The following is a 135,211-nucleotide window of genomic DNA, read 5'->3' as shown; positions in this document are numbered from 1 at the left end:
CCGTCGGCGACTGTCTCCCGTCGACATTTGGAGCTTCCTCTTTTTCGTTGATTATTACCATGCAATAATATTCTAAATTATTTTATCGTATAATTCTTCTTAAGATAACTGACTCTTGAGAAGAATTAAACGATAATTTTCAAATAACAAATATGATTGGCACGTGCAGGCCTTGGCACTTGTTGTCGGCGCGTCGGTTGTGTATATAGTAAACAAAGCCGTGCGAAGGTCGCCGCCGCTATCACTCGCGCGACGACGCTCGAACGAGCAGGCAGTATCATCGTATTGCTTTTCCTCTATGATTTATTTATTCATGAATGTCGATCCGGTCGATGACTTCATATTTACGATTAATATACATATATTCCGCACACACACATCGCGACAGCAGTTTGCTAAAGCAAATATTTCGCGCGACTTAAATCCATTAAAAGCGAAAAACGAAACGAGAGATACAACGATCTAAGAATTATGAATTACCGTTCCGCTGTAATAAGTTCAGTTATGATCATTTCTGAAGCGAGAATATCGGCACCTGCACGCGTGCTCTCGCGAGAGTCCGCGCGCCTTTGCACGCGTCCCGGCATATTTTCGTGTCCGCCCGGTCTTTTTACAGGCGCTTTTATGTGTGATCCTATTAGTATAGCTACGTAAAAGAGCATGCCTTGCAAAGATCACATATAGCATTATATCAACGTAATGATATTTCTATTGTAGAAAAATAAATCATATATATACGGTGTCGTGCGGTTTTTAGAGTTCCGCTTTTATCGTTATTCAACATATATCATGCAACAGTATTTTGAAATTGTTTTATGGTTGAATCCCTTTGAAGAAAATAATGCCTTGCATACGAGTTATATGGAACAGAAAAATATTCGTGAACATCAATTAATATATGTAGGTTAATAATCATCTTGCGACGGAGTCGCTAACGGACGAGTTTTTATTTTAGGGCTACGTTCCACATTCAATGCTTTTCGCGCTCACGGAATCATTTTATCCCTGTTGTTTATTAAATGTTCAAACAAGGACAAATGATTCACCTAACTGCTGCCACGTCTGTGAACTTAAAGAACGGAGCATTACTCCAAAAACACATGAAGCCAATGAAACAGCTCCGCCATCGAGAGGCAATACTTTCTCTCTCTCTGACTGAGTTCCGTAAAACGCGTGATATGCACGACGTATCATTTTATCTTTGTTTACCTACAATGTTTACATCGTGCGCATCACGCGCTTTACGGAACTCAGCCTCTCTCTTTCTCCTCTCTCTCTCTCTCTCTGTCTCTCTCTCCCCCCCTCCCCCTGCCTCTCTCATTACTCATATTGCTTTTCAAAATAACTGCAGGTCAAACTGCCTCCCCATACGAGGCTTCAGTTGATCCCTCCTCGCCCATATGGTGAACTCATGCTCCGTCCTTTATGTCCAGGTGTTCATTAAATGTCCATTCCCTTCGTTCTACCAGACTTCCACCTGGCTCAACGATCTTCGTTATGCGCCTTTTCGATGACGTAGCGAAACCGCGCGGCATCTGTCCACGTCAGATTGCACGGCCTCGCACGCCACACGCGCGGTTTTCCTGTGGACGTGACTCGCCGACGGCGCGGCCCGCTCGAAACCTCGTGGCAGTCGATGAGGGAAACGTTCACGCAGATGACAAGCTACCTGGACATTTCCTAGCGTAAACAAGGTATACACTCGTAGACCGCACGAGATCTCGCCGAGATTGCGCGGAGCGGAAGCCGAGAACGATATTCCACAGGCGAGCCTGCAACGATTAACGTATGTTTTGTTTTCCTTTTTTCGAACAGTGCAACGAAGATGCATTGGACACTGTGCGCGTTGATAATCGGGTCGTTCGGCTGCAAATACATCCTCGGCCAGGCGCAAAGGGTGGCGCCGGGCGTACCGCCTCAGCATTATCAGCAGGTAACCGATCGCGTTTTTTTCCCCCAACATCTCGGCGAAACATATGGTCCAGCGGTGATGCTTCCCGGCATCGCGTGACGTGGAACTCGTGGAGGTCGATTTAAAGCGAGGCGTGATGCCGATGCAATTCCGTTCGATTCCCGACGTTGCGCGAGGAAGGATCTTTTACATTTGATCGCGTTTTATCTTATTGGTAAACAAGCATTAAAGTTCGTTATTGCCGTTCGCATTTGACATTCGGGCATCAAGCTTCAAAATATAAAGTGGAATTGTATCGACATAAAGCATCTGACTTTAAAGCATTTAGCATGGTTTACAAACAGCTGTTATAATGACACTCCGATGTAGATTGTAATATAATTATATATTTATTTGTCTGTTTCAGCCTCAGGTACCCCAACATGCGCAGCATGTGCCGCAGCAGCAGGTAAATTTGTACTTTAATTATCTCATTATTTATGTTCAGCTGCAATTTACTTTCCACTTGTAATTCATGTTTGGCTATGGTCGGCTCTTTTCTCAGTCTATAAGTTAGGTTATGTTTGGCTTTTTTCTCAGTCTATGTAAGGCTCAAATGTTCATTTGATTAATCTCTGGCTTAATAAAATTCTGCTCAAGTATCAAGTACCAGTACAGCAACAAGTCCCCGTTCAGCAAGTACCGATGCAACAGCAAGTACCCATGCAGCAGCAGGTACCTGTGCAGCAGCAGGTACCCATGCAGCAGCAGGTACCGGTGCAACAACAAGTACCAGTACAACATGCTGGTCACCAACCCCACGGGCATGGTCATAATGGGCCACCTCAGTTACTTAACACTGCCAACATAGCGCATGAAAAAGAGTAAGTGTTATATGGATATGGAGTATATCTGTATAAAAATTTAATTTTGTTTTCAAGTTTTGCTTGTCATATATACAGCCTTGGCCGTAACTATAAAGCACCCCCACAAATAAACGTAAATGCTCTATATTCAACGAAAAATTAATTTAAAAATATTTATATTCATTTTTATTACAATTTTATTTTGTTAGCCCTCCTATTGACTTCTATTACCGCCTTTTCCAAGAAAATATAGATGCTTTATACTTTTGGCTGACTATATCAAGACTGTATATAAAAAATATATATAAGGATTGTAATATATATATATATATCATGACAGTTTTTCTTTCTTTCTAGACACATTGCCGAGCATGCTGACGTTCCGATAGACACCAGCAAGATGACAGATCAGGAGCTGCAGTTTCACTACTTCAAAATGCACGACGCAGATAACAACAATAAGTTAGATGGTTGTGAGCTGATCAAATCTCTCATACATTGGCATGGTACATACGAATTAAATTCATCATTTCTCTCTCTCTCTCTCTCTCTCTCTCTCTCATTGTATTTTTTTCTCATGAACTGTGAATTTTTAATATGCTTTCGTTATGTCCGTAGAACAAGGTAGCTCGGAATCTGGTGCGCAAGGCGAGAATAAATTGTTCAAGGATGAGGAATTAGTGCAATTGATAGACCCGATACTCAGCATGGACGACAGTAATAATGACGGTTATATCGATTACCCGGAGTTTATTCGTGCCCAACAAAACGCCGCAGCTAATGTACGCACGTAGTGGTGAATCAAAATCTGGTATGAACCGCAACTAAAAGGAATTTTGCAAAGTCGAAGGAACATAATGCAGGGAATGTTAGAGTTTCATTAAGGTTTCACGATGCATTATCGATTCATCATTTGTTCCATATGTACATGATGAGACCGAATCGGTATTTGTGATAGTCCATCCTTTATTGACTAATTATGAGTTACAAATAAGAAAAAAAAAGAACATTGATGAATATGGAAAAGAGAGGGAACTTTTTTTTATATTAATGTTATACACGTATAGACAATACATAATTTGAAAAATTGTATAATTGAAAATAGTATAGTACAATTAATGAAATAATTGAGGAGTATAAAATTCCTCTTAATTGTTTACGTTCGACGAGATTAATTTTTACAATGGAAGTGTTTATTGCGCGTCATAATTTTCTATCGTTGAATTTTTTTATAATGATACACCAGAAGACTATTTTTTGAACGAGAATATTTTATAGAATATCTCGGAATATCTTTGTTAATAAATAAAATGGGTTAGTTTATCAATTTCTTATCATTGTTGAACATGAAATAATTGTAAAGTAAGTTTACAAAAAAAAAATGTATTAAGATAATAAATGTTTCGTTTTCTAGTAAATATTTCTGAGTAAATACTGATAAGGCATAAAGGTTTTCATGTAATAATAATAATGTATATACATACCTTTTATCTAACATATGTATCAATTAAAAAATTGTTTATAATTCTATTAATTTATACTACATTCCGAAGCTCTTTTGCAAGATTTTATCAAAAAAGGTAATATAGATAAATATGTGTACATAGAAAAATAAGTAATATATAACAATAATTCAATTTATTGATTTTTACATTTCTCTATATCAAAATGCTATCGATAATCACAGAAACACTTGCAATTTTATTTAACGTTGAATAAGTATGCATGGTATAAGAAGGGTTCTACCTCTAGAGAGTGACATAAATCTGTTGACAGGGATCTCGATCATTTGCCCATGAAAATACGTGGTACGAAAATACATGAGATAAATACATTAAAATGACTAGCTTGCGGACTAGACTTGTTAAATTTATATAAGCAACTCGCGCGCGCGTATTCGCTTATAAATACATTCCGTTAACCAAATAATCGGCGTCGTGCGCGAAAGGTCCGTGCCCGCATCTTCCACGCCGTTTTACCACTCGCAAACGGCAAACGATCAAAGCGGCCGTGATCGCGGTCGCGATAAGTCCCAGTGACAACGACACCACGGCACCTTTGGGCCTTAAAACGTCATTTTCAATTATTTGAAGATGCTCCGCAATAACGTCAGTTCTGTCGTGTGTCTTCGGGGGCTCTTCGATTACAATCACCGTTTTACGATCTGAAAGATGTGAATCTCGTTGTGATAAGAAAGAAATGAATGCATTGTACAAGATGTTAAAAAAGGATCCAAGAAAGATGATCCTAAAAAATTAAAAGAACCTTGTAGCACTTGTATGAGGAGCCATACATATGTACACGTCAACAAAATTAATTATCCTATAATCCTTAATAATTATCCTATATCCTTTACTCGCAAATAAAAGATCCATATGTTACAATTATCGAAAACAGATTATATATATCTTTGAATTCTTCTCAATATTTTATTTATACAAGTGTTTAACTGCGTGTTTACCTTTCGACTCTTTTTCACGGTTATGTTTGATAACCTCACTCGCTGTTAAAGTTGGTCTTTCAGTAATTTGTTTACTCGTCTTTACATGCGTCAAGTATGTATTGGTTTTTTCTTCCTTCTTTACAGGCTCTTTATTCTCATTTATCAACTCACTTTTATGCTCCTCCGAGGTCTACCAATAAAATCAATTATTCGCGCATGATTTTTTCGAAATTCTGTAATAATTCTGATTGCCGAGAGCGACGTATGTACTTACATCGCAAGCGGCCGTCGTCGTAATTATTGCAAGATTTTCCACATCATTGGCCTGTTGCTTATGTTCAGAATTCGGTGCGACAGACGGTGCAAATTGTACGGGGTTCTCGTGCCAAACTGGCACTTTATTTGACGATGGAAAATGCGGAGAATACGAATGCTTGGAATCCATATACGGCCCTCTAAACATGAAATTATAAATCAATCAAAAAATAAAATCTACTTGTTAATTTAATATAGTAATTAAACATAATTAAAAAAGAAGAATGCAATACCTGTCCGCCTCGTTGTTTCCTATGACGCTCGAGCCTTTGTGATTGAATATGTGCGGTTGTTCTGTGAAAAAAACATACATATTCACAATATATAAATTAACACAATCCAAACGACAAACACGTGTGTGTGTGGCGGAAAGATAATTATATTTCACGTACGTTCGTAGGGGTTTATATGCTGTTCGCGAATAGGATTAACGGGAGCGTAGGGATCCTTGTTTTGCTCGTACAAGGGCTGGTATTCCCACTGGTATCCCGACGACGATCCGTAATTCTTGGGCATCTGCATCTGCGGCTGCACCTCCACCGGTTGGCCGGGATACAGAATACTTTGCGAATGCGACTGCGGCAGAATCTGATGGGCCAGATTCGATATGTCCCAGGTCTTGGGATTGATCTCCGGCCCGGGATAGAACGGGGGCAGGAGTTTGCGCTGGTCGACTATCTGCTGATATCGCAGCATATCGGCGGGCGGACGTGGCATCTGTATTATCGGGGGGACCGTCGGTTTCTCCGTGGGGCACACGAGATCCGCCGCCTCGTCGGAGCCGTCCGCGCACTGCGGGATACCGTCGCAAACGTTGTATATGGCTATGCAGTCTCCGGACGAACGACACTCGTACTGATTTCTGCTGCAAGCTGCGTGTCATCAACGAGAGAGATAATATTAGTATTTACGTCAATTTCTCGATGAAATTCTTCACGACCGATCTATAACTCATCGCCAGACATTCGTTAACAAGCGTACCTGGCTTGACCGGTGCTGCTGGCGTAGTCACTGTCACTTTTGCCACCTGCGTGACCACAGCCTTGACAGGCGTTTCCGTGAATCCGTAATCCGACGTGATCTCGTTGCTTTTCCTGAGGCGTAAAAAAACTTATAATTAGTCGCGAAATCGATAAGGAACAATAGAGGAAGGAAGGTAACTGAAGGTATATAAATACCTAAGGGATTTTAACTCGTGCTCCTGCTGAGATATCCTGACTTCCTCCTCCACCTGCACATTCTGTATGGGATAGCTCGTGCGCACGGCGCTGGTATAATTGGCGTGCCTCGTAAACTTGCACTTGAAGTCGTGCAGCGGGCCGCACTGGAAGAGGTAGCAGCTGCTCGGTTTCTGCAAAAACGACGACGGCCGGATGAAAAATCGATAAATCTTCATCTCGTCATTTATGTGTATCGCGCATTTTGTCGGTTTCTGGCAAAAATCAAAAATCGGAGCGAACGAGTCGAACGTAAGAGGGGAGAGTGACAGAGGCGTAAACGGAGCTTTTCTCCAGGAGGCGAAGATTGTTGACAACCCGTAATGAAATGTAAAAGAAGCGTAAAACGTTTTCTTCTACACGTGTCTCACTCTCCCCTTGGTACATTCGACTCACGCTCCAGTCTTTATCTTCATCACGGTACGATCACGCGCGGTACTAATACCTTCTCCTCGAAGATGAACACGTCGCAGCGCTCGGTCTCGCAGCAGTACTTGAGGCAGTCCAGTCTGGAGTCGACGTCCAGCACGGTCAGGAACTTGGCGCCCATCTCGCGCGAGTCCTGGGTCCTGATGATCTTGTCCTTGTGGATGTCGAAGCTCTCGAGGCACATCTGATAGTCGCTCGTGCCGCCGTGCCTCTTCTCGCTCGCGCGGATCGGCGCGTTCGGCGCGTCGCCGTGCGCGCGGTGGAGGATCACGGCGACGAGGATCAAGGGAACGACCCGCCGCGCCCCGTCCAACATCGTTCCCGCTTGTGCATCACTGTGCATCACAGCGCACTGGAGTGTGTGACTGGAGCCTGGTGGAGCCACGTCCAACTCCTCGTCCAAGTTGCGCGCGCTGTCGCGCCCGTATCGCGATCGATAGCCGAATCTTATATAGGTCTCTTGTAGTATGTTGCTCAAACGGCGAACTCGTGCCCTTTTTCGAGCCCTTCACGAGCGAAATGAATGTCCACAACGGAACGTCGCGGAAACGCGTAGCCCTTGTCTCACCTCTTTTTCCCCCTTTTCCTCCTCTCTTTCCCTTATTAAATTTTAACATTGCGTAATAGCCTCGATTTAATTAAACCTCTTCACTCGCGCGCGAGGTTATAGTTTAAGGTTACCGAAGTCGTGCATGCGTATTAATTAATTCGCGTCTCATGCCGATCGCATATATGTCACAGCGAGATTTCGAACTACGATAATATATTAGCGATCGTGTTGGAAATATCCATATTACTGGCAGCGATGTAATTTTTATCGAGATCTAGATAATTGCAGAAATGACGTATATAATATAACTTTTCTAATAAATTCAAAATGTAAATGAAGGAATCGTAGTTGCGGATGATAAACTCGATATTATTAGAGTATAGACTATGCGTAGAGTACAAATGTGAATTAGAGTTAGATATTGAAATTCGTCGACCTGCACTGTCTCCCGTCGGCGTTTGGAGCTAATTCGCTCTTTCTCGTTGATTATCATTATTATTGAAACAATGTTCTAAATCATTTTATCGTTTAATTCTTCTTAATTAAGAGTCAGTTAATGTTAAGAAGAATTATATAATAAAATAATTAGAATTTTAGTTGAATGGTAATAACAGAGAGAAGCATGAGAGCGGCCGTTTTTCGCGACACCGGTAAAAGTTTTGATCTCCCCGTACATTAGCGCTAATTGCTTCCACTTTTGAGATGGAACTACGAACACAGCCATTGTCATTGGCTGTGTACGTATAATAATCAATAATAAATAATAATAATAATCAATAATAATAAATTTTCATTTCAATAATCATCTCTGGTAATAATCAACGAAAAAGAGGAAGCACCATGCCGACGGGAGACAGTCGCCGACGGGAGGCGTGATTTCTCGAAAAATGCGTTTATACAGTAACAATTTCACGCATCCTTTAATGCGAAGCATGCTTTCTCGAGAAGACCTTATTAATAAAATATTCTAGAACATTATTATTACATAATAATTAACAAACGATTTTCAGTGTTTATTATGTTTTATCGTAAGAAATTAAGTTGCCGCGCCTTATGTAATTATATATAATCAATAGATATTATAATAAATTAAATTTGGAGTAATTTTAATGTTACATTATAATTAAATAATAGTTTAAATTTAATTACGCATCTGTGGAGATGCATAAAGGATCATAAATATTATTAAAAGTACATATTGAGATGAGAGGTTAAGCAAAAACCGGCTTTCGCAGCGTCAGAAACTTCGTTTAAATCAAATAAAGTATCAGGAGCGCACGTTAACAAGTAAGTGGCAGAGGTATTCGGGGCGGAGGCGCTTCCCTTTCCACATCGACGCAGCGATGGCCGCCAGCGCGCCATGGAAGGGGAGCCGCGCGGGTCCTACCCCCACCCACGCGTATATGCTGCTTTTGCGCCAAGAGGCGGGGCCTACGCGCCGAGTGATGAGAGTGGGAGTAGTCTTAGCTATGCTTTGGGATACTGCCTGCGACCTCTTCGCTCAACGTGTTCTCCGCGTATCGGCGGGATCAGTTTTCGAGCCTCTATCGAGGCGCGCTGGCTAGGATTAGTAGAATTCCGTGCGACCTCTTCGCTCGACGTGTTCTCCGCGTATCGACGGGAGTTTTTCAGCCCCTATATCGAGGCGCGCTGGTTAGTATTAGTAGAATTCCGTGCGACCTCTTTGCTTAACGTGTTCTCCGCGTATCGGCGGGAGTTTTCGAGCCTCTGACGAGCGCGCTGGCTAGACTTCCCCTTCCACATCACGCATGCTGCTTTTGAGCCAAGAGGCGGGGCCTACGCGCCGAGTGATGAGAGTGGGAGTAGTCTTGGCTATGCTTTGGGATACTGCCTGCGACCTCTTCGCTCAACGTGTTCTCCGCGTATCGGCGGGAATTTTTCAGCCCCTATATCAAGGCGCGCTGGCTAGGATTAGTAGGAGTCCGTGCGACCTCTTCGCTCAACGTGTTCTCCGTGTATCGGCGAGAGTTTTCGAGCCTCTGACGAGGCGCGCTGGTTAGGCACGTGGACATGGTTCGTGTCCGTGCTAATCGTGCATTTATATGCCACATTCTTCACCTACAATTTGTAGATGTAGTACAGACATGAGTTGGAATGTCATTTCATCAGCAACATCGCAAAATAAACGTGATCTATTTATTCACGATTAGCACGGATACGAACTACGTCTACGTCTCGTGCTATGATTTGATCGACAGTGTTATAAGATAGACGTGAAAACGTGGACGTGGGGTGCTAGTGTCCGGGGGAGATCGCCGGTCCCACCCAAAAAGCCGGCGTGGCCGCTCTCACGTTTCTCTCTGGAAATAGCATACATTTTATAGAAAAATCTAAATTATTACGCGTGTCGCGACCGTATAATGTCAGTCAATAAGGTCGATCGCTCTCTCTGTGGACGTGCCTTTAATAATCGAACGTTCGCGACGCGACAGATGGCGATAGGCGCGGGTGGGGAGCTCCGTGACAGCGGCGCGCGAGGGGCACGCACGCCGTACAACGGAATGATTTCGTGACACCGGACCGGAGCGGACGCACGCAAAAAGAGCGGAGTACGCAACGTGAAGTAAACGCGACGCGGGTTGCAACGGTAATCATCGAGAAGTCAATCCGGGGGGCGGGGCAGCGGAATAAATTCGTTCCGGCGCGAGAGAGGAGCGGCGTCTTCTACGTCCACGTGCGGCTATACGGCTCGTCCTCGCGCCGCGGGCCTCGCCGTATAGGTTAAGGGTTGCAGGCAGGCGCGCACACGAGATCGGAGGGAATAATAGCCGGAATCGGAGGACAAAGAGGGCAGAGAGAGTGCGTGCTCCAATATATATCGGATCCCTCGTTATCTACACGCGGAACAGCGTATCCGCGCGAACGGACAAGTCGAGTGACCGAGGACGGAGCCAACGGCGGTGGAGCGAAAGAGTTGAGGTTAGAGGCGTTTTTTTTTTTACTTTCACGGCAAAAACATCGTCAAAACAACGAGACTTGAGATTTTAAGAAACCCGACCGATCATAGTTGATTATTCGAATCTCACGTTTAGACGAATAATCGATTACGACTGGTCGAGTCTTCTTAAATCTCATTGTCTCAAGTCTCGTTGTAGGCGACGCTCGTAGAACGACGTCGCCGAGGGCCGCGCGAATCCGTACCGGAAGGTTCGCGAGTCCGCCGGCGCGTCTGATTTACAATTACTCGCGATTTAACCCTGTCAATTATCATTCAGGCTGTCAGGTCGCTTCGTGACGAGGGAGAGAAGAGACGTTGGCATTTTTTTTCGTCGCGAGAGGAAAGGGTGAATTTTGACGCGCGGAAGGGCACCGCGAAGGTCTCCGATCGACGTCGCCCACCGCCCGGTGGACGCGCGCGCGCGCGCGCGCGCGAAAAGGCGGATAGGTATTTACGGAGCACCCTGTATAACGCGGCGATAACAATTCCGTGGCGCGGGCGAGGACAAAGGCGCGCTTTCCGTGCGGCAGAAATAGCGCGAAATCGGGGGTTCGCGCTGCTTTCGAGAAGAAGAAGAAGAATCACCCTCGTTACTAACTTACTTAAAGAACGAAAAAAAAAAAAAAACTTAAATGCCGTATTGCCTTATCGTTTTGCGTTGTCGCGATAATAACAAACGTACCCGATGTTGCGCACGTCTCTTTGTGTGTATGTGTGTGTGTGTGTGTGTGTGTGTGTGTCGACGTTTATAGTGAAAAAAATAAACTCGTAAGAGGGATAGATAAAGAGATAAGAAAAGAGATAGGGATTAAGCAGAAGAGGAGCGAACTCGACGTATTGCGGCGAGAACTTTATACGCGAGCATTCGACACGTGTATAAAACTCTAACAATCGGAATCGTGCGTTTGAATTCGATGAGCCCCCTCCCCCGTCCTTCCCCTCCCCTCCCCTCCACCCCACCCCCTCCGTTATCCCTTGCTGGTGAGAGAAGAGAGAAGATAAAGAGATAAGAGGAATTATCGCCCTTTTTTTTCCGATTTCTCTCGCGTCGGGACGGCCTTCAGGTTGCGATGACGAAACGATAGACTTGTTCTTCGTAACGCGTTGCCTCGTCTCTCCTCTCTCTCGCCTACGTCCGTTTTTTAAGCGCGGAAAGTTTTAATGCACAGAGTAGGAGGATAGACCTTGCGCTAAGCTATCGCGCTAACAAAACACGCGATAACGCGAAGGTGTTGTTTTCACGTGTTTATTATTTGAGATATATAACGAGATGATACACCGCTTAGCGGAATGTGTGTGTATGTATAGACCTGGCCTCCGATACACGATCGAGCCTCTACAAGAGTCGCGGGGACTTTGTTTTTAATTTACAGAGATAATCGCCGCCGTTAATTATGACGACCATAGACTCGGACGATGATATCGAGAAGCTGCCGCATATACAATGGGACAACACGGCGGCTACCGGGCCAGCTGATTGTATGTTCCCCGGCGAACTGACACCGTTGAAATGCCAAATAGCCGGTCATCCCTTCAACGGCGAAAGGCAGACTATCGGTAAGGGCGATTCGGTAGGACGTACTTGAATGAAAGTTATAACGGTAACTTGAAACTCAAAATTTGTAAAGTTTGTACAGTATTATATATATATAGCAGAGATACACTTGTGTCAAATTTATACGTATATCTTTATTTATTTTATTAAAAGTATTAAAAATATAATATTTTTAATGTTCAACATTTAATTATTTCTTCTGAATTAATACTGTAAATACTTCATTTCTAATTGATATTTATATGAATACTTAATAATAATAGATAGAAATATTAGAAATATAAATTTTAAACTTAAGTTTTCTGTTCTTGAGATTAAGATTAAAATTGGGTCTTTTGTTTAGAAACTTAAAGTTTGTTTAAAATTTTAAATATACTTTCATTTTTTATAGAAATAAACGTGTAAAATGCATTTAAAAATTATAAATTTGCTGAAATTACTGAACTATTATACATGCTCAAAATATGTACCAATTGTCAAGGTCAACTTACATGTGTTTCAACATGTTATTTTCATTTTGAAAAATAAAAAGAAGTAGTAAGAGAGAAAGTAATGCTTTTCCTATTTGATTTGTAAAACAAGAACGAAAATATTATTTTATATCGAATTGAATACAATCGTGAAATCAATGTTTATCGATAACGTATAAACGTTTGTGTGTTGAATAGCATCGTGAAAGATTGTTTCTCTGATTACAGGCATGCTGATTTGCAGACGGACTGGCTGCATATTGAAACCGGCGACTAAAGTGATCCTTGGGGAAAGAGAAATTGCATTCTACGAGAACTTGAAGAATTCTCATGATCCCGTTGCAATGGAATTAAAAAAATTCGTTCCACGTTATTATGGCACAACAGAACTGCGTGTCTTTAATAACCGTAAGGATTTTCTTGACAGTCCGCAAATGTGATACAATGACTTTGTAAATAAACTGTGATATAAGACCTAATTCTTCTAAAAACTTTCACGTGCGCGCGTACATGTGTATATATACATACATATTTGTATATTTATATAACTTATATACACGCATTATCTGTAATCTTAATTGTGTAATATAAGAATTAATTTTATCAGAGCGTGAGAGATGTGAATATAATATTATTTGAATGGCTAATTTATTCTCTTCTTAATCTAGACATCTTTTTTTCATTAAACCGTTTTGTCCGATAACAGGTACGAAATTCCTCATGCTTAGGAATATTACAAAGGGCATGGCCGAGCCATGTGTGATAGATATCAAGATCGGTTTTCGTACGTGGGACCCTTTGGCCACGCCAGAGAAGAGGAAAACGGAAGAACTCAAGTATGCCGAATCGAAGCGTACTTACGGTTTTTGTATAACAGGTTATCAAGTATATTCTGTCTTATCTGGACGATTAAGGAAATATGACAGAGATTATGGCAAGCAACTCGGTGTCAGTGGCGTCGCGGAAGGTATCTGCTTTAGAGTTTTAGAAGACATACGAAGTCGATAAGAAAGAAAAAAAGAATTATTCGGTACAAATCCGAAATTTATGAATATTAAAAGTCTATTTCAGGATAGGATAGCGAGTTTACTTAAATAACCGGGAAATAGCCTGCTTACAGATTCGAATGTGGTTAAGGCTATAAGACTTTTTCATTGGTGATCGATTGCAAATCGAAATTAGTATACCTTCCAATTTTGATATTAATAAATAAAGTTTTAACTTTTGTTGATGGACACTATTATCCGTTGTATCTTTACAAGAAATATATCTTTTTTAGGAATTAGAAATACAATCGGTATATTATTCTATTTAAAAAAAATATATATATATCGACGTAATTCAGATAATATTACCACCAAGCGATAATAATTTCATATCGACGTTCTAGGATTAATAAGAAAATTAATTTTGTTAGCTCGAGCACGTGAAAAAAAAAGATCTTTATGATGTGTCCTACAATCTAGCTAATAAGACTTTGTTAAGCTTTTGATTTTTCAAAACCGCGTTAATACTCTTCTTCTTGTCTTCACGCAGCACTGGAAGATTTCTTGAACATAATACCTGGAAAGCCAGTCTGCAAGCAGTTGGTCTCCGAAATCTTGACGTACCTGTACAAAATCGAGCAGCTCTTCAACATGCAGCAGAAATACTGCTTCTATTCCAGCTCACTTCTGGTCGCCTACGACGCCCAACACCTACGGCAGCATTGTCCGTTGAAAGATGGTAGTTCGGTCTCAGCGCCGAAATTCGACAAAGAAACGATACGCGAGACAGTTCCCCCCGTAACAGTACCTGAAGTGCACCAGTATTCATCCGAAACGAACGATTCGACGTTTAGTTCGAGAATGAAGAAGAGCGAAAGCGAGCCTGCGCCGTGCGAGCAGATACCTAATCAGAGCGGATCTTGCAATTCAAATGCCAATACGGACCGGTTGCGTAGGACGAGCCCGAGCCAATTCTCACTCTCGTGCGCAAACGATGGTACGGGGGTGGACGACGAAGACACGGAGAACACGTGGGTGAGAGTGAAGATGATCGACTTCACGCACGTCTTCCCGGGGGAGAATAACGATCTGGATCGAAACTACCGGGATGGCATCCACATGCTGATTCGACTCTTAAATCTGATAAAGAAGAGCGATTGCGTACATTAGATACTCCTTATTGAAGAATGTATTACTTGTGACGATGTTCCCGGAAGTGAACGGAGACGATTAGAGAAGATATAATTCAAGACAAGGCGACACAGATGTGGCGATGTGTCATCCACGTTTATCGGACCCCAGATATCGGGACGACACATCGGATGAGCATGATAAATCGATAAAGCGACAAGATCTCTGATCAGCAATCGTCAGAGAGGACACACTGCTCATCGTAGAAAGCTATCGCGATTAGCTCTTTGGAGAAAAGGAAATACTGATAGAAATGTAAAAGAAACATTTCGTATTGGCCGGAAAACTGCAATTGGAAAATTTTAACGGATTTTCTCTCAAAATCCGTCTGAATTTCAGGGTAGTAATTACTCAATATACAGTGCAGTACCGTGAGCCAGAACTCTTCCGCGTGATGATTTAAAAGATACAATGAGAGAAGCAGCCTAATCGGCCGATTAATTCTGAAACGGATTCCAAAAAAAAAATGTCTTCTCTAGGATAAAGTAATTAAGACTTTTATACTTTGCCAAAAGGATTGTAATGCGATGTACAGAATATCTAAGAATTTCGTACATTCGACCCATCGCGGTTGCTGTGTAGAAGATTTTACAAATTTAGAACTGGGCACAACAAGGGAAACAAGGGGGACGCCTCATTCTAAATGTCCGGCCACCGTTCGAGTGGTGGACTTTCATATTACGAGACGACAATAAAGTCGCACTTTGTAAAACACACACACACACACACACACACACACGCATGCCAGTACTGCGCGAGAAGTTCTTTAATGATACCATTATTAATTCTGCCATGTTACATATATTTATGTTACACGCATTACGTGATAAAAAGTGCAGATTGTAATTGTAACAGCAGCAATAAAACATTTACGATGTAAAGCGGGACGCGAGTATTTATTAATTTGAACATTCTATTAATATTCACAGATAGTAACGATGTGGAGTCTGCGGCGAAGCTCTTAGATATTATAAAATTAAAAAACATCAATGATATAATTCTTCAGCATCAATAAATGTAAATCTGATATAATTGGGGTCATACGATTAGTTTCCAAGGATCTCCGGTGATTATACTTTCATGATTTTATCATAAAATACTCACCGTCTCTCTCTCTCTTAATGACTATAAAATAACTGATTACCTTATCCGGCGACGGTTTTGTCGTTATTAATTATTTCTTTACAGCTGCTCTTTTTGTTCTCCGACTTGTCGCTGACGCAATAACAGGTAGACTCGTTGTCGTATAATATTTTATTCGCCATTCATTCGTAAACAGTTTTTACAGATCGTCAACGATCGGCGGGCGCGCCGTTGCGACGTGATCAACCGCGATAATAATTAATAATAATAATTTGCTTAATCTCTCGTATAACACTTATAGTAATACGCGCGCGCGTGCCTCTGTCGCACGCCTGACGTGTATGTATGTGTGTGCGTGTGTATAAATGTTTTATATCTCTTAGAATGCGCATACACACACACACACATACACGAGTGTACGCGCACCACACGCATGCATACACACACGCACACACACGTATATACATATATAGAATTGTTCATCTCGATCGCGCATTCGTTCTCTTCTCCGCTACGCCGTCCTTTAATTACGCTCGCTTCGCTAACGCTTTCTCGTTTCAATTTCGATAAGTGCTTTAATCGAGAGCTGATCGGAACACCATTTGGGATGGCACGCTGCACCATCTCGCTCGTCTAATAACTGGGTCGGCACTCTGGCTTCTTTGGAATTAAGTTGTTCAGCTTGAATTCCATTCCTATAGCTTTCGTTTCAGTTTCTCCCCCCCCCCTCTCCTCCCACCATATAGTTAGGGGCGACAAAGAGGCGATTAAAATTATCGAATTTTTACAGAAGCGGAATCGTAGGGATTTAGAATCCCGGAGAGACGCGAAGCTGCAAGCAGCTCTCTCCGTTACGAATCGCGACGGAAATCGCCGTTGAAAAATCAATCGAACGCACGACGGGATTATTTGCATTATGAAGCGCAATTTATAGTCGGGCGGCGACCGACCGTAATCAATTAAACAAATTATAATGTTCAATCGCGTGCCGGCATTCGCGAACAGTCGCCGCTCGTGTTTTCGCTGTTTTTCAGCTTCCTCCTCGCTTTCCCACCGGGGAGAGGACCCCTCGTTGATTATTAGTCGCGCTTAATTAAAACCGGGAACCGCGAGAACAACAACACGGGATAATAATATAAGTAGCCCTATATCACATAGTAAACGCAGGCGCAACAATAAATATTGCGATAAAAACGCATTAAATAGCTAAACGTGTGACGCAATAGTTTCGTAAGAAACCACGCGGTCTTGTTAGTTGTGTGTGTGTGTGTATGTGTGTAAGTGAGTGTGTGTGTGTGTGTGTGTACGATAAAATACGCATCATGCTAGGCTAATAATTGTTATACAGCGTAGTCGAAACATCTCTCTCTCTCTCATTCACACACACACACACACACACACACACATTCTCCCGCTCTCTAGGTATAATTACAAAGCGATTCGATCGAGAACGACGGCGACGTCGTTCGTAACGTTTCCGTCCGTCGCTATACGTATTCCCGCGTGTAATTCGGGCCAGACGAAGGAAACCGTGGTGAGAAGACAGATCGCTTCGCTACGAGGCAAATGGCAATAACAAACGAGGGATGCGACACGTCGCTCGACGAAAAATTCCCCTCCCCCCCTGCTGCCCACGCATTGATCATCCCCCAGCCCACCCCCTTTGCCGAGAACGTTCGCATCCTCGCCCGCGACAACGCGCTTCCCTTACTTACAATAATTAGTCTCGCTGCAAGATTACAGACTAACGATTAATTCGCCCATGATTACTTCAGTTTGCTTTTTATTAGCTGCTACTTTCATTTAGGTCGATATATTTAACGTATATAACTATTATATATATATATATATATATACATACACAGCAGGCATTCTTTCTTGTTATAGGTATTTACAGGTCGATCGACGCACCTTTTCTTTCTTCTACTCCCTATCTCTCATTCTCCCTCGCGTTTTCTTAGTTAGCGCATCTGCTTACTTTTCCTCCCCCTTGGTTTTTCCCTTTCCCCGCGAACCACTTTCGCGAATTTCCGCGCGGCGAAGGGGCGGGCCGTCCGTTATTAAATTAGTCATTAAATTAAAGTCGTTCCATCCCACCGACACGCCACGCGCCTTCAGTCTTATAAATTCCAATTACCTGCGGCTAATGGCACCGACAAAATTTTTCTAGGCGCCGGTGATGCCTTAATTAACTTCGCAACTCTATAAACTCGTCAACAATATAATTTTTATCGTATAACGAAATAATCGGCAATAATTCTAAAGCCCGGCTAACGGCTGTGTAATGGAGCTTGCGATTTGGAGATTAGCATTCAACCAATTAGACCGAAACAAATTAAAATTATCCAATTGGAGGGGGTCAAGCTCTAATCTCCAGATCGCAGTCCTTCAATCTCGTCAATGCGTAATTTAATACGGGCATAACGGCGCACGGAAATAATTGAGAGCGTTAATCGCGTAATGCACTGTCGTGTATCCGCCGCGACAGATCGACAGCACCCGTACGACGGGAGATCGGCGTCACGCGAAACGGATATCAGGGACGATCGGACGAGGTCGAAGACACACGGTCGGCATTGACGACGACGGACAAGGACGAGGAGTCGCGAGCGCGTGCACGATCTCGACTTCGCCGTCTAAATTCGCCCGACAAAAGGCCGGCTACGAAATTGAAGAATTACGACGGTAAGCCCGAACAATTGCCCGCCTGGCCCACGCTGAATTAGGCCGTCCTCGCCCGCCCGCCCGCGCGCGCAGGCCGGATTTCGATCTTATTAGCGTGTCTGAAAGGAAGGACCTCGGGCGGACAATGGCGCGTCCGATTGCCGAGAATGAATCGGACCTGTATTCGCGCGCGCGGACCGCCGCGTTGTTCATCGATTCAATGGATCGGCTAAGTGACCCAATTGCGAACGCTATACTTTAAAAGCGGATTCGTATTTTTGATAATTATGGACAGCTTGATGATGACGACCGTCGAGTATCCTCTTGCAAGAAGAGGATCTGAATCCCTTTCGCGCCGCGCAGTTTCCGCCTTATTTTTAGAGTCCGAAGAGAATAATATCCAATCGAGTTCGCGCGGAAGGATAATACAGATGGCAAAGTCGCGCGAAACCTTATCGCTGCCAACGTAATACTTCGCAGAGTCCCGGGAAGCGATGGATTAATAACTTACGAAGGGGAAGAGGGGGGGGGGGGAGATTGAAATAGAAAATGTGTTGACTATCTCGCGGATCTCTCTCTCAGAGAGAGAGATCCGCGGTCGCGCGAATCGTCGTACTAAAATTACCTAAAGCACATTTTACTCTTAATTTCGAACACACCCCGGGCCCCGCTCCTTCGCCCGCTGCTTCGCGCGCTCGGCGTGTTATCCTAACAGCGTGAAGTAAATGTTTACAAAACTGCTCGATATCTTCGGTGAGCTCGCGCTAAAACGTTAGAGGCGAGTATACGTACGGCGGATTAAAATTACAAAAGGAGAAGAAGGCTCTCTCTCTCGTTTCTTTTGCACTTTCTTACACACACACATACACACACACATACGCATCGCGTGCTAGAAATATACGTATAGCGAAAAAGCGCACCCGATTCCGCACCCCCTTATTCGGGGTGGGTGACCGCCGTGTCCCGGCTGCTCCTCCTCTCTCGTCGACGAGGAGCGACGACGCGACGCTACGGCCAGGGATATTCAGAAAGGCACTCGGCACCCCTCCACAAAGATCCGGAAATCAAATGTACAAAAAACGAATACGGCGTCGCCGAAGCGTCGCGAGTCGCGCGGCCACCCGCGCGTTCGGGAAAAGCGACGCGCGGCTCTCTCTCTTTCTCAAGTTGTCACTTCCAGCTTTACATCTACTTTCTTACGGTTCAACGCGAAGTCGATCGGGACGATATGGTGGGACGCGAGATGGGTACGCGACACCGCGCCACTTTTCGCTCGGAAAAGTCGAGAGAATCAAGAGAGAATTAATTTCTCTAATTGTATATCACTCAGTAAGAATAAATCCCTTTTTTCGATCGTCGTGTAACATTATTTAGGACAATTGAGCTCTAGTTAAAGTCGTCGATATTATGTGAGATCGCCGTTCACCGCGTAACATATTATACGAGTATAAAAATAACCATCGATTTTAAATGATATTATAATTAATGTGAATAACTGTGTGGAAAATGTCACGGTGTTGCAATTATCTCGGAGCTCTAAACCGTCGTTGATTGACCTAAAAAGCAAATCGCCGAGATTCGAGTGTAATGCCTCGTCGCGAGAACGTCAGCTTTTCGGGAATTTCCATCACGTGGAAACGATCCGCCTTTGCGTTTCCCTTCGACGAGTTAACGTGCGGGGTCTTGCGCGCGAAAGCGACGCGCGATAACGTCGTTTAATCTTAATCAGATACAGCTCGTGTTATTATTATCGAATCGTCTCAAATCCCTCAAATCAGAGGGGAGATCGACATAGATCTCAGCCGTAAGTCATGGAACACTTTGGGTGCTCAAAAAAGCAACATCGAAGATTCGACATCGGTACTCATGCGAATCGCGACCGTGGATCAGAGACGATGATGTCAACTTGAAACTGGCACCGAATTAATCTCGAAAAAAAATATATAAAAAAGTATGTACACGCAAGGCGTCACAAATGCTTACCCATCTGAACTTGCGGGATGCCGATCCATATATATATATATATATATATATGTATTATGTATATGTATATACAATATATAGTATATAAGTATATATGCATATATATGCATATATATAGGCATTAGTGACGCCTTTGTGTACATAAAAATTCGCAAAAGAAGAATGGCGAGATACGCGATGAGATATCTCAAATTAGAAATTCATACAAATGTCAAAGTATACAAATAAATAAAGATAAATTTAGCGTCTCGTTGTGATTACGCGATGCGGATATTGACGACCAAAAGTCGCGATAACACGGTCCGCGCTCTTGTTAATTGCGATTAATTCGTGCGTTAAAATTGTTCGTCAATGAGAGGAGAGATGGCTGATTCGATTTGGCACATTGTTTACACTTACAGTTAGCCAACATCATTGACGAGATTGCGAAAGTACGCATGACTCATTTCAATGACGGGGAAAAAAAAATTGTCACCGTGCGCGTTTAAGTATTGATCGAGCCTATTATATCAGCGCTGAATATTAATAGACTCCTTTTGAGGACACCTCTGCGTGTATGCAGGACGATATTAAATTCTGCGCCGCAACCTTTCGATGGGTTTAATATTGCTTATTGTCACGACACGTCAATCAATACGTTTCTAGATTGTCGCTATATACGTCGCGAGGCAAGATCTACAAAAAGTCTGTACTCTGTTGATTCAGTTTTCATTGCGAGCTAGAAATTACGTCGCGAGTCACGACTGAAAAATTCCATTCTCTCCAGCTCGCGATCGGCAATAAGATTAAAAAAGAAAATGTAAAGAAAGTGCATATAATTAATAACAAGATTTAATTTAATGCGATTAAAACGAGAGAAAAATGCATAACAGAAAAAAAAATGCATTAATAAAAAATAAAAAAAAAAATAAGAACGTATATTCCGGCGAATACGTCGTATCGGGTGATCCACGATCTCGAGACTGGTCGACACGAATGGCAAACTGGCATGCTTTACGTATTTTAGAATTCACGGCGATATCGCGATCCAATCTACTCGAGGACGCTTCGGCGGCAGCGGCAGAGAGCGAATTTCGAGAGCGTTTTTTCCTCTCTTTCTTCGATTTCGGCAAACTTGTCGCGCCGCGTTTAAGAAGGCCCCTTTTTCTACGAAGGTAAATGTGAAGGATTAATCACAGATGATACACGTACAAGCGCGCGCGGAGGGAAAACACGTAGCACGCTGTAGATACAGCACCCCGGAGATCTCGTTTTTCGTACCGAGTAGCGTGAAGCCGCAGCCGTCCCGAGTAAATCAGCTCTCGTATAGGTACAACTGACGTTGGCAGTTAACTTTCATATATAAGTGGTTATATCATATGATGTATCACATATGATAGATATATATATATGTATACATGTCATATCTTACATATACATATATATGTCATATACACATGTTGCATCCTTGCGTCAAAAGTGACACAATTAAAAAAAATTAAGTTTCCCCTTTTTGACGAGTGATAGGATAATATTACACTTAATTCATTCATATAGGAGTAATAATAACTCGAAAATTATCTTTTTTTTTTTTTAGTTGTTTCACGTTTGAAGCAAGGGTGCGATATCTGTGTAATATATATCACATATACATGTGTATATATAAATCTCTCTATATATATATATGGCATGCGTTATCGTCGACGGGTGATTACGTGGCCTCCCCTCGTTGCTTTCAATAATAATCTGCAGCGCACATCGACGTCCGCCGCAGATGAGGCCGACGTCGCCGGGCGAAATAGACATTTTTTCCTGCTTTATAAAAAAAAAAGAAAAAAACGAACGGGCACGCGAGATATACGAGGCACACTAACGTTGTTTGACCGATTGGCGCGAGAGTAGCGAATATCCTTTACGACTTCTGCGAGTCGCGAAGGAAGTGAACGTAAAATACTTTCGTTTCCATGTACATATGTACATGCTCTCATCTGGCATTCGGCACCAGCAACGTGACCGCGCGAGAGATCGAATCCGGTTCATAATTCAGCAGAGTGACCAGACTTTGCAAAAGGCAAGTTTCTAAAAAAAAATAAATAAATAAATAAAAAAGGATCTCTTATTTTTACAAACAGCAACCGACAGCGATAAAATTGAAAAAAAAAAAAAAAAAGAAAAAGAAACAGGACAAGTTAATTTCGGACTTATTGCAGGTGCCTTTGCGACGCTTTCGAACGAGTCGCGTGATTCTCTCCTGCATATGCGTTCTTGTCCTTGTATAATTAATGAAAGAAATTTAAACTCGAATATAAAGTAGGTAATATCCTTCGGGGAGCATTAAGCTAACACGATTGGTCATTCTGTATCCGACGGATCGAGCAACGTTTGGCGCTCGATGGCAGCTTTCCCTTTTTCTGTCCCTCTCCAGACCTCTTTCTTTCTTTCTGCCTCTGCGAATCTTCCGCGCAATTACAGTCTTTTTCTATAGGCCCCCGCGCCCAGCGAATCGTACGCTTTAACTCAAAACTAACAAAATGTGTACACCCGATGTAACAAAAGAGGAGATGACGCTCCTCGCGAAGCCATTTCTCAGAGTCGCGCGCGCGACACACTTTTCCCCTCTCGCGAAAGATAAACGGAGTCGGACAGCGGACTCGTCGACCTTCGGATCGGAAGTTTTGTCCTCCCTGGAGCCGGCGGATCGATGTGACGCTCTGCCGCGACTATCCTGCATTCTTATGTAATACTAACACTCGTCGACACGCGCGCGCGCGCGCGAGAGAGAGAGAGACAGTACGTTTGAAACGGAAACTTTTTCCCTCTTAGGCCTTGCATGCACATTTCCACGGCTCGTCTCTCCGTCGAGAGAGCTGCACGCGCGAGAGGACTCGGACTCGGGTGAGATAACGGGTGTACACTTGGCATTTCTAAACAGATGCGTCTCTACCCTTTTGGCTGGCGGCTTTTAATATTAATATCGCGCGCGATTCGCAGTTTCGAATATTATAATTTCTCTCGCGGCATTTGAGCAACGTTAGTTGCTCCAGTACCTCTCACTAATAAAGACTCCACCTTCGCGAAAAGATATATAAAATCTTGGATTTGGAACATTTACTAGGAAAAAAAAATGACATACACAGAATACTGACCTGCGTTCCTTGATTTAATCGCGGCGACAACGTTGTATTCTCCTCGATACTCTTCATGATCAGAACGGTTAATGTCTGTACTTGTTCCTTCAAGCAGAAAGCATAAATGCGCGCTGCGTAATCTCCAGCAAGATTACAAAACTTACGAAGGAGCTCCTCCTTCCCTGAATGTTATAACCTCTGGGAAGGACCATATATGCATCTTGAAAACGTTAATTTCGCGCTCTACCGAGGCAAGCGTCACGCGCTCCAGTTCCACACACGGTATCGATATCTGTGTGCGCAAAGATATAAAAAAAAGGAACTGGCGTTCCTGTCGAAAAAAACTGCACCTGAAAAACCTCGCGAGATTTATCATCGCGTTTTACAAGCGCGACGTCTCGGCTCGCCCATCGCTTCTTTCCGCTTTGCCGTACGCTCTTTTCTCTCTCTTTCCCTTTCTCCCCGTCGTATACTTTTACGAACCGCCCCTCTCTCTCTCACACACATACACACACATACATACATACATACACACACGCTCCACGCGCATCGATATATCACTGAGAACCGCGGCGTCCTTCCAGCGGGATCGCGGCAGGAACAGTTCGCTTCGCTGCCCAACACGCCACCGATAAATTATCAACGGCATCGCTTGTACGCGATTCCGGCGGGCGGAAGCTCGGCCCGTGAACCTCCTTACGAGGAAGTTACCGCTCATCGGCATTCACGCGCGCCGGAGGAAATATCCCGCGTGAAAAGCGGACAGGATCCGAGCCTGCTAACAATCCTCCGATCGCGAAACGGAAACTAGTTTAACTCTCCTTATCTATAACGCCGTCTACGTTGGCCGTGTGAAATCGCGATCGAAATCATATACTCTCTGTATGCCCCGTTGCAATGTGACCGATTAAGCGATAAACGATGCGCAGACGACGGCGAGGGCCACAGATGATAGCAAGATCGTCGATGATCCGCCGTGGTGCGGATCGTTCGGATGAGTCTTCATCGACGGGTCTGAAACGAAGAACGCAAATTCATTTCTTTGGCAGGTCAAGCATACACCCACACTCTCGTTTCAACGAAACGAGACAAGTGTTCCTTAGCAACTGCAGATAGATAAGAAAAGCAGTCTCATATCTATAGCTGCGTTACTTTAGAATCACTGCTTATATATACTTTCCCAATCCTATTGTCAATCGTATTGTTAATTTTCATCTCCTGTGTTTGCTCATTATTAAATTCGAGTCCCTTTTATTATTGGAATCCCTTCTATTGAAATGTGCTCGCGGACAATATTTGACGTGCGGCGCACGCGGAACGTATTTGATATTAAGGGAATTACATCGTATCGCGTCAGGATATTTCGCGCGTTATTTTGCAGCCGCGATTGCCTTCGGCAACATAATTAAATCGCATTAATTCCCGTTAACGCTCTTTCATGGAAAAAACAAAAAAAGAATGTTTTCTCTTTCCCTCCCCTTTTGTCGGGGTATATCCTCGGATAATACGCCATTCGATACGCGCCATAGAACCCTGGCCGGAGAACGAAGTCCTATCACTAATAACGACACACGATACGCGCCGTATACAGGATTCATCTGACAATGGAGTCTCCAGCCGGGAGTTGCCCGTGTACTGCAGACTATAGCATTATCGAAATGCAAATCAATGCGGACGCGTATACGCGGCCCGCGGGGATACGTTACCTGTCGTGGTGGGATCCATTCCGGAGCCGGAGCCCTCGTCGTCGTCGTCGCCGCCGCGATCGTGGCCGTCCTCGTCATCGTCGATCTCGCCCTTGCCGCGCCTCCAGGACGGGCTGTCCCCGCTGCCAGAGCCGTCCAGGGCCTCGTCCGCCAGGAAGACGTCGGGCCCGAAGTCGGACGCCAATTGCGACTGCACCACCTGTTCGCAGAACATCGACACACGATTCCCGTTTATCCATCGCGTGAAATTGTCGGACGTATAACCGATGGATTTGCCGCAACAGTGGGCTAACTCACATTTTTGTAAAAATGTAGAAAATGTCTAAGTCTAAAGTTAAAGTGATGGGAAAATACATCTGTTTCTATCAATATCACATATATTTGGCTATGTGGATTAACCAATTGTTGTGCAGCAAGCCCTCCAATTTGAAAGTACGTTATTTAAATATCCCAGATTAATTATGTTTAATTAAGAACGCGCTCGCATTCTATAATTGCTATTAATTGTTTCCTATATTGTCCAGAAATAGTATCATATATATTGTTAGAAATAAGACGCTCTTCGACGAGGCTTATAATTGCTATATCAACCGCTCGGTGAAATGCCGCTCGTTATGAGAGCAAGGTGGCTACAAATTACAACTTGGCTATACACGAGGGTAATTCGAATCGTCGAGCAAGTGTGGAGGTAGCGCATAATTTTCCGAAATTAATGGCTATTATGTCAGTCCCTCGTCGGAAAAGTCGCGCGAGAGCGCTCGCTCGGCAACCGCCGCAACGTCGGCCGCGTGATCGCGTGGAGATGATAGGGATTAGCTTTGTCATTGGTAACTCATTAGGCTGTCCCATTTACCCAAAGATCTCAATTAACCCACTTGACCCCACAACGATATAAGCAGCGTGTCCAATTAATCGCCAACACGCTCATCACTCCTCTCCTTGTCGCATCGCGCGGAATACAACGGGCGAGACGTGCATGGATTTATGCAGCTCACGCTAAAATCGGTTGCGCCGACGGAGGCCAACCTTTAATCTCGCGCTCTCCCCCCCCCCCTTCGAGCACGTAATCATTACTTAATGCTCACACCTGCCAATAATACCTCGAGTCCCACTATTCATCGCGGTTTCGCGATCTGTGCCCCGTGTGTATCGATACCCCGCGCGCCGCCTCGATCGCGCGATTACGTCGACGTCGTATACGCGGTGTATATTTGAACGACCGTTTCGCAATCTCCGAACGTGGAATTCCGAGCGAATTTTTTCGTCGACAAAGATCTCGTTTCGCGTGTTACGGAATTACGTGGCGCAAATTAACGAAGTTACTCGGACGAGCCGTTTGTCGGAGAGTTAGCTCGACGCTCGTATATAATACACGCTCGGGCGGCTAGCTCGATCACGGACACTGTGTATACACCGCGCGTATATGCGTGTCTCACGATACTCTAATCAGAAGTAAGCGGCCCGATTTCCTCGGCACGCGAATTAACATGCGTGTGGACACTATGCGTGTGCCCCACACGCGGCGGTTGCCAACTTTAATGACGCCGCAAACACCGCGCGAGAATACGTAGCGGCGAAGAGCCGCTACTATACGTATACACTGAACGACGTAATCGAACTAATTTAGAAATTGAGAAGCTTAATTTACTTAGAAATCTAGCCTCACTCTCAGTTTATAGCTCTCCCCCGAAATGTTTGTAATTTTATCTACTTTATATACATGTAGTTTATTTAATATTATAAATTTAAAGTCCAATTGGCAGAAATGCTGTGGTATCTAAAAATTTAGGTAGAGATACAGATCTGAAAATAATTTTGTTGGATCAGCAAAATAATTACGCAGAAAATACAAGCATTATGAGAAATGCTGCAAAAAGTTTTAACATTCCAGCTGGCATTCCAGCAACCAGCTCGAACCTCGTCCTAATTATTTTGATGATCCAACAGAATTATTTTCAGTTCTGTAACTATAACTGAATTTTTATAGATACTTCAGCAAAACCGTTCTTTCCTAGTAGAGGTATTGGCGCGACGGCAACGAGTCGAATGCGTATAATAATTTTCTAAAATTAATCGTCATAAAACATATTAATTGACATAATTAATATAATTTATCTCTTGCAACATAATTATTTAATAGAAATTCTCTCTCGACGCGCGTTTGTACTCTTTGTATATCGAACGGGTTTGAGCACCCACGTGCGCTTTCAGGTGAAATCCGTCCACGCAACGCGACACGTGCCACGACACACCGTCTGTGCGCGCGATCCCGCGGCTCTATGAATAATTCCAGATTAGACGAGAATTTATGATTCGTCTGGTACGCCCGTCTGGTAGACACGGGTCACCGGGCGGGCTTTCCACACCAGCGAGCTATCGCGATAACAGTTTACGAATCGCGACAAATCGCGTCGGCCGATGAGAGATCTGCGAGCCGACGCGGAAGCGAGGGGACACGAATCTCTAATGAGCCCATGCAGTGCTAAACCGGCTCGGGCTTTTAATGAAATTCCGAAATAGCAGTTAAATAATTTTATCTAATTATTACTTTACACATAAAGGTGAAATTTTATGTACATGTATACACATAAAATTATAATAATTATCATGTTTAAATTATATTTAAATACATTTGATTTATTATTAATTGTATATACACATATATATTATGATATTCGGATCTGCATATACGAAATCGAATCTGCGAAAGGAATTTTTCATTCTGCCGCGAATCTCAAAGAGGGGAGAACGTGACTCTTTTGCTCTCCTAAGCTTCAATCATCGAGGACTCCACGTCCGACGGGAGTCGGCCGCCTGTTGTTCGTCGCACGGCGTTTGAATCGGTGAGCGAATGAAAATCGCGGCACGATTTAATCCGAGGGAGAGGAATCCACTTAAGACCTCGGCGACGAAATTACGACTCTACGTACTCACCTGATTAATGTGCCTCAATTGGTCAATGAGCGCGCTGGTGTTCGAATTGCTGGGGTAGGAGGTGGCCGGCGTCGACGACATCGTTATCGTGAATTCAGGATTGTATCTCTGAGCGTTCGGACTGGAGTCCACCACGGTTTTCGTGTACCTGAAACAAAATTGAAAAAGAAATGCGATCGTATAGAATATCGAACTTTCGTGAAATTACGTCGTGTACAGATAAATAAATAATTCTGTGAAATAAGAAATAAATAAAAATCACGCAATAAGATATTGAAACGATCTCTATTGTACACTGAGAGAATTTTCTTTTGAAATTTAACTTGAAAATCATGTTGATCATGGGACAATATAGTATTTTGACAAATTTTATGTTTCATTTCATGATTTTCTCTGTTTTTTTACTGTGCACTACAATAAATTTGTTGTAGTATATATTTAAAAAAATAGTGAAAATCACACAAAATTCGTTGAAATATTATGTTGTCCCACGATTAACATGAATTTCCGAGTAAATTAAAAAAAATTCTCTCCGTGTAACAGAAAAAAACACGAACGTAACATTTACAACGGAATACAGAATTAACAAATTCAGAAAAGGAATACTGAAGATGTTATGAAATGATGTGATAATCTCAAGCTGTTTGTATAGACTTGACTGTGAAAACTCGAATACGCGCCGTGGCGTTTAAACACAATGATTGGACAGTTATGAATAGAATAGCACCGAGTGAGCATTTCTTCCGCGAGCCCCGACGCGAGCGGAGCCTGAGGTTGCGTAAATCGCTAGCGGTTGCTTCGATATCGCGCACGGCTTCTATCTTCCCGTATTACGATAAGCTCTCGCCTCTCTCTCTCTGTCTCTCTCTCTCTCCGAGATGCCAATGCACTCCAACATGCCGTCCAAATGAATCTGCAGTGCACCAGGCAGGTGGATAGAGGCTGCTGCATATATTCATTAGAATCCTTAATGAGGCGCGATATCAGCCGTGCTTCGAATGGCTAAATTACGCAGCCGAAAAAAGATGTAACTGACGTTCTCTCGATTCGCTAGACTCTTTTTTTGCCTGTCTCAGGAGACACGCGGAATTTCCGAAACCAGTCTCGTTTCCCCCTCCCTCCTCCAACCGTTCTGTTAAACATGAAAATTAGAAATCGATTCTCGCGCACGCCGTAATCTCGGCGCGTTCCGCAATCCGCTTTGTTTGATATTTCGCAGAAGTGCGACGCGAGCGAAGTCGATCCCGGCGCTCGTGCGCGTACGTGCGTGCGTGCATCCAGCATGCAGCGCATTCACATCCGAGCGCGCGCGGTTATCTTCCGCGCGCTTCTATCTTCTGCTCCGGGGTGCTGACCGACAAAAGAGACAAATCGCGTCGTGCCGCTTCGCGGAATACGCCTTCCGCTTTTCGATCGCCACGCGATTACAGCGCCTGGCGAATCAATGAACCGGGAACAAATATATGTGTATCCGCGAATAGTCCAGAAGTCGACGATACTTCGCCGGGGCTTTGCCAGAGAGAGAAACAGAGAGAGAAAGAGAGAGAGAGAAAGCGCGAGAGAGCGGCCGTTACTCATATTACATTGTTTTCTCTCTTTCGCTAAATTATTGCGACAGATGCTATATGACCATCGTAAAGTATGCGATACAAGACAACATATCTAGATACTGATAATCTCGAAGTGAAAGCCATCACTATCTCAAATCTTAACGCACAGAAAAAAAATTTAGATAAAGATAAATATTTTTACAGATAAGCAAGAATATTATAATTTTCATATAGAAGATTTTTAGTCTTGAAGTGACTAAAGTAATAAAACTTTGAGCAACACATTCAAGATTCAAATTAAGACTAAAATCTTCTAAGAAGATTATATGTATATAATATTCTTGCTTATATATACGAAAATATCTTTCTTTTCTAGGTATATGTGATAATTAATTTGCCGTAATTTATTAATCTATACGAAATAAACGTAATTATTAAAAAATAATGGCAACTAACGCGTTTACGTTATACTCTTGCAATTTTTATCATTATATTTATCGTCAGCATTGGCTTTTATACAAATTTCTAATTTTTATTCTCCCTATATACATCCCATGTCCAAAGGTCTCAATTTCTTCGCTTGATCTACTACCTCCCTTTCCACTATTATTCCCACTATTCGTATGAAAAATATTACATCGCCAAACAGGCGTACCGAAGTATCCAGCGTAGCAAGATGGCTCGATAGCGAATTGAAATATCGCCGAAGTCGTGGGGCCGAGTCTTCTTCTCGGTGCTCCTGAATACCGGCCATTCACGGAACGACCTCCTTCGAGAGGGCTCGTCCTTCACATCCCCCTCATCCCTTCACGACCCCCCTCGCGCACATGTCGCGCTTCTCAGTTCTCCCCGGCGTCTTCCCAGCGCGATTTTCCCCCCTGCGAACTTTTCCACCGCTCCTTTTCCGCTAAATCGCACCCTGCGGCATCTATCTCGAGTCATATCTTCTTTTAAAGCACTATATAACGTGCGTAAAGTTTCCTTTACGAACTTCGTCCTGACGGGTCGCGAATTTTGATACGCGCGAAACTCGAGGATTATAATTTTACGGTACTTTAAAAATTATTAGCATACACCCGTTAGGAGAGAGAGAGAGAGAGAAAGAGAGAAAAGAAGAGAAAGAGAGAGGGAAAGGCTAAGAGACGAGATGTAGTGCCTTTACTTAATTTCTTTCGCACCCCACCTGTCGCTCCTTTCTCTCGCTCGAGTACCTCTTCATCCCTAACACGAGTACAATCCGCACCGATCTCGTCAAGCGGGGAAACGAAGACCGGGTGAAACGAGCCGACAAAAACTGGTTCTCGCGGCGATCGAACGCGAAAACTCTGATCCGAATGAAAACGGCGCGTTTCCACCTCGCTGCGTATTATCATAGCGTATACGGAGCACTTGATCGTTGCCGTTGCGACCAAAGAGCGCGGATAAAAAAAAAAGGAAAAAGAGATAAAACGTGTAAAAGGAATAAAATGTAATTCCTGCGTCCCCGGGGGAAGTATAATATTATTTCGGTCCGAGAGCCCGTTTCTTCTCGGGAACAGCTATAGTTTCGTTTTCTCCTCGGTAACAAACTCGGACGGGCGCGATCGACGCTTTTGTAATTAAAGCTCGGGTTAAATTTCCGTTTAAGTAAAGTTACGCTCGAAACTGAATAAAGGATGGCGGGTAAATTCGCGAAAGGTTTGACTTTCAGTAGCTCGTAACTCGACAGCGCGCTATTTCGACCTCCTTCCCACCCCTCCCCACGCCTAACTCTCCCGTCTCTCGCGGGAGGTATGCCCGCTGCAAAATTGGTCAAAGAATCCGCGAATGAAAGAGAGGATGAGGGACGCGGCGAATGCGGGTGGCGGGGAGACGCGTCGGCCTTTATCTCGCCGCATTATAGGTGGTGGGTTCCAGCTGGAGCATGTACGCGCGCATCGATCTCTCCAACGCCGAGAGAGATGAAACGTGCTTTGGGGCAGATTAATATTTCAATGCCGAGAAAGAGCGCCGTGAGACGCCGCCATTATTCCGCGAATTCCTCCCGAAAGCAAGGTGCGAGTATTGTACCCCGTATCATCCCGCGCGAAATAGGGCATCGGTTTGGTTTCCACCCTAAATACGAAAGTCGGTAAACCCCCCTAGGGCCACATTTTGTCATTTTCGAGGAAGGCGGTAGGCTTAACGTTGTATCTTAAATAATACTGAGCTATCCTCTGCGTAAATTCGTTACACTGGGACGCGATAAATGTGAATTCGGTTCGGAAAAAAAGTTTTCGCTATAGAAAAAAAGTTTTCACCGCATAAAATATTAAATTGTGATATATGTGTTTTTAAATGGCCATTAAATCTAGATACAGTTTCAATATTTTATATAATAAAGTAGTTACGAATCACAGAGTTATGCTGACATATTTATAATTAAAACACATAATTGATGCAATTGATATTTTATGTATCTCGGAGAGAAACGATTATCGCGCAAATTTTTTTCCGACAGGCCATCACAGTGTCGATTTATATAGGAAGCGGCGTTCATATAGATAACATTGGAATTCGGAATAACGACGGCCCGTCCTCGCTGAATTGCGTTTGTGTCGAGGAATCCGGCAACGCGATCGAAATAGCCATTTTAGAGAAGGCATCCAATCAAGATAAAATTGCCGTATCGGCGGGGCAGCTTCGTTTTAGAATCGCTTTTAATCAAAGTCATTTCGCTGCGAGGAGAGAGAAGCGCTTCTATAATTGAGCGGATGAACGACAAGAAGTTCGCTCGATTATCGCGGCGGTCCGTTGATCACATTGAAGCGCTAAACGCAACTAAATTAATCGCGGCTAGTCTCCTTAATGGCCGGATACAGCGTGTTCTCACGATTGTTAGAAGATACCGATCGTCCGTCGTGGAAAGCGAACGACAATTCGGCAGGAACAAAAACCGGACGTCGCGGCTGAGAGAACAACGATTATTATTTAGAGCTTAACGAACGCCTCTCGTTAATGAAAAAAAAAAAAATTAATCACAAGATTGCAATTAAAACGGTATGAATACCGCGTCAGTCTCATATTAAACTCATCAAATTTGCATCACAATTGATTCTAAGAAAAAAAAAATTAAAATTCAAAGCAATAATTTAATTCAATACTATAATCTACGTGATCTTAAACTTTTAAAGTATTTAATCAATTTAATCTCAGCCCGGTATTAAATTTAATTATTAAAAATTTTTAATTTTTATTTTCTACCGATCGACCAAGACCGCTTGCGAGCGCGCGCGTGCGTTTATCTTTGAAGCCCGATCTTCGGCTTCAACGTCTTTAAAAGGCGCATTTTTACTAATGCCCTTCGCGCGACAAATGGACCGAGCCAGGGCTCTCTTCTATGAATGACTCGCTATTCAACGTCGCTAGAACATTGATGTTCCAGCAGATGCTATCTCTCGGAAATGTCTCGATACACGTATATATATATATGTGCGGCATCATCCAGTCGCGCGCGAATGCATTATTTATAACATATATCGTCCGCGCAATTCGTTCCCATTCGAACGGCGTATCGGATAAGCGTATGCTAATATATCGTCCGCGCTGTTCGACGTCAACCGAGCGTGTCGATGAAGCTGCAGCTAAATTAGAAGAATGATCGGTACCGCGATATATACGCCGCGATTCGTATATATGATGACGCACCGCGCGCGCGTTCTTTATAAAGTTCTCTCACAATCAGTATTACCTACGCATACTTATATCTTTGATTTATGTACACTTGTATTTCTTTTAGATTTATGTTAGATAAATGCATAATTTCCTGATGCATTTAACATAAGCTCTTCTATTAAGGTAAGCTATTCTACTCGCATATATACGGAAGCCGCGCGGGTTAAGCGAAAACCACGTTTCGAAAAGGGAGCGAAAATTGATACAGAGCTCTCGTGTAATTTTATCTGACGGTAATTAGTCGACTTAACGACTAATGGACCCCGTGCTAACTCCTCAAGTATTCTGGAGCAAAATGAAATAAAAGTTTAAAACGCGCGGCGCCGCTTTCGGGGCTTTCCGCTTGTGTGCTTACGCTTGCGCCCGCCTCGATTTAATTACGGAGTTCTACCCGCGGTAAAGTATGTTTTACCTGGATTCTTTTTCTCGCAAACGTTATACATTCGGGCCCTTTGTGCCCGTAATTCGCATAACGCACGCTCCAATTATTCCCGAGAGGCACTCGCGCTTGTTTGTCAGCGATCTCTCGCCTCGCGGCAGGACGAGGTAGATCGATGAATATGCGCGTGAGCGCTCGGCGCATCGTCATCGCGTTACGCGCGTCGCGAAGGTGTCGGGATTCGCGACGTCGGCGCGTATACATACACGCATCCGCCGTCAACGCGCGTCGTCGTCTTCCATCCGTGATCGTCGCCCGTCGTCGATGATCCGAGTCATCGTCGGAGAACTCGCCTTCCGAAGCGGGTACGTGATCGCCGAGCGCGGTGGCCGGCCCTCGCGCTCGGCGCAACGCGAAACGAAGCGCCTCTCCAGCCGTATCGGACGCAGACGATATACGGTTTCAGCACGCGATTTAGATATCAGATTCCGCGGTTCATCATGACGATCGAACCGCGGAGTGCCCGTGCGTGTCGCCGGACGGGATTAATCGGGAATTACTCTGAGCGTTTAGAGCGAGCGCGCGCGACGCGGGTATTAACGATGACGTATTGAATTATCGATGGCCATGCCATTCGGAATTGGACGCGGAACGTTATTTTGAAAGTAAATGGAAAACTGATATGTCACTATACCGATGTTACATCCGTGTATTTTGAATAAACAAGAACTAATGGCACACTTTTGCAACGCACGTGTGTGAGCTTTATTTTTCTTTAACACACATTAAAAGTACCGTCTGGTGATATTGCTGACTGTTTCTATTTTTTTAGATTAATATTATATTTCTTGTGTAAAAGACAGGATTCGGAATTCTTTTGACTTTTCAATAATGATGTCCTTTACACGAATGAAATATTTGAGATTTTTCATCACCTTCTTTATTCTCATAGTATAATAATTTATTCGCTTGCTTCCTTTTGCTGACAATTAGTACAAAATGGTACTTTTATAAGTTAAATACAGTCTTGCGAAAGAATTTTAGAAGAGAATTCTTCAACCGTGGACATTGTTTAACAACGGTTCCGTAATTAACGTCCGCGCCGGCGAGACCGGGGCTGGCAAGGATCAATCCCCGCGAGATGGAAGAGGCGAGCGCCGTATCGGCTCGAGCGCGAGAAGAGCGACGAGCGAAGCGGCGAGAAATAGCAGCCGCGGATGATCTTGCGACATCGTGACCTCGTGGTTGAGATGTTTGGCTGCGTCTCGTCCGTCTGTCCGTCTGTCCGTCCATCCGTCCGGCGGTCGGTCGGTCGGTCGGCGCATCGGCTTGCGGACCCGCCGCACATTACGCCGCACACGTACGTAACACATGGGCGCACACATTACCCACGTTATCCGCATGTATACGTGTCGCACCCACACGCGCGCCGTCAGGTACCGGGCGACGCTGCGGCGCCCGTTTGCTCTCGTTGCCAGACTCTTTGGCGGCCTGGCGTCCCACAGGCTACGCGCTGCCATCTCTTCCTCCCTCCCCCCTCTCGCCACCTAACCCCGCCGTCTCTCACCTTCTCAACACGTCATCTTCCTCTTCCTCCTCGCAATCTTCGATCTCTCCCATTCTCTCTCTTTCTCTCTCTCTCTCTCTCTCTCTCTCTCTCTCTCTCTCTTGCCATTCCACGACTAGTCCCCCTCTTTTTCGCGCCGTTATCCAACGACGTCGTCGTCGCCGATGTCCGAGAGTGGCATTGAAGAAGTCACATCTTTCTTTTTTCAGCTCCCATCCCCCCCGCCCTCTTCCTCCGCGAAACCTTCTAGACGAAGAGGCTACTGTAGCCGCTATTATCGATGCTTACTGTATCACGTAGAAGATTTTCGTCGCTCGATAAAAACGTTACGTCCGAATCGCGGCGTAACGGTTAGTGAGCCTCGTCTGATTTCACATAGTTGAGCATTCATTTTTAACGGTGCCGTCATACGCACGCGATCTAATTCTGTCAATTAAATAAACAAATCGCACACGCTCCCCGACGTACTCCATCGTATCCATTTTTAAACGGAATTAAGCCGGACCGCCCGGAGATTCGTTAGACGAGAGAGCGTCAGAGCGCGCGCCAGACCGTGTACAGGGAAAGGGTCCGGCCGTTTAATTAATTTAATTTACCCGCGCAATATATCCGAAATTAATTAAATTCGCTACCAGGTAGCATAAATTATTTTCGGAAAACCCTGCAGTCGCCCGCGTGAAGAGGGACGCGCCTGCCTTTCAATCAACCCCCGCGCCGCGTGCGAATCGAATTACCGGAGTTGGCGAGCGCGAGCGCTCAATCGCGAGGGGGAGAGCCCGAGCGGTTTCACTTCCCGCTGCGGGATCGAATCGTGCGGAATCCACGACGGCTTCCTCGACGGATCGAATCTCATTTAGATTTCCACGGCGAGATACTATATACCCGTGTACCGCCCGCGAGAGAGGCAACGCGCGGGCGAGACAGAGGCGAGAGAGAGGGCGAGAGAGACAGCCGAGCAAGAGACAGCTCTTCCGGTGGAAGCCGTGGCACGCGAACGGCGCGTGTATGTGTGTGTGTGTGTGTATATTTATATGCACACGTGTAAGCGCATCCGTGCGCGTATTACGAGCGGTGACCGCGCGGAACTCCGCGTCGCGTCGGCTCGGGTAAACCTCGGGATTTCAAGAGATTTAACGGCCGCGTCTGCCGAGAATACGTTATCGGCGGTCCTGCGCTCGTCTCGCGATGCCGAGGGAGCAATGCGCGGCAGTAACCGAGAGAGGGAGGGCGGAAGGAAAGGAGGGAGGAAGGGAAACTCGCGCTGCCGCCGTAAAATCGCATCCCACATGCGGGATTCCGCCGCGTACCTCGCGCGCGTGACGTTTACACGGAATCCGCCCGGGCGGAATACAAAGAGAGGTAAGATACCCGCGCGAAGGGAACAATTGAAGAGTACATCTTTGACGGTAGGAAGGGGAGGTCGTGCGCTATGTTTTGCTGAAAACTTCATTCCGCACAGGGATTCCGTTACGCATGTTATACATGTAATCCGCGACCGCGCAACCAGCACACGCTCGAGGTGTCGAATTAACGAATCGCGCTTCGGGCGTATTAATTGGCGTATTCAGATATATTTCCCTCATCGCGATATACGGAAATCTCATTTAGGCGTTCACACAGCTTACGCTTCTCAACTCTCGCCGTTCGATTATCCTCCGAATTATCTCCCGCGCGATCGGTTATACATATATTATCGCCGGGCCGAGTCCGAAACTCGTTTTCTCTCTCTCTCTCTCTCTCTCTCTTTCTCTCTCTCGCTCGCTTCGACGAGATAGTCTCATTTCACGGTCGGGTAGCAGCATCTCATGCGGCTGCGGACAATGGTTGATAAAGGCAAGAGAGGCACTCGCGTCTCCTCTCTCGGGTCGCCGATATCGGCCGACTACCGTCGCCGTTTCGTCGCCGACGACGACGACGGTTAATTAAGTGGCGGGTATAGCGCGCCTCGATCGAGCGGACGATCGAGTGGCACGTTATCGAAGACGCGAGAAGACGGTATAATTCGGGCGCGTGAACGATCGGCTAGCCTCTGCGGTCTGTCCACCACCAAGCGGGGTGTCGCGTGTGTGAGATCCACGTGGGGCGGGCAGGGGAAGAGGAGACGAGCGGACCGCGCCGGTGTGAGGGCATCTTAAGGCGAGGCCACCCGGCCTCGTTGATTAATAAGGGTGCGAGAGAGCTACCTTCGCGTTCCATTCTCCCGCGCCCTCCTCGCCCGTGTGTGCCCCGATCTTTCGCGCTCCACGATTCGTTCCCACGAAAGCGCATTCCGCGCGCGGCGGCGACTCTCTCTCGGATTTTGAGCGACGGCTCAGTTTCGATTAGCGAATCGCGTGTGCGTCTGTTAACCCTTCGCGCGCGCCCCATTTATTCCGCCCCGGCATTCATTCGGCGTGGAGAGGAGCGGCCCGAACGAACGGTTGAAAACCATTTTTCTTTTGTTACGGTAACAGCCCCCCCTCCCCCCTTCCTCTGTCTGACACGATAACGCGTTTGGAGCGAACTTATATATTTACTCAGTGTATTATATGTACACGTGACGTCGAAGAAATGAATTGTTGTCGATGATTTAGCAAGACCCCGTGTCGATTAATCTCATCTCTTTCGACGCTTGGATCCTCTTTGCGTCGAAAGGGGAAAACATATCGATGGTCTACATTTTACGGAAAAATTACGACGAAGAAAAGAGAGAAGAGAACTATCGAAAGTGTAATACTCACTCGCCGACGCGTTCGCCGTTCCAGCAATGCTTGTCGGAGTACTCCTCGCAGATCACGTCTGCCAGCGTGGCGTAGAAGAAGCGGGACCTGAGGACGCTCGCCAGGAAGTTAACCAGCTGCTTTTGCAACTTGTTCAGCAGGTCGTCTTGCGCGTGAGACGGTAACAGCGACGCAGCTGCGTGCACCTCGCCGGCGGACGACGCGGACGATTTCGCAGCTGCGGCCGAGGACACTGGGCTTTTCCCGTCGTCGAGCGGCAGCAGCTCCGAACGGCCGCACACCCTTCTCACCTGGAAAAAAAGGCATCGATCCCGCTGGTAATTATATACACACATATATATATATAATAGATAAAAATAAAGAGAGAAAATTTTTTTCGAGACGGGGAAACTATAGCTATGTATAGATCAGACACGTATATAGATCAGGTAATGGTATCTGGATTATAAACGACGTGAGAAGGACGTGTGGGTATTTCCAATTATCGAAAATACGATTTGTACGGAAGGGAACGAATGTAAACGTTAATGGCATGACAAATGGTTAATGGCCTTCTCTTTTTTTTTTGTTAACCAAGAGAGAAATCGACTCAAACTCGAATGAGAGGGACACCCTGTATATCGATGCCGCTGCTGCACCTGGCCGCAAATGCTACGGTAAACGCGACGCAAGCATAAAAGATCGGCACCGTACAAGAGCCTTTTGCCAGGCTTATATGTCGGCGCGGCTTGGTTGGAAAGTGTCGCCTGGGCGAAACGACTTGTTCCCGTTCGCGAACGCGACGTCAATTTCTCGACGATTTAATAGGCGACGCGCCCTGACAGTTTTTACACTCGGCCGCGCGTCACGCCACGTTTCGGCGCGTTCACGCGTTAATCAAGGCATACACGCCGTCATAAACGTGTATATATACACGCTCGCGCGTGTACGCGAGCGCACGGAGCGTATAAGCGTCTCGTCGCCAAAGAATGATAATATTTTCCGCAAAAGCGCCGATGTGGCTGGACTTTTTCCGAGTGGCCACATATATTTTTCCAGAGCGCAGCGAAACACGTGAAACATTATGACAGCTGATGATGATATTTTTACAGCGCGTTACTCGGGGATTTTGCAAGACTTCCCGGGAAAATAGTACGACCGCGGTGTCTTTTTATAGCGTAATGTTCTGTCTGAGATGTCCAGAGCTCCGAAACGTGGCGTTGCCAAAAGCGCAACTTTTCTCTCATCTTCTTCTGCACGCCAGCCACGTGTATACGTACATACGTACGTGTGTGCGCGCGCGCACGAGAACCCGGAGGTAATCTAAGGCGCATTCACAACGATCACGTACAGGAACTCGCGATATTTCAACCGGCTTAAGTTGTAAATTGCTATTTATGGATCACGTAGAGGGTTCTACAAACGCAATCACGCAATCGCGAAATTATCGAATCGCACGCCGTACCACGGGCGAGCGAGAAATAATTTCTTTTACCGATTTCATTTCACCGATCGAGTGGGAAATTTACAACAGAGGTCGATCTCCACACGTCGCGTACTCCAAAGTTTTACAACATTTTCCACGCGTCGTCGTGCAACTCGATCGCCAAGATAAAAGCGTTTTCACTCAGAGCGAAAGTTTTACGCCGCTGTATCAACAAGAAGAAAAATATTATCGCTCGAATCGATAAAAAGAGTTTCGCCTTTTGTTTGAAATGTCCGTTCGCCGATGCGAATTTGCGGGAAACGATTTTGTAAAAACACGCCTTTCCACTCCATTTTGCTCTTTTATTTTGCCGATCTATACTTGAAATGAAATTCTTTTACTTTTCAGAATTTTATGTGCCACATGACGGGACTCGAGTCGGTATTTTTTTACAGGCGAGAATGTCCTCCCGGAGAATCGATTCGCGATAAGAAATATCACGGCCGTTCGATTTTAATTATCTTCATAAATGTGTTTTATATTGCCGGGCGGCAAAACGGAGAGATTTCGAGAATCTTTTAAATTCCTTTCTGACGTAAAAATACATTTTATCGCCTCCTAGTTATATCATCACCACAATCTCATATATTATACCAAGCATATAATTCCGTTTTCGTTTTTATCGCCTCCGATTATTCATCATTATCAATCTCGTCGATCAACATATAACAAGCACGTAATTTCCTTTTAATAGATGCGAGCCTTTTCGAGATCTTCCGTTATCGTCATTATCAATCTCATCAATCAGCATTTAACTACTGCTCGATTTAATATCATACCGCAGTTTCTTTAACTTCTCGCACTGACCGCAATGTTGCGCTACAAATAAGAACTTCGCGAGTGCTTCACCTGAGAGAGACTTTCTCTAATCGCGGCGACAGTTACCTAGCGAATTAAGATCGCTTTTGTAATTTTTATTGTCGCGCACGACAGACGAGGGAGCCTCCCTTATCGTCAACCGAGATCGCGACACACGAGTCAAGAGCGCGTTTATCGCACCTTATCAACGCCGCGCCGCGCCGCGCCGCGCCGTTTATACAATAGTCATTAAGATTATCGTTGACATCTCTCCCGCGACGGGTCCCGCGCCGCCTTTCTGTCCTAATTACTTTTTAACGCGGTCCATAAAAGGCGCCCGGGCACCGACGGTGCTACACGGTGTGGTTGCTCTACGGGCTCTTCGAGGCGGCATAATCGTAAAACCGGCCGGCCAAGCGTAATTAAGACGGCACGCGTGGGCGTTCAAACGTCGCTCGCTCTCTCGTCTCTTCTCGATTTCTCATTTTTTCCCCCCTTTCTCTCCCTCTCTGTCTCACGCCTCCTCTTTCCGAGAGAAAGAAAATGAGAGAGAGAGAGAGAGAGAGAGAGACTCCTCCATCCTTTCTTCCCGCGTGCCTGTCTTCGTTCTCTGCTCGAGCGAAGTGGACGAAACACGTATGAGGCGAGTTCGGAATGCCGCGCATCTACCGTGAGAAGGCTCCAATCGAGCATAACGTTGTCCCACTGCGGTTCTGCAAACGTGCGATTCTCGCATATTACGCTTCGTAATATAATTAGAAACTGTCCAGAGCAATAAATTGACAGAGCGAATTGCGTTGATCATGATGTTGACTGATATGTCGTCGAGCTAAATAGTAGCTTTTTATAAGAAATAAAGATATCTCAATGATTTCTTATTGATTTAAAAAAATTTAAAAAAAAAGAAGATATCAGCCGGCAATTCTAAAGTGCAGTTATGCAGATAAGATTGGCATTTAAAGCGGATCTGCGTTATAACTGATTTAAATCGTTTAACTTGATGGTTTAATGACTTCTCTTTCATCGCTTCTTATTCGTCGCAGGAAGAGAAACAGATAAGGATGTTGCATTTTTCTTAGCAAAGTAGTTAAATGCACTATAGGCAAATTATATTAACTAATCTAAAAAAAGATATATTGAGAAGAAAAAATCGAATAAATAATAATAAAACAATCTGACTTTATATAACTTCATATCTTAAAAGAAGATATATATGCATATATCAGTTAGAAGAAGATGTGTACATTAAAAAAAAAAAATAATACAACGCGCGCGATTTTACGGAAGCACTACTCGTGAATTCCCGCAGAAATCTCTGTAACTCCAAAAGAACCCTCCTACAAACGCCTGTGACGTAATCTCCGCCGGCGTAATTGCATCGCTCGAGATATGACGTAATCGCGAGAAACAAGGATTATATTTGTCGAAAAGGGGCAGATACAAATGGTCCGATAAGCGTGCGCATTGCAAAAGAAATAAGACGAGGAGAAGGAAAGGGAAAGAGAGCCGAATTGTAACCAGGCGAATGACACTATCAGCGCGAATAAATCTCCGCTGCGAAAACGCGCGCGGAATCTTATCGGGAGAAATTTCGCGCGCGCGCGTCCCCTACATTCGCGTACACGCGAGCTTTGCGAGATCCCTCCAACCCGCAGGGAGGGCCGGCTCTACCCTTGACCCGTTCTACAACCAAGTGGCGACAATGAGTTCCGCTTCTCGCTCGTGGGACAAACGAGGCGGATTAGAAGATTAGGATGTTATCGCTTAACGCGCGCGCCCGCGCCCGGTGCCGCGTTCGCTCGGCTCGGCCGCTTGCACGCATAATATCGCGGCGATCTCAGATCTCTCGCCGCGTGTGAAGAACGACCGTTTGATCGCCGCTTAAGCTTCCCCTGGCGCCGGAAACTAGATATTTAGATTTGTAAATCTAGCACTCTTTAAAAAAAAAGATAGCGGTATCAGTGCTGTTCTCTTCTACCATGAATAATGTATTAAAAAAGAGGAACGATTATAATCTAATTATCGGAGATCAAATACATTTAAAGAATTGAAGAAGAAAACTCATATCATTATATGATTATTATTACTATTTCTATCTATAATTTTGCCTATTAATATTAATATATATTACTATTTTTTACTCATATAATATAATATAAAACAAACCAAGTAAAAATCCAATATATTAATATAGATAAAAACAGTGAGAATCCGGTAGGTGCAGAATATTTTACGATATCTTGATAACTTTCAATTACCATGTAAAATTGAATTTTAATTTAATTTCAATCGATATTAATTTAATATGTAGCGATAAAATACAAAAGAGGGTATCTCGAAAGGAAATCCCTCCTAACAAGGATACGGGGAGAGGGGAAGGGGGAGGAAAGAAGCCATCGATCTTTTGCCTCGTATTCGGCAACGAGGGTGGTAATTGCGGCATCGATACCGTCGATATTCATGTCAGTGATAAACTGTATCGATAACGGGGCCACCGAGGGGACGAGCGGACGTGAAGAACGGAGGCTCTCAAACATGCCCGTGAAACCGATGGAGCGGAGATCTCGTTCATCGGATAAGAGAGGGAGAGAGAGAGAGAAAGAGAGAGAACCAGCCTCCTTTCGCAAAGATAGCAACCGAGTAATTGATATACAGCATGTGTGCGATTCAAATGGAATGCAAGAACTATTCAGCTGGGAAACAGATTATCGTTCGAAAGCGAAGCGTTCGAGGTGGTACAGCCGTGTGCGGTGTGTTAACAAAGCGAGCGTGTGTCGCTTCCTCAATACATTGACCACCATTGTGCAATTAAATAAACTTCGTCGCTGACATCATTTTTTATATTAGTATGTGTTACTCTAACATGCGCTACTTAATTATATTTATCCTTCGTGAAAACTAATTACAGTAAAATTTTATTTCCTCTTCTAAAAAAAAAAAATTAATGGAATCGAATTGAACTCGTATTCGGCATGCGGTCAACGTCTTAATGTCAAAAATATTGAATATTGTTAAAGTCAAGTCTGAATACCTCAAAAGTTCTAAAAAGCGTCTTTAATTGTCTTTAATTGAGATCTTTAATTGTATATGTAATTATTGCTCCTCACTCGGATAATATATCGCCTCAAGACGAATGTATTTATTTAGCCACATGCGACGTGAAAAGATTAAAGATTATATCTCGCGAATACAATTTTCCGTTCCTCGAAACCTCGAGCTGAATCGCGAATCTGTCATTCGCTCGAGGGCGTCCCGACGCCGCGCGCGCCGTGTGCTTCGATCGTAGGTCGGAATTGAGATTTCCGAGATCGACGACAGCGCGTGACACCGGCGCGGCGTGGATAATAATACTCGTCGCGGTTAGACGAGGGAGAAACGCGGGGAGATCGCGTTCAACCGCTGATGAATAATAACGCATCCTGCTCCACCTACTATACGGGAGAGACAATACCGATTCCAAGGATCCTCGACTGCCCCGGCTATATAGCCCCGCCGCGTCGCGCACCGCGCGCCACACGTCGCGCGTCGCCCCGGCAAAACGACCGGGGGCCGTGTGCGAAGAATATAAAGTGCCCCATACCTATTTCGTTATCCGGAACGCGGCGTCGAGTGACGCATCGGGCATCTCCTATGGGGATACTGGCGCTCGTTGTCGCGGCGCGGTACACATCCGTCCGACGATCACTGCACCGGGCGCGCTATACGTCGAATCGCCCCGCGTCTCTTACGTCACGGAATTTAACAGATGTGCTGCGTGCGATCACCTTGTTTATTCCTTCATCGCTGCCGGCGTCGATATAATAAATGACAGATAGACGCGAAGGAAGGAGATATACTTACAAACGCGCGACGGAGGAGATCGAGATAATTTTACTCCGTAACTTGTCGAGTCCTCCGCTCGATCCTCCGCGCGCGTGTTGGTCGATATAATTATCTAGACGGAAGAATTCCTCGGGCGCGGACACGCGACAGATTCCACGGGCGGTTGGACGGGACGACGACGACGACGACGACGACGACGGCGACGACGGCGACGACGACGACTATCGGGTTGATCGTTCGGCGGCTCAAAGTTCAACCAATTTAGCCGCGGCCGGTGACGTCAGAGACGCGCGTTCATCGTTCGGTTGGCGCTCGCTCGCTCGTTCGCGCTCGCTCCTCGCGATTAAAGAAGGAGAAGAGTCGTAACCGCCGTCGTCTGCGGCGCAGATCGAAGATAACGGGCGGGTTATTCGGCCTCGCGAACTCGGGGGGAGCCCACACGCGGGGGTGGGTGCTCGCCGAGCAAGGGAATCGAGTGGTAAAGCCGAGAGAGAGAGAGAGAGAGAGAAAGAGAGAGCTCTTCGATCGGCTCAGGCGATTCGAGTTTCCAGGGAAGCGCGCGATTAGCTTGTATAAGTAAAGCCTATGATCGGAGCTGACATATAAATATAAAGTTATATATCGCGCCAAGGTTTTTCCTTTTTCAGTCGTTTGTTTTGCAACCGTGACATGAGTAGCGAGTTTCGCAACGAGACGTTAATTTAAATATGCAACACCTTGTGGCGCATTTATCCCTGTCCGACGATAAGATAATAACAAGGCGAAAGAGAGACCACAGGCAGTAACTCGACTAATTGTATTCACAGGCCTAATTATGCGACCCGTAATTTAGAGAGAGGGACGTTTCTAGGCGCGACCGACCGAGCGACTCCCGCGAGGCGGATGTTCCTCGAATAAAACGCGCGAGCGGGTCCGAACGGCACACGGAGCGGAGCGGAGCCGGAATCGCGCGCCGGGTCCTCTCCCGCAAAATGACTACGATCGATAGTATTCGATCCTCGGGGCCACTCGGTCGGTCGGCCCGGCTCAAAGCGGGCCCGCAAACGGCGAGGGATGCGTGGAATGCAATGGGCGCGCCGTGAGGTGGTGAGCGCCCCTGCACGCGTCCCCTCGCCGCCTCCTCCGCCCGTCTCTTTCCTTCTCACAAAAGGTACTCTCTTCCGTTTCCTTCCAGCAAATTTCGTCTCGCCGCCCGTGTCTTTCTCTTTCTCTCTCCTTCATCCTTCTCTTTTTCGTTTTTAAAAGCTTTTAAAAACGTTTACTCTTCACCGAAGGGATGTCGATATCGCGATATTCATTTTTCCACACGCGTCTCTCGGTAATTTCAACTTTCGATTTTAAAAAGTAACGAAATAAATATATTTTTAAATGGTTTTTTTTAATTGGATATATTTGAAGGGAGATATACTAGTATCTATATATATAGAGAGAGAATTTTGCGAAATTAAATCGAAGTGAATGATGACGTTGATCAGCGACGAATACGCGCGTACGTACAAATTACGCGCGGCGCATAATAAGGCTATGCGAGGCGGCGTAACGCCGGGGATAAGCCGGGAGGACTGGTAAGAGAAAAAGGAGCAGCGGAAGAAGAAGTGGTAGTTCTCATGCCTGGAACATTGGTCCGCGGAAAAATTGTCGTCGATGCGTTGGCGCGCGCGCTCGCTCGCTCGACGCAACGCGTATAGCCGGTCACATGGCAACAGCGAGATCTCTCGCTCTGCATTCCTCTCGCCCTCTCGCGATCGGTGGTCTTCCTCCTTCGACTATTCCATATTCCGTCTCGCTCCCTCACCGATTCATCCGAGCCGACGGGATTCAAGAGGGCTCCTCTCGAAGGGGTAAGAGGGAACGCGCAGCGGATTGAAAGAGGAAGGGACGAGTGCGCAACGAGCAAGCGAAGAAACGCACGGAAGGGACGTGCTCGAAAGAGGAGAGAAAGAGAGAGAAAGAGACGGTGGAAAGGAAGGGAGGAGATTAAGAGGCAGAGAAAGAGAGGGGAGGGGGAAAGAGAGAGAGACGGAAGATGTGCACAAGGTTCCTTCAGGTACGATGGGTTCGCTCGAATTCCCTTTTAGGAAGACTCTTGCTCCTACTCCTCTCATTCCGATGATCTTTCAGAGATGTATTCTTGTTACCGCGCAGTTATCAAGTTTGATGGCTCACCCCCTCGATAGCTTCATCTCTCTATTGCTAATAAGTTCGGTAAGACTTTTATCGATGGGATTTTTTATTGGCTGGGAATTCTCTCCGAGAAGACCGTATTCCCTCTCCTCTCTGCAAATTCCCATCATTTTCCGCTAAAGGTGTGCGAGGAATAAAATCATATGGGATTCTCGTAAATACAACCTCGTCGTAAAATTGCGTTCCCTCCGTTTTGCTTTATAGTCATCGAATTGTTTTGCAACGCGAGATTACTGCGTTTTACATTTACGAGGAAATTCCCTCGCGCTGCGGAATGGAAAACATGGAGAATGACGCATCTCTAAGGCGAACCCGTTTGTGCTGCGTTTTATGAAATTTTTCTTGCCGATTTCATATATATATATATATTTTGCAAATTACCCTCAGCGCGAAATGTAATATGTCTTTCTCTCTCATCGTATTATATCTCGCGAAGTTCCTCTTTTAACTTCGTCGGCGCGAGGAAACCGCGCGCGTCATAAGCGAATCGATAGCCGTCAGGGACGGAAAAATGGAAGTGTGCGTTTCATACAAATCACCGCGATTTGCGAGGCTCCAAACGACTGCGTAATCACTTCAAGGAACGCTGGTCGAAAGCGACCGGCGCGATACCATCTAATATCGCCCGCGGAAATAAAATCGTGACATCAGCCAGGATCGATTTCTCAGAATGTATCCCGATCACAATAGCTGCCTTAACTATAAATCTTATGAAACGATTCATATTCATGACGCGGACCGCGTCAGATCGCTATCGGGAATTTTCTTCGTAAACGCCACGCCGATGCGATCGGCCGGCTCGCGGAAAATCGATTACGTTTGTCTTGATTTTAACAAGGTGGGATGTCTAAAGATAGCCGAAAGAGTCTCGGTATACTCCGATCGGCCGCGTGGTTCTCTCGCGCAACATCCGAATGCGCGTTCGCGGAAAACGAAATAGGTATTTCCTATGATATGTCGAAACGACAACGAGACGTTCCAAGTTCTCTCGAAGCCTCCTCCCTCTCCGATCTCTATGAGTTCCTCGTAAATCTTTCTCGCGATGTACGAGGAGAGATGTAGTTATGTTATTATTATTTCGCTCCGAGGAAACTCGAGTATCCCAGATCGAAGCCGGAGATTCGGGGGAAGAACTCACACGCGATCTCTGGGATCTCGCCGACGGAACTCGACCAGTTTCGCTGAATCTCTCTCGCAGGCACGAGAGGCGGCTTCTGCAGAGTTGGCTCTAGTTTCGCCAAACTCGACGCGCGGAGGCGAGCGTATAGCGGGGTACGCGAGAGGGACGAATGGGGGGGAGGGGAGGGGCGAGACGAACGCGGGGATCAAAGGGGAGGAAGTCACACGTTTCGCCGTGCGTATATTCGCGGGCCGGTGGAGCACGCAATTATCCGAAGTAGGTACCGAAAATACCAATGGGGGAATGGGTCATTGATTCCTCGCCCCGGCACCGTGCCAATGCCTCTCTTGCACTTCCTTCATCTCTCCTTCATCTTCTCCTCTTCTTCGTCATACCCACCGTCCTCATCCCCCCCTCTCGCCGCCACTTCTGTCCTCCTCCGCGGTTCTGCGGTGTGCACGCGTTGTTCCTCGTCGCCGGGATGATTATATCGACCGGCGTAGGAGGCTGGGTCGAAGCCAGAGAAACTGTGGCTCGGTACGTTGTATATCTGTCTCCAGGGAGAGAGGAGAAAAGAGAGAGAGAGAGAGAGAGAGAGAGGAGAGAGAGGAGAAAGAGGGAATCAAAGCGAGAAAAGAGACACGCGAGTGAGAATCGAGGGAATTCTCTCTCTCTCTCTCTCTCTCACACCGATTTCTGCACCAATACGGACGTTTATCGCCCAAGTTACACGTACGTATGGATACGCGTGTCATCGATATCGAATCACCGCGACGTAACGTCTGGAGAGATCGCCAAGAACCTGTCCTCAACGTCGGATTACCGACACGTATGGGCACGAAACGTATCACGGGGATCAACGTGAATTTCGCCCGACGCGATAATATATCTTTCGGTAGAATAAAGTTCTCAGCGGTTCGTCGAATAATTCGTCGAGACGCGCGTCACGGATAATCGTTATCGCGGCGGAATGGATTTTATGGGAAAGAATGATTTATTTTTTTTTTTTTGCCACGTTGTATTAATATAATAAAATATTTGTAATAATATAAAATATAATCTTTACTTATTTATGGTTGACAGTTTTTTATTACCTAACGTCATACGATGGATCAAATGGCAGCTAATATTATTTTAGCTAATATTTATGATTGTTTCCTTGCCAAAAAAATTGCCATTCGGTAATCCAATAGTTATGTATCGCTGTATCGTTTTACCGCTACAAATTGCATCGTATCAATTCATCATCATTATATATATCGTACAGACGTGCAGAAGAACAGAGAGAATGGAATAGGAGGGCAGGATGCAATCTAAATAAAATTAAAACGTATAAAATTAATGTCGGGAAGCCGTTATACGTCGAGCTGACATTTATCCCAATATCGAATTTCATCGGGACGAAATTATCCAATATGACATGTAGCATCGGGACATATATCCACATTCGGACCGACCTAACGCACACTCCAAGACCCGATTAAGCGATTGAACTCGATAACATGTAAATACGTTTGCCCAAATTACACGGTAATCCGTCCATCGTGAATCTAGGTCAAGCCTGGGCGACCATACGCGAGCCAAATCGAAATTCAAGCGATTTACAATGGGTGGGATAAGGCATCTGTCGTCTCGTCAAGTACCCTCGATACCGAAATATTATAAACACGTGTTGCATGTCATGAAACTGCAAAAGAAATCATTATAAAATTGTAACACGCGAATCATGGAATTTTATTTATTCGAGACACATCCTCCTTATTTATCTCCCGTGACATATTTTTCGTTCTTTAAATCTTAAAGGAAGGTAGATATGCCGCGACGATAGGTGTATCCATTGATATCGACGATTCTCGGATTGAGTGCTTCCCAAAGAAATTATTTCCCGTGACATATTTTTCGTTCTTTAAATTTTAAAGGAAGGCAGATGTGGCGCGACGATAAGTATCGTATCCGCGTAGGTATCGAGGATTCTCGGATTAAGTGCTTCCCAAGGAAACCAGTCGCATTCGAGCGACCCGAAACACGAGGCTTCGAAATGTTGCATTCTGCGAAACGTGGGTGTGAGAAAGAGAATATACAGCGATGAATAATGACGAGAGATTAATTCTGTTTGAACAAACGCTGAGTGAGTGAGAGAGAGAGAGAGAGAGAGAGAGAGAGAGAGAGAGAGAGAAAGGAGGAGGAGGAGGAGGGAAAGGAAGGTATGCGAAACGGCAATGTCTCCTTTTTCGCATTCGCCCAATTATGGAAGCGCCCAAGCGACATTGTAAGAAGGATCGCGGGCGCTACCGTGGATAAAGGGCGTTTCTTTTGCGAGGACTCGGTCCACGAACGGCGTCGATTCTAAGGACATTCACCCGTGTTCATCATTCTAGGCAAACAGAGAATTTGGAAAGAATGTTTCGTTCTCTCAAACAACTCGCTCGAATAGCAAGATACTTGAGAATAATTTGCATGTATTTTAATGAGTCGTTCGAGAAGGAGGTCGCTCCTTCAAAATATCCTTATATTTTCAAGAAAGAAAACAGCACGTCCAGTAGCTCAAATAAAATCATATAAATTTTTAAGATTGTATAAAGTTACACAAAAATCTAATATTGTCTTGTGTCACATATTACTTATTCTTAATCAATGATCGGTATTGCTCTGGAGAAAAGGTCTTTTTAAAAAAGGAATGACATATGCCATTTTGAAATACATCTGTCCTTAAAATATGGCTCCAATAACTCAGATTTAAATAGGACAAATTTATTATTCGACGAAGAGTTTCTCTATAGATTCTAATTTTAGCAGATATTCCCAGTATCTCAAATTTGGCAACATTTGTTATTCCCGCATAAAAAAATCGATGCTCTTTCTGTCACTTTCTCTTACATCGCGGATTTATTTCATTATACGTCATTTACAAATGACACTGACAGACGAGAGAGATCCAATAATATTGATCGATGGATTTTAATTTTATCTTGGAGCTTTTCGTCCGAAACTCCGTTTCTATCCGTTCTGATTTGCGAAGGAGTAACGAGGAGAATCTCTCGTGGATTCGGCAGGAAGATTACAACGTGTCTCTCCTGGATTTTTCGTTAATCCCTCTTTGGCCACTCTCTTGCGCCTTGGAATTCCCGTGCTAATCCGGGGCGGTATAACGTGACTTTCGTCGAGCTTCTCCCCTGATAGAGAAGCCAAGACGGTGTGGTGAGGAGGGAGGGTGGGGCGCCGAGGAGAAGTCGAGTATCCGTCGGTCGGGAGGAATAAGTTAAACGCCTTCGTGTATATACAGGGGCAGCGCGGGGCGCCGCGCGGGATGAATAATAATGAGGGACATCCAGGGGTGCGGGGGAACACCTTGTCGGGCGTCTTTTCGTAAAAAGGCCGTTAAGGTGCTACCTTAACGATCCCCCTGGGCCCCACACCGCCATCCCCGAGAAGAGGGCGAGGGGCAGGGGCGGGAGGGAAGCAGGGGGGGGATCGTAGGGCCTATACACGTGGAATGCAGACACGTAATGCTCGCAGAATGCGCCCGGGCCGCCGACCGCCGGGAATTATTAGTGGATTCGTGAGAGAGATCCCCTGAATGCAACGGGTCGGAGCAGGTCTATACGTGCGGCATCGGGCGGCCCGTATATACACGCACGAGGAGAGGCGCGCGCGCACAGGCACGAACAGGTACGAAGCGGGGGACCTGCCGCCGGGTCCCACGAGGGACCCCTGGACCCCCCCCCCTTCGTTCCCTCCACCCCCGTCCCTCCCGCATTCGGGGCCGTGCAAACCTTTGTTCGCGATTCGACGAGTTCGAAATCGATGCGGGATAAGACTCGCGTGATTAGGAGAATACTCGGTATATTCCCCGAAGGGGGGATGACGAAGCGAAAGGCATTCTCGGTCGGGGGCCACGACGAATCGAAGAAAATCGAAGGAAAAATTTGTCGTGCTCTTTAAGCCTTAGTTTTTCGATGCAGACTTGAAACAGGGCCATCTTTATTTAAAAGGAGGCAAGGGGGTCGCAGAACTGCATTATAGTTATAGTTAAGACGAGACGAGAGAGAGGTAATCGGGGACGATCGGCGACCGCGAATCGATTTCCCGATGGCGCGGGGAGGGAAGAACCGCAAGAGACGACGAGCGAGCGAGCGAGGAATCTGGCTTCTAAACGAAACGAACACGGGGGGATCGATTCTGTCGTCGCGGCGCGGCGTGGCGCGGCGCGGCGCGGCGCGGCAAGGCGCAGCGTGGCCGCCCCGTGTGAGAAACTTTTAATTGCGTTCCGCGCGCGAGAGCGGAGAGCGGCCCATTTCGTCGGGACTCGGGGTCGAGAACCGGAACGAAGGGACGAGAAATCGTGGTGTAGGTAGGGAAGGAAGGTATAGGCGGTGGAGGAAGGACGAGAGGGAGAGACGGGACGCGAAAGAGAGGGCGGCAAGGCGAACGGGCGCGAGCGAGTGCATAACTTATGCGTGTTCGCCGAACGAAGAATTGTCTCGAGGAGGGCAATACGGGGAATAAGCTGGCGCGAGCGCGCTGCGTGGAAGACGAATGTGAAAAGCGTCGGAAAAAAAAAGAGGGGACCGACTGATGTAAGGCAGACTCGACAGCGATCTAACGTAACGCTCCCATAAATGTATTACTTACATACTACGTGCGTGCGTGCGTGCGTGCGTGCGTATATTCGCGTGTACGCCAGGTGCTGGGAAGTATCCATATATTATATACTTGGGTGAATTTTTTCGATCGACCAAGCAAAAGTTTGCCGTCAAATTTTCTATGTGTGTATGTGTGTGTGTGTGTGTGTGTATGCACAGATGTCTTAAAAATTCCATGTATTACTTCCAGAACGATTCCCATTTTTCGCGAAAGCCTCGTTAAAAACGCATACGTTGCACGCTCGTCGATTTCCGCTCGATTCGCGCGCGGAATTCGTGCACTCTCGTATCGCTCATAATTAACGCGATACTCGCTTCGCGACGTGAAATCGCTCTATAACGGCGCGATATAAAAAAAAAATCCTCTCGGATCTCACTCACCTTCTCCTCGAGCCGCGGACCGTCCTCCATCGCGTGCATGATGGCATCCGAGATGCGGGAGTCCAACTCCCTGACGGCGATCCTGACGTTCAGGCCGTGGAAATCGGTGCTGCCGCTCACCGCCGCGACGAGCCTCTCGACCGTCTCCACGTAACCGGACCACGCGAGATCCAATTCCGACGCCGGTTCCGTCAGGCAGCCTCTGCAATACATTTGCATTATTTCTCTCTCTCTCTACCTCCCCCGTGGTGTCTCTCGCTCAACGCGCGAAATTAAGGTCGCCGCGCGATCGCAAATCACCGCGGCGTGATTATCATATCGGTTATTACGCGAGTCTAATATAATTATAAATCGCTCCGTAATAATCTACCTGTATAACGATCGCGGACAATTATACAAATCTCACGTTGGAAACAATCTTCCGATCGGAGATACAATCGCGGATAATCATAATAATTATCAATTGACTCGCTTAATCATTCCGTCGGAGGGAGGGGGGCGGTACTATACAAGTCATTAGTCGATCGTGCATAGTTTAGCGCGCGCGTAACGATCGGCATTTCCCGTATCGTTGTGCCTACCGGAAAAGCGGATTTATCACGTCGTTGAGGTTTCAACAACCTTTTTTGTAACAATGGGACCTCCCGTGCATTCCAAGAATTCTTGGGACTTTTTCTTACGAAAAAGGCCCGCCCAACACTTACCTCACCACATTCGTGCAGAATCCGTTGCAGGGACGTACGTCCATTCCCTTGCATCTGGGACAATGGAGCATCCTAAGTAGGGCGTCGTAGCAGGCCTCCTGTTGCGGACTGCTACCGCTGCTGCCGCCGGCGCTAAATAACACGTTGTCAGTCTTGTCGAGGACAGTTTTACCGAGTGTCAACGCCTGCACCAGGATCCTGGTGGCCTCCAGGCTCTTGCCGATCTTCTTGAATATGTCCTGCGGCGTGTCGCCGAACGGCTGTATCTCGTCGATCCTCTCGTACAGGCAGGACTTGAACTTGTCGGTGAAGTCCTGCCGGTCCTGATGCGGATTGATGGCGTAGTGATAGGCGATCGGGAAGAGGCGCGTGAAGAACTCGCCGATGCGCTCCTGCAGCGTCTCGCGCGTCAGCGGCTGCTGCAGATTGTCCGGGGTGTTGGCCGGCGACACGTAGTCCATCATCGCCTGGTAGAGCGCCCGGATCGACGGCTTGCTCTGCACCGCCATCGAGCGGTACACCTGATCGAACATCACCAGGGTCTTGTTCTCCGATCGCTGCAGCAACACGATCACCGTCTCTGCGCAGATGGCGGAAAGCGGCTCTCCTTAATAATTTAACAAGCACGATTTAACCGCGAAAACTCCCCCCGCCCCCCCGGTCGTCCATTTCCCCGCGACTCAATATCGACGTTCGCGTAATCCTCGAGAATCGGGAAACCGCAGAAATATTGGAAGCTCTCCTGAAATTTTTTCAACTCTCGAGGAGATTTCTCTTCGTCGCGGGAGCTTATATATCGTTTCTAGATAAAATACGAGTCAAAAAGCAATTCTCCGCGAGCAGAAAACCATTTCTTTTTTTTTAGGACCTTAAGACGATAAAATTACAAAATGTCTCTTTGTACGTTCCTTGTAAGATTAAATGGCAACAATACGAGAGATTAACTCTTGAAATTCCTTTCGAGTGAGTGCCGTTTTTCCGTATATAAAACATTGTGAAACGTAACATTATGTGGATCTTAAAAATATTTTCTTTTCTAAAAGGTCATCTTTGGCGAGGGTCCGTTTTATTTGTATTAAGAAAGTTAAGAAACTTAAAATACCCGAGGAAAGGATTATACTGAAATATCAAAAGAAAAAGTTGCCGGGGATAAAGATAATCATCCTCGATTCGAGCTTGTATATGAAATGTCAGCGGTTTATTCTTCATCTTCCCCTCCCCCCTTCCCTCCCCAATCCTCTCGCTACTGTTCTTCTAATCTAACTCGATCGAATAATTCCTCATGCAAATCCACCCACTTGAGATTTCGTGAGTGGAGAGCGAGAAGAGAGCGCGTGCTTATATACGACGGACGAAGGACGAACGCGCCGCGGCCGCACTTAATCGCGCGAACGCGTAAAACGAAGAAGACGGGCGGATAAGTGCTCCTCGATTCCCGCTTTAGTTTCAAGTGGCCTCGGCAAGAATCTATGCGCGAGGCCTAGGGACGTCGGGCATCTTGCGGCTCTAACGATCTTATCGAGAAGTGGCGGCCGGCCAGGGACACAAAAAGGTATCTTTATTTTTCGATAACATCGATCATTACGATTAAAGCACTTTTGATGCTGATTGGACGTGTAAGCATTGCGTGTAAAACACTGAAATAGATGATATCAAAAATTACATTATGTTTCGTAATGTACGATAAATTGCAATTAAATTACGGTGATGCGTAATCGTACATAAAAATATATGTTTATATATTAATTAAAAAAATCAATTTACTATGTTCATTATATCAATTTATTATGTTAATTGAAAATGTATATTTATATTATGGCTTATATAATATACGGTATATGTGAGATGAACAATTTGAGGTTTCGAAAATTCCATCCACGATCTCGACGCATAACTGAGAGAGAAAGAGAGAGAGAGAGAGAGAGAGAGAGAGAGAGAGAGAGAGAGTCATTCAGAACGTCGCCGTTCCTCTTCGAAATATAGATCTCTGTTCAAGAAACATCATGCATGATACTGAAATTGGACTCATCGAGAATATACCGGTTCCGATATCTGATTTGCGACATTGCGCTCCAGAATTATGCGTCGTGGACGAAAGTCGTATACCGTGTTTCCCACCGGGATCGCAACGGAGCGGAGCGTAATTTATTTTTAAATGGATATGTCTCGCGGTTGTGCGAAGCGACTAAAATTAACGACAAATAAAAATACGCGTTGCGATATCCCGCAGTCGTCTTCTCTCTCTCTCTCTCTCTCTCTCTCTCTCTCTCTCTCTCTCTCTCTCTCGTCTCTCTTCGCGGTAGGAAAACGGGAAGCCTTTTACACTTTTCTCCTGTGAAACATTATTTGTCGAGGCGGATCATGCCCACGTTAAATCAAACTTCAAAGGCGGCATCGCGTGTGACTACTCCGATTTGTTTTCCTTCAATTACCGACATTCTCTCGAACGGATAGGAATAAATCCGACGATGACCACGCGTGCGTGTCCTTTTAGTAGAAAATTACGTCGATTCTAATCAGACAAGCGTGTAAACGGAAGAATTCCCTTTGAGAGAACCCGATTTTCTGTTTATGAAATGTAAAAGATACGAAAATCTTTTCTCTTTTCAAGCTACTACTGATGTGTGCAGTGTTAGCAGTAGTATATATAAAAATTAAAAACATAAAATATTATGGCTATTTTAAAATATTTTATTCTGTAACGAATATTTCATAAAATAAAAATAATTCTAATATTAAATATTAAAAATTTTGATATGGATTAGTAATAATAGTTTAGATCTTTAGATAGTTCAATTAGTAATAACCAAAAAATTTTAGGTCTGAAGATTAAAGATCTAAACCAAAAGGTCTAAAGACTTTTTGGAAGTTCCTTTCAAGCAAGAAAATATAATCTAACGATAAGTAAATCAAGGAATACAGAAATACATTAATTTTAAATAATTTCATTCATGATCCAGATTTTCAAAATAAATCCAGTGATAAATTATTAAGAGATTCTCAAATGTCTTTAGAAACAAATCTCATAAAACATTTTTAGTATCAGTATATAAATGTATTTAATCACATTGTAATTTTTAATACAAAGATAAAAATATTGCCAATAAATGCAATACCAATGAATGACCGTCCTTTATTATCTCGTTCAATAAATTTGTTAAAATGCGTATAGGCCTCATATAAACATATTACGAGACGATAAACTTGAGTTTAACTCGAAGATTCGTAGATAGGGAAAGTGTTCGGTTTTCACGAGGCAACGAAAAACATCGACGCGGACGCGCCCGTCGTCCGCGAGGATACAAACACTTGGTGGTGTAAAGAGAATAAAATACAGAAAGAGAGAGAGAGAGAGAGAGGAAGCACATTTTTCGCGGTATCGAAAATAGCAGAGAGCGGAGGCTGCGCTTGAATTCTAGACGTCCGCGCCGCGTTACCGAGGTAACGACACGCGCCTCGCAAACCACGCCGCGGCCGCCGCGCCGCCTCCGCCTGGCGTTTCCGCGCGCGCTCCGGCTCCGGCCGCCTATATCATCCTCTGTCTTACCTCGTTTTCCGTTTCTGCTCGGCGCGCGCGGTACCGGTTAGCGTATATGCGCCGGTATAAATACCGGACTGACCACGTAATCGCGATGACTAAAGGAGCCGGTATACGGCCGAAATCGCTCGAATGTTGAAACCTGCACAGGTCGACCCGAGGCGCGCGAGGCCGAAAGGAAAAAAGTTTCTCAGAAAGTCGAAGAGAAGAGGATGAAATCATCCGTTGTCTCGATTGATGCAAAAGCGAACGCGACGTCTCTCGTCGTCTCGCAACGGGAATAAAACGATACGCGCGAGTAATTGAAAGCAATAAAGCGCGTAATGTAGAATGATGAAGATGAATCACGATTGACATCGCGCGTTAATTTCTCGTATGCAAATTCCTCTTCTCGCGGCTGCGAGAGATGAGGAGTGACATGTTTGCGCGGCCGATCTTACGCGCGGGGCCGATGCCGGGAATTAAGGAGATAGATCGGCTGAGCGACAGAGGGAGGACGGGCGGCCGGGGATCGGAGAGGAGAGGGATAGCGGTTCGCTTTCTTGTCCCCGTATAAGGCGGCACGCGGAGAGCGACTCCGATTCTTCCCTTCGAGGGAGTCCCGCAGAGAGGAAGAGAGAAAGAGAAAGAGAAAGAGAGAGAGAGAAAAGAGTCGAAACTCGTCCACGATAATTATCGGGGCTTTCGGCGTGCAAGAATCACGGTTACGATGAAAGCGATAGAGGCATCTTTGCTGCAGGGAGGGAAGCGTCCCTTCCTCCCTTTTGTCGAACTTTTGCCGATACACCCCGACCGGGGAATCTCCATAAATCAAACGCGCTGAAGGGCGGGCGAAACGCGCTGGAAATCCTGTTATTCTAATGACAAAACACCGGAAACGAAGAACAAACCGCTGGTCTGCCGATGCTCGAAGGTGTTTTACGGAGAGCGGAGTTTTATATACTTTCGGAGGATATACACACAATTGGCATTATTGACGGTGTTCTCTTTCCGCACACCTTCCTCGAAGGAACTCGGCAATTTAGTGAGTGCGAACTTCGTGACCCCTTTCCGCGGAACAAATTGAAAACGTAAATTTGCTCGTTATATAGAACCCAAAAATAAGTTATTCTATTTGTATTATTATCAAATTATTTACCGTAAGATTGGAGGCACGTTATTCTACTTGGAAGCCTTTAAATTATTTAGTCTTTCGCGGAGTTGAAAATTTATACGTTAATTAGATTTTAACGATTTCCGCTGTCGACTAATATTTTATAATGCAATATCAAGACCAGGAATTATCGATCGATTTGAAAAACTCGAACTGCTTCAAGCTATTTTTTTTTTATCAATATAAATCTAAAGTATGAAAAATATTAAAATCTGGTTTCACGCGAATTAACTAAATTATTTATTAATTCGATCCTTAATAGAGGGATTTAATTATCTGATCAGTCAAATAACTTGGACTTTTTAACGACGATTATTGATAAACGTTGGTAAAAATAATTTTGAACTTCTTATGAAAATTTATCGAGCATTTCCATACAAATAAAAACGTTGTAGCCAACAGCATTTAACTGAAAATAATTTTGTTACTTCAATAGCAACATCAGTTGTTTCACCATCCGATAAACGATGTGGTAATTTATCTAATGGATAAACGCCTGTACAGCCAATGCTTGACTCAATATTCACTTATCTATTAGATAAATTATCGCATAATTTAACCGAAAATGGAATAACCGATCCTTAATGAAACAAATACGCCATGCTTAATAAAAAATTTAACAAAATGTTGTTTGTTTCGTTAATGCCGGTATAAATGAACAAGATCATTTTCGATTAAACGCTGTCGGCTAAATGCCGTTAATCCATCACTTTCCTTTCCGTGTAAGTAAGTTCCGAGTGCAGCCGGGCGCGTAATTACCAGATTATACAGTATTAGGCGTACGTTTATCCGTTCGGGAAATATTCAGTCGGGCAGCGAGCGAACGCATTAGAATGCAGCTCTAAAAGGCTCGGAGTATCCTTACCTCTGAGAGCGTCGGCGGTGGTGGCGAGGAGGCCTTGTAGACTTCTACTGTGATGATGGATCAGATCGTGGAAGTCCGCCCGGGCTTGTTGCCTCAGACGCGCCTCCATCTCCACGCCGCAGCACTTGCCGCCGCACGTCGCTGAAAAGGAGAAAATATTTCGCTTTATTATCACGCGCAACGTCACCCATTAAAGCTCCCGCCGCCGCTGCCGGCGGGAACGGCTCCCCCTTTTCGTTCGTTCGTGGCCAAAGTTAAATCGAATTGGGACAGCACACGAGGGGAGAGAGAGAGAGAGAGCCCAGGGCCCCGGCCGGCGGGGCTCTAAATTGCATAAACTGCATAAGCCCGTGATATAAGAGTTCGGTAATCTGACCTATTTGCGAAAATCACGGTGTGTGTCTCTATTGAAAAAGACCGATGTAAATGAAATCTGACTCGCGGAATCTCTGTGTAATCCGATCGAATGGGAATTCTATTATATCGAATTGTTTTATCACACACCCGTACACGCGCGCACAGTGCACACACAGAGCGTTTCATTTTATCGAATTAATCGCGGGGTTTTCATCTTTCTCCACGCGCAATTTCACGCTCGTACATTTCGTACGGATATCCGATGTATCGGGTATTAAACTCGCGTATTATTTACGATTTTCCGCATTTTTCCGAAAGGAACATCGTCGCCCGAATGACATTCCTCGGTGAATCGACATTTTATTTCCAGAATTCTGATAATGGAATAATGTACTGCGAAGAATTTCTAAAATTCCTTTCGCACGTTTCGAAAAATGATTCCGCCGATACAAAGATAATAATAAAGATAATAAAGAGTAAAAATCCAAAGCTGACAACTTATATGTGGGAATTACCAATGATTCCTTTATTTTAATCACGATTAATCCGAGTTAATCCGTAATTATCAAGAATTTCCTCCGAAAATTCTTAACAATTATTCGAAATCTCTCGCAAAAAAATGCCAGAAATTTACCGGAAGGGCTTTCTAACCCGTGGGAACACTTAGAACGCAAAAAATTCACCAGAGGAGTCCAAATAGCTACTCCAATTCAGCGCTGGATGCATTTGCATATTAAGGATGGGCTTGTGCATATAGCGCGTTACATTAATATTCGCGTACGACAATAATAACGCTTCCGCGCGATAATTTTGACCGGGATCAGAAAATATCGCGACGTCGCGAACCGATCGAAATCCCGCGGTGACGTGCATTCCTCTTTGCCTGCGAGCGAACCGGTTTCGCGACCGAACGCTGCATCGAATTTAAAAATATACGGGTACACAGCGCGAAATAAAAGTACGAATGAATATAGAAATCGCGGTAATTAAACGCGGAGGCGAATGTAAAGAGTTAAAAAAAAAATTAGCTGAATGTAAATAAGCGAATACGGAAACAAATATAAAAAAATGTGGTGAGCGGATTGGCGATGTCGATTGTTAAAATAAATGTGTTAATATTCAAAAAATATTTGTAGAAATAAAAATCCGATAGAGAAAGAGAGAGCAAACATTTGTCGGAAATCAATAATAATACGATTCAATTTGCAAATAAACGTATAAAGACAAGAAAAAAAGAGATGTATTCCATATGGAATAAGTACACGATGAGCGAATCCTACGGTTGGCTAATATTGTTAAAATAAATTGATAGGTTTAAAAAAATATTCACAGAATTTAAAAATTGACGAAGAGAGTAAACAGTTTACTCGGAAAACGAGGCTAATGTGAGTCAATCACAAATGAACGTATAAAGCCAAGAAAAAGAAAGTATATAACATCTGTGTGATATAATCTTAATATAGAAACAAATAGATATAAAAAAATTGAATAAATCAACTGATTAATGATATTGATTGTTAAAATAAATTTGGAATATTTGGAATGTATTTCGTAGAAGCAAATAATTGATGCAGAGAGTAAACAGTTTAATTGGAAAACAAGGCTAATAAAACAAGTCAATTCATAAATGAACGTAAAGGACAAGAAAAAGAGAGGTATATTACGTCTATGTGACGTTAATCTACGCGTAATTGTACACGTACATATATATATATATATAATTACTTGTGGTAAATGTTAATTTTTCCTCTGGGAAGTGGAATGTTACACCGTCACTTATCGGATTCGATACTCGTAATATATTTCTCTTATTTTTAATGTTAAAAATAAGTCAGATGTGTATTTCGTAAACGAATAAACTCGCGAGATTGATGGAAAAAGAAGCGCCGTTATGCAATGTGCGTTGCGCTGTTGGAGTCGCGCCGTCGACCAATAGGATTAATTCCAAAGTTCTGAGAAGCATCATAAATTACGAGATCAACGAGGAAGCAGATAGGAAATGGTGAAAAATCGTTAGGAAGGAAAAAATATGTGGCGCGTCGCGACACGAGCGATATGCCGATGCGAACGACTTTACAGCTGATTTTTGACCACTGTGCAATGTCCACTGGAAAGATCGTTGCCGCGTCGAAAACCTCTCTTTCGCGATATTTTCCCCCTCCCTTCCTCCTCGTAGCCAGTCACGCAGAATCGATATGACAACGCGATGTTCGGAAAATCCTCGCATTCAAATTTATTCCAAGTACCCGAATTCAATTACGCAAATATTTGCAATCTCCATTCCGCGAGGCTTTCATATAATAAATTCTATATCGAATCCCACATCTTGAGGGAAGAAATCAAGACCGACGAACGAGAACTCGTGGTACCTCGGCAAGTAGGTATCAAGTTCACCGCTCGAATTCCGAGGAATGAGCCTGAAAATCTTTTCCACGCAAAACTACTGACTTTTTTTTTCAAAGTATTTAATGACTACGATATTTTCAAGGATATGAATAACCATGGCATTTTTTAGATTTTAATTCTAGTGGAGCGACATCCCCATTTATTTGAGTAGCACCGGCCCGTACGTTCGGTGTCTGTTGTCCGCGAAAATCTGCGAACCGCGCATTTAAGGGGAAGAATGGGCTAATTTGCATGCGAACCGCGTGCAAATTTATGCACGCAGGAATCGTACCCGACGTGAAATATCGATTATGACCGCATACTAAATGTGATAACAATATTAATATTAATGATATCAAATATCGAATATTAATTTGCGTATAACATCAACAATTTTGATAATCCTTTAGAATGGCCATTGCAGGCATTGGCTGATAGCAATGTGATAGCGCGTTAACGTCGACAACTATAAATACCAGTGGTATTACACGTACTACTGGCAATTATTGTCCAATTAGTTGACATTACTATGTTAATGCTCCGCGGAGTTGTCGCGAGGCGATTGGAAGTGTTCTAACTTGAACTTGAAGCGAGCACGAAAGCTTTTAAAGTAATTTTCCAACATCGAAAACCGGAGAAAAGAAATTACTTTGACGAGCGAGACTCACGACTCGTTATCGTTCTAAATATTAATAATTAATCAAATTACGTTAAATTCGACTGAATGTCAATGATCCTAATTATATATTCATTTATTATAAATATTTCTCAAAATTAGATATACATATGTAAAATTATAGATATACATGTATAAATCGTAAATATACATATATAAAATTATCATATATAATATATAATTATCCTAATTAAAAGTACTCCCGCTTTTATGTCCATTTCTACTAATGTAATTTAATTTTAATCTCGGTTCAATTTGCTCTTTATCTTTTTCTAATTCTTAAAACTAGAAAAGTAAGTTAAATTGAGATTAAAATTAATCAAGCATTAGTAGAGAAATGGATATTATTCAATTAACTTGCCCAAAATTCGTTTCGTCTCGTCTCTCGGGAAGCCTCTACCTGTTTTCGTCTTTTTATTCTCCCAGCGCGATGCTGGGCACGTCCATCTGACAGAAATGTCAGAATCACCTGATTTTGACGTTACTGTCCGAAGACGAACTTTCCGGAGCAGTTCTGCCGGCTTTCTGCGCGTCTCGCGAAGACGATTTCTTCGACGGTGCATTAAATACGAAAAATTAACGTACGACACAGGAAATACCTACTCTCTTTTTCTTTTCTTTCATCAGAACAATATAAAATATATAAATTGTATATACGAGAGAATCGACTTACTTTTCGAAGGGTCCGCGGCGGCCGGTGCGAGCGTGATGTTCTCGAAGACCAGCTCGCAGTTGACGACGGACTCGGTGCCGTTGCCACCGCTGTCGGACGTCGTCGTCCTCAGGCGGTGCGATCTCGCGTGCGCGATCGAGCACACGCACCAGACGAGGATCGCGAGGAGCAGGACCGTAGACGCGGGGAAGCCGCGTGAGGCGGCTCGCGGTGTTATTTTCATTTCGGCAAAATGGCCCCGAAACGCGGCGAACAGCGATGAGGAGAGAGAGAGAGAAAGAGAGACGGGAACCTGGGGGAAACCCGCGAGGAAAATTCGTGTACGGTCGACCAGAGGATGTTTCGCGAGCGCGCTCGCGAAAATCGTCCCCCTCTCTTTCGCTCTGTATAGCGCGCCTGTACTCTCGTTTGGCTTCTCTCCTTTTTTTCTCGTTTTCTTCTTCTTGTTTTACAAATTCGTTCCTGGCGGAGTCATCCACCGTATCGGAACGCGGTGATCGCTTGCTGCCGAACGGCGGACGCGCCGTCAGACGGCACGACGACGGCGACGAAAGCGAGCGGTGGCGGTGCTGCGGGCACTCGGAGCATGCGGCGCGAACATTTGGTGCGCTCGTGAGACGATGAAGGTGGACGAGGAAGAGAAGGAAAAAGAGAGAAGGAGAGGAGAGAAGAATAAAGGAGAAGAGGAAGAGAGGGAGGAAGGAGAGAGGAGAGAGAGAGAGAGAGGTCAGAGACGGCGATCAGCGACGCGTCCTGGCGATCACGTACATCCAGCGGTGCTCCCGGCACAAGCACGCTCGGCCACTCGACGACGGCTCGTATCACAGTACGAAACGCACATATGTATTTTTACGCGTCCGTGTGTGTGCGGGCGAGCGTTTGCTGCGTGTGTGTGCGTACACGTGCGACGCATACACTGCACCGTACCCTCGGTACGTACGGCTGCACCGCGGGCGCGAACGCGAGGATGCGGGAGCGAGGGCGAGCGCGCGGCGTCGAAACACCTCCCACGGACGACACGATGCGACTGAAGCGCCTGGGACCGCGGACTGATAATCGTGCCCGACCCGACATTCGAACGGGCCCGCCAGATAGCGCGCGAGGCGCGGCGACGAGTTCGCGAAATCGCAAGCCGCTCCGTCGGTGGACGGGGATTGCTAATGGCTGGTAAGGAAAATTTCTTTTTCAACAAGTATACTAATATAAATTTATATATTACTTAAATTATCGACAATAATATATTTATTCTCTCTATATTAAATAATATATTTATTCTCTCTTTCTTTCTCTGTAAAAATATATATCTTATAAACAAAAATTTTTAGAATCCTTATTTCAGGTTTAAAAATTTTAATGAATAACGAGTCTCGAAAATTGACAAAGTACCAAGAAAATCGAGCGAGAATATTATATTATCTAAAACTTTCAAAAATTCCTTAGAAAAACTTGAAAATTTTTTAGAATTTATTAAATTGATAACTTTAAACCGCGAAAATCTAAATTCTTGAAGTTTGACAAAATAGTTAAGTGATAACTTCTTTTAGATATTGATTCTTGAGAGTAACGCATTCAATTGCATAATGATTGATAAATTTAATGTTAATTTTATAAAATAAGTTAGAAAATGGTTCATTTTTTATTGTAAAAATACAGAATGAGTATACTTTCAAGATATAAAAAAATATTAGTTTCTGCAATAGATATTGTCAGGCTGAAAATTAAATAAAAGTGATTAATCTTCTGGTTTGATTGACCTGCCACACGTTCAACGCCTCGTATTCCTCGATGCATCTGTACACTGGATCGGGTTTGAATCCTTTGCTCGTACATCGCTCCAGAATGTCCGACACCTTGACAGTCTTTTTATCGCCAGCAAGTTCCCGTATTAGTTGGAAGATCCTGTTGGTCGGATTCTGTTGCGCGTTGCCGGTGCGTTGTTCGGAGTAGTTGATCGAATGCTTCGACATCTCCACTAGTCTGTTCGCTTCTGCTATGTCGTCTTTATCAACCACGTTTGATAATCGCAATCGTGCCAATGCCGTCGACAACCGTAGGATAGCCAGTAGATTACGAGCGGAAGTAAACGTCTTGTCGTGGCTGTTACGCGCCTCTTTTCGCATTTCCACATAAGAATCTGTGACAATATTTCAAAATAATTACATAGCTATAAAATAAATTTAATTCAATTGTTTGAAAAATTTATAAATGTTACTGCAATGTTACTAATCTTACTAATGCAGTTACAATATTTGAAAAATTATAAATTTATAGTTCAATACACAATATATATTACAATAAAAATTTTATATTTTATAATATATATTTTAAGATGTAATAAAATAAAATTATAACATAAATTGTGTATATACATACCCACAATATATTCTGTTAATTCTTCTGATACAACAGGCTCTTTCGTTTTACACAGGTTTATATATTTTCTTATCAATTTCATATCTATGGCTTCTATCTCCGTCGGAGGTTGCGAGCAATGTTGATGAACATATGTGATGTGTTGCGCGAGTCTATAAAAGAATACTTGTATTTATCATCACAAATATTATGAAATATGAAATTGAAAAGAATTTTATTTAATTAGATTGAGATATGCTAAAGAAAAATGGCTTATGTTAAAAATAATATACAAATATTATTTTCTAATCCTAGTATTACAAATATTATTAAATATGAAATTGAAAAAATTTTGTTTAACAAGACTGAGAGATATGCTAAAGAAAAGTGGCTTACATTAAAAATAATATGCAAATATACAATATAAAAACTTACTTAAGATCATTACTCCGATCTGCGCGATCCTGAATAAGCCACAGCAAGTCAAAACGCGACAGCAATGCGGCGGGCAACTGAATATTCTGCTCAACCGTTCTCTGCGGATTGTATCTGCCGTATGCCGGATTGGCAGCGGCCAGTATAGAGACTCTGGCGTTCAAACGGGCCATTATGCCAGCTTTGGCGATAGATATGGTCTGTTGCTCCATCACCTCGTGAATCGCCGTTCTGTCCGCATCTGCCATCTTATCGAACTCGTCGATGCAACACACCCCCTGATCCGCCAGTACCAAAGCTCCACCCTCCAGCACCATCTGACCCGTTAGAGGATCCTTCATGATGGCAGCGGTCAAACCGACGCCGGATGATCCTCGTCCTGTCGTGTACTGCGATCTCGGGGCCAATCGCGTTATGTAGGATAATAACTGCGACTTCGCCACGCCGGGATCTCCCATCAAGCAAATATTAATATTCCCTGAAAGCAGTGAAATTATCTTGACAACGTCGCTTGATATTAAAGATAGACGTAGACGATAAATTCTTAAATCAACGAAGCAATATCTTTACCTCGAATTTTGATGTCGCCTCTCTTCTTGTCCGTTCCTCCAACCAAAAGCAGAAGCAACGCCTTCTTCACGTCTTCAAGCCCATAAATCTCAGGAGCTAAGGAGCAAGCCAACTTGTTGTAAAAATCATCTTGCATCAGTAAACCCAGTTCTTCATCCGTCAATTCTGCACTGCTATCGTCTACGGTATCCACGTTATTCAGACATACCACTTTCTGAAATCAAACGGGAGACAAATTTTATAGTAAAAAGACACTAAGATGATTTTGTGATCGTAAAATCGATATATTTATTCTTACATGCGCATCCAAGTAAGTTTCACTGGAAAGAGCAGGCCCTGCTCTAGCATTAAAACCCGTTTTCAGGAAAGGTAGGAACACACCGGTTATAATAACGTGGTCCCCGGGCAGGCAGGTTCTCGTTGTTTCGCCGCGGCAGAAGATGGTCAACGATCGCGGTATGTGACCTACCGGGACTTGCTCACTCTGTAAAAAAAATTACGTCAGTAGACGTTTAAGAAAGAATTTAAAGAAGAAATATTTAAATATTTGTAAACTTACATGTTCTTGCAATTTTATTTCTTGAAATTTGATAAACTTCGAGCCTTTTGTCTGCAGGTACAACCTGCCACCGGATTTGTTTACGCGGCATGCGTCGCTCGGGCACGTTCGTATTGGCATGAAGCTTAAAGAATGTACCTGTAATAATTAAGTAAAACAATTAATTAAAAAAAACTTTTTAAAAATATAAAAATTATAAAACATGTCCTTTGATTATTATTGAATATTATTGAATGTATAAAAGAAAAAAATATTAAAAAATTATAAAACATGTCCTTTGATTATTATTGAATATTATTGAATGTATAAAAGAAAAAAATATTAGCTGTATATTAGCTCGTACCGGCTGGCTCACTTCCGAACAGCATTCGTCGCATGTATACGTCGCCACAACTATCATCGGCTTCACTTCGGTCGCTTTAGTAACGATACCTCTAACCGTTACCAACTTTCCAATCTTATCCGCTTTGATATCTCTTACTGAATACGCCTTCGCATCGGAGAAATCTTTAAAGTAGACTTCACTAAAAAGTAGACACATCTATGAGAGCCTGGATTATTTTAGATTATTTATGTGAATATATATCTAAATATAAAATATGTTTACTTACAAACGGCGCATCAATTCAGGAGCATAATTAACTTTGTCAGCATTCTGCACAGTCGGAGCTTTGCCCGCTTCTATTAATAATCTATGCTCCGTATACACGTCCAATGGATCTTTCGCTAGGACAACTCTCTCTTTAAAGTCAGGCAGCATCTCTTGAACCAGCTGATATAAAAAAAATTCACGTTCAATTAATTAATTCTGCACGCTGTAAGATACACAAGCTTGTACACGCATCAGTCTGCAGCGATCAAAAAATCTATGCGATTAGATATTTACGTATGGAAATCTTGTACCGAACAATCTCGAGTATTCGCAGAACAGTGTTTATATAAACGTACATTCAGGACCAAATTGGTATATCGTCGTGTATTGCTAGAGATAGACATGGCTAATTCATCGTCAAACGAGTGCACATCATCCAAATCGATCTCGAAGCTAATTTGTTCGCGGTGTGCTATCTTGGTGAGCATCTGCCTATATTTGAAAGTTTTATTTCCCGTCTTATCGTCCATATCGACAAATTCCAGGAAGAAGGTCTTCATTTGCTCTGAAATACATTCGTTAAATTTGTAATACGATAGAGATATGGGAGTTGTCAAAGGCATTGATATGTCAAGTCGGTTGTGTGTAAACAGTCGCCTCTCCACGAGGAAATTCTGCGCGACAACATAAAAATCCTACCTTTGTCCTTGGTGTAATCTCTTGCCACTTTATTCGCCATTTTTCACGAGTTTTAGCCACGCAGTCCAGCTTGGAAATTCGATTCGACAAACGTTCTCCTCGCAGCACGAGTATTGCGGTTAAATAACGTATATCGTTATCGCCTCGTCTTCGCGGTCTTCGCGCGCAAATGTAAAAGCATAGGTTATAAAACATATGTCGATGAGAAACTCCTGAGAAATACATTGGATGTCCAGCGTGGACGTTTCCGACGATTCGTATTGGTCCGAATTACTGGACAAGTTTACAGTAATTTAAGATCGGCGGAAGATTTATTATTGCAAAATTTGACTAGATTAAATTGTTATTGATGTTTGTTTACTTAAATATTACATTGATATCAACATTAATATTATTGATAATAAAGATGCGATTTTATTATCCGAATTTATTATTAGAAAATAAATACTGCGGCTGTATTTAAGTTTCCGGTGAAAAATGTCGCTTAAATTAATCATAATTTAATGATTAAAAATGCAATTAATGATTAAACTCAACTTTACGTCACGTGGCTTCGACTGCTTCGAGGCAAGGAATCCATGGCTTCGAGCATACGCACGTGTTTGTCGTGTTTTTGTTGGTTAGCATCGATATTTATTAGAGACACAACTTGATAGTGCAGCTGGAAAGATGGGTAAGGCGAAAAAGATCAAGGTGTCTAAAAGCGAGACGAAAGAACCGAAAATAGGTCTGGCGGATCAAATAGAGCTCGAGAAAGCGGTGAAAGTAAAAAATAGGCAGAAGGTCAGACGCCGAGCCGACGAAGAGGAGGTTAGTCTTCGCATTTATTTCCTTCACTGCGTTCGTCTTGTTTCGTGCTGATTATTGTTTGAAATTAAACATAAATAATTAAGCTCCTTAGAAAATGCAGAAAAAAATTTTTTAACCTCACTTCTTCACATCTTTTTATTTCTGTTGAAACTTATGCTTTATTGTCTCTCGTCTAGTTTAGAGGTTAGTCTTCGCATTTATTTCTTCACTGCGTGCTTGTTTCGTGCTGATTATTATTTGAAATGAAACAAAAAATTAAGCTTTTTAGAAAATGCAGACAAACATTTTTTAACCTCACTTCATATCTTTTTATTTCTGTTGAAATTTATGCTTTATTGTCTCTAGTATAGAGGTTAGTCTTCGCATTTATTTCCTTCACTGCGTGCTTGTTTCGTGCTGATTATTGTTTGAAATTAAACATAAATAATTAAGCTCCTTGGAAAGAAAAAAAATTTGTTAACCTCACTTCTTCACATCTTTTTGCTTCTGTCGCAACTTATTGCTATTATCTCTCGTTCAGTACGTAGCGCCGAATCTGACGAAGAAGATCTTGTCGCAAGCCAGGCGGCAGCAGCTGGAGATCGAGGCTGAGGTTGGTCCGAGCGAACCCAGCCGGTGCGCGAAGAAGTCGGTGAAACTCGGCACCGCCGATTTCAGCTCAGACGACGAGGCGCGATCCAGCGGCGACGACGAGCCGGTGGAGGATGTGTACTACTACGAGAACATCGAGATCGACGAGGACGATGAACGGGCGTTGCAGATGTTCATGTCGAAGGACCCGGCGCCCACGCGGACGCTGGCCGACATAATAATGGAGAAGCTGACGGAGAAGAAGACCGAGATCGAGACGCAGTTCTCCGACGCCGGGACTGTTCAGCTGCAGGATCTGGACCCGCGGGTGAGGGCGATGTACGAGGGCGTCCGGGACGTTCTGGCCAAGTACCGCAGCGGCAAGCTGCCGAAGGCCTTCAAGATCGTGCCCACCCTGCGCAACTGGGAGCAGATACTGTACATCACGGACCCGCCCAAGTGGTCCGCCGCCGCCATGTATCAGGCGACCAGGATATTCGCCTCGAATCTGAAGGAGAAGATGGCCCAGAGGTTTTACAATCTGGTGCTGCTGCCGCGCATCAGGGACGACTTGGCCGAGTACAAGAGACTGAATTTCCACCTGTACCAGGCGCTGCGGAAGGCCCTGTTCAAGCCGGCCGGATTCATGAAGGGGATCCTCCTGCCGCTCCTGGAGTCGGGCACCTGCACGCTCAGAGAGGCCGTGATCGTCGGGTCCGTGATCGCGAAGAACTCGATACCGATCTTGCACTCCTCGGCGGCCATACTGAAAATCGCAGAGATGAATTACACCGGTGCTAACAGCATCTTCCTCAGGATATTTCTGGACAAGAAATACGCGCTTCCGTACAGAGTGGTGGATGGAGTAGTGTTTCACTTTCTTCAGTAAGATATACATTTATACAAGTATATATAATAATGAAACGAATTTCAAGCGGAAATTATTAAGAATCACGTTCATATAAAAATATATTCCATTAGGTTCGAGCGCGACAGAAGAGAGTTGCCAGTGCTATGGCATCAGGCTCTCCTAACGTTCGTGCAACGATACAAGGGCGATATCAGCTCCGAGCAGAAGCACGCTTTGTTAGAATTACTGAGGAAACATTGTCACCACTCGATCACTCCCGAAATCAGAAGAGAATTACAACATGCGAAATGTAGGGACGTAGAGATCACAGAGCCCACATCAGAACCAGTGAATACTGCGTAATGTGTCAAGATATCAAAGATGTCAATGTCTGTATCAGATTACGCATCGAAAACTGAGAACGCCGAATTGAAGATTAGAGTTCGACGTTGAGATATTTATTTTAATCCATTTCATTCTGATTAGTTGAATTCTAATCTCCAATTCGCAATCCTCAATCTCCCATGTGTAGTCTAGTATTGATAATTACATAAAGGTAATTAGATAATTAGAGATAAAGATTTGATAAAAGATATTAGAAAGGATTGAAATCAAATTGAAGTATATCTTGGTAAATTAAATAATTCGCAAGAAGATACGAATTTCTGTGTAAAAATACATCTGTATTTTGGTCCTCCTTTATCGCGTCCTAAACTTAACTTAAACTTTAAATACTAATATTTGCATTATTTTTACAATTGTCACGCCATGAAGAAAATGAAGAATATGGTGTGCAGATTATGCAGATTAATATGTACAGCAATCATATAAAAGTCACATTCATACAATTGTACAAGTTATAAATATATTTTATGTTATCAATCATACGAATATATCATTCTACTCTCGTAATACACATACTCATCCGAACAGAAATGCTCATTGCACTTTGAACTTACAATTAGTAATAATTGTGATATTAATGAACATAAATAAGAAGGTACCGCGCGACTTGGAAAGCTACGAGTGATCCGCGACTTACAAATTTAATATTATGCTGCGTAAATCCGATTCCTTCGAATCAGACGTTTATATCTCAGTTTTATCTTTAGGACTGAAAACCATCGAGTCTTCCTGTTTCACACCCGCGTACTCCGAGTCGAGAGCAGCGTGCTGATCCACAGAAATCGTCTTTGCTATTCTCTGCTCGGACAAATAAAGGTTTGTGTTAATCAGAGGCACTTCAGTTGTACTCGGTTTATTTACTCTTCTCTCGGATTCCCTCTTCGCCTCCGATACCCCCTCTGCCTTCGGTCTCTCCTGCAATTTCGAGCAGGTCTCGCCGTCCGCATCGCCGACGTCTTTAGCAAGAGATTCGGATTTCTCAGTCGGATGATCGCCGTCGATCTTCGTGTCGTTCATATTCACCTCTCTGTCGACGTCTCTCTTCTCGCGTTCGTTATTCTCCAGAATGTCTCGATGTACACCGAGAACCTCCGGCTCACTCTTGTTCAACGACGAAACAATCGGCTTGTCTAATTTCGACTGATTCGTCATTTTTAACGCTATCGGCACGGAATACTTGTCGTCGTATTTCCCCTGCAATTTGTCCGACGCGTTCGCGACTTCGTTCGTAAGGACCTCTCTCTTCTCCTCCTTCGCCCGATGATTTTCATTCTCTTTAGCAAGCCCCTCTCCCACGGCGGACCTTTGTAGAATTCCCTTCGACAAGACGTTCAAGATGGGACCCTTCATATTTACGGAATCGTTAGATTTCAACAACACTCTTTCTACCTTCCTCTCGTCTTGCTTTTTTTTCTGTAACGATTTCTCCGATGTTTCTCGCTCGGCGACTGCCTCTTCGATAGGAAGAAGTACATCTGGCGCATTTCCTGGTATTTGCTGTGCAGGTTCCTCTACATTCTTATTTTGAGAATCTTCGTGAAACAGATCTACCTTTTTCTTGCTACTTTCAACCGCGACGTCCACATTATTCTCGTCTCGAGGCTTTTCATTTGATTCAATTTTGTCAGCATTAATTTCCTTCTCTTTCAAAGCTTCCTTATTCTTCTCGATAGTGATCTCGTTATTTTCAACAGTTTTCTTATCGTTTTCTCGCAAATTACTCTTGCTCTCCGGCAAAGCGTTATCCCTCGTGTCAACTTGTCCCTTCTCGTTCTTCTTCAATATCTCGCCCTTCGCCATTCTCTGCTTCTCCCTCTCGAATTCCTGCTTTTGCTCCTTGATATCCTTCAGAATCTCCTTTTGCTCCTGCATCATCTGGCGTTGCTCCAATTTGTGCTTCTCCAACGTTTTTCTGAGCTGCTCGTGTCGCTCCACAGCTCTGGCATTAGCCGTGTCCCCGTCATCAGCCGCCAGCTCTGACTCCTCCTTCTTTATCGCGTCCAAATTAATGAGATTGTCGTTCTTCTGCAAGTCCATCGATTGCTCCTTCTCCTCGATCATCTTTATCTTCTCTTCCGCCTTCAACGTAACCGATTCGTCGATTTTAGCGTTATCGGCGTTTGTGGCGACCTGTGATTGCGCGTTCAACATTTCATTCTTGATTGTTTCAACTACATTCTTTGTCTCTGGCACACGAGAGTCTATTGCTATGCCATCAGACTTTTCGACATTTGGCTTCTCGCTGACGATCACACGTTCGACGGGTATTGGCGGCTCTTGCCGAACGTCTTTCACCTTCAGATCTAACGTTTTGTCGACAACATTTACGTCAGGCAATTGATTAATGTTGTCTGTAATACAAACGTTAAGAGGGTAATATAACATAAAATTAAGATAACAATAAAAGTGATGGGTAAATTTGAATAAATCTGTACCTTTTCTAGGAATAAGTTCCAAACTGTTGGGAATTTCGGGAATGATATGTGAATCCTCTTTAATTATGTCTAACGGTAAATCGTTTATTTGCATGAGCGGCTTACTAGTCACCGCTAACTTCGCATTTGTAGACTCCTCGATGGCGTACAAATTGGCGTACGTGCCGAGAATCATGATCCAAACGCCGACGATTAAAATGCACTGTAAACGCAAAATATACGCTGTATAAAAAAAAAAAAAAGTCGTAAAACCAAAAATCGGTACTTTACCTGTGCCACTAGTCTTTCGTTAGTATTTTTGCTGCTTATAGATAGAAAGAATACTGTCGGGAATATCAGACAAATCATCACGCCGATCGTCGATCCCACGATACCGAGAACGAATTCTATGTTCGGCACTAGAATACCGATGATCAGGGAGATGCTGACTATCGCGAGCGTGAGGCATCGAAACCTGGACTCCGGCAGATAATTGACAGACGGTTCGTGGGTATACACCTGGTGTAACAGTAAAACGTGGATTAGTAGATGTTAGCAGTAACTTGTAGATTTATCTGGACCTGTCATACGTACCCGGCGAAATAAAAGAGAATTCAAGCTCGCACGACATGGAAATATGACTAGAGGGAAACTAAATGCAACCGAAAACACGAATCCCAGTTTAATCAATTCTGACGTTATGCTAGGCTCGAAACTCAATAAAATATTTCCTGCAACATAACAACGATAAGAGTAAAACAAAGTAATAATAAGCTGTTTATTGTAAGGTTTATTGTAAGTGTGTAATAGCTTTGAATTACCTGTAAATGGTTGAGTACAGAATGCAATGTAACCAAACAGGCCAACGAACATGTATACAAGTGTACATATATTCAACGCTCCTCGTACAACGTCGTTCATCTTCTCCAGGGATACGTTTGGAATGGTTTCGTATATCTCGAACAATTGTGTTTGACAGAAAAGAGCCATGGAAAATATTGGTAGGCATTGGAGGATACCAGCCGGTCTCCAGTAATTGACACTGTTAAACCAATCTCCCATAAAAATATGTACGGTCGATTCGCCCATGATCTGTCGATTGGAAAGGAAAATACCTTAATTATGTATTTTCAAGCATGATACAAGTACAGTTTTGGCCATAAATATAAAGTACCCACAATTTATTGCAATTATCTTGGAAAAGGCAGTAATAAAGGCCAAAGAATAAAATAAAATATTCAAATTTTTATTAAAATTATTCTTTAATTTATTTTTCCTTGATATATATAGATATATAGGACGTTCACGTTAATTTGTGGCGCTTCATACGGCTGTATCTTTTACGAATAAATTATAGTTTATGCATTATATAACATAAACGAGCGTTATACCTTTAATACAAGACAGAGATAGAAGACAATGGTGGCGGTGCAAATGCTGGACAGACTATCGATATTACGGAGCAGCCCCAAGGGCAGGACTATGAAGACTCCGGTGACAATCAGCAAGCTGGTGCGAATGTCGGCCGGGTTCTTGCTCATCATCTTGCAGACTATCTGCGGCCCCAGATCGCCGACGACGACGAAGTAGGCGATGCACGTGCCCAGCATGAAGCCGATGATGAACAACTCGGCGAGGAACTTTCCCATGTGGCCGAACGCGTGGAAGGCGAGCAGCTCGAAGTTGCGCCTCCTCGAGATCACGGCCGACTTGACGAGGAAGTGACAGGCCAGTCGGGACAGGGCGCTGCACAGAAGCAGCACCAGGACGGCCAGCACTATGCCGCACTGCTTGAAGCAGAACGGCATCGCCAGAACGCTCACGCCGATGATGCTGTTGGCGAGGGTCATCACGTGCGACATTTGGGAGATCATTCTGGCGAGGCCTGACGGCCCGGAGGCCCCCGTTCTCTGCGCTGCGACTTTCTCTCGTCCAACGCGGCACGGTGGCAGACCCAGTTGGAATCTCACATCTCATCGAGCTCTCTGCGGCCAGGAGTAACCTGCCAACGAACGCATTGTCAACAGACAGTCGAGCTAACACGTCGTTCGAGCTAACTCGATCGTTAATTTACCGGGATCAAATGTCTTACCGCGAAAAATGTGTTCCGCGCGCTGTTCTCCAGCGCGAGCAAAAGTAATTTCACATGCGAGGCAACTGCGCGGCATCAAGCACCAGCTTGCTTCCTCCTTCCTGCGGTCGAGGAGGTTAAACCCGGTCCGATATGGTTGCCACGCACGATGGATCAATTTGCGTCAGCCGCAAGTGGATTCTTATCATTGTTTTCCCTATTACATTGTACGTCATACTCTGATGACAAATCGAACCAACGAGAGAGGGAATTGCCGAGACGCCGGCTCTTCCGGACTACCACCACCTTGGACTTTTGCATCATTCGACATTCATAAAGGCATGAAGCAACGCACACACGCGCACGTGCCCACATTGTCCCCCACACACACACACACACGCGCGCGCGCGCGTGCGTGTACGTGAAAAAAATATTCATTCAATAAAATTTAATGATTCAATTATTAAATATATTTAATTGTGAAATAGTTGAATTTTTATTTATTTTCATAATCGTTTCTGAAAGCGATTAATAGAACTTTTGACGTGCTGGCTACGGTCCTTCAGCTGTCTTTCTAGAACGTTATCAAATAACACAGAACTACATATATAGATTTCTTTATTTTTTTTTATTATAAATATTTAAAAACGTCCATATGTGTGTACTCTTATGCGTGGACATAAATATCTAATACTTGATCTATATCTCGAATTGACTTACGAGACATAACGCGATTTATCCTTTTTTTTAGTTTGTGTTACGCTGATTAATCGCAATATATTAGATTGTTACAGATAAAAATGGACACGCTGGGCCTTGATCGAGTTCTGGCATCGCAAAGAAAAAAAAAAACAAATTTTATGTACATAAGGTTGCATAATTATTGCTCTCGCATGAAAATATGGAAATATGTGAGAACGTAGCCTGAAGACAGATTTTACAATAAATATTTTGCTGCGTCAAGATCGACACGTTCGATCTTCGGAATGAAATCTTGAATTTTTTTGTTACGGAGATCAGGTATGGATGCCACGAATCAATTTTTCCACATCTCTTTTTTATATACCTATATATAAATTGAGATAAATCTTGCCTAGTATACGTTTAAGATTCTACAATTACATTTGAAATTGATTATATGATTCCTCAACTGCCCTAAGCTCCACCGCACTTTCCGACCTCATTTTGTTTCTCTCTCTTCGTACATTACTCAAAAATATCAGAAGGATGTATCTCCATTCCTTTCTCAGATTCCTCTTCAATTTATCTAGTTAAGATGCGAGAAATTAACTTGTAACTTTCTAAAGCTTCTCAATTGTCAAGCTACTCTAATATGTCCTGTAGCTTTCGCTCTCTGAACTGTGTTACAAGTTAATAATACTCAATTCGCCAGATAAAACCCAGAGGGGCAGCCAAAGGAACATTCGCTAATCTTTCGAGTAATGTAAGACATATTTTTACACTTTCATAAAGAACATCGTTATGATTACAGTATAGTGTTATTGCATGCAAGGATTAATTTCCTTCAAGATTAATTTGCGTATTATGTACAATAGGAAGCGAACAAATTCGTCAACACATGATTTTATCCAAGAGCAATTGATTTAAAAGACAGTTCTAGCCCCTTTCCTTAGTATAAACGGTGTACTAGTCTCTATCGAGTGATTCAATTAGCCGCGAGTGGGTGAGAAGACGTACGAAATTACACACCGATCGCGCAAACAAAATGCATGCGGCCGACGTGTACATTTACGTTTACATATGTATCGTTCTTGTATATATCATATGAGTTTGATTGCAGCGTCTGGGTGATATAATTCTTAAGTCGATCGTTAATATTTTTATGTAACCCATCCTTGGAATATTTGTATACATCTCTGTAAAATCCTTGGGAGTATTCATATAAAATTCTGAAATATACAGTCGCGAGACCTACTCGCGAACGATCTCTCGCAGAAAAATTTAGTTTACGAATGACACCGCTATAAAGGAATATGTATAAAAAGAATCAATTAATGGTCGGATTCTAAAATTCTGACGAGTTGCTCAAAACGCTGTTTCGCGATCGCGGATATATTTTTAATTATCTTTGTGCGGTATTTTCAAAATTACATTTTCCGGAAAAAAAAAACATTTCGGAACACTCAGAGATACGCTTCGAAATTCCTAACGGTCTATGATTAAAACTGGGATATTATAAGCTACGTATAACACGCTCATACGTGTCAATTTCAATGAGGATGACGTTCCAGGAAATGAAATTTTTCCGATATTTCTAGACGTCTAAATATTTTTCAGAAATTTTGGGTAAAAACATAATGATTTCGAAATTATAGGGCGCGCGCGAGGTAGAGGCAGCAGACACCGATGCACTGTGTGCTGCCATTATTTAAGCTATTTAAACTTATTCGTTACTTAATTTAAATAAGAGCTTCTCCATTTTCTGAGAAAATGCTCCGGGGCAACCATCTATCAGGGATTCGCCCCGCCGTCTTTCTTGGTTTCCTCATTCGTGGGGTTTACCTTCTCGTCCTTTTCATTTTCTAAATAAAAAAAAATTAAATATAATTAATTTTTCCCCTGACATTAATTACAACGTGGTATAGACAAGCGGCAATATAATCAGATGCGATTTAATACCTTTTGGTTCCGTCTTTATATCCTCTTCCTTTTTTATATCAGTATCCATGGCCTCTTGACCTTTTTCCAAACGGGGCCGCTTCCTAGATCCCTAGATTAAGATAAGAAGGAACGAAATGATATTTTTTTAATATTTAACATTCGTTTTTTTTAAATTTGTAGAAAATTATACGTCAACTATTAGTACAACAAAGATCATTTACCTTGTAGGATCTATTGTCCCTTCGCCCGCCTTCGCCTTCATCTTCACTGTCACTATATTCGTTTTCATGTTGCATTCTTTTATCTAAGTCGCGTTGCGGCAATCGATCGTCCGGATTGACCTTTTCTTCAGCTTCCGAGTCCTCGATAACCGCTCCGTCCTCTGGTATCGCCTGGACTTGCACGCCAGGCGCGTGAGGTAGCATTCTCAAATTTTCAAACAGTCTCGTTCTACGAACAAACGCAATTACGAATTAGCTCACTTACAATATGCGTGTATATACCAAGCTAAACGTAGTATTGCAAGAATGCCTACTTTATTTTGTCCAAATATTCAGGGGTGTTCTGGTTCGCCATGTTCGACGGGCTAATATGTAACTTGAAGTCGGGGCCGAAGTATTCGAAGTAATCGTTATACGGAAGCTCGTTAGCGATGTCGCATCCGAGAGCGACCGACGTTTCGTACGTCCAACATCTGGACACATTCCTGATGGTGTAACCACCGCCGCCGACCATCAAGAAAGGCAAATTATATTTCTTCACAAACTCCACGCATTTGCCGTGGCCTCTGACGGTTAAATTGAAACATCCCAGTCGATCGCCTGCATTGATTTATATTTACATAATTAAAAGTTCTTGTAATCTTTCATTGTGTGAGAATAGCTACTTTTTAAGAAGTCCTACCGGTCAATGAATCAGCCCCACACTGTAGAACGACAGCAGAGGGTTGAAACGTTTCCATCACTTTCGAGATAATAGGGACAAAGATCGACTCATAGCTCTCGTCGTCCATACCATCTCTCAAAGGTATATTGACCGCATAATATTTTCCCTGTTAGCAATAAACAGAAGCCATGTACATTTAATGCAACTTATTATTTTACATGTGCGCAGTATTGTGTGAGTAAAAAAAAAGCACATTTTTTTTACCTTGCCTGCCCCGATATCGCGAAGATCTCCGGTTCCGGGAAAATATTCGCCATATTTGTGGAACGAAACTGTCATTACTCTATCAGTCGTATAAAAAGCTTCTTCTACTCCATCGCCGTGATGAACATCGATATCGATATACAGGACTCTCTGGTGATACTTCAGCAATTCCAGTATTCCAAGCACAATATCGTTCACGTAGCAAAAGCCGGAGGCCTCGCTCTTCTTCGCGTGATGCAAACCGCCGCCCCAGTTGATGCAGATTTCAGAAGCTTGCTTGTTGAGCTTCACGGCGGCGGCTACGGACCCGCCGGCTGACAATTGGCAAAACTCGTACAAACCGTCGAAAACGGGGCAGTCTTCTCCTACATTAACTAAACGCAAAGAGAAAGGGACGTGACAATAAATGTTTTCGCCTTCGACATTACAGCTTATCCAATAACGATGCCTTACATCGTTGCATCTGCTTGTTGTATTCCGACATATTATCTGGCCTTATAGACCTCAGAAATCTAATGTACTCGTCGCTGTGAAATTTCGTCATCTCGTCCGCCGTGGCTTTATGAGGCCGCTAATCAGTGATGAAGTATAATTGAATTATCAATATTCCATTACGTTTAACATCATAATCAAGTAGAACTATGCTTTTTGTGAGATTAAAAATATAATCTCCAACAAGTACTCACGTATATCTCCATCTTCCTGTAGAGACCGTAGTTTAAAAGTAGATTGTGCGTCATCCTTATGCGGTGCGGCTTCATAGGATGTCCCTGGCCATAATAGTAATTTCCGATATCACCTAGACAGATTGAAGGGACACGTGCATAAATGGATCGACATGGTAAAAAAGACGAAATATCTGGGTATCATTGGATGACGCGGTCGGCTGACGAGCTACGGTGCGCCGGAACGCACCTGAGAATCTCTCGCGGTAACCTATGCAAAAACAGTATCACCTTCCACGGCGTTCGCCGAAATACCGTTTTCACGGGAGAATATCTTCGGCGAGCGTGAATTACGTCGGGAAAGTGCCTTTTTGCGGTTCGTATTAGTCAATAATCTCGTAAAATCCCACTATGTTCCTTATAACCTAACCTATTGCCGTCTGCAGTTCGAGCCATCAGTTTCGACTTTTTCGTGACAAAACCTCGCGTCACGATTAAGAAGAGTGACAATTCTAAGCATAGGGCGAATAATTATTGCCACATATGGTCAGATATATTTGAAAATACGTGACTTGTGAAACGTCGAAGCTCCATCATGCGATCCGGATTCCTACACTAGGTCGATTGAGAAAGCGAATTTTTCGATTATCAGCCGCTATCGTGAGGAATAGATGGATTACAAGATTGTTATTTGTAGTAGGAGATATTGATTTGATAACGTCAAAGGTGCTCAAGTATACGGCGGCAGTAACATATATATAGCAATGGCCGACGCTCTTGCCCAAGCTTGCCTACGATCGCGCGTAACCGTGGGTGAGAATCTGTCGTCTTAACGTTACAAAAATCGTATTATCTACTTCCGGGAGCGTGCGAATGACGATGCAATGTGCTACGACGGTCGTGCCTGGACGTATTTATCATCGGCAAGTCGCGGACGGACCGATACGCCGTGGGATGCCGAGCTAGATCACGCGAAATAGACGCGGTAAGCGCGAACGGCGCAAACACATTTTACAAGCTTCCCCCCCACGCACGTGTATGTGTGTGTGTGTGTGTGTGCGTGTTGAGTGCGGCGTTTTTCGCGGGATCGCATAGTGTCGACGGGATTTCCACGGTAACTTACTGTCGTAATAGTAGCAGACGCGTTTCTTGTTGTGCGGCTGCATGGACATTTTTACTGGATCCATTTCGATGAAATTGACAAAACGCTCGGCACGGAATTAAACGAGGACCGCGGAGTGTCGCTGCTCTCACCAACAGACACAGCGTCGCTAAAACGACCGCACGCGCAGGCGTCGAAGACTCGTATGGGAGTTGCAGGCTTGCCGTGAAGGTAGCGCTGCGGCGGCGGCGATGCTTACGTTCATAGACCCTGCGCTATCGAGATCGGAACTCCAGACGTGAGAAATCACGGATGTTCGAAATTAGATTGGACAGAAGAACGATAGCTTTTTCCGGAAGTAGTGCTATAGAAATGTCATGTGATTGGTTGTCAAATTGAAAAATCAAGCCCTTTCCTTCCTTTATATTCTCAAATTCTTTGTTGAATTGCGTCAATTGCATGAGGTTATGTGCATCAGCTTTTTTTTGTTGAAAGAAGTCCAAAATGTTTATTTGAATTTACAATTCGCGATCTAAGATCGTCTTAAATACGATCTCAAGATGCTATGCTGTTATTTCATAGAATTTTAAGATCAATTATAAGACTCGACTTGAAACAATTTTAAATACAAGATCGAATTATAAATATTTCTTGGAGGAATAAAAAATCGAATTGAGTAGGTTATATTCAATTAACAACGATTTCAACGAATCATAAAATTTCTATCACTGATTATATAAAGCTATTACTCCAAACGTATATTGAATATTTTATAGTTCACATTACTTATAGATTTTTTGTGTTATTAGCACATTTCAGAATTCAGTATATCTTGAACAATAAAAGTACTACTTTATACATCCATCTTGTCATAAATTTGCAAGTCTCCTAACACTAATTATAAGAATTTATTCAGATAAGAGACTTTTCTTATCCATTATGGAATTATTAAAAAATGTTATATAGCACAAGGGAGAGAATCAAAAATGGTTTTATATTAAAATATTATAAAAAATATATTTAAAAAATTATACAAATTATACAATTCTTATATTTACCATTAATGGATTAGCTCTTTGAATATACTACGGAGCTCTTCAGAATAATATTTTCCATTGAGCATCTGACTTTAATGAACGCTCTTTTAAATTCCAAACCACAACCCTTGGACAACCGAAAATCGACTAGTATATTTCCGTTCATTTCTATAAAATTCACTTTAAAAACTAAAGCCATTTTACGGCGATCCACAGCAGACATAGTTACCTACAAATACATAACGTCATAAGAACAGGCATAGGTCAGTTATCTTATTAGCCAGTTTCTCTTTCTGCATTGAAAAAAAAAAGATAAACTCTGCATTAGTGCAGACAATTTAGCTAAAGAAGCTCCTAAAAAGGACAGGCTACATATCTTCTTTTTGTTTTTATTTATATGCATATAAAGCCTTACCACGCCAAACTCATTAACACGATAGGCATAATTCTCTTTCTCGCAATATCTCATTAGCCTCTTTACAATCTCCTCGTATTCTATTTTAACAAAGAATCTAGTCATTCGTCGAACCAACCTTTGGAAGGAGTTTTGCTGCAAGCAAAGAACATAAAAGTATAGAAATATCTTCTCAAGAGAGTTAACAGTACATTAATTCAAAGTTTATTTAGTAAGAGCCGTACCTGACTAGGTTGTGTGAACTGTAATTGTGTACCTAATAATAGATCTTCCACGTGAGCGGGTTGGGAAAATGAAAATGTTGGACGTGTGTCCAAATTAAATTGAATTGTATCATCACTTTCCATCCCGGGTAATTCAGGTTGGGACAAGCAGACATTTCTTAGATTTTCATCCTCTGCGTACGCCTGATTCAAATGGTTTCGTCCATCTACTTGATCACCTGTAAATCATAAATACCTCCTATTTGTCACTCGTGTGATAAAAAATATACTTATTAAAATGCAAGATTTTGCACAAAATATTATTATTATTATGTTATTTTATGTAAAACGTGTAGCCGAAATTTGTTGTGTTATCTGAGAAGTACATGCCAATGCTCTCTGCTTTGGTAATCTAGCTTTATGATACTTAAATTAAACTCATAGAGCTGTATTACCAAAGAAAAGGCAAGAGCTCTGCCGATTACAAAATCTATGCTGCGAAATGCTCTTCATGATTCTAATTAACATTTAATAAAAGCACTCACGTAGAAAAAGAAACAAGTGAGAATTCGTCGTATGCAGTATCCACTAAATTAGGTACCGAGTTCCCTTGAGTAATTCTATTAATACTCAGAGTCACTCAGTACCTGACTAAGTAAACACTATCTGGGAGCTTCCAAGGTTAATCTTCCATGGATGTCAACAACAAAAAAAGATGCAGGATACCTATATAACCATAAACTAAATAATGAACCGATCTAAAACGCTATTTACCTTTGGTAAAACTCCTGACAAACCACCTATGTTGCTTAATGTCTGACATTTTATATCTTGCCGACGACGAATCCGTAAGGATCTTTCTTATCAACGACAATGACAAATTGTCCAGTTTTTTCCACGGCGTAAGGGACATATATTTCCCATCTTGCCACGCGATATATTCAGGACACTCTGCCTGGGGTTGGTCCCATGGCAGTTCTATATTTCAGATATGGACCAGTTAAAAACTGAGGGGAAGTTAAGTATTAGATATACATGCAAGTTAAGTTTTAGATATTTCAATAAATTCCAAATCAAAGGCACATTTTGGCTTGTTTTTGCTACGAGATTCGTTTTCAACTGTTAATCGCGAATTTTAATTTGACTTTAAAATTAACAAAATAGTTGTATAAGTTATAATAATAAAAATAATTTATATACATATTTGATAATGAAATTATAAAAGTCATACTTCAGAGTTGATTTTTTTTTTAGATATTTCATATACGCAGTTTTACGAGGGGGCATTTACCTCCGGCCAATAACGCCACGAGAATAACTCCGCAGGACCACACGTCCGCGGGCTCCGCGTGATACGCCCTCACCAGCACTTCCGGTGCCACGTAAGGCAGCGTTCCGCACTTCTTCTCCAACAGGCGTTCTTTACCTTGCATACGATATATCGTCGCCAATCCGAAGTCACTTATCTTTAAATTGTCATTATTGTCCAGAAGCAAATTCTCTGGCTTCAGATCTCTGTGCGCCACTCCGCGACTGTGTAAATACTCTACCCCGCAGACTAATTGTCTGAAATACTTCTGAGCCCCCCACGTTGGCATACCGACGTCGGGTTCTGTAAAGAGTTAAAAATTGAGTCTCTTCTATCTTTTGTAATCTCTCGCACATTTTTGTGTGCGCGAGAAATTATTTCACAATATCCAGTCGAATCTTACCAATTCTATCGAATAGCTCGCCACCCGAGGCATACTCCAAAAATATATATTCCATGTTGGGCTCGCTGCGTTTCCCAAAATACTGTACAATATTTGGATTCGATAGCATACGATGGATAGCGGTCTCCTTGCGGACGGTCTGCCTCGCGTCCGGATGCTTCTCAATGTCAATCATTTTCATAGCGACTGCTTCGCCTGTAGATTTATTTACAACTAGTTTAACCCTGCACAAACACAAACATCAAATTACAATCGTAATCGATTGAATCAATTTAAAAAATTCAACAAAATAATACGTTCTATTATTTTTCACAATTAATAAATTTTCTCAAAATGTAAAAGGGAGCTCATTTACGAAAAAAAAAAATCACGAGTGGAAATGGCACGAAATTAAACGAAAATTCGCAATGAAAACGAATCGAGTGTCTGAACACGCGGGTCGTGCGTGTCCCCGAACAATGGGAACAATGGATCTTCGAAAGCCACGGCCGAGTATCTGGCCGAGGGACGCGCGAATAGACTGTCGCTAGGCTTAACAAAAGGACGAAAGGGGGGGAGAGCTCGGGGGGGAAACGTACTCGCCGTAGGCACCCTCGCCCAGGGTGTGACCCAGGAACCAGCCGTCCACGAACTCCGTCATTCCGGGCATGCCTCTCGTTCGGGTCGCAGAATATTCTCGACGCCTTGCCGCGCGCTCTGGAAACGATTGCGTATTATTTCCGACGACGGTAACGGCGGAACGATCCGTTCCTCGGCGACGTGGAGGAACGAGAGCCCCGGGCGGTTGCGTCGAGCGCGCCCGGTCCGGCGCGTTTCCGCGAGAACGGGGGAGCAAACTCACCGCGCGAGCCGATCCGGCCGTAACGGCCGACAGGATTTTCAAGCACGTGGTTACGGCGGGTTACATGGAGGAGCCCGTCGCGCCACTCGCGCGCTCTCTCTCTCTCTCCCTCCCTCTTTCTTCGTTCCTGTCTCTCTTTCTCTTTCTCGAACGAAAGCCGGCACGCGCGAAAAAGTATTTATCGGACGTTCGCGAGCTAGCGCGAAACTCGCGACGATTATCCGCGCGACAACGGCGATGCGACACGCGAGACGTTCAAGGACACCGGGCTCGCGCGAACGATACGCACAAAATCGCCGTCCGACACATCTCCTCCGAGGGACCCACGAAAATTTACGCCGAGCACGAACCACGCGAGGGAGAAAGCCAGGGGAGGAAAGAGAGAGAGAGAGAGAGAAGGTGTGATGGGAAGAGCGCAGGCGCGTGAAGCATTAAGCCTGCTTTGCAGTTGATCGAGCTTACGCAGGATTCACACTGCTTGCGAAGAATGTGACATTCGACGTATATACGACGATGCGATATCCAATAGATGAAATTGTCTCCCTAGAAATAATAAATGTCGCTAACTCTAAAAACCATAATAGATAAAGTCTCCTATTGGCAAAAGATTCCGTATTTTTATTCTTAATTCCTAAGTCCCAAAATGCAATAAAAGTAGTAAGCTTTAAGCTGTAAGAAATGGACCAATCGCAATCGAATGACAAAACTGCATTTTTATAGTTATACCATATTTTATGCTGGCTGCTTATTGGTCCAGCAATCTTATGTTATGCTTATGTTTTATTATGCATTTCATGTGCTCCCGGCCTAAGGCCTTCGAGGCCGGGAGCACATGAAATGCATAATAAAACATAAGCATAACATAAGATTGCTGGACCAATAAGCAGCCAGCATAAAATATGGTATAACTATAAAAATGCAGTTTTAAATAAAATTAATTATTAGCAATAAGTTATAATACAGATGACTTACAATGTATGTAGATGTCTACAAAAACATTAATCTAACAATAAATCATTAAATTAATATTATATTATCGACTAATTGTTTAAATTTTAGCTAATTACTAGACCAGCTAATTCCCGTAAAGCCGGTTCTACATTAGTTGCAAGCCGATTGCAAGCTTGTTGCGACAGCCAATCTGAAGCTTGCATTTTGAAATCAATGCTTCGGATTGGCTGTCGCAACAAGCTTGCGATCGGCTTGCAAGTAATGTAGAATCGGCTTAAAGTGCAATTTACACAGAGACGTAGACATGTAGACGTAGGATGTAGAATATGAAAATTTTAATATTTTCCCACGTCCAGCCAATCACGAGAGAGGTTACTCGCCATTCCTATTTTTCCATATCCAATCATATCTTCCCAATTTTTTACGTCTACGTCTCTATGTAAACCTCGCTGAAGGATGTCAGTCTTTAATAATATTTCATCGGTAACAATAGGTATTGTAAGCCTTAAGCCGTAAAAAATGGCAGTTGAATGTGAAGAGCGTAATCGATTACGAATTATTTACGATTGGTCAATTTCTTTCGATTTCTTAAGGCCTACTACACCTGTATGTATGCGTGATTTCAGGACTAATTTCATCGCGAGTTTTCATGTGGATCGAGTTTTAGGCTGCACTTTCGTGCACTCCCGTGGACAAAGTGCTGGCGACATGCGATGACGGAGGTAGCGACAAATGGCGGCGAATCGCGGAGAGCTTTTCAGAGTAATTCAGAGCTTTTTATCAATTTCATCGAGGAGAGCGCGCAGAACGAGAAATTGCGAGGCGAGGCAAAGATATCCGATCTGCTTCCGTTTTTTCATTCCGTTAACGTCGTCGAATCCGTTCCAATCCGTTCCTCGTTCGATAATGAGAATCGCGCGATTGCGATGAGGATGCGTCTCTACGTTGATTAATTGCGTGCCGTGTGCATGTCCCGTGAATACACACGCATGCGATACACACGCGATGTCGTTCGCCGGACGCACGCGAAGGGAGAGGTACGGCAAAAGGGAGCCGTAACGTTTTCTCTCTCCCCCCCCCCTGTCCTCCGAGTCAAATCGCGAGAAACCCCAAGCTTGACGTCGGGAGGAAGTAAACGAAGGAAAGGGAGGAAGTAAACGAAGGAAAGGGAGGAAAGTAGGGGAAAGAAACTGCGAAAGGACTGGAGTGAAAAAAATAATTATAAAAAAGAAGATAGAGGGATCACTGCAGGCGTGCGAGTTAAGCAGCGTTAGTCCGATTCTCGTTCTAAATTTAAAAAAAAAACATTTTTTTTAACATTTAGAATTATCCTGGAGAGAGATAACGGCATATTTCAGATCCGCCTGCACTCGTCACCGCGTGTCCTGCTCGCCGTCGTCGCGCCCTTTCGCTGTGTGTTACGCGGAGTACGGAAGCGAGGCCGCGATAGGACGATAGGAGTCGTCGTCGTCGTCGCCGTCGCCGCGATGCTCGCGGGAGCATAGCGGAGCAAGTGGCGACGGGGGACGGAGGGGGAGGAAGGAGAGCGAGAGAAAGGGCGCACGCGCGAGAGCGAGCGAGCGAGCGAGAGAGGAAGCTAGGTGGCCGGAGGAAAGTGAGAGAGAAGGAAGGAGAAAGCGAGCGCGAGGGAGAGGGAGGCGAAAAGATCCGCGGATGCGGCGGGGTGTCTGCACCCGTGCGTGAATCACGCTTCAGAAACGCTCTCACTCTCTCTCTCTTTCTCTCTCTTCGCTCGCCGTCCGTCGTCCTCGAGTGCGCCCCGTGCTCGCCGCGACATTGACCCGTGTGTGTGTGTCGTGTCGCCGCCGGACGCCACTACTGGACGGACCAGAGCAGAGCCAGCAGCAGCAGCACCAGGCAGCAGCAGCAGCAGCAGCAGCGGCGGCGGCGGCAGCAGCAGCAGCCACTCTGATTGAGCGCGAGGGAGAACGGCGGGCCAGTCAGTCAGCTATCCAGACCAACGGCGTCGTCTCTCGGAGCGCCGATCGAGGAGAGCGACACCCACGAGGCGGCCGCCGCGAGCATTCGCACCGATCCTCGGCTCCGAATGCTCCGATCGCCATGACTCGTCCCGTGCGGGTTCCGCAGCCGGTACCCGGTGTTCTGTGATGAAGGGTGCCCTCGCGGCGCGGTGAGGGGACCTCCACCTGCGACTCCTCTACCTGCCGGGTGTGCCTTCTGTGGGAAATCTCGCGTAGCTGCTACCGCGACTTGGGCAGCGACGTCGTCGTCGTCGTCGTCGTCATCGTCGTCGACGACGGGCCGAAGAGGAGACCCCTTCAACGAGAAGGTATCCGCGGTGCCGGAAAGTGAAAGTCGCGAGGGAAACGAGGCACGATTGCATACGAGTATATATATATAGACGTGCACACGCGTTAACGAAAACGCGGGTTCGATTAAAGGCATAGAGACGCAGCAACGGAGGATAGACTGGCAACAAAGGACCAGAAGCGGATACAACATGTCAGATGAGGAAGACAAACCCCCCGCACCCCCTGTTCGATTGACGTCTAACAGGTACGTGTTGTTATCTGTCCAGTGTGATCTGACATCGCTGATTGATCTGTCAAGAGAGAGAATCGGAGTGCCGCAGAGTACCGATCTGAGCTATAATTTCTGCAGGAATTAAATATTATTGAATTTACTTACATATTTATAGATTTATAGAATTCATGTTTTACAATTACAGTAAAATAGCATTCGATTTCATAACGTAGTTTATATGTCAAAATTATTGCATTTAATATTTTATAACGTTTGTCATGTAAGAATGTCACACATAATTGGAACAGTAATAACTTTCGTCAGTACATAATTGAGTGGTTGAGTAATAATACAAATTGCCATAATTTTCTGCTGTATACATAAAAGTCTGTATTCTCCAAAAATAGAGAGGCATTAAGCTATGGGCTGCTAAAAATAATACCTCTCAGTGGCTTTCTGTTGTGGGAGACCATCATTAAAGATGTCTAGACGTAATCCTGGCGTTGTCCCTAACAGATTTGAGTGACTGCTTGCTGTCAGGACATCTAAATATGTATCTGCATATAGTCAAATTTACGTGCACTTCGTGATGCTTATGACAGCGGAAGTATTCTTAGTCCTTATAATACTCATTTGTGTATTAAGATGTTATTTTTAATACAATGTTGAAAACTCATATATAATCTATAAGCATATCGCACTCTTACTTCAAAAGTGACACAACTCACAGAAGCATGATTTTTGAAATATGATCATGAATGAGTTAGATAAACATTATCCTGTCAATGAAGAGTCTGGGACTTAATTTTTTTTTTTTTAGTTGTGTCACTTTTGAAGCAAGGATATGATATGTAGTAATGGTCGATTTGCAAAGATTTGACAGAATAATAATATAACTGGATAATAATTACTTCACGACTGCCATTTTAATCTGCTAATAATACCATTTGCATTTTCAGGGGGGAATCAACGCCTAATCTACCGGTGGACATGCGTCCACTGCCTAAGGAGCCCGATTCCGATGAGCGCAAGAAGAAGACTCTGAAGAGCAAGATGAAGGTGAAGGAGAACAAGGACAAGCCCAACATCAGCTATCCCACGAACTTCGAGCACACCGTGCACGTCGGTTTCGATGCTGTGACCGGTGAATTCACGGTAGGTTCGCCCTGCCCCCTTCCCCCTTGACTCGCGATCTGCACAATCGCCTCTCTGACACCTATTATTCAAAGTGCACTCGCTTAATGCTTCGCTGTCGTATCACGGTGCGGATCATCTATGGGAGAGACGATGTGGAGGGAAAAGAAAACAAGATTTATATTACCGTAGATTATTATCGGCGTTACTTTCCGTATTATACAAATATACATTGTAATTGTTCTGCATTCTCTCGTGTGAATATATACGTGTCACATGGATCCTCCGTGCCTGATTCGAGATGAAATTACATGAGACACTGGTTTCACATATCGAACATTTCGAGAACGGTACTTTGGTAATTTGTCCGACGCTTCTTATACCTTATTATTTCCACATGATTAAACTAACGAGACACGTATTTCTTTCCAAGCTGCCACTGAAAGTAAGTAAATTAATATGAAATTAGTTTGCCTGTGTGCATTTTACACCACGTGATTTCGACACTTTCTTTCCGTTGCGGTTTTCACAAGATTTTAGACGTTTATTTCCCATATTATTATTGAGTACATCGAGTTTTTTTTTATTTTGTCGATATACCAAGTTGCTTTTGTAGATTGATATAAAGCTTTAGTCGACGTTGCATACAACAAAATATTCGTTTCTTTCTTACAGAATGATTTTCGACAGTGGATGGGAATTTACATAAACTTTGCAAATTCTGTTTACAAATTATTTTAACTTAAAGTTCCAAACACACTGTGCATGTATGTACATTCGGATAGTAATTTTAGAAAATTAAATAGTGACTTGATTAAATCTTTAAAATTTGAAATAGCCTTCTCACACACGTACACACATTAAAAGAGCTAATATCAAAGTTCAAAATACTCTAAGTTTCTTTTTATACAAAAAAGACATAAACTCGCAAGAGATTCTGAATTAATTTCTTATGTGATTAAATAAATGTAGATTTGATTGTGTCATGATTGAAAATTTTTTAGTACGTCGTTCTACAAACGACGTGACACAGAAATGTTTCTTGATCCTTGTTTTTGTACACACGATAGTTGCATGTACATACGAAAATCAAATCTAGGATTATTAGATACTTTAGATTTACATAAATTAGAGCGTTATACTAGTCAGACTCGAATTACTTATTATCTTTTTGTTTCGTGGTAAACATGATAATCGTCGTTTAACGGTACACGCTTGTTTCTTAGGGTATGCCGGAGGCGTGGGCGAGATTACTTATGTCCAGCAATATTAGCAAGCAGGAGCAGAAGAAGAACCCGCAAGCCGTACTGGACGTGCTGAATTGGTACGATAATAGCAGTAAGGAAGCAAAAGGCTCTAAGTACATGACCACAACTAAAATGGTTGGAGTTGTTGGTAAGCACTGACATTAGTTCGTTTAGAGAGAGAAATACTTTAATTTAAATAAAATTATCGCAATTAACGATCAATGCGACAATATTTTTTTCAGCTCCGATCGAGAGGGCGAGTAGTCCGCGAAGCATGGGAATGAGTATCAGCACGGGTATGGGAAACATTCGCGGCCAGGCGATGTCGCAGGCATCCGGCAGCTCTCACTCCCAGCATTCGTTAAGCAGGTGAGTCTTTTACACTTTTACGCGTTACCCCTGCCTCGCGATTGCCTAAATGTTTTCTGAGAAACGGCAACGTTACAGGGTGAGCAGCAGTAGCCCGAGCAGCACGCCGACGGACGCGTGTGCGACCAGCTCGGAGCAGGAGGACGAGCCGCCGCCTCCGCCGATCTCCGCCCGACCGGAACGCACGAAATCGATCGTAAGTTTCTCTCGCGCGCCTAAACGTGATTAAAGAAATGCTCGTTTGATTACTCCGCTATCCGTGACATTTTACCAACTATCGTTTTTCACTTTCACTGCACAGTACACAAAGCCCATAGAAGAGGAACCACCGCCACCCCTGACGACCACGCTGGGCTCGCCACAACGAAATGGCATGCAGCAGCAGCAGCAGCAGCAGCAACAGCACCAGTCGCAATTGGATAGAAATAAGAATCAAGCAACGCCGACGTCAACAACGACCGATCAGACGCGACCGGCGCAGGGTGATAAGGCCAGAAAGAAGAAGATGTCGGACGACGAGATATTGGAGAAGCTTAGAACGATCGTGAGCGTGGGAGATCCTAATAGGAAATACACGAAGATGGAAAAGATAGGACAAGGGTAAGATGGGCAACGGTCGATAAACGATTTTTTCACATAGAATATCTAAAAATCCGTGCTAATTAACGATCTTCCGCAGTGCCTCGGGGACGGTGTACACGGCAATAGAAACGTCCACTGGCATGGAGGTTGCAATAAAACAAATGAATCTGTCGCAGCAGCCAAAGAAAGAGCTTATAATAAACGAGATCCTGGTGATGCGGGAGAACAAGCATCCGAACGTTGTAAATTACTTGGACAGTTATTTAGTCGGCGAGGAACTGTGGGTGGTCATGGAGTATTTGCCAGGTGGCAGTTTAACGGACGTCGTGACTGAGACTTGCATGGACGAGGGTCAGATTGCCGCGGTGTGTAGGGAAGTGCTGCAGGCGCTCGAGTTCCTTCACTGCAATCAGGTTATACATAGGGACATCAAGTCCGACAATATTCTGTTGGGTCTCGACGGCGGGGTGAAGTTGACGGACTTTGGCTTTTGCGCGCAAATCTCGCCGGAGCAGAGCAAACGGACGACGATGGTCGGCACGCCGTACTGGATGGCGCCGGAAGTGGTAACGCGAAAGCAATACGGACCTAAGGTAGATACGCATATCGACTGTTATTAAATAAAAATGATGAATACGTATTACATGATTAATTGTAACAACGTACCTCGCAGGTTGACATATGGTCGTTGGGAATAATGGCAATCGAGATGATCGAAGGGGAGCCGCCGTATTTGAACGAGAATCCGCTGAGAGCGTTGTACTTGATCGCGACGAACGGCAAGCCGGAGATCAAGGAGAAGGACAAGCTGTCGAGCATATTCCAAGACTTCCTGGACCAGTGTTTAGAAGTCGAGGTGGAGAAACGGTCCGCGGCTTCCGAGTTATTAAAGGTAAAGAGAATTATCGTTAATGCGTTCGCGTCATATACGCGCGTACTTCTCTCATTCGAATTAATTTAACCGGAAATGTTTAAATTGGATTGCAGCACCCTTTTCTGAAATTAGCCAGGCCACTGGCTTCGTTAACACCTTTGATAATGGCGGCGAAGGAAGCTGCCAAAGGTCATTAAGAGGCAGTGGCGCTTAGATGTAGATTCGTAAAAACGTGACTCCAAGAGTATGCGGCAAAAAAGAAGGAAATAATGAATCACCCTCCCAAAACGGAAACGGCACAATAATTCAATAATATATATATATATATTAAATAATGAATATAAACATATATATATATATATATATATATATATATATATGTATGCATACATATGTGTATATCGTATGTGAATATTATATTATATGCGACATGTCGTATGTACATATATACACATACGCATGCATATATCCATTACGTACGCATATAAATAATATAGTTAGATAGATAGATAGATAGATAGAACTTATTCTCGATACCGTGATGGAGTATCGAAAAAATGGTTGCAAAGTTTTAAAAAAAATGAAATGCTCGATTTCTCGCACGTCGCGAGCGCGAACACAAAGTTAAATCAGAAAGAGCTATGAGCAATCTGACGACAGAGACCTTGTTTTCCTCGATAAAGTCCACGGTTTACGATTGGGCGCAACGGACTCATACGAAGTCTTAACTTAGTTTTTTTTTTGAAGAAAATAGACGAGGGAAGAGAAAATGGAAAAACACATATGTGCTTTACCGTATCTTGCTGTTGCCTGTGACGTGCTCTTGCCGTAATTTCGGATGGACTGTTATCGAGGAAACACAAGTGATTGTCAGTTATTTTCTAAAAATATAAAAACTAGTATTACTAACTCTAAAAAAGGAGGAAGAAAATTCGAAGGATTGGAGTTAGCAAAAAAAAAACGCATATTATTTATAGCGAGAACCTTATTAGATAATACCACAAAGAAATGTGAACAAGTATGCATAGGACCTATTCTAATATATTATTATTGTTTAACGAGAAGATCGTAGAGGAGAGAGAGAGACAGAGAGAAAGGAGATTGGTCTTCGTGTCGGACTTGTATTTTTCGACGGAAGTTACGATGAAGCAAGAGCAATATGTTTTCAGTGTGTTTTCGTCTGATTAGTGCGACGATACATGTGTAAGCGGTGTAGCCTAATTTGTAATTTTTAAACTTTTTAAGAGTCGCAGAATTCTGATCGCTGAATATCCGATTCATTGTTGGCTCAGTTTTCTTGTACTGAGAAGAGGAACTGTTTTAGCAAATTTCTTGTTTACAAATATCGCGATTTTTTTTATGTTGACGTATTTCAATGTAAAGAAAATTGATTCACACGTGCTCTAGCCGATCGCGTAAGAAATGCATATCTCGTTTGAGGCCGCTAATTTAGAGCTTTACGACGAAGAGATGAGTACTTTCCCTCATTTGCGTATCATTAAAGAGAATTAAGAAAAGGGAGAGAGAGAGAGAGAGAGAGAGAGGAAAAAAGACACGTTAAGACATTGAACTTACTACCATGGTTTACTACTTAGTTAATAGGAACATGTCTCCGAGGACAACTCTTGTCCTCCGCATCACGTGTGTTCTTCGCTGTAAGTCCAACGTAACTGTCTTTAACGTGTCTTGCAAGAAGGGGGAGGGGGGAGAAAGGGAAGATCAATGATCAACTGTAAAACAAGGTTCAGACGTAGGAGCATTTTGACACTATAAAGTGCCTGTCTTGTCGTTTAGAGACGTGAAGAAAAAAAAAAGAAAACTCGCGCTAGATTTTCTTATGAACCACTGTATAACGATATTTCGTTTTAGCACTGTGAGAGTCTGCGAGGAGGAAGAAACAAAAATAATCGGACACGCGTATAACGGAGTTTAATTGATGGTTTTGTGTAGAACGAATTGTGGTTCCGTACGTATGGTTGTATTTGCATCGAACATTATTATCGAAATACGTCTTTCCTAATGTTGTATTATACGTCATCCGACTGTCATTGTGTCATCGGAAAGTGAATATATCGGAAGTATTTAGTTAACTTTAGGCGATATCATGACTTGTGTAGATTTTCGTATCTTGTTTTTCATTTTTATTTTATTTTTTTCATTTTCGTACGTCGTATCCATTATTCGACCAGAACATCCACGGCGCGAAACTAAAAGTAAAAGGAAAAATAAAAATATGAAAAGAGTGATAATTCTTCGATCAAAGTGAAAGATAGAAAAAACAAGCTAATACAAGCCAATTAGCAGAATATATAAATTTTATTATAACGTCAATAGAAATCATAAAACAGTTTGACTTAAGTTATCTTCGGCCACGAAATAATTGCAAATTGGCTTTTCTCCACTGAAGTATCATGATTATTTAGTTAGTCATGTACTTGGAATTTGTTTTCGATTTTTATTTTTCATCACGATAAAAAATTTGTTCCGTGCGTTCCAAGATCTGTGCACAGGCTATGTATTAGGCTGCGCTTTCTATCTTAAATGTAAGAATTCAGGATGTTAAAACTGTGAGAGAAAAAGAGAGAGCTGTTCGCGAATGGCAGGAAAAAGAGATACGTCGAGATCGCGAAAAAGAAACATCTAGACGAATATTCGCGTTTTATTCCGGATAAATAATAATTTCGACGTTATTCTCTTTCTCCTTCTTCCGAGAGTTCGCGAGACGCACGCACCCCCGACTTCCACTTTTCGCGCGGTGGATGACTGAGCTCGGTCGATGAGGATTTTTCGTTATACATATATGTATAGGACTCATATATAAATTAATATTAACTCAAACCTTGTGAGAATATAAATATGATAGTTATAAATCGAGAAATTAACGATACACACTTATATTGCGTGCGAAACAAGAAGAAGAAGAAAAGAAGAAGGGAACCCGTATATTATTTGATAACGAGAAATCGTATGATAAGGCATATATTCAATATCCGACGAGTTTTTATTGTTTTCTTCTCCTTTTTTTTTGTGTAGCATCATCTTTTGAAAGAAGCCTGATTAGATTTTTATAATGTCTGACTGTGTGTACTTTGATCGAGTTAGGGGAGGGAGAAGCAGCTCAGTTCGTATTCGACGCTTACGACCGAATTTAGGAGGCTGGTATACCGGAGAGAACTTAATGCGACGTATCTTTAAAAGAATCAGGGACTATGAAATAGAGTATACCAATTATTAAATTCGTGCCCCCTTCCAGTATTCCGCGGATCGTGCATTGCGAACATTGCTCGGCATTAATCTCCGCTTCGGCGCGTCCGTCTCTTAAAAGTCGGTCGGACCGTGACAATTTAAGAGACAAAGTAACGTGCGCACGTCTTAGTATTAACAAAAGAAAGGTATGAGTGTGTTAAGAAAAAAAACAAACAAAAAGATAATGGTGCGATCCAGGGTTAAAGTTGACGATCAGAAACACTAAAAAAAAAGACGCGGGGTCCTGCATTTTCACAAATATCTCGGAGCGGATAGAGAGCCACGTCTCTTTCGTTTACTGTTACTCGCGGCAGTTATTTTAACAGCTATTACTGGTACAGCTATTAGCAGCTATTAATGTCTAATTTTTTTTTTATTTGTGCGCGCGCGCGAGATGCAAAACTGCCCGCACGAGAGAAATTATTATTCCGGACGCACAATTGAAAGCGCATTTTAGCATGTAGACACGGTATGAGCTGATAACGGTACTCGGATGACCCTTCTATCGCGCGTGAACAAAAGTACAAAAATTGTACCAGACATGCCTTATCGTAATAATAATAAGTGATGCACCACGAAAGTACTCGTTATTTTTTGACATTGACGAATCGCAAAACGTATAGAAAATGTACGAAAAGTTGAGACAAAAAAAAAACATACGGGCAGGCGAAATCTTTTAACGTTAACGCGAAAAAAAATGCGGGCAACTTTGCATCCGTTTTGCGCATCCGTATATTTCGATACGATCGTTCCAATTGCATTTAATTATCCGCTATACGTGCGCCGTGTGTATTTTATCATTTTTTTTAGGTTCTTAAAAATAGGTTCCTAATACGCGAATCATGTTAAATGTGTGGTATGCATGTTTTTATTGCTGTTTACGATAGCATTTTACGATGTTTTTGAAAATGCTTTGTGATCTCCGAGCGAAAGGAAGAAAAGTAGGCCTATAGTAATAAAGTCGCTATTTTACTGCAGAGATTAAAAAAAGGGGAAATCTTCGATTTCGAGCCCTCCTCTCGACGTAGGGGCAGGCTCATCCGACTTTAACTTTTGTAAGAAAAAAAAGGAGCATTTATCGCTATATCGGAAGCCATTCGACAGAAATCTGGTCTCTCAGGAAGAAATGTAATACGTGAAATTTTTACGACGATGAAAATTTCAAAGGCGAGGGAATGCAAAAAAAAAATACAGAAAAGGATTAATGAATTGTAAAAAAATAACGCCTAGAATTTTGCGTATATATTGTATTATAACACCTTTCAGTTTGTTTTGAAACGTTACAATATAAGGAAACATTTTATAACAAACACGTTCTCTTCTTCATACAAAACGCCCTACCCTGTCTTGAGGTAAGAGGAACGAGAATTGACGGCTATCGCATTTTATTATATTAAATTAGAATAGGTGATATTTACACATTATGGCGATTTATTGGAAAAATAACATCTCTCGGTTAGACAATCTCTATCACCTGTTCAGTATCACGCTTTCTCATGCGGCGTACATATACATTCCGCGTGGGTGTTACACTTTGTTAAACTCTGATACGGATATGTACATTTGTGTAATGTCGAAAGAGTAGACGGTATTACAATGAGATTCAAGAGAACTGATAGCATGGAGTTAGCTTCTCGTCGCAAGTGAAAAGTCGGTCGGAAACGCTCTATATTCACGTCAACAGTACGGTTTCTTAACTTGCGAACTCGAAGCTTCGACGTACAAAGGAGTATTTGCGAATACATTACGAAGGATAAATGTACAATTAAACGTTACAATCAATCGAATGCATTAAATGACGTAGAAACGTTAGTTTTAATTAGCACATTGTCAGAAGTGATAAAACGTTATTTTAAATATTTTCTATAAAACTCACATTTACAAACAGCCTATTTGGTATCTTGACGAGAATTACTTTATTTCTTTTTTACACAACACAAAATAAATAAAGACGGTGGTGTTTCAATATTTATAGCACGAGGGTGTTACAACTCTCGGTATATAAATATTAGACAGAATGCAATGAGCGCGCGCGCGCAAGCTGGTTTTACGTAGACTTCTCCTCTCCCGCCGAATGGAAGCTTATGGAGGCGGAATTGATGCAGAACCGCTTCCTCGTAGGCTTCGGCCCGTCGTTGAACACGTGGCCCAGGTGCGCGTCGCACTTGGAACAGGTCACCTCGGTCCGCACCATATCTGGGTTTGCGATCAGCAGTAGTAGATTGCCGCCGACTATAGTTGGCGTCGTTTAATTCGACGCGACGACGCGCGATTTTCGGCGGTGTTGTTTTTTTTTTTTTTTCAGTGATGAGAGTGAAGAGTGGTTTTTTTCAGTGGTGGTAGTAGCCAGGGGATCAAGGAGGGCGAGAGGAGAAAGAACAATAGAGTGTGATTAGACGCAGACCGACACCCTTTTCACGCGAGATATATGATTTTCAAGAAGTAACAGAAGCGATCTAAAAGAAAATCTCAGGATTGAGGAGAAAATCGAACTAAAGATTGATCGACCGTGAGAAGAGACAGCTAACATTCATATATGATACTAAAAGAAATAACGATGGAGAAGTGCGTACATTTATGAAGCGGTTTTGTTCAATATATACATTTTTGTCATCTGACTGTACATCTGACTTTTGTCCGTTAATCATTATATTATACGCTTCCAATTCAATTGTACGCTTACTCGGCAATATTGAAAGTTACGCAATCATATTATGTTCTATACGTTGCATTTGTAACTAACATATTTTTTTAAATTTAGAATTAATTTATAAATAATATAAATAATATAATTTGTAATCAATAAATTTATAGGTTTTTTTTAAATTGAAAATTTATATCGCATATTCATCTTTATCAAGTGTTTACTTATGTCATAGAAATATTCTAAGTTTAGCTGTGAGTATTGAAACACACTTGCAAATGATTAAATATTATCTCAACCGGCGTAATTATAATAGCAATGTAAAAGCGAAGGAACTTTATTTGCATCGAAGAGATACGCTTGTAAAAAGTGATATCTATATGCATTAAGGATATGCGACTAAAGAGAAGGCATTACTCTTAGCCAAAACTACAAGAATGAATGTTACGTTTCTCGAGCAATTATCAATAACTTTACGCTCATGAACGCAGCACTAAACACGTCGCAGACACTTTTTCTCTATCCTATTGGTCATATTTCCAATGTTTCACAATGTACGGCTAGCGTATTAGTTTAATACAAAAAAAAAGTGATGTAAGTCTAACACAATCACACTCTAAGCAAGTGCATGCGGGAACCGAGGAGAACAGGAACTTTCATCTAATATACACATTATATTTACAATAGAAAAAAAAATTACAAACGGATATTATACAGGTCCTGTCTTTTCTTATAAGAGAAAATTTCTTTTAAATAGATATGTATACAAGAAAATTTCTATACATTCGTAAATGAGGCGCAAGGAACGAGAGTGAAAATGTAATTATGATCTTTGCTACGAAATCGTAATAATTTCATGGAAAATTGAATCTTGTGAGAAATTGAAATATATATAATATAATGAGACTTGTATACTTTGGATATAGGTGCAGAGAAAGTGAAGAGTGAAATGTGACCAGGATAGGTTCAGTAAAATGTTATGCAAGTGTATACGATTATGATACATGTTGCGATTACGGTGTTGTAAATATAGTAAGCAGGTACAACGGTTTCGAAACGGAGAGACTTATTTACGAGAGATACAGTTACATCTAACAAGCCCTATATAGTTTTCAAGTGTACCCGCGCACTATTGTGCAACACGTGGTTTAGCGTTAAGACAATGAGGTGTGAATGGCATTCTAACTAAAGAACGCGAGCATATAATTGCATTAAGAGATAACGCTAAAACGACGGCGATCGCTTACCGTGAGAGGTGTCTTTGGTCAATTTAACGCGGCCCTGATCTAGAACCTCGTTGAACGCCGGCCAGCCGCATCCGCTGTCGTACTTCGTGTCCGAGGAGAACAGTTCCTGATCGCACACGACGCAGGTGTACGTCCCCCTCTCGTAGAACTTGTTGTAGCAACCGGTAAACGGCCTGCGACCAAATAAAGCGTCGTATAGGAATTAGTCAGGGGATGGTGAATCGGCGACGATGTCAGGGGAGGGTGGAAAAGCGGGAGGGGCGGCGCAAACCGCCGTGACATACATATACAGCTTATTTTTAAACCTGTTGGCCGTGAGATCGTTTCACGCGGGCATACAAAGCCGCTCTTGAAAGAGTTATTTCGGTGTTCCGTTCATCCGCGATTGGACTCCGCTCAAAACGCGCGCGGGAACGTTGTGACTTGGCGTTTTCACCTTTAATTCAATTCGTGACACGGTCGCGGCGAATTATGTCACGGTTGCGATCTCACGACTGCGAAAACTGCGCCACGTGAGAGACAAACAATATACATGTATTATCTTAGTTAACGTCAAGCTATTAATTTTCACACGCGTGAAATTCTACCGCAGACGAACGTGTGTACCGATACGTGTATACATGTTGGTATTATTTTGATGTATTTCATCAGCAAAAGCTTCAGAGTTCGGCTTGCTCGGGAATCGCAAGCGGAGCGGGCCTGCGTAAATATGGAGCAGACGACGAAATAACATCCATCTGTGTCATCAATATAATTAGCATAATTCGACCGTGCCCGTCGTCGTTATCGCCGTTGCGCAACTCCACGTTGCGCGCTTTGATCGTCTATTACAGAATCAGCTGACGTCGCGCGCGGGGCAAGACCGAGGCGCAATAGACGGGAAGCAGGTCGCGGTTATAAGCGGAAGAGTAGGGCTCCGTTTCGAGCGGACTGGTGCGCGAGGGATCTCCTCCGAGGAGTGGGCATCGTCGAGGAAATACACCGTTTCCGGAAAATACTCTGCTCCTTGTAACGACCTACAACCATGGCCTAGCCGCAATCGAGAACTAGTGCGAGGTCGCTCGAATTAACTTCCTGCTGACCGCGAAAAAATAGACCGTCCGACACCATCTCGTCGACGTTACCGTCGTTGTCGCATCGTCAACGTCGCCGTGAGCGAGCACGTGGGGGAGGAGCGTTATCGAGGACGTACGCCGGTGTGTCAGTCACGACTCGAGTTTCGCACGTGCGTCTCTCTCCGTGCGATGGCCCTCACCTCTCCGTGCCTTTTTCCTGCGTCACATGCCACTGCAGCGGCGTCAGCCGCTTCCGCGCCTCCTCCTTGTCGACCGCCGTCGTCATCCTCCTCCGGATCACGCCAAGCGTGTGTCGCAGAATCTTGGTAGGCCCGGGGTCCGGCCCGGGATTCACGCAGGGGGAATGCGATGTGAACTTCACGCGCGACGATTCTACGCGCTTCTGTTCTGGGCCGCGTTGACTGCAGGTCACTGGAGTCGTCCCCCGGTCTCTCGTCAGCGCACGAACCGCACTTATCGGCCAACTTCGCCGCACTGAACCGGACTGAACCGCGCCGCGCTCTCCGAGTCGCGACGCGACGCCGCCGCCGCCAGGCACCGCGCGGTCGAATTTGATTTGCCGCTCCAGTCACGTTCCAGGGATGAATAAAATGATCTCGTACGAAGAACCCGTGCGAAGACTCCTGCGTGTACGATGATGAAAATGATGCTGTAATATTTCAAGACTGTATTTATAATAGAATCTTAAATATAAGATCACGACGATGCGCGACAATAAAATCACGGCGATTAATTTAACCGAATCAATAATTCAATTAATTCAATAGAGTCGCATAAAGCAACATTTTTAGCTATATAATTCGCAGCCCTAATCATTAATCTTCTTTTCAACAATCTTCTTAACAACAAAAAATTAATTTTACTCATGGGCGAATTTATTTTTTTGCACGCATCTCGCTGTACCGTCGTGAACTTTTTAAAAAGCACACGATGCGATTTTTTTCGGTGTTAGATCGCATTGCGATTTAATAAATCACTTATAGAAATTTTGCATTCGTCAAATCCGGCGCGTTACCTCAGGCTCTACAGTCACCGATCATCGATCACGTTTCAAGTATTTCCATATATCCATCGAATTTGATAGTTAAACGTTAAAGGTTTATCTGCGGTTAGTATAATGTAAAATATAAAAAATTTGATCATTTGTACATTTGATTGTTTAGATGTTTCATATTAAGCAGAGACAAGCCTTAAGTGGTCATAAATCTAGAAACCCATAAACTCATATATACAGTATCGGAACAATGTTCAGGATTACTCAAAGGATGTCGTTTTTTATGGAGCATAGCCAAGTAAATAACGTACACTATATTTAATAACTGATTAAGATTTATTATTCTTTTTCATAATATAAGTAGTGTACTGTTAAATCTATAGTGCCAAATTTGACTCTATTTAAATCGCAACTGCTCCTACTTAATATACATATATATATAGTTATTTTTAACTCAAACAATAGTTATTTTTTATATAAAACAATGGAATTTAATCTAAATTTAGGTTAAATTTGAACCGTTTTAAATTATTTAACTTTATTGTTTTAGTTAAAAATAACTATTTATTAAATAGGAGCAGTGGCGACTTAAATAAAGTTAAATTTGACACTACAAATTTAATAGTGTGTAATTTAATTCTCTGTTATAAAATTATATATTGTACATGTTAAATTTGGAATCATTTAGATTGATGTATTGTGAAAGTATAAAATGATCATCGCTCATATTATCTTTATGCCAAAGGTCGAGCTTCGTCTAGATATACACATGTCGTTGACATGCCTAATGTAGTGGTTAAAATGTATACATTTTTGGTATTTCATCGATAATTCTGGATACACTCGATTGTAAACTTACACCGCCCCTTGATTTTGCTACAATAGTGATCTCATATGACTTTATATTCTGGATGTTTAAGAAGAGAGCTTCGACTGCATCCTATAAAAAAAAAAAAAAAAAAACAACAAAAATGTCTAACTTACAGTTTTTTGTTATAATTAAAAAAAAATCATCACTCTGTGATAATACTAACTCCGGGTACAACTAGTAAATGCGGTTTAACTACAGAGGCCTTAAACTGTAACGTGTAATTGTCCGGTTGTAGAATGGGTTTATTCCATTTAACTGCAATGTCATGAGATATTTCACTTCGCTTTAGAATGCTCTTCGTCCGGAAACCTGTTACCTTTTCAGGTGCTAGGATAAGAATCGAGAGATATTTATTATACTTAAATCAATTGACTTTGACGAAGAAAAAACTCATACTCGATAAAATTCAAAATGAATTTATTCTTCTTTGAGATTATTTTAATGATTTACCGCAGATTCTTAAAGAGTGATAAATTTCTAGGCACGATGATGGTGTGAAAAAAATAAACGTCGGTGGGTCACTGACTTTAGCATAGTTATGATTAAACGATTGAATATATACAACATAACTCTGATTGTAGTCTAAATTTCTGAGAGGAAAGCGGAAATCTGAAGACTGATAAAATACATATAAATATAATAACTGAATGATAGTATAGCTGAATAATATATTGATAACTTGATAAAATTAATTAATAAATTTATGCTACCGTACATTCTTTCTCCTTTTCTCTTACCTTAAATATTAAATAAAATTTTGATAATAAAGGCCCCCCAACTGCCGAAAAAATTATCTGATAATGACAATTCTGATCTAAAAAATATAATGATCCAATACTGTATATGTATAATGACACAACTAGAAATTTTTAAAATATGTTCCGTATTATGTGTGCGTGAATTACCCTGAGCAGGTTGAAACATAATTTCCGCTTGTAGTTTGTTTACATCGTTAATTTGCTTTTCAAATTTTGCAACTGAAATGTGTTTAATCGCTTTTGGTTGGTAATCAACTGCAAATATTAGATAATCTTAATTGATTCTTGAAGAGGAAATTGTAAGACAAGTTTATTAATATCTCGAATATACAGCATCTATTATACATATGCAATTGAATTACGAGACAATGTAAAAGATTTGTTGTGCCCATTGTGTGTTAAAAAATTTCGATTCGGAGATTAATACCTGCGTAAGTTAAGAACCAATTTGATATTTCAGGTGATGTAAAGCCTGTCTGTGTTAACATATATAAACGAAAACGATAAACTGTGTCTGCCTTCAAGTATTTAAACATCGTAAATTCGCCATCGCTCTACAAAAGAAATCTATCTTGTAAAGAAAAGCAAAAGCACATAAACGCTTCGTAATCGAAAAGACTTGATCGTACAAATTTCTCTATAGACTGACAACAATAACGTGAATCAAGTTCTCTTTGAATAACATTTCTTTGATTTTTGCGTGAAAAGTGCGAACGTAAACGTGAATAAAACGAATTAATACAAACGCCATTGCATCGGTTGTCTTACTCGAGCTCTTTCGAGTTAGATTTGATATATTTGACATTTCTAATTTAAAAAATCATTGCACATTTTCGACTTTTTTTGGCCTTCCTTTTGGCCATATTGAGTAAAGCTTGTAAAGTTTAAATTGCAATCAAGGGTATCTAACGGCCTGACGAATTGATTAAAAGTAGAAAGCACTTACCACTGTGGCTTTACTCCAAGTGTGATCGGGTATGCTCTGTAATTCTATAACATAACTTGCAGGATTGTATTTAATTACTAGCGAATGCGTTCCTCTGCAATGTAAAGTGACATTCGCATCAGCTTCCCTTTCTACTGTCTGATCAACTATAATAAGAAACAATTTTAATATACAATAGTATCCAAACGAAATTGATTTACAATCTTGTACAGTTTTAATTACTTACGCTCGAACTGGCCCGTGGGTTGCGTACAATCCTCAAGGCACCAATCCTGTGAAACACGTACGAAAAATTAATAAAGCATCTTGTAAATAGTTGGAAATAATTATACACGATAAGCAGCGACGTAACAATTTGAGATTTTTTTCAGTACTAGAAAATATTTAGTCAAAATCAGACTGCATGAATATTTTACGTATGTATATACGAGAAGAAACGCGCGCCTGATACGCGTGTAAAAATAACGTCGTTCAAATGATTTCTCGCGTTAATGTCACAATGATAACTTCGACTTGTATCGTAACAATTTCTATTACCAACCACTAATTTCTATAATCAATTAAATAACATTTATCGCTAAAATGTAGAAAAGAAACCCGTTGGAGGATGTCCGTTAAAAGTTTTCGTAATTAATTTAGTTCGCAAGCATGACGTTTTTCATAAGTGTAAAGAAAATTGTGAAAAAAGTGATAAAACAACTATTTACAACAACACGATGCATTGTGCAGTTTAGCGTCTATCGCTTTACTCTTCTCTTTTGATATAACTAACTGTAAGTATATATTTCTGATCTATTTTAATTTAAACTTAAAGTTAAGTTTAATGAGAATTTTTGAAAATATTAAGCACAAATCGCTATTTATTTGAATACATCGAAATTGTTGCAACTTTTAAAGTCGCGCGCGCGTTAAAAGAAATTCCCCTTTCCCTTTTAAAGAAATGATTTAAATGTTCGTAAAAATGGATAGGTATCGTGATCGAGTATCGTTTTGCAGCCAAAATCGAGCACAATCGTGTATAACATTATTACATTTGTCGGTGACTTCTTTTTGTCCTTTCCTTTCCTTTATAAAAAAAAAACATATATATTCTACAAAGAAACAGAAGACATACAAGAACATCATTTAAAATTTAAGTACATATACATTTAAAAAATGAGTTTAAGAAATAGGATCTCTCAGTATTTCACTCATTTGATCCTGCTCACGAGTCTCCTGATTATAATTTTCACATTAGCATTTTTATCTTAATTGATACATATCATTGTAGCATACATTTTAACTTTTAGAGACAGATTACGACGTTAACACATGCAAATAAATTTATGGCGAATAATCGAGACATGCAATACATAGAATTACGTTTCGTATGGCATATATATTATATCGAATAAAGTTTCAATTAACTTACATCTTTATCTCTGCATGCTATCATACACTGACTGGTATTCAGAGCTTCTTGGAAACCAAATCCATGGACGGAAATTACACAATAAAATAAGAAAAACAGCATTTTGCCAACTTCGCCTAAAAACGTGCGCAGTTGTTACTTATTTAAAATTATATTGAGGATTTTTGTGATATGTATAAAGATGTGGAAAGGTGTCCTCTAACTCGACTTTCTTTTCAAACTTATATGTATGTGTATACTTACTGTAGGTCTAGCTGTGACCCAAGGCTGCGACGGCCGCGTTCGGTTTGGCGCTTACAGATACTTCCAGCGCTTGTAAGCATCGTTTGTCCTTGTTTAACAATTGCTAAACAACAAGGGTGAAATGATGCTGCAAGAACGCCAAAGCGAGCGCAGTCCAAAAATCTCGCGAGAGCGAAAATACCACCACCTCTCCCTTGGTCACGCTCGAGCGAGACGGGGAGTAAACGAACAAGGATAGACGCTAGAGCTACGAATTCGAGCAAAACTTTAGAACTTAACCTTGTTTGTTTACTCCGGATATAAGACAAGGATGGAATGCCGCGATAGCCGTTGACAGCGTGCTCCCCGAACGCGCCGAATATCATTGAGCGTTCGGCAGATAAAGCAGATCAGCAAGTGTTTAGTGTGCTCTCCGCTAGATGGCAGTGAAATCAGTGAAATCAATCGTAACAAACAAGCACTGAGCGGCGTCACTGGCCCTCAATTATTGTACACTTGGAATAGGGTGAAAATTAAAAAAATGAGCAAATTCACTAGAATATTTTTAATTTTATTGGCCAATATTTAATGAATTTGCTCATTTTTCTAATTTTCACGTTGTTTCAAAGATACACAATCGGATCTGTCTGCTGAACGCGCCTTTATAGGAAACAAAATGGCACTGTGATCGCTTAGACAGCCAATCAGATCTTCTTATTGATAATACCTATATCGGAATTAAAATGTTTGCAGCGATCTAATCTACCCGCCTCTCCGATTATCTGGGACTTTAGATCTGTTGTGTGTATAAATTTCATGTAGTTCATTGACGCATGAAATACTTGGACGAAGCATATTACTGCGGAATTGAAAAAAAAAGATATATGATGATCAAGATGGCATGTAATTAATTTTTTCCCTCATTTCTTAAAGTTCGCTCCCTTTCACTCGCCTGATCTGAAGAGATTTTTAGAAAAGATATATTTTACGCTCCGTTCAGTTATTTTGTACACGTGCATGGATTCGAGATAATTTCCAATTTCGAAATATAGTTAATTTGATCGCGAACTTTTACAGCACTGCAACTCGCGTATGCATTGGCAGCCGTGCTCGCGACGAGCGCCACTTCACAGCGTATTTTCAATCGATGGTCGAGCGTCGCGTCGGAGGGCTATAAGGAGATCGCGTTGCCACTTTTGCTCGTAAGACACTTAAAAATTTCATTCTCCGCGTCGAAACATTCCTCCGGCAACGGGCAAGGCATTCGTGCGGTTCATTAATCGAGAACCGTCGTCAATTCGGGCGATCTCGCGTCGCTTTCGTTTCGATTTGCTCTTCGAATTTCTCGATTTCGCCAAGCGGCGCGATGACGTCACACGAGCCGCCGAGCGCCGGCGGCGGCGGCGGCGGCTCGCGATTGGCTGGCCGCGCCGGCGCGGCGCGCAGCCGCAGTCGGCACGACTGTCGGCACTGAGGCCTGAGCGCGGTCGCCATCTTGGCAGATAGAAGGAGGCCTGCTGTCGCCGTCAGCCGCCGACGTACGCCGTCCAGCTGAGCCGTTAAAGCTGAGCGCGAGCTACCTTGGCTCGGCTGCTGGGTGAACGCGGAGAGAAAACGCGGCGGGCTATCGTTCGCGCGACGCGAACGCGGAAACCGGCCGAGGAGGCGGAGGCGGCGGACGAGGAGAGGCGGAGGAGGAGGCGGCGGCGGAGGAGCAGGAGGAGGACGTGAAAAGGAGGAGAGGTGCCGGAGGACCGGAAAAGCAGCGCGCGGCGGGCCAAGTATAATATCGGGGTGAGCGGGACGTCGCGGACGCCTCGCGCGGCTAGCGCCTGGTCTGGTCTCGGCTGTCGTGTTCGCCGTTCGTGTTCGTGCCGTGCCGTGCCGTGACGTGTCGTGTCGTGTCGTGTCGTGTGCCCCTGATCGTGATCGTGATCGTGTGTACGTGCGCGGTGAAGTTGGCCCGAACCCCGTGTAGTCTCGCTCCCGTCCGTCCGTCCGCGTCGCGCCAAGGACGGCCGACCTCGCTCGCTTCTTCTCGCGTGGCCGCGTCCGGGATCCCTCGCGTCACCGTCGTCGACGTCGTCCTCGTTTTCGTCCTCGTGTAACATCGTAAACGTCGGTCTCGCGCGGTCTCCTTCGCGTCGCTCGGTGGTCGCTCACACAAGGGTGCGAAGAGAGACACGGTCGTGTCGGGAGGGATCCGAGCCGAGGGGAGGACACGCGCGACTTCGCCGCAGACGTCAACTAGCTGCTGGCTACACCACCTTGCGTGACAGCGCGACAGTATGGCGGGACAGACGATCAACGACAGGCTGCTGGCCGCGAGGCACAGCATCGCCGGCCAGGGCCTCGCCAAGTCCGTCTGCAAGGCCACCACGGAGGAGATGATCGGACCCAAGAAGAAGCATCTTGACTGTAAGTAAAGAGAGTGAAAGTTCCCGCGATATGTTTGCCGTCGAGCGTCGCTCCTTCGCCGGCGCTCGCCCGTCTCGTCAGTTTTATCGTTAGGACAACGTCCTCCTTTTCTCCTCCCTCGGTATCTCGAAGTCTCAGATTTTTAAGTTTGAGGAGGAAATTTATAGGGGGTAGAGGGGACCGGGGGGGGGGGAGGAAACGCGAGCAAAACCGATGAGAAAAAGTGGACGTTTCGACGCGTCTCGCGCAAAAGCGACAGGGTGTCGCCTACTCCACTCCGATTTCGAGTGGCGACTTCGTGCCCGGCCGTTTTGCCGTTGATTCACCAGCGCGAGGGTACACGCGCGGAATAATACCAGCGCATGCAGGGAGCGACGACGGCGAGTCGCTCACCTTTTCCTATCCTATTTGCCTGCCTTCTCGAAGGAAGGTGAGCGAGTGCGACTTGTGCCCCCCACTGGTCTACTCGCGCGAATCCCCCGGTGCGTTGAGCAATATGTCTCGGACAGGCACACGGTTGAACGAAACCGACTGCGAAACGACGTCGTCGGTTTCAATTCTCCCCTTTACACGTATATATCGATACATCGACGTGGCAATTAAAGCAGTCGGAGTCGATTGGGAACGTCGAAAGCGCGTGCTCGCGTCTGTATATAGGATTTCCATTTCGCGCTTTTCGCTATACACGTTTCTCACATTTCTGCGAGATGTATAGCGTCTCCGCTAAACGCGGCGTGGTCAGGAATGCTTACCTGACAGTCGACAATGGAGCTCCTGGAGAGAGCTGGGTATAATGATAGTAATCGCGATATCCTCCGGGAGGGAAGGATTGAATCTATTGTGTTTGGGTCCTTTTCAGATTTTTCATGCCGTATCTCTTTCCACTGCTTCTCGCTCCGCGCTCGAAAGACGAAGCGCGTGCACGTTCGCAGGACGTGTTCGATAAAGAGGGGAGGGGAAAAAAAGGAAAATCGCGTGGGAAGGTTGGAGAGCGCGATGTGCGGAAAAAGGGACAGACCACGCTCCACGCATGTTCGATTTCTGGAGGCCTCTCCTCGCTTCGACCCTCGCGCGCGATCACCAACATGCTATTTCCGATACTCGGAACGGATTAATTGCGCGTCAGGCGTATACGCAAAAACGCCAATTATTATTTGTAAGAGGTCTCGATGTTACGCCCGCATTAACGCCGAAGCTCGCGCGAACGAGCATTTCCTCTTCTCTACGCGAGTACCTCTATTTCCTTTTTTTATTTTAATATAAACACGGAACGAAACGTACATTCCTTTTTGTAGAAGAAAAAGAAGGGAGGCAGAAATGTAGAAATGTAGAAAAATGTTTTGAGAGGTGCGGAACGCCCGAGAGACGGAGAGGAACCGAGTCGTCGATTTATTTACGAGCCGTTCTAGTTTATCGGACATTCGTAAGCGAGAATTCGCGACTGTAGAATTTCGGTCCGGTCTAAAAGGACATAAATTCCAGTGCACGACCGCTTTTATGCAAGATTCGCGCGATCGTATATATGGAAATGTCACTCTCGTATAATCCGAGGAACGATGGCCCCGCCATCGAGTCGGACCCGCGGTTGCGAAAGCGGTTCAGCTCGAGTGTCTTTTTTTTATTTGGAGATAATCAGTATTGTGTCCACATCGTCAAAATACGTACTTATAGCAAAATAACGTTGAAGGAACGGTCTTTTCCGCGTTTTATCTTCGGAGCAACGATAACGTCCTCGGAGTGTGTCCTCTGCGTGTGTATAAAACAAAATATCGACTTCTTCACATTTGCTCGAGCTGTTTGCATAATTATCGCCGCATTATTGAAGCAAGTGGACGAACGAAATTAAGATGATGAAACCTTCACTCCTCTTCCTCCGTCTGACTTTTAATTTGAGTTCGATTACGCATGATTTGTTTGAAATTGTTCCTGGGGAAATGATCTATAAAAATCCGTTCGAGGGGGATGTGGAAGCGCCCTTCGGCGGTGCCTTGAACTTTACAAGAGCGTCAGAATTAATTCCATACAGATTAGGTTTGGTTAAATTAATTAAACCGAGGACATAGCTTACAGCTTTTATTTAGGTTGCGTGTTAATAGCGTGTAATAATAAAAAAACACGATGAAACATAAGGGAAAAACGTGGTAAAGTTCTCATACGCGACAAATGGATTTAGCTGTTCTGTAACTCACCGTTCGTAAAAGATAAAAAAAACCGCTCATATACAAGAAAATTTATTCACCGTTCCTTTGGCCGCTCTTTCACGCGCGTTTCTTCAATCGTATTATTTAAATGAATAATTGTTTGAGAGAAGATTAAGATAAAAAAAATATTGTAGCTTCGCGGTTGACTCTATATAAATTGCTGGCCAAATCCGCGCGGGAATTTACTATTTACGGAGCACGAGGGCACATATTAACTGTGTAAACGCACGTATATCTCGTGTACACATCTCGTATATACATGTATATATACACACAATGGTACGCTGTCATGTTTGGGATTAGAAGACGGGGAAGAAGACCTCGGACGCGTTTCCTCCTTCCCTCGCGTCAGAGACCGGGCCCGATTCCCAAGGTGACGAGGAGCCTTCTCTCGCGGTAGCGCGTGGCGGCCGTTATACGATTACATATCGTATCGGTAATTTCCTTCCGTTGTAACGCGCGCGGGCGAGACGCGTCGGGACGACTGCAGCAGCGACTTTGATAGTCCGATTGATAGAGTTCACCGGAGCTCTCTCTATCGTTCTCTCCTCCTACGATCTGCACCCCCCGGCGACGCGAGAGAGAGAGAGAGAGAGAGAGAGAGAGAGAGTTGCGTATCTCAATGAATTCCATTCCGCATTCAGGAAAATCGATCGTCTATTTCAGCCTTCACCCTTTTACCGGGACCGCGGACTTCTCTCCATAATATCTCTCGTCATTTCATCGCGGAGAAAAGGCGATCCCTGCTGGGGAATAATTATTTAACAATGACGTCATTACGCTCGTCGCCGCGTTCCGAGAATGAATGTCGCGCGCGCGCACGAACGCTGAATGAAAAAGAAAAACTGATGAAATCTCTTATTCGCGATGAATTTGCTTTTAATTACGTAAAAGTAGAAGCCGGTGTCTGGATAGGAGAGTTAACGGCGAGGCGCTCGACGTATAGCGAGAGTTCGCAATTTGCATACGTACGCGATTAAAATAAACGTTTTCGCGTGATATAATCCTTCGATGGCCCATCAGTAAATCTCCTCGGTGCGGATTAACGGCACTTGTAGTTGTATGATTCACGTGCGATGAGAGTGTAATAATATATCGAAATAGGTATACGTATTAAAATGTGATATAATGTATACGTTAGAAATTGCATAGCGCAATAAAATGTAATATCGAACCGCTAACGGGATTACAATTTGGAATTTGGAAAATGTTTCAGCGCAACAGATGAAATTAACGTTTTTATTAAAATATATTCAATTCGTTAGGCTATATGTACATATAGCCTTAGCCATAAATATAAAGTAAATTCCGCAAATCGAGGTATAAAGCGGTCTGCATCTAACGAAAAATAAATTCAACAGCTTTATTGAAATATATTTATTTTTATAACAGTTTGAACATTTTATTATTTCTCTTTTGGCTTTCACTGCCGCTTTTTCCAAGGAAATGTAATAAATTGAGGATGCTTTGTATGTACGGCCGGGGCTATCTTTAAATTTGTTATTCAACGTTTTTAAATGATAAAAGAATTTATATCTTTTCCGGCTCGTGATAAAGCAATACATCTCTTTTTGTATATTTATGTCTCGTATTTCTTCTTTCGTAATCTCATATTTCAGAAATTTGTCATGTCTCCTTCACATTTACGTGCTTTTCTCGAACGTGATTTTTGAACAAACTGTCAATATGCCATGACGTAGCGCATCAACAAGAAAGACGTTCTTGACGAAAATAGGCGAGTATATTCCGCGAATAGAACGTCGTCGGAGCCTTATTCTAACCTGATAAGTCGTGAAACCCTACGGACCTCGAGCTCCATTTAATTTATCGATCTCGCTGACGCGTAGTTGCACGGAATGCTTTATAGATTTACGGGGTGTGCCAAAAAGTGCAGTTCCGATTTTAGTCGCTATGGAAATGTCGCCCCGGATATTTCTTCGCGCGTTCTCTCGTTAACAATAAAAACAAATTCTTTCCGGAGAAATTTTAGATTATCACGCTTTCTTTCTCCACACGTCACTCCACGGCGATAGGTACGTGGGCGTAAATGATAGTCAGCGGCGTTTGTTTCAGTTTATGAATCTGTCCTAATTTAAAACGAACATGCTGTAGAAGTCCTTATACCGAGGCGCGATTATCGGCTCCCTCTTTTGCCTATTCATCACGCCTTGTTAACGTATTCGCGAATGAAATAATATTTACTATCGAGTCCTTGTGATTTGCCAGAGTTGTTCGTCAATTTAAGTTAAATCCGTTGTTATTGAGAGACGTATAAGCTGTGCGTGGCGAAACTTTGTGGTTTAAATCACATCATGACTCGAGAATGCAAAGACGTCATGTACGATACTTGCTGTATTATTATTCCTGAAATTTTTCCAATCATTATTTCAGAATATTGGACACGATTTTATAATAATTATATTAACATTTTGATGGCCAAGCTGATTTCGACATTGTACTTAATAAATCTATTGATTATTATTGTTTTTTCAACATATAATTCATATTTTTAACGTAATATAATTCAAATTGTTTCTTTAATTGTTCTAAGTATACTTAATAAAATTATTTTTAATTGGATAAATAAAACTGATGTGCTCTAAAAATGGGACGGAACGTTTACGGAAATTCATATATTGTATCACTCTGATATGAGTGATACGGCAAAATATTAATAAGATTCATAACAATATAAATGTATATGCTTCTTTATAATTATTACCAGCTGCAATAATTTGTAAAGAACTTCAAGGAAAAATTTTCTTTTTTTGTACAAAAATCGTAGTTTATATTTTACGTAGATTATATTTCACGATCATATCACGGAGAATTTGTCGAAATATCGATAATCTTAATTCGATAAAATACGAAAGATAACACGACGATGTCAAGGCATTGTGTTGCGCACCTCACGATTTATGTTGCGTAAGCATGCCTATTACAATATTACAATGGTACAATCGATGACACGACCGTCTTTTTTTTTCGCGCCGCGAACGACGACGGGACGGCTGGGAATTTTCTCGTGAGTTTTTCTCCTCAGTCGTCAACTTACGTCGCGTGATCGCATTGAGCAATTCCTTCCGTTTGTCGTATCCGAGGACTCGCGTATATAACGAACTTGTGCAGCGGAAGTGCATTAGCGACGGAGAGCGTAATTAGATGAGGGATCTGCGACCCGCGTCATTGATCTGAGGAATTAATAAAAAGCCCAGGACTCCGTGTGCTCTCTCGAAAGAAGGGCACTTGGATCCTCGTGCCGTTGATTCGCCGGGACCGACAGGCACACAAAAGCTCGCTACCGACCGATCAATAATCTTACGGAACGGAGAAGACGTTCGTTCGTCGGTGTGCTGGAGTCCCGCACGAAAATTGTCGTTCGAAAATAAGCCTGTTTACGCCACGCGAGATTTCCGTTACGGAAAAAGGTAAAATAAAAATCGATACAGTTAAAACGCTGCGTACACTTTCGATGCCGCGAACGTGCGGGAGAACGGTTTCTCGCGACGACGATAAAATCGACTCATCACGTCATCGATTTCGCCGAAATCATTGGAGCCTTATACGATATTGTTTCATCGGTATTAGCTTTCCGCCCTAAAGGTAACGTGCGGTACTAAGAAATGAGGAACGATAAAAGCAAATATATACGTTATATACGAGCCGATATTTACGGTCGTTGCGTATAGGTACCGTATTGCGGACCGCAACGGTACGATCTGATAAAGGCGCGACGTGTGGCGCGAAACTGCGTGGAAATGGAACGCGCAATTTTTATATAAGCGGATTTGATACCCATATCGCACGTATCTTTACAACGTGGCGTAAAGCGTGCTGTAACAACGTCGCACGTCGGGAAATTCGTAACGATTTTCTCCCGCGACACACATTCGCGAGGTAATTAAGCCGCGCGCCGCGGTTTGATGCTCGTTGTCTCTAATGACTATCGTTGTTTCGAAAGTGCTGTTTACTCTCATCGCGGTCCCTCCGCGCGGTCCTTCCAGCCGCGAATCGAACGGGCGAGTCGATAAACGGGCAGCAGCCAACGTCATCCCATGGCGCGAAGATCGAGAAGGACGGAGTAGCCGTAATGCTAAACTGTATAATTGCGCGCTATAACGAACAACTGTCCGCGAGTACAGCGAATGTGGAACAACAAATGTTACTCCGTAGCTCTTAAGGACAGGTGCTAAGTTCTATTGCATGTTGCACCGCGAATATTTTCGTGATGAATCATTCGGGAAAAATGCATAAATGTATAGGTTCATTCATGCGAGGAACAGGAATGCTAAGATTGTCGGTCTCTTTTTACTTTCAGGAGAATTATTAAATCCCTCCTTCATTTTTCCGTCTCTTTTTCCCCACAGCAGTTTCTCTGAGATCCTTATGGAGGACCTCTATTATTTTATTCTCGAAACTCTCTGCGGTTCAAATTACTATTGGAGATCTAAACATTTTCACATATTTACAAATTATTTGATATTATTTGGAATGCAAATTCTTTCGAGTTTTCTTGAATATCTTTTGTATAACTTGGTATAAAATTTTCTTATTTTTCAGTTTATCATAATATAAGATTATCCATTTGTTTTTTTTAATCTCAGAGCCATACAGTGACATTGACTCTTTCTTTCACTTCGAGTATCGTTATTTTAGTCTTTTTCTTCCGCAGTATTCATTCCGTGACTGATTAAAACGATAGTTATTATGAAACGATACGTAAAAATCCATCTCTCTCTCTCTCTCTCTCTCTCTCTCTCTTTTAGGCCAAGCAAAAAGACTCCTTTTAAAGTTATTCGCACCTCTCAAGGCCGGCGTTTCTTGCGCTGCGTTTGGCCTCGGTGCGTTCAATCGATGACACTATCGCGCGCCGTCATAGTCGGTCGAATGGTAGACGCGCGTTTAACGATCAGCGAAAACGGATCTCCAAAGTCATTCACGTCAACCCTTCACGGTCAACGTTCTCCTGCGCTGGACAGCGTGTCAGCGCTGCGGATGGATCAATCGATACTATTATCGCACTGTTATAGACGATGTTACGTAAAAGTGGAGCTATGTCATGTAAGAAAGTGGACCTCCCGTCTCGGTTCGTTTGACAAATCAATCTAGTTCAGTCAACTCTCGGAAGTTCATTGCCCACCTTTTCTTATTTTTCAGTTTGTACGATAACACATAAATTAATCATTTTCGCATCGTGAAAGAGAAAAGAAAATTTGATCAACTCTTAATTGTGGACATTACACGTTACAGTGGGCGTGAAGGGACTTCCTAAGAACTCTTACTTTTAGATCTGAAAAAGATAAAAAAATATTTGCTCTCCATTCTGTTGCTGCTGCTGTATTTTCTTGTATTTTTTATTAATTGTGCACAGAATTAAATTGTATTAGTTTTTCTAGAAGATATAATTGGCCATAATTATAAAATAAGGGACAGAAGTCCCATCAGGGTCGCCGTAGTTAAAGATTAAAATTCTAAATGAAATGGATGTTGAAAAGTAGATCAAGTTGAAGAGTATGCGTGAAAAAGATATAACATAATTAATATGCAAAAGCTAAAGAAAAGATATAGAAAAAGTATGCAAAAGATTTATTTATTTTTAACAATTTATTTCGAGATCTGTGTATGTGCTATTTGACCTCATTTTTATTTCAAGCCTCTTATTGTCGTTTGACTCTTTCATCTTACGTCGCGAATATGCAACATGATATTCTTTATGCATCTGTAACATGTGCATTTAGCTTATTTGCTACGACGACATAACTTAAAAATTGCCATTTTTGAGTTGCTCGCGAGAAAAGGACGGCAGAATAAAGAAAAAAAAACATACTTTAAAACATATAGTTTTATTCTTCTACAATCAGTTATTACCTATATCAGAATTGCATTTCAAAATTAATATTCAAAATTTTAATTTATTCAAAGCATTCAGACTCATTTTCTGAAGAATTTAATTTGTCGACAGAGCACGAACTTCAGTGTTATTGTTCTAGCAAATGACCGATATGGTTTTAATATTCTTAATTATTATTGGCCGTCTTCGAGAGATAATTTAAGTCGTTCAGAGCATTATCAGTTGATTTGTAAATGAATAATTGAAACTCACGGTAAATAAAGTTTCGATATTGACTCGAGGATCCGGGCTCGTGTCGAGCTGTCACGGTCAATGTTCTCCCTCTGCTGCACACCGTGTATCAATTGATAGACACTATGAACCTCTCATGTGCATTAATGTACACGAAAGGTCAATCGATAGCGCCTCTATTTTTCGCTCGGAAAAACAACAGCGTGCCTTTTACGCGAGATGATTCGGCCAATATTATTTTCTCCGCGTCATACAGGACAATATAAAAGGATTCCTTTCTGATAGCGCGAGCAGTGACCGCGTTTCTGAAATTTCTCTTTTCCGGTACGAATCGTCGGACGCATATAAGTCGATAAAAATAAAATTTCGGCATGCAGGTCGTCCAGAAAAAAATCACATTTTCAATGTTAATATAGCAATTTCTTGCCACACGAAGTAAAATTCCGTAGCGAAAAGTAATTCTCAGAGCGAAATCGTTACTGCTATTTCGGAGGACTATCGGTTTTCATCGTGTGTTATTATTTCGACGTGATGTGAGAGATTTGAAGAGGTTACTTCATAAAATAATAAATAACCCAATGTGAATGAGTTCGAAAAGTTAACCGAGTTAATTTTGCGCGCATAAAGGTCATTCTGTTTCGTAAGACGAGGAGAACGTCATCCATATTATTGACTGATGTATTAACTGTATGAATGCAGAGATTGTCCGCGATGTATCGATTGCATCGCGTATACCGAGTCATATATACCGACGCCGTTTCGCAATTTATTACGATCGTCCGTCGAATCGAATTTGCAATCGATCGCCTTATCATACGCTCCACTTACTCGAAAATGGAATTTATTCGCGCGTGCCACGCGCGCTATCGTCGCATTTGCATAAAGTATGTATCGGATCGCTTACATTCGCGCCATCCTTGTCATCGCGTCGTTATAGCTTCGTCGCATTGGACGCAATCGCGTGCAATTTGCGAATTTTGAGCTAGCCGCGTATCTTTCTCTCTATTTCTTTTTTTTTTCCGCCGGAAATGGCCGAACAAGTTGAGCGAATTCGACCGGAGATGCCGCAGCGAACGACGGAAATAAAACGTACGGGAAAGCTAAAAGGGTTTCAACCTTGGAATTCCGGGAATTCTTTTATGAACGTTTCAAATCTATATATATGTCGTGTCATAATATATGATGATAATTTTTCTACAAACTTAATTAATGCATATTTTATTTGCGGCTTTCTAAAAAGTTACCGCAATCAGAAGGTTATTATATAAAAGCAAAGTTTTTTAAATCGTTCTGTCTTTTCAGCAAAAACTAAATTTATTGTTATAGCTAAGACTTATTACAAATAAAACGAAAATATGTAGAAATATATAGAACGAACGAAAAAAAAATATATATATAAGATTCAGTTTAAAATAAAGTGAAATTATAAATGAAATTTTACGATTATAAAATTTATTATTACGTGATTGTGAATTTTTAAATTGTCTTTTGAATAGAATACCCTGGACGGATTCGATCGGCGTTGTCCTAAAGACCCGCATTTATCGTTAACAAGTGCACCCATATGTTTCTCGCTCTATCTTAATTGCCGCGTTCTAACGTGTGACAAAAAAAAAAAAGAAATGGGGAAACTCAGCTGCCGTGTGTTTAGCTCTCGGCAAATGTGGAATGTGAATACCTACAAATGTCCCGCGATTATGCGCCGAGAGAAAATTCGAGCGTGTCGGAATAGGTGTATCCCCGCGCCGCGAGATTAAATCTAACATGTAACTCAGCGTTGCGCATCGTGCTGCACGCGCGAAAGGCCTTTGTGAACCGGAGGCTGTTGATACCGAGAGCGAGGAACGAGAGAGAAGGAAGGCGAGAGATAAAAAGAAAAAGGAAAGAAGAGAAAGAGAGAGAGAAAAAGAGAGAGAAATTGAATATACCAGGGACCCCGGGAATACGGCCGCGCCGACGACGAGAGAGCCGAAGAGAAGGGCCGGCTACATTCTTAACTCTCCTCGCGTTAGCGCAATTGACTGCGACATAAAGTCATCTTCTACAGTAAAGGAAAATAGCGAGAGCCGCATTCCCTCCCCCTCCCTCTCCCGCGGGGAATAGCTTTACACGGCGCGGCGTATCAAAATGTATTCAAGGGTAAAAGTAGCTGTCCGGGGAAATACGTTTCCGCTTCGAGGACCGTTACGCGTATCGATCCAGAGCTCCGCAGTCTTTAATATACATTCACGGGGATTAATTATTTAATTTTGCATACATTTTTGTTCGCAAAAAGGGATCCGATTTTAGGCGGGCTGGCTGTGCAGTATTCAATGCTCCAGAATTTTAATATTTCATCAGAATTGCGTTATTTCGTCAGAATTTTAATTGGATGGATAATTGAAAAGACACTCATATTTAATAAGATAAATATTTCACGTTCGGTCACCGTACGAATACGTGCGTGTGTTGCAGTTTAATTTATATTTAATAACACGATATTTTCGGTGTTCTAATATCGCGTATAATAATGTTCCTGCGCTCATCGAGATGTTTTCCGAACAAAATTAGACTCCAGCTTCGTGGATGTAAAATATCCCATCGGAGAATTTTAGGTTGCGGAGCGACACTGGAATATGCCACAGGATATTCCGACGATTCGATGCCTCAATTTCAATCGGCAGGCTCTGCGGTTTTCTCATTCGGCCTACACGAGCTGCCTTTTACGGCTTGCGACTGCAATCGCTCGCGCTACCGAAACGCGCTTTATCGCGTACACGCCCACGTCCGCGTCTGGAGATATAACATGCAGGCGGTCAGTCAGTCATTTGGTCTGTGCACACACCCCTTCAGCTCATAGCGATTGTGATGTTTTTACCAGCATTTAACACCCTCTGGCGATTGCCAATCGCGCGGCATTATCGGAGGATTTATTAAAACTTCTCCCTCTCTCTATCTCTTTCTCTCTCTGCGGATCAGCTGTGTGTCTCGCTGAACGTGTACTCGTGTCAATTAAACACATATTTCATTCGCGGCTGATAATTCTAATTATTTAACGTTAATACCTCCGCGTTTATCAATATTAAGGTTAATATTTTTTAAAAATAGAAATACCACGATAACAAATATAATAACTGAGCTAGTATTTATCTCTCCCACCCGAGTTATTATAAATTTATTAATCTATATTTTAATATTTTGCATACAGTGTTAAATTTTATACGTTTATATCTCTTTATTATCAAGTATTGTGCCTTGATACATAATGTCACAGCACAAATGATAATTGCTTTCCGCATTCGGCTGGATTGCATTTTTTTTTTATTCAACGCAGATCCGCATCTGTTTCCACACATTGAGCGTTGAAGCGCAAAAATCGTTACGCACGTCGTTTTCGTGAATCGGAATCGTCCTCGGCATTGAATGAACCGTCCGAGGGACGTGCGTCTTGACAATCGATGCCAACGCGGACGCATCTTGACCGCTAAATCCGTCCGTGTTTGGGAGATTATAATTAGAATGGGAAGCCTCGCAAGGTCGAGCAACACGCCGCTCGGAACGTGTCAGCGGTTATTTACTGCGATCGCTCGTGCACCTTTTGCGTTTGATACGGACCGTAATTTTCGTTTAACACAGTAATGTCTCGTAAAATGCCTTCATTACTGCCTGAACTTGCGCGGTATTTTGTTTACAGTTGAAATGAGCTCTTGAATTTCTGAGCTGTACGAACCTCACTTACTTTCTTCACTCACATATTTACCCTTTTCATATTTTATTATATATACGCTACATTTATTTTTTTCTGTCGATCTTATTTTTCATATTAAACGATGCATTAAAAAAACCGTTAAGAAGAGAAGCTTAAATTTAATTAGAAGAATCATTTACAGAAAGAATAGTCGGAATTAATTAATTTCGTCTCTTCCACGTCGCTGGATTAAAAGGCTTAAATTAAGGGCGCGGATAATTATCGCGTAATTATCACGTGTGAATGACTACGCGCTTTTGTTTGCAAGATATCGCTTTTCGCGCCAATTAGACAATCACCTTGCGATAACGTCGGGCGGATTTACGCGCGCGATAAACCATATGGAAATGCTGCAGTTCGTAGAATGTGCGGCCGGGGTCCAATACTTGATGCTGATTCACTGCTTCATTCGCGTTTATCCGGTGCCCCTTCGTACGCTCGCTCTCGCGTTGCACTTTCATTCCGTAGCCCTCTCGTCGTGACTTCGATATTGCGGGATCATCGGTCGGTAGGGCGAGAGAGAGAGAAAGAGAGAGAGAGACATTAAAGGCGTGGGAAACTATCCGCGGCGAAAACGTTGCTTAACTCCCCGTCTTTTTCGCCGACGGTCAAATAAACGCCTCTCCCCGGGCGTATAGACAAGATGCTCGGCAAATTACGAACGAGCTACGATGCTAGTTACGAATATCGCGCAACAACACGCGTTGCAAACCGACGTGGTTATAAGTTTCAGCGCCACCGCGAATTGATGGGAATTCGTATTAAAATGTTACATAAATGTAAACTCGCTAATAAATTAAATACACGTATGGATTTATTATTAAATATGTATAGATTTTATTACGTTTCAATTTATTATATTATCATGTTTTATTTATATTTTATGCAGGATATCGAACATTTTTACCGCACTGTCGACTCTTGTGTAATTTATAATGGATTTTTCTTAAAAAAAAATAAAATAAAATAAATAACGCCTCCGAATCATCTAAGGATTTCTGCTCGATCAAGCGAGGCTTGAAAAAAATGATACGCTCTGCATCTTAATATACGCGCCCATAGCAACCGTGTATCAAATCCGTAACCGGCGAGTGGATCATCGTGTCAATAGTGGCACCGAATGTCATCACGTTTGGAACTGTACGGCAACGCGATTGTTGACCTTGCTATACGCGCGGTATCGCCGTCCTAGCCGTCCTCCTGACGTGGACCGGCTACTTTCGTTAATCAATCGCGATTGATGGACGTCGCGTAGATTGCCGTCGTTTACTTCGTGCAGAATTCGTCGTCGTCGTCGTCGTCGTCGTCGTCGTGATTGACCTTATCGTCGTGTTCGCTTCACGGCAGATTCGCGATACATTTGTCTCGAGTTTCATGCAGGTCAGAGTCACCGTCGGTGATCGATAAGCATCGGCTAAAAATTCCCATTTTTAGGCACAGGTATGACGAAGGAAGTTTCCGAAGTATCGAATTTTCAACTGTTCTTAGACGACCCGTATTTCAGGGTATAGAATATATCTTGATTTTACACATCGTAAAAATAAAATTTCAAATTGAAAAGAAATTTTACGTTACATACTTAATTTGGATACGCGCGTACAAAAAAAAAATATATATATATATATATATATATATATATGTTTTCCGTTGATTCGTTGTTTTTAAGTTTTCTGCGAGTTATCGGATGGGTTTATCAGTGTCAGGACCGGGGTCACGCCTGTACATTACAAATTTAACGGAATTGTATCGTGAACAAAAGATATTTAATTCTTCGGTTTATTGCAATTCTTCTTCCGCGCTTATCAAACGCGCTATTTGCCTTTTGCGATTAATTGCCGCGGCAAGCTATACGATCGTAATTAAAAATAGAGATCGCCGATCGTGGATTATTAAATCATTTAGATTTTGCTATACGCGTACGCCGATAAAGTGCGAAGCATTATAAAGAATGATGACGAGAATTATACGAATGCTGAATCATACGTGTTCTTTGAATCATCTTTGAATATCTGAATCATCCGTCAATTGTGTGTGTGTGAAAACGACAACTGGATATTCCGCGCGAAAAAACATGAACGCGTGAACATCTTTTTTAAAAACGACGTCGATGTATCTTGCGATCTGGAACAATTGAGAGATCGCTAGAACAATTAAAATCATCCCATTGCTCAAATCTGATTTTCTCTCCTTCGTTCTCGAGTCACTGATTGAAGCCGGTTGGTCCACTTCAGCCTTGACTTCAGCACAGTTGCATCCGCCTGCGTCGAGTCTTTTACTTGCAATGATACACTTTTCCGTTCGCATTAGAAGCACAGAATGCGTCGAGTCGAGATAAAAGGCGGTCGATGAATTCTAATTAATGACTTAATTACACTTAATGGGTTACGCTAGGCAACCGTAGTTTTGTTGTACTAGCGATTTGGAATTGATTCGCTTTTACCTCGCACTTTCACGTATATAATTTGCGGAACGTTTCCGTAAAAGTTATGTACGAACGGGAGATTATAGGGATACATTTCTACCGCGACTTTTGAAATCCGAGGCAAGGGGAAACGGACACGTGCGTTCGCGAGAGATTCTCACAATGCGATAGCGGTGTCGCCGGTTTGCGGATGGCTGTGAATCATACATATGTAAATTACTTTGTAATCTTATAAGGTGGAGGTCAGTGCCTCTCATTGTGGCTTGCTGCACGGGACGCGCTGTTTCGCACCATATCCGCATGTCATTTTCTCTCGAAATCGTGACAACACACATAGAGATCGATTTTCGCCTCTAGAAAATACTTCCAAGATCGACATGGACACGTCAGTAAAGTTGAACGTCTCTTCTCTTTCGTTTCAGATTTAATCCATTGCACCAATGAGCCGAACGTCTCCATACCGCAGCTCGCTAATCTCCTGATAGAACGTTCGCAGAACACAAACTGGACGGTAGTCTTTAAGGCCCTGATCACCGTGCATCACATGATGTGCTATGGCAACGAGGTAATTACCTTTCGGCCGCTCGTCTGACCCCTCCCTCCCCGCGAGACGTCGTCCCCCGTGCATCCTTCTGAAATGGCTTTTCTATTTACAGAGGTTCACGCAGTATCTCGCGTCCAGCAACAGCACGTTTCAGCTCAACAATTTCCTCGACAAGAGCGGCGTACAAGGTGATTATTTTGTAAATGATCGTATCAGTTCTGCGTTCCCCTCGGGATACCACAGTATGTCCCAGTATTGACGGACGCCAACGACACCAAGCATTATCCCTTTCGAAATTCGAAAGAATAATGTTACGTTATTCGTTGGCATCTCGTAAATTAAACAAAAAAAAAAAAGAATAATTACTCGTTAAAATAGGATATATTTACAAATAAATATAAGCAGTTTCTTAACATTTTTAAATGTTGTTTTACAAAGGATAATTATTCTTTTGCAATGAATAAGGTGCCCATTTTCCATCAGTTTTAAAGTGTCTTACTAAAAAAGGACTAATTTTTTAACAAAATTAAAAAATGCGATTAATCTGGGAAGATAAAACATTTATTTTACGTATTTAACAAAATGATTGCGAGCTCATCGCGGCACGATATACATATGCGCACGGCTTTTTTCCGCACTCTCGCCCACCAAAAACGTACACCGACATTTAGTCATCAGAAGACTCGTGTGCCGACAGTCGAGCGGACTGATTTGATATGCACGCGTCGCACGGAAAATTGCAACACCGCCGTAATTTGAATAGTCGATCGCGGACACCTCGATTCCACGAGAACTTGTTTACGGGAGACCTAATTTTATTCACCGATTGGAGATAGCGTGAAGCGCGTAATGTTGATCGAATGTGTAGCATCGATCGTGGCAGCAATCATTCACTTGCTTAAATAACTATTAGAAATTCGTTTAAACGATGCAAAAATCTCTCTGTTCCAATATCGCGAATTTTTTAAAAAGAGTTTCCGTGCTACTAATTTCCTCGCGTTGTGTAGCTATCATCCATATGGAAAATGCGAATCTTTCTCTTTTCCATGTATCTATGGCATCTATGTGTACGATTTACTAACCTGGACTAACTTTCTATCTCTTTGGGCATGAAGCAGGAATACGCGTGGGTGAGTTCTAATCACAAACGTCCTTCTCGTTTTGCATTAATGATATACTCTCTCATTAACGATGCTTTAGTAGTACTGTATATATGTTCAAAATTCTAACTTTGCGAGAGTAAAAGAAATTAATATACACGTTATATGGACCTAAATGTTAATCTATGTGTGTGTACCAATTGATGCGTACCGATAATTACACTCGGTGCAAATATTATAAACGTACGATCAGGCTTACGAGATGTTTGACAAAATTATAATTTCCAATCGGAAACGCTGGCATGCACGCTTGTGTAACTTTATGAAATTAATGCAATCGCACGCCGGCGCACCGCCGACTTTCTAATTTCACTTTTACGCATTGTTGCGTGGCGATGCCTATTAACGCTTTTGTTATTGTGTCTGCGGTATTTATTATGAACACAAGTGAGTAATTGTCGTTTCTGTTCCCGATCAGGATATGACATGTCGCCCTTCATCAGGCGCTACGCCAAGTATCTCAACGAGAAGGCTCTCTCCTACAGGACGGTAGCGTTCGACTTCTGCAAAGTGAAAAGGGGGTACGTATTGAGGACGTTTTATTTTTGTCTAGACATGTCTCGAAATGTTATCCAGTTGTTATTTTTAATGAGAGAAATTAAACCTTTGTTGCGTGACTTCGACATTGCAGGAAGGAAGACGGCACTCTACGCACAATGAACGCCGAGAAACTCCTGAAAACTTTGCCGGTACTGCAGTCGCAACTCGACGCACTGTTGGAATTTGATTGCACGGCTAACGACCTCACGAATGGCGTCATAAACATGGCCTTCATGCTCCTCTTTCGAGATCTTATCCGGTTATTCGCCTGCTATAATGACGGCATCATTAATCTGTTAGGTAACGTCCATTCAATATTCCTCTTTTCCTATCGCACAAATCAAACGCATATTCAAAGGATTCCATGAGAATGGATCAATTAATCGGACGGTTGCTATTTTAATCTTCCAGAGAAATATTTCGACATGAACAAGAAACAATGTCGGGACGCTTTAGATCTTTACAAGAAGTTCCTCATACGCATGGACAGGGTCGGGGAATTTCTGAAAGTCGCGGAAGTAAGTTTGCAATATCCGTATGTGAAAGCAACCAATGATGTTAAGGATGATTACTGAACGTATTTTCTTTTTCTTTACAGAACGTTGGCATCGATAAAGGAGACATACCAGATCTGACGAAGGTATGTGCGCTCAAAGTATAGTGTTCATTATCGCTGTCTCTCTATACTGTCTATAATAAGGGTTTGTTCAAATGACTATATTTAATTATCGGTTACCGTTTTGAGGAGCTATTAACAATGAGCGAAAAAAAATCATTAACCGATAAAGTAATATTTTAATTTGTTTCTTCCTCTTTACATTACTGACAGGTAATGACATCTCTGATTATTTTAACGAGGTAGAGTTAGTGTAGCCTAGTATAGAGCAGCATAGATAATTGGCGATATTTATTTCGGGAGACTTTGTGAGCCGATTATACCAGTTTCTTTATAATACCTTTTTTTTTACATGTACGCGTTTAAAAAAAGAAATATGAAGCTGACAAATTCTCCTAAATAAATGCATGCATTTTAGCGGGGAGAAATCTCTTCTAGACTAAATGCACAGCTAAATTTTATCTTGCACACTTCGTTGAATAAAAAAACTTTGATAACGCTCTATAGATAATGGACGAACTGATTATTTTTAGGCACCCAGTAGTTTATTGGACGCCTTAGAGCAACATCTCGCCTCCTTGGAAGGAAAGAAGGGCTCGGCCGCGAACACGCCAACGCAGTCAGCAAGGTATGACGACTTTTTCCATTTACTCGACTCATTTAAGTCTCACATAACAATCGATGTAGGGATAATTTTAAACGTCCTATGTTGAATGCTATTGAAATCGATATACTTCTCCCTCTCTATATACTTCCCAAGAGTCCATCGTTTTCGTCTCATTGTTCTTTCATTACCCGATAATCAAAGACACGTTCTTCTTACACATCTTTACAAGCTTCTTAAGATATGAGTACTTTAAACATTACGTTTATCGCACATGCACATGTAAGAATTATTACACAGGATTGCGTTCGTTTATTTCGAATACGAATAAGTTGATCATTGATTATTTTATTTTCATATAGAAACACGCTAAGTATCGTCATTTTTTCTTTTCTTAAGCAAAAAATATCACAAAAGGTTTTGGAAGATAGTCTTAAGCACACTATCTTTGAGAGGATTTTTATATTCTCTTTTTGAATAGTCATTCAACTTGTAAAATTTGAGATGGTATCCCCTGGATACAAGGTTAATTTTCTCTGATATTTAATATTTAGTTATAGAATGTTCGATTTGCGTTTGTATCCTGACCTATTTTAGGTATATCCATGCTATGCTCCTAAATTTGGTATTCAATTTTTATGTGTATATGTGTGTGCGTCTATTTCTCACTGAAAATCTGTAACTATAAATTATTGCGCTATATAATTTATCGCTCGTGTTATACTGCATGAATTTACGATGTGTTTAGATAATTGACTCCCTATAGTCTATTGATTATAGCGGATATTGAGCATGCTAAATGATAAATTGTCAATTAATACTGTTGACGATTTAATTTATATCGCCTAAAACTTGAGATGACGAATAACATTAATTGATGTGGCTACAATAGTGAAATTTGTTGGCTACAAAATGGCATTTATTATTCGTCGCAATAAATGTTTAATTCATCGAGGTACACAATCGGCGTTAAAATATCTCGAAATAGTGAGAACATTATGTAAAAAACTGCGTAACACGCGTTTTAATGCATATTCATTTGTACAGAAATCGCTTGTTATATCATGACGAATTTCAACACCACATAGTATGCCATCGAAAAATGAACAGTTCTTCAAATCAGTGTGTACTGTTGCAATACAATTTGATTGAGTACACAAGCTTGATGCTATGTTTCACTACAGAATGTAGAACACCTGTAAATGCATATGTGTATATTAGGTGATATAGTTGTAAAGAGTTGTAAAGGAGGAGCGCGAGAGCGTGCGAAAGAGAGGAGAGACTGTGCGTGTATGCGTGTGCGAAAGAGAGAAAGGATGCATGCGAGCGTGCGTGTGGTAATGCACACTATGCATTTCTAACGCATTGTTTACATCTATACGTACTACACCGTTTGTTTTTTGTTTTTTTGTTTGTCTCTTCTCCTTTGTTTTCAATTATCAATTTTCCTTTACGCTCCTTTCTCTCTCTCTCTCTCTCGCCACATTTTACGAACTCGCTGAAAAACGGAACCTTCCGTATTCTTCTTGTCCGTCCTCCTTTCTCCATCCATCGACAACCACAACATCCTATCATCGCCCAAAAGCAGCAATAGAACCAATGTAAAGTCGGGAGTGTCCGCCCTGTCTTCCACCAGTACCGCGTTCGGAACAGCAGCCAGCAATGCGCGGCTCGAGCAAACCGGGAACGGCCACATCGACGAGGCGTTGCGACAGCAAGCTCTCGCGGAAGAGGAAGCCGCCATGAATCAATACAAGGTACTAGCTCGCAAAGTATTGCTAATTCTAAGTTAAGATTAAGAAAAAGAAGTTTCGATCAATGGAAGAATTTAAGATTGCGATGCTATTATTGTCTTAACGCATTAATTTTCTATTTAACTTTTAAATATCTCAAGTGTATCCTTCCTTTCATTTCAATTTCTTCTTCCGTTCATTGCGATTTCTCTCGCACGAACGCGATTAATTCTCGATGTGTGTGTGTGTGTTGCAGGCAAAAGTACAGTCGCCGTCAAGCACTAGCACGAATCCGTTCCTCAGTTCGCCGACCAATAACGCTAATCAGCCGATCGTGGACTTGTTCGGTGCAACATCAGCCGATGGCCAGGTACGTCTATATATGCCTTTCATTTGACAAGAAACACGATTCTATCTTCTCGAGGGCTAATCAATCGTAACAACAGGCATCCCAAAAGGCGTCGGATGATCTACTGCAGCTGGCGGGCAATCCATTCGCGAACATATTCGGAGGGCAACCGGCCGCAGCAACCGCCGGGCAGCCCGCTCAGATGCAGAACAACATGTGGATGACCAACGGTACTGGTGAGCACGAGCACTTAACAATCGATATTTAGTCTCAGTGATCATCGCTGCTTCTCTCGTCACCGCGCTTGTTTATGATATTTTTCTCCTCTCCCTCCCCCTTTTTTATTTTTTCGTTTTCTTTTCATTTTTCCGTTTTTCTTTTTTCTTTTAGGTTTCGCGGCAACTGCGCCACCAGCAAATAATAACTTTGTTACAGATAATAGTTTTTCCTCCGTATTCGGAAATCAAGATCAGCAATCCAGTAAGTGCTCCATTAAAAGCGAAAAGTAGACACAAAATGGGGGGGGAGGGGGATTATTATTATACGAGCTCATTTACACATACACACACACGAGATTGAGAAATTCCGTGCACTTTTGTTTTCTTTTTCTTGCCGTCTTTACTTGTCTCTCTTCCTCTTTCTATCGTAGAACTTTTGCGGTCATTTTTATGATACTTTTGCATCATACATCTTTTATTTTGTATACTTAGTTCTTGCCTGAGCCAATCACATGTACCGTTTAACGCTATGGGCAAAAATGTACCGGATGAAGCAGCGTTTATAACTGCAAAATTATTTTTTTGCTATCACATATAACAATAGTGATAATTAATCTACTTTATTTCTGCAATTTCTTTTCCTATTGTGTTTATTAAGCGGTAAGCGCTGGTTATTCGATACATTCTCCGAGGCAACTCTTGCCTGCATCGTTGACGCGCGACGTTATAAGGGAATGCAACCGAGCGCTACATTACGTTAACACTGTATTCGAATGTTTCTTTTCTCTCTCTCTCTCTCTCTCTCTCTTTAACTAACGCATTAACGGGTAACGGGTATAACAATTGCGAGACATTTTACATTGTTACCTCGTCCGGACGCAAAAGAGGAGGAAGCTAACTTATGCACCTTGATCACTTTCTGCGCAAGCTGGCGCCCCAGGAGCGGCCGCGTCCGTACCTAATCCCTTCATGTCCGATTTCCCGTCCCTCGGTACCACCGGCGGCGTGCTCTTCGATCAGAACGCCGGCGGCGTTGTTGGCGGCGAATCGGGAGCGCAGGCGGCGCAGACGGGAACGGCGCCAGCCGGGGACCTGTTCAGTGCCGGGCAGACGGATCTCTTCGGTGGCGACGGGTCCGCCGCCGCTGCCGCGATGATGAGGACCCCCGCGAACGGCGGCGACGGGGATGTTGCGGCGGCCGAGGTGGTGGCGTCGGCGGCGCCTCCCGTCGCCGGCAAGACCTCGTCCACGGCTACGCCGCCACCTAGACCACCGCCACCCGCGACCGCCGTTGCTGCCGCGAACGGTGCCGCACCGCGTGCAATGTCTCCGTCCCACGGAGCGTCACATGGTAGGCCAGCGGCGGCGACGGCGCCAACGGCGGCAGCGGCCCCGGCCTCCTCCGCCGGCAAGAGCGCCTTCGACGATCTCAACGACAGTATCCGTATGGCACTGGGTGGGTCCCCGTCTCGGCCGGCACCCATGGTGCAGCAGCAACAAGCCGCGATGGCCGCACAACAACAGCCGCTGCAGCAACAAATGCCGCCGACTGCGGTGGCGGCGGGCGCCGGCATGTTTGGCATGAATGACCCCGCGACCGGGCAATCCATGATGGCCGGTGCGCCGATCGGCGGCTACGGTATCCCTACCCAAGCCCAAGTCCCCGTGGGGTACGGTTCGCCGGCAAAGCAGCCGATGTCAGGTGACGGGAATGCCTAAACTAATCCACGCTGATCGCATGCACAAGTCGCACTCGCTGTTTTCCCCCGCCCCGCCGAGTTCAAGTTTCTTTATTTCTCTTTTTTTCTCCTTTTCGCCCGGCTGCGTCGCGGTATCGCGTCTTAAACAACGTAAAAGTCCATGAGATATCTAGAAAACAAATTTTTGAAAGACACTCCTTAGGTATCTGTAAGATGTCTTTTGCATTTTTTTTTTATTGTCCAGGAAATTCTTTTTCAATTTATGTATATATTGCCTAATCAGCAAGTTGTATTAAATATTTATACTTAGACACATGAGAGTATTAAATAATTCTGATTAATTTTAGTATTTTCGAGTAGATAAGCATGCCTCTGTGTTATATATAACATTCTAGATATCGCAATCACTTACAGATAAAAATAGACGATTACATTCACTTTGCTTTAAGTATACACGTAAAACGCGATAACCTCTGATCGTTATTTCTTTTTCATGTATAATTTGCAATTCAATTTGCTTACAATAATCTGCATGTTCGTGACTAATACAATATACATAACTCTGTATTATTCTGTTCAGTGAATTTATAGCACGCTGCTGTAGAGATTTGGAATGGTGACTTTTCGGATCCTTTGAGATTAAATCCCTTCAATATCGTTATTTTTTTAAATCAGAAAATACATTGCTTGGCGATTACGCTTAATTCTATGAATTTGTAAATTTATGTAAACTTCATGATTTGCTGTAAATTTTTATTTTATATTTGAATTTTTGCTTGACGTAGATATCGCTTAGAAATTTTGAGACAGTGTGGTGCCGGTACGTCTACGAGTATCTTGAATTTAATGTCATTTCAGCCGCGGGGCAGCCGGTCGGTGCAGCCAACACTGGCAAGGTCCTGACCGGCGATTTGGACAGCAGCCTGGCTAGCCTTGCGCAAAACTTGACCATCAATAAGAGCGCGCAGCAGCAAGTCAAGTGAGTCTGATTACTGCTTTTATTTATGAGCAATTCCGTTTTCGAGCATTATGTAAACCTAGTTACGCGTAAATCTTTTTAAAAATGAATATATGTATAAGGATTATAATAATAGACATATAAATAATTTATGAGACGTTTCAAAACTGCACTTGTGCAACGAGCTTGTGCGCGACGAATTGACGGATATTTTTCTTTCGCAGAGGAATGCAATGGAACTCACCGAAGAACGCCGCGAAAACGGGCGGCCCAGCCGGCGGATGGTCACCGCAACCGATGGCAGCTACTACTGGTGCCGGATACCGGCCCATGGTGAGAGAGCCTTTTCCTTTTTCGTTGTCGTAAAGTATTTTCAGCATGTTTCTTCTAATTGTTCAGTACACAGAGAGACCACAAACACACATACACGTACTATTTTTGCATTATTTTCAAAGAACAATCGCTCCCTCGTTATACAACTTTCGGTTTATTCTCACACTTAAAAAAAAATTCACACCGTAGATAATTGACCGTTCCTTATCGTTCCGTCTCAATTTTATCACGTCGTAGAAATCTTACACGGACTAGTGAATTATTTTAGCTTGTTAGCGATCCGTTAAGCGTGTACGCCGTAGCGTACCCGTACCCTTCAGCTAGTACACGTTGAGACGTAAGTTTTACCGTTAAGCCACATCCCGTCCACCGTGGGACTCTCTTCTGCTCTCCTCGCTAATACCGTAACGACAATTTTCTCGTCAATTAGCATCGTTTAGGTGAGTGCGTTTTGCATGCACGGCATATGGCATGTTATCGGCTGTGTTGCAGGGCCAGGGAATGACGCAACTGCTACCTACGACCGCCACGACTATAGGTTTCCCCTCGCAGCCCGCGATAATGGTAAGTCCCCATGAGCGCTCTTTCGTTTCACGCGCGCAGCGAACGAGCTGTTTAACACGATAAAGCGCCAAACTCATCTCATCTCACCTCACCGGATCACGAGTCTTTCTCTCTATCTCTCTGTATAAGAATAGCGTGTTGATAACATGAATTGTCACTAACTCACTCTGTCAATAATGATAATCGTTGTACAAATCGTATAACGGTCTTTTGTATCACGAGACGAAGCGGCGAATCGTCGGGAGATGACAATCCGACGCCTCATACCGTTTCCTCGCATTATGTGCTTATGCATCGATATGTACTTTTAGCGCACGTTTCGAGAATGTAGTAGACAATACTTTATCGCAGTTGTTTATATTTTCACAGACCGGTTTTCAGATTTATTTCCCTGCGTACTTGGCTGTAATTTGCTTGAGGTGTTTAATCTATAGTGTAGACAACATAGATAAGTGTTAGAATTTTACACAAACGATTTACGTGATCGTGTATAAATATTTATTACATCAATGTGTACAGGTAACATATGTTAGAATAGATTAGGTTACACTATGTTTTCTGCGAGAAAAACGTTCGTGAATATAAAACAAAAAAGAATTAAGGAAAGGACTGGTCTTGTTTGAGAAAAAAAAAAAAGTTTTGTAGTATTTATTTTATCTTATAAAATACATACTTGTGGCGACATAATACGGTTCGAAACTAATTGGCAGCTGCCGTTGCTTTTAGAGTATTCCATAAGATAGGAGCTCTAAGTGTATAATTTTTCTTCTTTTCAGTCATCGTTTAAATTTTAATTGTTCACTGAAAAAAACTGTAAAATCAATCAGTCTCACCGTTATTTTGACGTTAAAAGAAAACGTTAAGTTTCGCAGGCACACGCTTCCTTTTGTACATACGTCTCATTTCTCTCGCTCTCTGGTGTCTGTAGGGTATGCAAGGTATGCCGATGGGCATGCAGGGTATGCAGGGTATGCAGGGTATGAGGCCGATGATGTGTACTATCCCAGGTGCTTCCGCCGCCGGTGGCGGTATGATGGTTGCGGGAGGAGCTGCGCCCATGATGGCCATACCCGGCGCGAATCCCATGGCTGGGCCTAATTTGCAGCAGCAGCCCCCTCAACCTCAGCCCGCTGCAGCAGCTCAGCCACAGGGCAATGCTGTCCAACTCGATCCCTTTGGTGCTCTGTGAAGGGATTAGGTACCTACCATCACTTAACATTCTGCGTGTCGTGACCATTGCCGAGGATTTCGTGGCGTAATAATAGAAAGAATCTCTGTGATAGGAACGCGTGCCGACTACAGGATACAATCCGCAATGCCATAATGGATAATATTCTCGTATTGAAATTGAATTTTTTCTTCCTTGCATATTTTATCGGGGATGACTTTGTATATGATTTGTTTAAACTCTGTTTAGGCGAGAATTGGATCCGTTGCTTTAATTTTGTTAATTGTATATCTTATTTCTGAAATTTTAACTTGTTGCATATTTTTTTTTTGTACAAGTGTATCTTTATATTTCAAATGATTTGAATGGGTGTCGCTCCGACACCGGGGGATTAATGTACAATAATCTTTGTGACTTATATATTTGTGATTAATAACAAGTGTCTTTTGTAACATTCAACTCTTCGAGATTTCCGAATTGTTAACCTTAAGGATAATCTATAATTCGGAACGAAATTTTATCTTCAATTTATGCGTTGAATCAATAAAGTATTGTTATTAGATATATACAGTAATTATGTTTTTCAAATTGCAAATTGATTATTAAATTTATTATCGTGGTATGCATTTCTATGTAAAAATAGACGTTGATATAATTTTCATTTTGAGTAAATGTTTTTTTTATGTTAAATTATATATACATAGGATTATATATTAAATTCTAATTGCAAATTATAGATTGTCTAAAATGGATTATACAATGAACGAAACCTGATTCCATGTTACTAATAATGCACACGTTCACCTTTTCTCTATCATTACGCAGCATAATCATCCATTTGATTGATGCTACTTGCAACAAAAAGTATATCATTCTAAGATTAATCATGTAAATATCGAATAGTGACTAGAAAAAAGTAGCTTAAGTTATTATTAAGTTAAATGATTTTTTTCTTTTTTTGATAAACATGTGACATTCCATCCTTGTACTAAAGCAGACTGTAAATGACTGTTCCAGGATTTCAAATGGAATTAAGAAGACGGAGCAACATATTTGTAAATACCGTGTAATATGCCTAGAAAGAAAAAGAAAGCTAATGTGTCCCGCTTTTTTCTGTTAGGCCCAATGAATCTTGGATCATTGTTTGTCACTCGAATCGTCTCACTATGAATAGGAGATTCGGCAAATTGTATCATACTTCCTGTAATATGCTCGCCGAGTGTGTAAACACGTGTTATATTCCGATACGGCGTTGCTTCCCACGAGCATTGGCAAAAGTTAAACGTTGTTTAAGTGAATATCTGTCTACTTTTTTATGCAAAAAAAAAAACAAGAAAAAGGGGACAAGTTGAGTCTGAATTAACTTCGATCGATGCTCGCGGGAATCGCGCGTAGAAGCCAGGGCGCTTTTTCTCCGCCTTGAAGTCCGTAGCCGGGTAATAATTATGTAGCTTAGATGAGAGTTGTTCGGAACGCGAATTGCGTTTAGAATTCAACGCGAACGCACGTTGAATTTTCCTGGTGAGGATTAACTGTGATAGTACTGCGCCGTGTGCCGCGCTGAACAGTTTTTCTTCGTTGATACGTCTGAGCAAGCCTATTGTCGAAGATGCATTTTCTAAGTTCGATGAAAGATTTCCGTAATTTACGTAGCGATATTTAGGTACGACTTAGTTCTTACATTGGGGTGGGCGAGGGGGAG

General features: G+C 42.9%; 13 protein-coding genes across 26 annotated transcripts; 5 read left to right on the top strand and 8 right to left on the bottom strand.

Annotated features, from left to right (window-relative positions):
- The first annotated feature begins 1,514 nt into the window (after positions 1–1,514).
- On the top strand, positions 1,515–4,202 carry LOC105453855 (multiple coagulation factor deficiency protein 2 homolog). Its single transcript, XM_011696111.1, has 6 exons — positions 1,515–1,694; positions 1,816–1,933; positions 2,319–2,360; positions 2,552–2,775; positions 3,115–3,263; positions 3,376–4,202. Exons 2-6 carry the CDS (start codon positions 1,826–1,828, stop codon positions 3,549–3,551), a joined length of 699 nt encoding a protein of 232 aa, XP_011694413.1. The 5' UTR covers positions 1,515–1,694; positions 1,816–1,825; the 3' UTR covers positions 3,552–4,202.
- Positions 4,203–4,378: 176 nt separating this feature from the next.
- Positions 4,379–8,131, bottom strand: LOC105453854. The gene is made up of 8 exons (XM_011696110.1): positions 7,178–8,131; positions 6,694–6,866; positions 6,497–6,609; positions 5,908–6,387; positions 5,749–5,809; positions 5,475–5,655; positions 5,219–5,390; positions 4,379–4,921 (listed from the first exon to the last, which is right to left on the bottom strand). The coding sequence occupies exons 1-8, from the start codon at positions 7,502–7,504 to the stop codon at positions 4,659–4,661; spliced, it is 1,770 nt and encodes a 589-aa protein (XP_011694412.1). The 5' UTR covers positions 7,505–8,131; the 3' UTR covers positions 4,379–4,658.
- Positions 8,132–10,207: 2,076 nt separating this feature from the next.
- LOC105453853 (inositol polyphosphate multikinase-like) lies at positions 10,208–15,759 on the top strand. Of its 4 annotated transcripts, XM_011696107.1 has the most exons (6): positions 10,208–10,651; positions 10,948–11,117; positions 12,044–12,227; positions 12,924–13,103; positions 13,402–13,662; positions 14,232–15,759. In XM_011696107.1, the coding sequence occupies exons 3-6, from the start codon at positions 12,065–12,067 to the stop codon at positions 14,849–14,851; spliced, it is 1,224 nt and encodes a 407-aa protein (XP_011694409.1). In that variant the 5' UTR covers positions 10,208–10,651; positions 10,948–11,117; positions 12,044–12,064; the 3' UTR covers positions 14,852–15,759. The 4 variants fall into 4 exon arrangements, with proteins under 4 accessions (XP_011694409.1, XP_011694410.1, XP_011694408.1 ...); XM_011696108.1 differs by lacking the exon at positions 10,948–11,117 and having other exon boundaries at positions 10,208–10,319; XM_011696106.1 differs by lacking the exon at positions 10,948–11,117.
- Positions 15,760–24,616: 8,857 nt separating this feature from the next.
- Positions 24,617–63,610, bottom strand: LOC105453911 (division abnormally delayed protein). The gene is made up of 9 exons (XM_011696189.1): positions 63,536–63,610; positions 63,023–63,464; positions 58,932–59,072; positions 53,376–53,955; positions 52,672–52,873; positions 38,259–38,548; positions 28,350–28,497; positions 25,416–25,614; positions 24,617–24,723 (listed from the first exon to the last, which is right to left on the bottom strand). The coding sequence occupies exons 1-9, from the start codon at positions 63,608–63,610 to the stop codon at positions 24,617–24,619; spliced, it is 2,184 nt and encodes a 727-aa protein (XP_011694491.1).
- Positions 63,611–64,401: 791 nt separating this feature from the next.
- LOC105453852 (DNA replication licensing factor Mcm7) lies at positions 64,402–68,406 on the bottom strand. The gene is made up of 10 exons (XM_011696105.1): positions 68,230–68,406; positions 67,887–68,095; positions 67,550–67,710; positions 67,282–67,462; positions 66,939–67,076; positions 66,678–66,863; positions 66,380–66,593; positions 65,810–66,287; positions 65,396–65,547; positions 64,402–65,156 (listed from the first exon to the last, which is right to left on the bottom strand). The coding sequence occupies exons 1-10, from the start codon at positions 68,267–68,269 to the stop codon at positions 64,741–64,743; spliced, it is 2,175 nt and encodes a 724-aa protein (XP_011694407.1). The 5' UTR covers positions 68,270–68,406; the 3' UTR covers positions 64,402–64,740.
- A 263-nt stretch (positions 68,407–68,669) lies between these two features.
- LOC105453850 (bystin) lies at positions 68,670–71,341 on the top strand. Its single transcript, XM_011696103.1, has 3 exons — positions 68,670–69,039; positions 69,560–70,494; positions 70,591–71,341. The coding sequence occupies exons 1-3, from the start codon at positions 68,899–68,901 to the stop codon at positions 70,820–70,822; spliced, it is 1,308 nt and encodes a 435-aa protein (XP_011694405.1). The 5' UTR covers positions 68,670–68,898; the 3' UTR covers positions 70,823–71,341.
- LOC105453851 (putative sodium-coupled neutral amino acid transporter 10) lies at positions 71,122–75,699 on the bottom strand. The gene is made up of 7 exons (XM_011696104.1): positions 75,371–75,699; positions 74,670–75,280; positions 74,100–74,370; positions 73,873–74,009; positions 73,570–73,797; positions 73,300–73,501; positions 71,122–73,215 (listed from the first exon to the last, which is right to left on the bottom strand). The coding sequence occupies exons 2-7, from the start codon at positions 75,150–75,152 to the stop codon at positions 71,549–71,551; spliced, it is 2,988 nt and encodes a 995-aa protein (XP_011694406.1). The 5' UTR covers positions 75,153–75,280; positions 75,371–75,699; the 3' UTR covers positions 71,122–71,548.
- A 251-nt stretch (positions 75,700–75,950) lies between these two features.
- On the bottom strand, positions 75,951–81,089 carry LOC105453849 (histone deacetylase Rpd3-like). 3 transcript variants are annotated; one of them, XM_011696099.1, is made up of 9 exons: positions 80,909–81,089; positions 79,807–79,919; positions 79,574–79,691; positions 79,121–79,494; positions 78,875–79,022; positions 78,507–78,792; positions 78,193–78,421; positions 77,990–78,080; positions 75,951–77,892 (listed from the first exon to the last, which is right to left on the bottom strand). In XM_011696099.1, the coding sequence occupies exons 1-9, from the start codon at positions 80,970–80,972 to the stop codon at positions 77,822–77,824; spliced, it is 1,494 nt and encodes a 497-aa protein (XP_011694401.1). In that variant the 5' UTR covers positions 80,973–81,089; the 3' UTR covers positions 75,951–77,821. The 3 variants fall into 3 exon arrangements, with proteins under 3 accessions (XP_011694401.1, XP_011694402.1, XP_011694404.1); XM_011696100.1 differs by lacking the exon at positions 80,909–81,089 and adding an exon at positions 80,216–80,630; XM_011696102.1 differs by lacking the exon at positions 80,909–81,089 and adding an exon at positions 80,036–80,200.
- Positions 81,090–81,889: 800 nt separating this feature from the next.
- LOC105453848 (serine/threonine-protein kinase grp) lies at positions 81,890–85,436 on the bottom strand. 3 transcript variants are annotated; one of them, XM_011696097.1, is made up of 8 exons: positions 85,096–85,436; positions 84,833–84,950; positions 84,255–84,478; positions 83,834–84,154; positions 83,317–83,520; positions 82,564–82,781; positions 82,340–82,474; positions 81,890–82,153 (listed from the first exon to the last, which is right to left on the bottom strand). In XM_011696097.1, exons 2-8 carry the CDS (start codon positions 84,901–84,903, stop codon positions 81,956–81,958), a joined length of 1,371 nt encoding a protein of 456 aa, XP_011694399.1. In that variant the 5' UTR covers positions 84,904–84,950; positions 85,096–85,436; the 3' UTR covers positions 81,890–81,955. The 3 variants fall into 3 exon arrangements, with proteins under 3 accessions (XP_011694399.1, XP_011694398.1, XP_011694400.1); XM_011696096.1 differs by having other exon boundaries at positions 84,833–85,436; XM_011696098.1 differs by having other exon boundaries at positions 84,255–84,449; positions 84,833–85,436.
- Positions 85,437–87,978: 2,542 nt separating this feature from the next.
- On the top strand, positions 87,979–93,079 carry LOC105453847 (serine/threonine-protein kinase PAK 1). 2 transcript variants are annotated; one of them, XM_011696094.1, is made up of 11 exons: positions 88,279–88,357; positions 88,470–88,584; positions 89,511–89,706; positions 90,119–90,130; positions 90,912–91,080; positions 91,175–91,301; positions 91,380–91,497; positions 91,603–91,901; positions 91,981–92,476; positions 92,557–92,775; positions 92,871–93,079. In XM_011696094.1, the coding sequence occupies exons 2-11, from the start codon at positions 88,529–88,531 to the stop codon at positions 92,952–92,954; spliced, it is 1,776 nt and encodes a 591-aa protein (XP_011694396.1). In that variant the 5' UTR covers positions 88,279–88,357; positions 88,470–88,528; the 3' UTR covers positions 92,955–93,079. The 2 variants fall into 2 exon arrangements, with proteins under 2 accessions (XP_011694397.1, XP_011694396.1); XM_011696095.1 differs by lacking the exon at positions 90,119–90,130 and having other exon boundaries at positions 87,979–88,584.
- A 4,156-nt stretch (positions 93,080–97,235) lies between these two features.
- LOC105453846 (methionine-R-sulfoxide reductase B1) lies at positions 97,236–101,474 on the bottom strand. Of its 2 annotated transcripts, none has more exons than XM_011696092.1 (3): positions 101,150–101,474; positions 99,895–100,067; positions 97,236–98,235 (listed from the first exon to the last, which is right to left on the bottom strand). In XM_011696092.1, exons 1-3 carry the CDS (start codon positions 101,233–101,235, stop codon positions 98,051–98,053), a joined length of 444 nt encoding a protein of 147 aa, XP_011694394.1. In that variant the 5' UTR covers positions 101,236–101,474; the 3' UTR covers positions 97,236–98,050. The 2 variants fall into 2 exon arrangements, with proteins under 2 accessions (XP_011694394.1, XP_011694395.1); XM_011696093.1 differs by having other exon boundaries at positions 97,236–98,199; positions 101,150–101,472.
- A 1,086-nt stretch (positions 101,475–102,560) lies between these two features.
- Positions 102,561–106,500, bottom strand: LOC105453845 (tyrosine-protein kinase receptor torso-like). Of its 2 annotated transcripts, XM_011696089.1 has the most exons (10): positions 106,194–106,499; positions 105,951–106,066; positions 104,766–104,811; positions 104,540–104,685; positions 104,021–104,147; positions 103,741–103,848; positions 103,573–103,649; positions 103,286–103,451; positions 102,999–103,162; positions 102,561–102,904 (listed from the first exon to the last, which is right to left on the bottom strand). In XM_011696089.1, the coding sequence occupies exons 2-10, from the start codon at positions 106,050–106,052 to the stop codon at positions 102,761–102,763; spliced, it is 1,080 nt and encodes a 359-aa protein (XP_011694391.1). In that variant the 5' UTR covers positions 106,053–106,066; positions 106,194–106,499; the 3' UTR covers positions 102,561–102,760. The 2 variants fall into 2 exon arrangements, with proteins under 2 accessions (XP_011694391.1, XP_011694392.1); XM_011696090.1 differs by lacking the exons at positions 103,286–103,451; positions 103,573–103,649 and having other exon boundaries at positions 106,194–106,500.
- Positions 106,501–108,115: 1,615 nt separating this feature from the next.
- On the top strand, positions 108,116–135,038 carry LOC105453843 (phosphatidylinositol-binding clathrin assembly protein LAP). Of its 4 annotated transcripts, XM_011696085.1 has the most exons (18): positions 108,116–108,590; positions 123,445–123,587; positions 123,679–123,754; positions 124,682–124,696; positions 125,145–125,247; positions 125,358–125,566; positions 125,678–125,784; positions 125,865–125,906; positions 126,416–126,510; positions 128,072–128,243; positions 128,476–128,589; positions 128,666–128,804; positions 128,959–129,048; positions 131,345–131,465; positions 131,669–131,777; positions 132,270–132,341; positions 133,270–133,539; positions 134,527–135,038. In XM_011696085.1, exons 1-17 carry the CDS (start codon positions 108,461–108,463, stop codon positions 133,528–133,530), a joined length of 1,998 nt encoding a protein of 665 aa, XP_011694387.1. In that variant the 5' UTR covers positions 108,116–108,460; the 3' UTR covers positions 133,531–133,539; positions 134,527–135,038. The 4 variants fall into 4 exon arrangements, with proteins under 4 accessions (XP_011694387.1, XP_011694389.1, XP_011694388.1 ...); XM_011696087.1 differs by lacking the exon at positions 124,682–124,696 and having other exon boundaries at positions 128,075–128,243; XM_011696086.1 differs by lacking the exon at positions 124,682–124,696.
- Positions 135,039–135,211: the final 173 nt, after the last annotated feature.

Source organism: Wasmannia auropunctata, unplaced genomic scaffold (genome assembly GCF_000956235.1).
Source record: "Wasmannia auropunctata unplaced genomic scaffold, wasmannia.A_1.0 LD335994.1, whole genome shotgun sequence".
NCBI classification, from domain to species: Eukaryota; Metazoa; Arthropoda; class Insecta; order Hymenoptera; family Formicidae; genus Wasmannia; species Wasmannia auropunctata.
This window is presented reverse-complemented; position numbering and strand designations above follow the sequence as displayed.

What these genes read in the sequence shown, in the direction of transcription:
- LOC105453853 (XM_011696108.1), top strand. Translation starts at nt 12,065, where the DNA reads ATGACGACCATAGACTCGGACGATGATATCGAGAAGCTGCCGCATATA. An exon ending in ACTGCGTGTCTTTAATAACC is followed by an intron (nt 13,104 to 13,401) that starts GTAAGGATTTTC and finishes GTCCGATAACAG; the next exon opens with GTACGAAATTCCTCATGCTT. An exon ending in TGTCAGTGGCGTCGCGGAAG is followed by an intron (nt 13,663 to 14,231) that starts GTATCTGCTTTA and finishes GTCTTCACGCAG; the next exon opens with CACTGGAAGATTTCTTGAAC.
- LOC105453845 (XM_011696089.1), bottom strand. Translation starts at nt 106,052, where the DNA reads ATGCTGTTTTTCTTATTTTATTGTGTAATTTCCGTCCATGGATTTGGT. An exon ending in TATGTTTCAACCTGCTCAGG is followed by an intron (nt 103,650 to 103,740) that starts GTAATTCACGCA and finishes TATATTTTTTAG; the next exon opens with ATCAGAATTGTCATTATCAG. An exon ending in AATTTTATTTAATATTTAAG is followed by an intron (nt 103,452 to 103,572) that starts GTAAGAGAAAAG and finishes GTATTTTATCAG; the next exon opens with TCTTCAGATTTCCGCTTTCC.
- LOC105453911 (XM_011696189.1), bottom strand. Translation starts at nt 63,610, where the DNA reads ATGCTCCGAGTGCCCGCAGCACCGCCACCGCTCGCTTTCGTCGCCGTC. An exon ending in CACCGCCGACGCTCTCAGAG is followed by an intron (nt 53,956 to 58,931) that starts GTAAGGATACTC and finishes CCATCTGCGCAG; the next exon opens with AGACGGTGATCGTGTTGCTG. An exon ending in AATTGAGGCACATTAATCAG is followed by an intron (nt 25,615 to 28,349) that starts GTGAGTACGTAG and finishes TTCTGCGAACAG; the next exon opens with GTGGTGCAGTCGCAATTGGC.
- LOC105453848 (XM_011696096.1), bottom strand. Translation starts at nt 84,903, where the DNA reads ATGCCCGGAATGACGGAGTTCGTGGACGGCTGGTTCCTGGGTCACACC. An exon ending in CGTGGCGTTATTGGCCGGAG is followed by an intron (nt 83,521 to 83,833) that starts GTAAATGCCCCC and finishes TCTGAAATATAG; the next exon opens with AACTGCCATGGGACCAACCC. An exon ending in GTGTTAATGAGTTTGGCGTG is followed by an intron (nt 82,154 to 82,339) that starts GTAAGGCTTTAT and finishes ATGTATTTGTAG; the next exon opens with GTAACTATGTCTGCTGTGGA.
- LOC105453843 (XM_011696085.1), top strand. Translation starts at nt 108,461, where the DNA reads ATGGCGGGACAGACGATCAACGACAGGCTGCTGGCCGCGAGGCACAGC. An exon ending in CGGCATCATTAATCTGTTAG is followed by an intron (nt 125,567 to 125,677) that starts GTAACGTCCATT and finishes TTAATCTTCCAG; the next exon opens with AGAAATATTTCGACATGAAC. An exon ending in GTGCCGGATACCGGCCCATG is followed by an intron (nt 131,778 to 132,269) that starts GTGAGAGAGCCT and finishes GCTGTGTTGCAG; the next exon opens with GGCCAGGGAATGACGCAACT.
- LOC105453851 (XM_011696104.1), bottom strand. Translation starts at nt 75,152, where the DNA reads ATGATCTCCCAAATGTCGCACGTGATGACCCTCGCCAACAGCATCATC. An exon ending in ATCTCTGTCTTGTATTAAAG is followed by an intron (nt 74,371 to 74,669) that starts GTATAACGCTCG and finishes TCCAATCGACAG; the next exon opens with ATCATGGGCGAATCGACCGT. An exon ending in CTGTACTCAACCATTTACAG is followed by an intron (nt 74,010 to 74,099) that starts GTAATTCAAAGC and finishes GTTATGTTGCAG; the next exon opens with GAAATATTTTATTGAGTTTC.
- LOC105453846 (XM_011696092.1), bottom strand. Translation starts at nt 101,235, where the DNA reads ATGACGACGGCGGTCGACAAGGAGGAGGCGCGGAAGCGGCTGACGCCG. An exon ending in CAGGAAAAAGGCACGGAGAG is followed by an intron (nt 100,068 to 101,149) that starts GTGAGGGCCATC and finishes ATTTGGTCGCAG; the next exon opens with GCCGTTTACCGGTTGCTACA. An exon ending in GACCAAAGACACCTCTCACG is followed by an intron (nt 98,236 to 99,894) that starts GTAAGCGATCGC and finishes CGCCAACTATAG; the next exon opens with TCGGCGGCAATCTACTACTG.
- LOC105453849 (XM_011696099.1), bottom strand. Translation starts at nt 80,972, where the DNA reads ATGGATCCAGTAAAAATGTCCATGCAGCCGCACAACAAGAAACGCGTC. An exon ending in CGTCTGCTACTATTACGACA is followed by an intron (nt 79,920 to 80,908) that starts GTAAGTTACCGT and finishes CAATCTGTCTAG; the next exon opens with GTGATATCGGAAATTACTAT. An exon ending in ACAGGAAGATGGAGATATAC is followed by an intron (nt 79,692 to 79,806) that starts GTGAGTACTTGT and finishes ATCACTGATTAG; the next exon opens with CGGCCTCATAAAGCCACGGC.
- LOC105453852 (XM_011696105.1), bottom strand. Translation starts at nt 68,269, where the DNA reads ATGGCGAATAAAGTGGCAAGAGATTACACCAAGGACAAAG. An exon ending in ATACCAATTTGGTCCTGAAT is followed by an intron (nt 67,711 to 67,886) that starts GTACGTTTATAT and finishes TTTTTATATCAG; the next exon opens with CTGGTTCAAGAGATGCTGCC. An exon ending in AAACTTACTTGGATGCGCAT is followed by an intron (nt 66,594 to 66,677) that starts GTAAGAATAAAT and finishes GTTTGATTTCAG; the next exon opens with AAAGTGGTATGTCTGAATAA.
- LOC105453855 (XM_011696111.1), top strand. Translation starts at nt 1,826, where the DNA reads ATGCATTGGACACTGTGCGCGTTGATAATCGGGTCGTTCGGCTGCAAA. An exon ending in AGCATGTGCCGCAGCAGCAG is followed by an intron (nt 2,361 to 2,551) that starts GTAAATTTGTAC and finishes ATTCTGCTCAAG; the next exon opens with TATCAAGTACCAGTACAGCA. An exon ending in AACATAGCGCATGAAAAAGA is followed by an intron (nt 2,776 to 3,114) that starts GTAAGTGTTATA and finishes CTTTCTTTCTAG; the next exon opens with ACACATTGCCGAGCATGCTG.
- LOC105453850 (XM_011696103.1), top strand. Translation starts at nt 68,899, where the DNA reads ATGGGTAAGGCGAAAAAGATCAAGGTGTCTAAAAGCGAGACGAAAGAA. An exon ending in GCCGAGCCGACGAAGAGGAG is followed by an intron (nt 69,040 to 69,559) that starts GTTAGTCTTCGC and finishes TCTCTCGTTCAG; the next exon opens with TACGTAGCGCCGAATCTGAC. An exon ending in GTAGTGTTTCACTTTCTTCA is followed by an intron (nt 70,495 to 70,590) that starts GTAAGATATACA and finishes ATATTCCATTAG; the next exon opens with GTTCGAGCGCGACAGAAGAG.
- LOC105453854 (XM_011696110.1), bottom strand. Translation starts at nt 7,504, where the DNA reads ATGCACAGTGATGCACAAGCGGGAACGATGTTGGACGGGGCGCGGCGG. An exon ending in CACGAGTTAAAATCCCTTAG is followed by an intron (nt 6,610 to 6,693) that starts GTATTTATATAC and finishes TTTACGCCTCAG; the next exon opens with GAAAAGCAACGAGATCACGT. An exon ending in AGCAGCACCGGTCAAGCCAG is followed by an intron (nt 6,388 to 6,496) that starts GTACGCTTGTTA and finishes GATGACACGCAG; the next exon opens with CTTGCAGCAGAAATCAGTAC.
- LOC105453847 (XM_011696094.1), top strand. Translation starts at nt 88,529, where the DNA reads ATGTCAGATGAGGAAGACAAACCCCCCGCACCCCCTGTTCGATTGACG. An exon ending in TAAAATGGTTGGAGTTGTTG is followed by an intron (nt 91,081 to 91,174) that starts GTAAGCACTGAC and finishes TATTTTTTTCAG; the next exon opens with CTCCGATCGAGAGGGCGAGT. An exon ending in TCCCAGCATTCGTTAAGCAG is followed by an intron (nt 91,302 to 91,379) that starts GTGAGTCTTTTA and finishes GCAACGTTACAG; the next exon opens with GGTGAGCAGCAGTAGCCCGA.